This window comes from Chanodichthys erythropterus, chromosome 16 (assembly GCF_024489055.1).
Source record: "Chanodichthys erythropterus isolate Z2021 chromosome 16, ASM2448905v1, whole genome shotgun sequence".
NCBI lineage: Eukaryota > Metazoa > Chordata > Actinopteri > Cypriniformes > Xenocyprididae > Chanodichthys > Chanodichthys erythropterus.
The window spans coordinates 27,073,981-27,189,193 of NC_090236.1; the positions used below are offsets into that span (position 1 = coordinate 27,073,981).

At 37.0% G+C, this 115,213-nt stretch overlaps 7 protein-coding genes and 1 pseudogene across 14 annotated transcripts; 3 read left to right on the forward strand and 5 right to left on the reverse strand.

The window, feature by feature from the left end:
* Nucleotides 1-6,473: 6,473 nt before the first annotated feature.
* Nucleotides 6,474-34,974, reverse strand: LOC137003783 (uncharacterized). Its single transcript, XM_067364066.1, has 77 exons — nucleotides 34,878-34,974; nucleotides 34,729-34,788; nucleotides 34,437-34,644; nucleotides 33,844-33,987; nucleotides 33,600-33,756; nucleotides 33,454-33,481; nucleotides 33,061-33,166; nucleotides 32,878-32,970; nucleotides 32,728-32,791; nucleotides 31,834-31,932; nucleotides 31,625-31,728; nucleotides 31,391-31,529; nucleotides 31,164-31,282; nucleotides 30,935-31,084; nucleotides 30,650-30,820; nucleotides 30,244-30,553; nucleotides 30,031-30,104; nucleotides 29,747-29,952; nucleotides 28,584-28,707; nucleotides 28,365-28,501; nucleotides 27,985-28,240; nucleotides 27,652-27,894; nucleotides 27,390-27,566; nucleotides 27,137-27,282; nucleotides 26,959-27,049; nucleotides 26,485-26,874; nucleotides 26,216-26,342; nucleotides 26,013-26,131; nucleotides 25,718-25,914; nucleotides 25,320-25,503; nucleotides 24,792-24,957; nucleotides 24,567-24,691; nucleotides 24,181-24,489; nucleotides 23,898-24,101; nucleotides 23,523-23,819; nucleotides 23,323-23,427; nucleotides 23,137-23,232; nucleotides 22,903-23,037; nucleotides 20,713-20,720; nucleotides 18,448-18,479; nucleotides 18,073-18,284; nucleotides 17,653-17,796; nucleotides 17,413-17,569; nucleotides 17,169-17,196; nucleotides 16,966-17,071; nucleotides 16,767-16,859; nucleotides 16,257-16,320; nucleotides 16,066-16,164; nucleotides 15,871-15,974; nucleotides 15,639-15,777; nucleotides 15,420-15,538; nucleotides 15,194-15,343; nucleotides 14,923-15,093; nucleotides 14,514-14,823; nucleotides 14,321-14,403; nucleotides 13,953-14,158; nucleotides 13,743-13,866; nucleotides 13,484-13,620; nucleotides 13,142-13,397; nucleotides 12,803-13,045; nucleotides 12,544-12,720; nucleotides 12,291-12,436; nucleotides 12,120-12,210; nucleotides 11,654-12,043; nucleotides 11,438-11,564; nucleotides 11,236-11,354; nucleotides 10,947-11,143; nucleotides 9,114-9,297; nucleotides 8,865-9,030; nucleotides 8,524-8,648; nucleotides 8,073-8,381; nucleotides 7,755-7,958; nucleotides 7,369-7,665; nucleotides 7,180-7,284; nucleotides 6,968-7,063; nucleotides 6,751-6,885; nucleotides 6,474-6,592 (listed from the first exon to the last, which is right to left on the reverse strand). The coding sequence occupies exons 3-77, from the start codon at nucleotides 34,635-34,637 to the stop codon at nucleotides 6,572-6,574; spliced, it is 11,667 nt and encodes a 3,888-aa protein (XP_067220167.1). The 5' UTR covers nucleotides 34,638-34,644; nucleotides 34,729-34,788; nucleotides 34,878-34,974; the 3' UTR covers nucleotides 6,474-6,571.
* Nucleotides 34,975-45,512: 10,538 nt separating this feature from the next.
* Nucleotides 45,513-49,196, forward strand: fitm1l (fat storage inducing transmembrane protein 1, like). Its single transcript, XM_067363154.1, has 2 exons — nucleotides 45,513-46,634; nucleotides 48,414-49,196. The coding sequence occupies exons 1-2, from the start codon at nucleotides 46,456-46,458 to the stop codon at nucleotides 49,111-49,113; spliced, it is 879 nt and encodes a 292-aa protein (XP_067219255.1). The 5' UTR covers nucleotides 45,513-46,455; the 3' UTR covers nucleotides 49,114-49,196.
* Nucleotides 49,197-49,508: 312 nt separating this feature from the next.
* Nucleotides 49,509-58,306, reverse strand: trnau1apb (tRNA selenocysteine 1 associated protein 1b). Of its 3 annotated transcripts, XM_067361868.1 has the most exons (11): nucleotides 58,019-58,060; nucleotides 57,342-57,439; nucleotides 56,449-56,498; nucleotides 55,554-55,653; nucleotides 55,047-55,099; nucleotides 54,153-54,191; nucleotides 51,672-51,803; nucleotides 51,102-51,221; nucleotides 50,658-50,895; nucleotides 50,515-50,557; nucleotides 49,509-50,421 (listed from the first exon to the last, which is right to left on the reverse strand). In XM_067361868.1, exons 4-11 carry the CDS (start codon nucleotides 55,623-55,625, stop codon nucleotides 50,279-50,281), a joined length of 840 nt encoding a protein of 279 aa, XP_067217969.1. In that variant the 5' UTR covers nucleotides 55,626-55,653; nucleotides 56,449-56,498; nucleotides 57,342-57,439; nucleotides 58,019-58,060; the 3' UTR covers nucleotides 49,509-50,278. The 3 variants fall into 3 exon arrangements, with proteins under 3 accessions (XP_067217969.1, XP_067217967.1, XP_067217968.1); XM_067361866.1 differs by lacking the exon at nucleotides 56,449-56,498 and having other exon boundaries at nucleotides 58,019-58,306; XM_067361867.1 differs by lacking the exons at nucleotides 54,153-54,191; nucleotides 56,449-56,498 and having other exon boundaries at nucleotides 58,019-58,290.
* Nucleotides 58,307-58,579: 273 nt separating this feature from the next.
* mrpl34 (mitochondrial ribosomal protein L34) lies at nucleotides 58,580-61,309 on the forward strand. Its single transcript, XM_067361869.1, has 3 exons — nucleotides 58,580-58,669; nucleotides 59,365-59,527; nucleotides 59,978-61,309. The coding sequence occupies exons 2-3, from the start codon at nucleotides 59,472-59,474 to the stop codon at nucleotides 60,291-60,293; spliced, it is 372 nt and encodes a 123-aa protein (XP_067217970.1). The 5' UTR covers nucleotides 58,580-58,669; nucleotides 59,365-59,471; the 3' UTR covers nucleotides 60,294-61,309.
* ano8a (anoctamin 8a) lies at nucleotides 60,693-71,251 on the reverse strand. 3 transcript variants are annotated; one of them, XM_067361864.1, is made up of 17 exons: nucleotides 70,881-71,251; nucleotides 68,774-68,884; nucleotides 68,400-68,532; nucleotides 68,105-68,243; nucleotides 67,649-67,745; nucleotides 67,436-67,552; nucleotides 66,755-66,882; nucleotides 66,476-66,637; nucleotides 65,591-65,743; nucleotides 65,332-65,458; nucleotides 65,086-65,141; nucleotides 64,879-64,953; nucleotides 64,142-64,783; nucleotides 63,802-63,993; nucleotides 63,557-63,688; nucleotides 62,185-62,295; nucleotides 60,693-61,993 (listed from the first exon to the last, which is right to left on the reverse strand). In XM_067361864.1, the coding sequence occupies exons 1-17, from the start codon at nucleotides 70,897-70,899 to the stop codon at nucleotides 61,361-61,363; spliced, it is 3,027 nt and encodes a 1,008-aa protein (XP_067217965.1). In that variant the 5' UTR covers nucleotides 70,900-71,251; the 3' UTR covers nucleotides 60,693-61,360. The 3 variants fall into 3 exon arrangements, with proteins under 3 accessions (XP_067217965.1, XP_067217964.1, XP_067217966.1); XM_067361863.1 differs by having other exon boundaries at nucleotides 66,476-66,652; XM_067361865.1 differs by lacking the exons at nucleotides 68,774-68,884; nucleotides 70,881-71,251 and having other exon boundaries at nucleotides 66,476-66,652; nucleotides 68,131-68,243; nucleotides 68,400-68,531.
* A 4,800-nt stretch (nucleotides 71,252-76,051) lies between these two features.
* On the reverse strand, nucleotides 76,052-79,307 carry plvapa (plasmalemma vesicle associated protein a). The gene is made up of 5 exons (XM_067363083.1): nucleotides 78,860-79,307; nucleotides 78,458-78,524; nucleotides 77,558-78,270; nucleotides 76,842-77,394; nucleotides 76,052-76,749 (listed from the first exon to the last, which is right to left on the reverse strand). The coding sequence occupies exons 1-5, from the start codon at nucleotides 79,244-79,246 to the stop codon at nucleotides 76,697-76,699; spliced, it is 1,773 nt and encodes a 590-aa protein (XP_067219184.1). The 5' UTR covers nucleotides 79,247-79,307; the 3' UTR covers nucleotides 76,052-76,696.
* A 6,726-nt stretch (nucleotides 79,308-86,033) lies between these two features.
* nr2f6a (nuclear receptor subfamily 2, group F, member 6a) lies at nucleotides 86,034-95,644 on the forward strand. 4 transcript variants are annotated; one of them, XM_067364219.1, is made up of 5 exons: nucleotides 86,034-86,164; nucleotides 87,083-87,681; nucleotides 87,794-87,888; nucleotides 91,053-91,616; nucleotides 95,362-95,644. In XM_067364219.1, the coding sequence occupies exons 2-5, from the start codon at nucleotides 87,413-87,415 to the stop codon at nucleotides 95,634-95,636; spliced, it is 1,203 nt and encodes a 400-aa protein (XP_067220320.1). In that variant the 5' UTR covers nucleotides 86,034-86,164; nucleotides 87,083-87,412; the 3' UTR covers nucleotides 95,637-95,644. The 4 variants fall into 4 exon arrangements, with proteins under 4 accessions (XP_067220320.1, XP_067220323.1, XP_067220322.1 ...); XM_067364222.1 differs by having other exon boundaries at nucleotides 91,056-91,616; XM_067364221.1 differs by having other exon boundaries at nucleotides 86,152-86,238.
* A 1,482-nt stretch (nucleotides 95,645-97,126) lies between these two features.
* LOC137003784 (uncharacterized) lies at nucleotides 97,127-112,236 on the reverse strand (annotated as a pseudogene).
* Between the last annotated feature and the right edge of the window lie 2,977 nt (nucleotides 112,237-115,213).

A 115,213-nucleotide genomic window follows, 5' to 3' on the forward strand; every position in this document is an offset into this window, starting at 1 on the left:
CCTCACTTTGAATTAAGTATTGTACTTCCAAGCTCAAAAAGTAGAAGACTTTTGCACTGAACATATAAACTGGCATGTGGGAGGGGCCATTACATTAGCAGTAAATGTATCCTAACTAAGCATTAATGCAATGAAATACAGTGCATTTCCTTATTATTTATTCAATGGCAATTGATAAATTGTTGTTTAGAAATTACTATTTAATCAAACGGTAGGAAATGCTATGTGTTTGTTTTTTTTTACCAAGAGATGTATTATTCACAAAGTAGTTGAATATCAGTTTTAAACTCTCAAAACCTACTATTGTAGGGCTGCTTTTTTGAAGCTCTTGACTAGTGACACTGTTTATCAGTGAATTTGTGGGCACTTTATTGGTAGTAATATTACTCTACATATCTTTAGCCGCACAATGCCTGCAGAGAAAATAAACAAATTGCTGTTGTTGGTTAAAAGGTTATGTTTGTACAGGGTTTGATTCACTACATGTTGTGAAATATTACATTTTCTCCTGGTATTTTACTGTGATGTCATGGCATATCATTGATGGTGGTAATGGTGTAACATCAAAGAAATAAAAAAATAAAAAAATCCCATATAAAACTTAACAAGAGAGACCAGGAAGTATTAAATTATGCAAATATCCTAATAAATAATTAGCCGATGAGCATTTGAAATGCACTTTATGATGGGTGTTTTATACTACAAATAGAGCGATATGATTGACTGAGCGCATCTTCCTAAATTTTGCTCCCTTAAAAAGAGTCCTAGTTGCTCAAAAATGCAAAACATGTACCTGTGTCTCAAAGAGCACTCTGTAAATACAGTTCGTACAGGTGTGAGCCCGTGTGCTTAGTGTAGAGCAGCTGCGCTTGGCCAAACGGTCCTGTCTGTAGTTCTTTTTGTGATTAGTGTGTACTGTTCAGGGGCTGTGCCAGTAAACTTCAGTGTTGTACTCTTGATACAGTGATCATAACCTTTCATGCCTTCAGACAGCTCTATTTTGTCCTTTCCATAATGAATGAACACTCTCACGGTGTTAGTACACTTCTCACATCCCCCGCACGTCCGCTCAAAGCAGTTTTGTAAATACACGTTTCACACTTTATACCCCGTAGAGGGAAAACACTTCTTGATTGGGTTGTATAGAGAAGCAAAGTGAAGATTTTGCATCTATGAATATTTCTCCAGATTTTATTCTTAAGCGAGACTGCCTTTTTTTTTTAAAAAAAAAGGGCTGGCAAACAAGAATGTTTTTAAAATGTAATGTATTCAGGAAGCAAAGAATATATATTATGTGTGTAACTTTTTCTCTTTGTCATCACAGGTAACATAGTAAATCCAGTGTAATCAATAAGAGGAGGAGGAGTGTGATTTTGACTGAGGACTGAAAAACTCAAAGGACACTGAGGATGTCCTTCTGTAGGTTATAGATAAGGCACAGCATTCTGGTAATGACTTAAGTAGCCTGAGACAGGATGCAAAAAGGGGGGTGAAAGCTTAGAGGAAATCAGTAACCACAGGAACAATGATTCCTCCCACAAAACTGCACCTGACACATTGACCTTGAATGTTGTTTGGATATCCATGTTGCACATCTGTTTGAGACTAACTGTAACTGGTAGGCTAATCGGCATGTTTAAAAGTAGAGCACTCCAGTTAGGCAGCAAAAGAGCCCCCCTAGTGTGTCTGTTAGGACTCACAATGTGTGTACTACCTGTAGAACACACCAAAAGAGCATGCTGACAACATGGACTACAGACATGGTCCTAAATTTGATTTCCTGTCAACCCTCTGATTTAAGGTGTATTTTTTGGTATGAAAGAAATAATTGTGATTAATTGTTAACTAGTGATGTCGATATTTAATCATGAATAAATAAAAAAATCAAGCAACATGGGTGTGTATTGTTTTTGTTGTTGACGTTGTTATCTGCGAAGAGGCATAGTGATGGGAGAAACGAAGGTTTTCGAAACTTTGAATCAATTGAACTAATTGCTTCCCAAAATGATTTCCTATTTTGAACACAGACATATATAGATGCATCATTAGTGGCTGTTTCTATGCGCCCAAAGAATATACATTAACAAGAAGCGACACTCAATAGAAAGTTCCATTGAAACACCGGCGCCCAGCAGCAGCCCTGCGTTTCCGCCATTTTGGGGTGAAAGCGAGTCGTCAGTCTACTAGTTTCTATGGCAATATCAGCTGCTTTGTTTAAAAAAAAAAAACGTACATTAAAGCTGAAATCCAACCTCAATGATGACAACACAGAATAAAATACTATCACTAGTGATCATCAAATCCTTTTTACAGTTTATTTGACATATTTTGTGTTTAAGTCTTCCACTTTGTTACAATACCTTTGCTCTCTAGAAACCCAGTTTGGGTTAAAAGTCTTTAAAAGTCTCATAAACACTGAATTAATACCAACATATGAAATTAAATTAAGGACATGCATCAGAAAAATTGGGAATGTTGGACAATAAATATATGAATATAACAGCTTGATTTTGCAGTGTTGTAAAATGTCCGTTAAAGCAAGTGTCCAAAAGTGTGAATTAGGCTATGCGATAATGGACACAGCAATGCATAAGATCATTATGTTTGTAATTAGCGTGATCCATTAAGCTTTCGAGCGTGAGTTTAAAATATTCTAACTGTCCCCCCAGAGTGAGTTTTTTTTAAGGCGACCGTTATTTTAGAACGTTTGCCTTTAATGTTTCCATAGCGACGCGTCATGTGTCACGAGCGCTGAGCGCAGCCACAATAACACTGTATGACAGGTGGATCGCTATTATTTTGTTTTTCCTTGTTTATTTAAAATATTCCCAAACTTGCTTACCATGTTATCAACTATCTGATATTCCGATCCTCAAATATGTGTAAGTGAGTGTGTTTTGTCGTTTAAAAGCCTTTATAAATTATCTTTATCTTGATCTATAATGCGAGATGGGCGCCGCCATCTTAGTTTGCGCTGCAGTTCTGTCATGTCAGTCGGATTTACAGCAGGTGAATTCATCAGTTTCTTCCGAAATATATGCAAGTAAGTGGCTGGTGAACTGGAAGAATAATAGAGTAAACTTTGTAGTTACTTGGGCCCATTATGTGTATCTGGTATGAATAAATGTCGGCAAATTGTAAAAAAGGAATGGATTGTTATTGCTCCTTCCACTGATGTCTGACATCAGTGTGTATTTTATAAACTCTAAATATATTGTTTTAATGGTGCTTATGCGTATTTAAATGTCTGAAACCTTAAAAGAAACGTTATGTGGCTGAAAACACTGCATAGCTGTGATATATGACAAGAGCTGCGCACGTCCGTCTTGTAGCCAGAGCGCGAAAGTGCAGTTTGAATCTGGCAGTTATGTGACGTCGCTGAACGTTCGAAATCCCATATGTGGGACCGTACCGCTCAAAGGGTTAAAACGTACAATATTTCAATTTAGACCTAGATATTATTACTATTACTACACTAGGTCTAAAATATATTGATGGCTGCAAACATGATGATCTTAAATGTATTATTAATTTACTATTAATAAATGTGTAAAGTTGCATAAAATGGAAATACTCAATAAAGTAGGCTAATGTGGCTCAGATGGATGAATGGTTGGATTCCACAACTGGTAAAATAAAACATATAAGACGATACAACATTTACTGTAGGAGCCATACAATTTACTGGTGACTTAAATTAAAAAAAAACTCTTCTGATTTAGCAGTGAAATTCGCCGATTTTGGGTGTGTAAGATGTGAAGGATTCTATGGTCCAGTTAGTATTTTCAGCCCATAATGGCGGCCGCGCTACCGAAGCACCATCTAGTGGCTGTTACCCAAACATATCAAAGTGTCGCCTCTTGGGTTCTAATCTCTTTGATACGCCGCTATCAAGCGTGCAACAAGAGTCCTGAAAGTGAAGCCAAAGCGTCTCGATCGCCCCCAGGTGGCTGGATGCAGTATAGGTCATAAACCCCGCCCTCTTCATGTAATGTAATGAACATGAGACAAACTAAACAGTCAAATTACACATAAAAATAGCTTTCCTTCCAAAGATGGTTTCTGTCGTTTTAGGCAGTTTTTTTTTTTTTTTATCACGCTGAGGTTAGTTAGTGTGTTCATTCTTTAACCCTAAAACTGGCAACGTATCCTGTGGGATACAAACATTTGAGAGGCTGTGGAGAGAGTCAGGGAAAGTTTAGGTCTCATTTCTTGGTTTCATGTTGAAAGGGTGTTTGTGGTGAATATTTAGATATATTGACTTTGTTCATAATTTTTTTGTTTACCTTACAGGCAGCATTTAAAAACAGTGTGACCCCCTGTAGTGGGAAATCTACTGACCTTCTGATAAATCTTGATATATTTCACATATTTACAATATTTGGAGGGGACTTTCATGTTTAAAAAGTTGTTGTTGAGTGTTAGCTTATTACGTTTATGTTGAAATTTTATTAATTTAATTGATACATTTTTCATTATCTGCCTGTAAATGTTTGTATCCCACAGGATACGTTGCCAGTTTAGGGGTATACATCAGCTGAAAACAGAATGCTTGTTTGGCAATTCGTATTACAACATTATAGCCAGATTTTTAAAACATTTATTCTCTCATAACTTAAAGCAAACATTCTTTGTAAAATTCTGTTGAGCAAAAGGAATAAGGCCTATTTATGAATATATATTAGCCTACTTTATCATAATTCATCATAATTATTCATAAGTAAATTTCTAGGGTCTATAATTTATCAATATCGCCAAAACTTTGCTGAAAAACCTGTCATACACAATCTACTTCATGCCTTCTGCCCTCTGATTGGTAGTTCTTTTTTTTTTTTTTTTTCAAGTTACCTCTTTTATACTCATAAATCTTTAATATTTTTTACAAAGTAAATGTAAGATAAACATTTTCTGGAATGAAGCAACTTGGTTTTACTTAATTATTCATGTCTCATTTTTTTATGTTAAAAATAAAAACATATTTTTTACATTGTTTTTATGTTAATGTAAATATCAAATATGACACAACCGGCTTTTGGGGAACATTTGTTTGTCCATCTCTCAATTATCATTGATTTGCATATCTATCTATCCCAGTGTGAGAGGACAGAATATACAGTTTGTACAGTATAAAAATCATTATGTCTACGCCTATGGAGTCCCCACAAAGATAGCGATCCAGATGTGTGTGTGTGTGTGTGTGTGTATCAATCAGAGTACAGAAGGCATGAAGGAGATTGTGTATGACAGGGTTTTCAGCAAAGTTTTGTTCATATTGATAATTTATTTGCCCTAGAATTTTGCGTATTAAATATGATACAGTAGATAAATATATTAATAAATGGGCATTATACTTATTGGTCAACAGAATTTTACGAAGAATGTTTGCTTTAAGTTATTAGAAAACAAATGTTTTAAAATTTGCATTGCCAAATAAGCATTATTTTTTCAATTAATTTATACTGCCTAAGGGGTGACATATCCTGAAGATTTTTTTTTTTAAAGAAATCATGAAAAAGTATTATTTATGTCCTAATCAGATGGAAAATAACAATAAATTATTTTTTCTGATTTCTCTTTGCTCTTGTTAGGGCTAGTATGAAATTTAGGCCTATCTTTGTTAATGCATTAACCTACATGAGTTTTCAATATAAATGTATTCGGCAATATTGTTTATCACTTATTCATAAATATTGTTTATCACTTATTGTTCATCAGTATATGTTACAAAGAATGTTTATTATAAGTTATTATAGAATAAAATGTTTTGAAATTGTTTAAAATGTTGTAAAAGGCATTGCCAAACAAGAATTCTGTTTTCAGTCAATTTATAGGCCTACCCCTAAACTGGCAACGTATCCTGTGGGATACAAACATTACAATCAAAATTAAAAGTCATATTTTGAAAAAATTGATCAAGTTGTATTATTTGTGTCCCAATAAGATGGAAAATAGCAATAAATTAATTTTCTGATGCCTCTTTATGGTCTTGCCATTTTTAGGGTTAAATAAGTTTGTTTTATGTTAGTTTTTTGAAAACCCGGGTTTTGATTGACAGCTGAGCTGCTTCTCTGAGCGAAGTCGTCTCTGAAGCGCCAACGGACTTTTCTCTGGATCTTCGGGAGGAGATTGGAGCTTTAACTTTTTTTGAATTTTTACATTTCTAATGTATATCTATGTATTTATTCAATTCGAAAGCATACAGAGCCGACTGCTCTCGAATCGCGCTTTTTGTTATGTGTGAAGACAGTGAATACCTGTTGACAAATGATATTATTGTGTTCTAGAGCAGTGGTTTTGACAGCTGAACTGGTATGGCTTAATTAGCTATTTACCCCCTGAAGTGTTATTACAAATATAATGTATAATAGCCTGCATTTAATTACTTATTTTCCTATACATTCCTATAATGTAACATTTAATACATGCCAGTTTTCCCCCACAGAGTAGTAACTCAATCACAACACAGATATAATGCAATTCAACTTTATTCTACTGTGTGACTAAAAAAGAGCTGGACTGAGTGGATAACTAATTGAACACATAGGTGACACGCAGAAGGTCCATTTGAGCTTTACTCTTCATCATGTCCCTTCTGTATGAAAAAGATAAGAGGAAGAGATTATCATTTGTGGTAAATGATTCACTTACATTAGTGTGTCTATATATATACTTGAAAACTGGGTGAATTAAAACTACATGTGACCTAACTGTTTTGAATCATGATATGATGATAGTTCGCAAAGCACTGACCTTAGAACCAACATCACGACTTTTGGCACGCAGTTTATTGACTTGTGACTCTGCAATGTCAGCTCTTTCTTCTGCTTCATCAAGTTCATGCTGGATTTTCCGGAACTTGCTAAGATTTGTGTTGGCTTGTTCCTCCTAAGAAGAAGGATTAGCAGTTCTGCTATTAGAGCCTAAACTGACTTATCAGCAAAAATGTAATATTTAGGCCAATACTTACAGCTTCCTCTGCAGCCCTCTTGTAAGCCTTGACTTTTAGCTGAAGCTTGTCAACTAGATCTTGCAGACGAGCCAGATTCTTGCGGTCCTCCTCAGTCTTTGAAGACAAGTGATAGTAAAAAGATTGTATTTGATGTTTGAAAGTGTTTTCGTAACATTTTCTATAGGTGTATTCATTAATAAAATTAGATTTTTTGTTTTTTGTTGTTGTACCTGGTAGGTCAGTTCTTTAATACGTCTCTCATATTTGCGAATTCCTTTCACTGCCTCGCTGCTCTTCTTCTGTTCTGATTCTACTTCATTCTCCAACTCCCTCACCTGTTGGAATAGTATGAGTGTTTTTACAGCATACCACTTGCAACAGTCAGAAAACATTGGTGGGATGTAAGGTAGGTCACTCACCCGAGCTTCTAGTTTCTGAACTTGTTTCTTGCCTCCCTTCATAGCAATTTGTTCTGCTTCATCCAGGCGGTGCTGCAGATCTTTAATGGTCTGCTCCATGTTCTTCTTCATACGCTCCAGGTGAGCACTTGTATCCTGCTCCTTCTTCAGTTCCTCAGCCATCATGGCAGCATCAGTGATGGCCTTCTTGGCTTTTTCTTCAGCATTCCTGCATTCTTGCACTGCCTCTTCCACTTCTGTTTGAAGCTGGGATGTGTCAACCTCAAGCTTCTTCTTCTGATTCAAGAGGCTCGTATTCTGCACAGATGAAGCATTTGCATTAATAAGAACCTGAATAAGAATGGATCTGTTCAAAATTAAGGATAATAAGCATCCATTCGCTTTACCTGGGAGTGCAGTAGCTGCACCCTTTCACTGGTATCCAGCAGCTCTTGCTCAGCAAGCTTACGGCCTCTCTCAGTTTGCTCAAGAGCTGCTCTCAGCTCCTCCAGTTCAGCTTGCAGAAGGTTGTTGCGTCTCTCTAAAATTGCAATGTTCTCCTTGAGATCATCATTTGTTCTCAGAGAGTCATCCAGCTGAAGCTGAGCATCCTGAAAGATGAGTGCAAACTAATTAAGACAAGCACTTCATCAACTCTACCCTTCAAAGCAAAAGCTTTGATTCTTTGCGTAACTGATTCACAGTATTGATTCAGAGCATCTTACTTTCAGATGTGCTTGGACACTCTTGAGTTGTTTTTGAGCTTCTGCTGCTTGTCGGTTTGCCTGACTAAGCTGGATCTCCATCTCATTCAGATCCCCTTCCATCTTCTTTTTGATTCTGAGGGCCTCGTTCCTGCTTCGTGTTTCCGACTCCAAGGAGCTTTGCAGAGTGTCAATGGTCCTCTGCAAATTGCGTTTGCTCTGCTCCATCTCTTCATCCTTCTCAGCTAGTTTACGCTCAATATCAGCCTTAATTTGGTTGAACTCTAGCTGAGCTCGCAGAATCTTACCCTCCTCATGCTCCAACGAGGCCTTTTAAACAGAAGTTTGTGATCTATGACTTGGTTTGCAATACGATTAAATTTAAACAATAGTAATAATACATTTTAATCAGCTGTTGTTTTAATATTTTTTTGATTTCATTAAAAATCAAGGAATCAAGATTTGCACTTACCTCTGCTTCTTCAAGAGCAGATTGAATCTCACTTTTTTCTTGCTCCAGCTGTTTTCTCATTTTCTCCAGCTCATGAATGCTCTTTCCTCCTTCACCAAGTTGCTCAGTGAGATCAGAAATCTCCTCTAGATGGGGAAAAAACATTTTAACATATTGCCATTTTTTCCCCAGCCTTAGTGATATAAATTATACTTCTTTCACCACCACACTTAAATCACTCCATAAAGTCTTATTTTACTACTTTTACTGTCTTTTCAATATCCCCATTTATCTATTAAGATTCTTTGCCAATAAAAAGTTATTTTAGTAATTTTAAGGTACATTTTGATAAATGTGTTTACCTTGGAGATTTTTATTTTCTCTCTTCATGGTCTCCAGGTGATCCAAAGCTTCTTCATAGGAGTTCTTCAGCTTAAAAAGTTCAGTACTTAGGCATCTGGCTTCCTTTTGAGAGCTCTCTAGCTCAGCCTGTGACTCTTCGTACTTCTGTTTCCACTCAGCCAGGACCTAAAAGCATAATTTTTCATTTAAGTAGGATTACAGGAAGATTTTCTGAGCTTAATCCCAAATCAAGGACCATGTTTGGTAACCTTATCAAAGTTTCTTTGCTTCTTGTCCAAGGCTGCTGCAGCTGCATTAGACCTCTCCAGGTCCACCATAAGATCTTCAATCTCATTCTGGAGTCTGTGTTTGGTCTTTTCAAGAGAAGAACATTTCGCATTTACTGCTTCAACAGCTTCTTCAGCTTCCTGCAAACGTTGAGCCAGTTTCTTCCTGGTTTAGAAAACGGAAAAATATTGAGGAATATAATTTTGTGAGTGCACACTGTAGTGGATAGACATTTTATTATGGCCCGAGCACCAATGGTGTGAGGACCCTATTGTAATTGCTCAGTCAATTATTCTCTGAAATGAATCACATTTTTGAGGGCCTAAACATGCTCGAAAACTCATAAAACTTTGCACACACATCAGAAGTGGTGAAAATTAAGTCTGATATGGGTTTCAGAATTAGGTGTGGCAAAATGGCTCGATAGCACCACCTATAAAATTCAATTAAGTGCCCTTCGTGTAACATTTCACTTACATGCATGAAATCCTGACAGATGTAACAGCCCAATACCTACAATACCAATACAATACCTACCTCCCTGGGTCCAAAATCTGAAAACCCAAAAGGAAGTGAGTATTTTAAATTTTCTCTGAAACTTTTTTGCAGTTTTTGCCATTTCCAGACGTTGTACTTTAACAAACTTCTCCTAGAGCTTTAATCAGATCAACATCATATTTGGTCAGTCTAATTTAAAGGCCTTTGCAATGTTGAATTGCGAAGATCTAGAGTTTTCACTGAAGGGCGTGTCTGTGGCGGCCTGACAAAGTTTGATGTTTTGCCATGAAACAGGAAGTTGTTGTAATTCGGGCATGCAGTGTCCGATCTGCCATAAACTTCACATGTTTTTTTAGAGTCCTGGCCTGAAGACATCTACATGCCAATACTCAGTTACAGTCATAGCGCCACCTGCCGTCAACAGGAAATTGCATGTTTTACACTGTGATTAACTCCTCGTAGAGATTTAACCAGATCAACATGCATATTTGGTCTGTCTAATCTTAAGGCCTTAGTGATGTTAACTTGCAAAGATCTTGAGTTTTCGTTGAAGGGCGTGTCTGTGATGGATTAACAAAGTTTGATGTTTGGCCATAAAAGAGAAAGCTGTTGTAACTCAGGCATACAGAGTCTGATCTGCCCCAAACTTCGCATGTGTGATAAGAGTCCTGGCCTAAAGACCTCTATATGCCAATATTCAGTTAGTCATAGCACCACCTGCTGGCAACAGGAAACAGCATGCTTTGCACTGTAATTCACGCCCAGAAACACATTTGTATATGCCATGAAGTACCAAACATGCTAGAAACACGTTAAATCATGCAACACTTGGCTATGTGCTAATGTTTGCGATTAAAACCACAAAACAGGAAGTTGTTGTAACTCAGGCATACAATGTCCTATCTGCTCCAAACTTCACATTTGATAATAGTCTAGCCCTGAACACATCTACATGACAATATTCAGTTATAGTCAAAGCGCCACCTGCTGGCAGCAGGAAATGTGGTGCTTCAAAATGACGTTGCCATATTTCTCCTCTATCTATCCGCTTAAATGACTATCGCCCACTGTTCACAGTTTTCCTAAGGCCACCGGGTGGCGGTGAGCCCAGGTGCAAGGGCCCTTTCATCACTGCTTGCAGTTTTAATTATATTTTACCTTCTGTTTGGTGAAGCTTGGCCAACTAACAGAAAAACTTTTTGTTCGTCTTACATTTTAAAAGAAACATAACACAAACAAAAAGCTTGTCTGTCAGTAGAGAAGTTATTTGGAAAATTCAAAATTTCTATGAAATTCGAAATAGAAACAGGTCTTACTTGGCTTCTTCCAGCTCCTCGGTCCTCTGAATGGCATCAGTTTCATACTTGGTTCTCCACTGAGCCACCTCAGAATTAGCTTTCGACATGCCACGCTGTAGCTCTGCTTTGGCCTCCTGCTCCTCCTCATACTGCTCTCTGAGCAGATCTGTGTCATGACGGGCTGACTGTACAGCATGGGCAAGGGCATTCTTTGCCTGGAGGACATGTTATTATTCAGTAGATGATCAAAATTAATGCAATTTATATTTAAAATATTAATCAGACAATGTTTTTACTCAGTTCACACCTTAGTTTCCTCCTCCAATTGCCTTTTAAGATCTTCAATTTGCTGAGTGTAAGACATCTTGCTTCTGGTTAGCTGGGTGACAAGACAGTCTTTCTCCTCCAGCTGTCTTGAAAGTTCACCTAAATGTGTCATCATGTATTTTATCATTGTTGGGGTTCTGTCTCTAATAATAATTGGAAAGACAATTATTTGACAGCCTTACCATTTTCAGATTGTAGCTTAGATTTTTGCATTGTGAAGTCATTGATACAGCGCTGGCCCTCCTCAAATTTTGTTCTGTATTCATTCATTTGATCTTCCAAAGACCTGCAGGTCTTCTCAAGATTTGCCTGTACAAAGTACGTAATTTGGCTAGAAAATTACATCCCAGCAAAGAAGACAAATATTAATTCTTATGAATATTTGTAATTAATAATACCTTTGTCTTAACAACATGTTCCATGTTTGAGACCACATCATCCAGCTCCAGCTTGAGTTCACTTTTCTCCTTTTCTAGTTTTTGCTTGACTCTTTGCAGATTGTCTATTTGCTCTCCCAGATCTGCCACGCTGTCAGCTTGTTTCTTTCTCAGTGTGGCGGCAGTGGCCTCATGCTGCAGAGTGGCCTCTTCAAGGTCTCTGCGAAGTTTCTGAAACTCAGTTTCCCGTTTCTTATTCATCTCAATCTGAGCAGCTGTTGATCCTCCAGCCTCCTCCAGTCTCTCACTGATCTCTTCCAGCTCTCTGGCTAAATCTGCTCTCTGCTTCTCCACCTTGGCTCTGGCAGCTCTTTCTGCCTCAAGCTCTTCCTCCAGCTCTTCAATACGCGCCTAGTATTGGAAATATGTCGGGTTGTCATTGACATAAAAATTTCCAATGTCAATATGCTCTATTTTTTGTTGTTACCTGAAGTTCCTTCAGTTTTTTCTGTAGCTGAATGCAAATAGTTTGTTCATCCTCAATTTTCCCATTGAGCTGACTGATCTCAAAGTCTTTCCTATGTCCGGAAGAGAAATGTTTACAGTCCTTAGTCTTGAAAAAACAAATTGGACTGCACAATTGGAGAATTTGCCTTACTTTTTAAGACGCTCCTCTAACTGCTGCTTGTCATTCTCCAGGTCCATTAAGCTTTCCTGGGTTAACTTCAAGTCTCCTTCTAGTTTCCTCTTGGCTCTTTCTAGATCCATACGAATCTTCTTTTCTTGCTCAAGAGATCCTTCCAACTGGTTTAAATAATTAAAAATATTTGATTCATTGAACATGTCAATTGGTTGCATTGCATTTGCCTGCATCAAGAATACTCAAGGTTGAATTAAATTGTAATACTCACGTCGTCCACCTGCTGCTCTAGCTTTGCTTTTGCCTTAGTGAGGGTGTTGACTTTGTCCTCCTCACTTTGCAGGTCATCCAGTGTCTGCTGATGAGCTTCCTGCAAGGCCTTTTTCTCCTTGGTTAGCTTTGCAATGATGTCATCCAAAGCTGCCATTTCCTCTGTCAAGTTCTTCACCTGTGAAAGAACATGGATCATTAAGTTCTAAATGTTCATACAATATGTGTGTGTCACTATTGTGTAGAAAGACATCCCAGACCTTGTTCTCAGTAGCATGCTTCTCTTTCTCCACTTTAGCCAGAGTCAGCTCCAGATCATCAATATCTTTCTTCAGCTCAGAGCACTCATCCTCCAGCTTTCTCTTCTTAGCTGTCAGCTCTGCGTTCATCTCCTCCTCATCCTCAAGCCGCTCTGTGAGCTCTTTGGCTTTTGCCTCAAGCTGGATCTTGTTTTTGATGAGCTGATCGCATCGCTCCTCTGCGTCACAGAGATTGTCTTGCTCCTGTTGTTAAATTAGGTTAAAAATGATAGTGATTTCTGTACTGTAGAAAAAAAAAAATTACTTTTCATGTTTTATAGGCACAAAATATTAACTGACCGCTTGGACTTGAAGCTGTAGATCATTCTTCTCTTGGAGAAGAGACACCATTTTTTCCTCTAATTCTTTCCTTCGTGCTTCTGATTTAGCATAAGCTTCTTTGAGCTTGGCAAATTCATCTTTCATATTTGCCATCTCTTTTTCTGCTTCTGCTGACTTGAGTAGAGGTTTGATCTTGAAGAAGAGCTTCATCCAGGGCCAATTCTTCACCCCCATGAAAGCACGGACATTCCACTGGATAACCAGTAGGGCATCCCTGTGAGGATATTCCATTTTTATGTAAGCAAATATCACAAAAATTAGTTTTTAAACATAATACAGTGTACAAATTTTAATTCTTGCCTTCTTTCTACTATCTTCTGGAACTCAACCCTTGCAAGGAGTCCTCTGGATCTAGCTTGAATTCCAGTAATAATTAGAGATAGTCTGTCATCTCTCATTTCTTCCAGCTGACCCAGTAAACCAGCCTTGAAGAAAACCTGGGCAGAATTGATTTTGGAACCATGTATTTTACTCACAGAACAACATGACCAATTTCATAATTGCTCCCATATTAAATACAAGATATAAGATCACTCTTCATTTTTATCTATGTTTTCACCTTTGTGTGTCCAAATTTATATTGATTGTGATCAATATCCAGTGATCCCAACAGTTTCTCAGCTCCTTTCCTGCTATCTATGAACTGTCCTTCGGGTATGGCTGCAGGATTTAGGATTCGGTACCTGTAAATAAGTACAGAATGTCTGTAATTATGGAAAGTGTTGTTTTGAATTTAGAGTTTAAGTGTCACAGAACCAATAATAATTACCTCTGTTTGAAATCCCCATAGAGGATTCTGTTGGGGAAGCCCTTCCTGCAAATCCTAATGCCTTCTAGTACACCGTTACAGCGTAGTTGGTGCATGACCAAAGGGTTCTCCATCGCACCAGGAGTCTTTGTCTCATTAGGAATGATGCAGCGTACAAAATGAGGGTGGGTTGATCTTAGGTTTGTCATTAACTTATTCAAGTTTTCCTGTAGGGAGAAATGCACACAGAATTTAAAGCTATTCAAAGATATTAAGGATTACTTTAAAAAAAATATTGACATATGTCCACTGGAGACAAGCTTGATAAAATTAGTATAAACTATTCTTTTTTTTCGTTGTGTGATCATTTGAGTCTGAAACTCAATTACCCTGTGAAGTGCAGACACAGTTTGGAAGGAGGAGCCCTTCTTCTTACTTCCGCCTCCTTTACCTCCCTTACCACCCTCTTGAGCTGGACAAAACAAGGCACAAGGCAATAATTACTTTAAATAGGTAGTACTCAAAACGCTAATAAGTGCATATGAGATTCTATTGTGCATACATAATTTTTCTCATACTTACCAGAGTCTGACCCAGCATAATTAGCAAATAGCATTGACAGGAGCTTGAGTGTAGACTTTTGAAAGAGACCAACAACAGTCTCATTCAGTGGGTCTTTGTTCTTCACCAGCCAGTTGTTAATATTATAGTCAACTGTACCAGCATAGTGAATAAGAGAAAAATGAGACTCTGGCTTTCCTTTGATTGCTCTTGGTTTCTGGAAGTTGTTTGATTTCCCAAGGTGGTTGTCATAAAGCTTTGCTTTAAATGTTGCATCACTTGCTTTGGGAAACATGCATTCCTCTTCAAGGATTGACATGATGCCCATAGGCTGAATAAAGAAGTTGATAGGATTTAGTGACTGTAGAAAATTGCTTTGTTAAATAAAGCACCATTCATGTATGAAAGCTTTATCATCAACACTACTTACTTTCTCAATGAGATCGATGCAGGCCTGTAAGTCCATGCCAAAGTCAATGAACTCCCATTCGATCCCTTCTTTCTTGTACTCCTCTTGTTCCAGCACAAACATGTGGTGGTTGAAGAACTGTTGCAGTTTCTCATTGGTAAAGTTAATGCAGAGTTGCTCAAAGGTGTTGAACTGTAGTTTTAAATTGAAATTAATGAAAATTAAATTTGAAGTTTGATAGTAATATGCATTTTAAACATGCCAACATGAGGATCTGTCCACAAAGGCTTACATCAAAGATCTCAAAGCCAGCAATGTCCAGAACTCCAATGAAGTACTGGCGAGGTTGTCTGGTGTCCAGAGACTGATTGATCCTTACAACCATCCAAAGGAACATCTTTTCATACACTGCCTTAGACAGTGCACCAATAGCATAGTACACCTGAGCACAGAGAAGGATTTGGTTTGCCATTACTTATATAAATGGACACCATTTAATTACTGACACACCAACTCACCTGCTGGACATTTTGCCCTTTGGTGACCCACTCATTTCCTACTTTCACTCTTGGATGGCATAGACCCTTGATTAAGTCAGCAGAGTTTAGGCCCATCAGATATGCAACTTTGTCTGCATCTGTAAAATAAATAAGATTTCTCTATTTACAAGGAATATGCTATTATGCAGAAGAGATAGTGATAGTTGCATTAAGTTTCAGGAATTATACTCTACACACCTTCAGTCCCATCAGCTTCTGCTTGCTCCTCCCTCTGCTTTTGTTTGAACTTCATATTGCCATAGTGCATAATGGCTCCAGTCAGTTTATAGATGCCATTTTTCTCTTCCTGAGTGAAGCCTAGTACATCAAATGCTTCCTAAAGTTTACAGAATAAGATGTCATTTGAGATCTTTACGGAACCTTTGTTTTTTTTGACAGAGAACAAGAATATAATACGATTCATTCTTACATCAGTGGCAAGTAGTTCTTCTCCGTCATTAATTGAGGCTACGGTTGTTTCGCCTTGGGAGATGTAAGCGTAGTCATAGGGGTTATTGGTGATGAGCAGCATCTCTATTTCAAGAGAAAGAAAGAACTGTCAGTTTGTTGTAAAGTGCTACTGTAAAAGGCCTTAGATCATTACAGGATATCTATTGCATCTTACCCAGCAGCTCAGGTTTCCGCTGAGAGAGGATTTGGTAGAAAATGTGATAGTCCCTTTCAGCTTTAAGCTGAAAAGTCACCCTTGACTTCTCCAGAAGATCTGATATATTTACAAAAAAATAAATGTTTTGACATTCTGTGTTTTTTGAAACCACACATAAATCCAGACATAAAAATGGAATGAATTCTTACATGTCTCGATGTCAGCAGAGGCCAACTTTCCACTGGCACCAAAATGAATTCGGATAAATTTTCCCTATAGAATTGAAAAAAAAGATCATATTAAGAAGTTAAGCACAATGAATGCATGAATAATTGTACAAGCTACTGGAAATCAATCAGTATGGGTTATTAATACCTAAAACCTGTGTTAAGAGGTTGTTGATTCAGATAATTTTAACTTCTGATGACTTCTAAGTAAAATAACATAACTTCTTCTGGCTAAGGCCTTTTTTTTGCTGATTTCAATGTTATGTACCATCATTTGTACCATATAAATACTAAATATATTATCATATTTGTGATGGCTCAGGATGCTGCCATCTGTTAACCTTATGTTTTCTTTATATTATTTTGGTTTATCCAGCAGAGGGTGTTCTCACACTATATTTATGATAGAGACGTGACATGATACATACTATTACATTAGCAGAAATGTTAATTGAGTGACTATTTACATCTTCACTAAAAGTTTTTGCTTACAAATCTTGAGGAGTTGTCATTTCTGATGGTCTTTGCATTGCCAAAAGCTTCCAAAGCAGGGTTAGCCTGGATGATTTGATCCTCCAGGGTTCCCTTTAATGAAAAAGTAAAAGTTTCAGTATGGTGTAATTGAGTTAAATGTCTTTTATTTTTTTCAGTTAATGCAGAAACAGATGACATGTATGGAAATAACACTTACCTTTTTTTCTGACCCATCTTTCTTTGCTGAGCCCCCAGCTGCTATACTTGCAAAATATTGAATGACTCTCTTCGTGTTTACAGTCTTTCCTGCACCAGATTCTCCACTAAAGTAACATAGTACAATAGTCTGATCATTAAAAATGACATGAAGTACTTAATTAACTAAAGAATTATAAAAAAATAAATAAATAAATTACTCACGTGATCAGAATTGACTGATTTTCCCGGTCTGAAATGAAGAATTCTTTAGTTATTTCTTAATTGACACAACTTGTATATCGAACTTTAAGAAGATAAGGCTGATCCAGAGACTAGTGCAGAATTCGAAAAGCAGTCGTTCACAAAGGTTCCACACACTTTGCATGTTTGCCCAATTTGATAATGCTTCAGATAGAATATGGAGTACTTTCAGATCTGCAGAGCAGAACAGATTGCATGTACATACCTGTTAGCATGTACTGGTAGGCATTATCAGAGATGGAAAAGATGTGGGGAGGAGCTTCACTCCTCTTCTTCCCTCTATAGGCTATAACCACCTCCTGATTGTACACTGGCAGCCACTTATAAGGGTTGACGGTGACACAGAATAGCCCTGAGTACGTCTGTGGGAAAGGACAAATAAAGCTCAGTATCTGAGGCTAATTAGGTTGTATTCTCAAATGAAATTGAACTGTTCTGCTCTTACATAGATCATCCATGCTGCATAACGCTCTTTGAGGTTAAACAGCACGGCAGGCTCGTGGAGAAAGGTGAACATTGCCATGTCTTCAATTTTATCAAACTTTGGTGGGTTCTGGGGATGAACGTCAGCTTCCTTTACAGTGACAGTCTGATATAAGCAGAAAAAATGTAAGCATTAGAGTAATACTCTTGTGTAAAGTGGCATCAAATTTGCTGTTTTGTCCAGATTGTATTATAGCATTGTTCCAAAGGCAAGTCATTCTGAAGCTGACATTTAAATAATAAAGACCTCACAAATGCTCAGTGCTTTCTAATTAACAGTACTCATAATGAATCAGTGACCATATTGAAAATGTACCATTAAAATAGCTCTGTAATTGAAAAATAGCATCCTCTCACAATGCTCCTTATTAGTTGAGCCTACCTTGTTTTTCTCAGTTTGTACAGTGACTTTGTCACCTTCACGGCTGATAATTGAGGCTTTCACAAACTCTTCATCTGGATCAGGCACAAAACACTCCTTTTTCATATCAAAGGGACGAGTTTGTGCTTCCAGACGCTCCCGGTCTGACTTCCGCAGATAAGAAGCCGCTGGTCCAAACTCTGCCATCTGAGCGTCCCCCATGATTGCCTTGTCTGGAGATGGCATGGTTGAGTCCATGTTAATGTGAAGTTTCATAAATTGGCAATATCAGACATGCTATGATCAACATTGCATCACAGATTTCTAAATATTGATATAAAAACCATCTTTGACACATGAATATAAAAAAGTTTCTCATAGAAAAAAAGCTCTTACCAGATGTGCACCAGGTGCGGCGGCTGAAGAACCTGTTAATGTAAATGTTATTTTATTGTTACTCCTTAAGTCTCAGCTATGTGAATTAATGTTTTAATCTGTCTCACATCACTAAACAACCCAATAGTTAAAAAATGTAATCAGAAGAAAGCAACGTAATGAGAAGTAAAACAGATTTATCATGAATGAAGTTTTAGAAGAAATTTGGATTCTCTAATATTAAATGTAACATCACTATGTAGTTTTGGCTCAAATCTTACCCTCAGATAAAACGTCTGACTTGTCTGGACGCCAACCATGAGAACTCTTTATAAAGGAACTCGCCCTCCCAAATTTGGGGAAGGCATCCCACAAGGCAGGAATGCTATTGCGTCTGAGCACTATTAGGGTGCAACAAGGGTAGTTATGGGTATTAGCGAGAAGCAAGAACCTGCTAGTTGAGTTAAGTCTTATCTTTGTTGAGATTTGTTAGTGCTCCATATTAGGCTCTCGCTGATAACAGAGCGCTAATTTAGTTTAGCGAGTTAAGTGGTTTGCACTTAAATGAAATGTGAATGACTAAAGCCAGACAAAATTCTTAGTGTTCATTGAAGAAATGGCTTCTGAGGTGAATATTACTCCAAAACTTAGGACAAAGGAGCAGGATATTTATGGAAAATTCTATTTTTGTGTTCTTGTGGTAAGCCATCACTGCATTACTTTAGTGCCCCATGAGGGTTTAACAGGCAACAAAGGCATGTCTTAACAAACTTTAGATGGAATTCTATATTTGTCATCTGGCATTGTTTAGAATACTCAAGAGAAGGTATCAGATTTCTGTAATGTGATATGTTTGAACTGCATGCCATATGGACTCTCAATTACCCAGAGAGCTTATGGGGGGTTAATACGTGACATTGTGTTTTTTGTCATCATAGCCCAGTCTTTGCAGAGATGCAAACAACAATATCAGATGCCCTCTGAGTCTGCATCTATATTAAGCATCTTAGTCTGCGGGATTTACCAGGCGGCAAGTGTCGAACAACACACACAGTGTCTGTCACAGGTGTCATACCTCATATTCAGTAAAAGAAGATAATGATAATACTATAAAAAAGTAAAGAAGAGAGAACTTGAGTTATCCCCTTGGTGGGGAACAATGTTGGTTATCGCCCTGCCATCCTTCATTATCATTTACCAGCAAGTGTCTCCCCCCACAACCCATGTTGTTGACAACCCATTGTTTCTTTGAGGACAAAGATAACCCTGTGAAATTCCTGCAGAGTGGATCTCACTGATTGAGGAGTGAAACCATATCATACTGTGAGCCTCTGGATCTTACTTTTTGTCTCTGCCTGGGATCAACTATAGTCCATCACCTGGCCATTATAGGTGTTTTTTCCTCGTAAATAAAATCAAGTGACGGGTATACACAGAGACCCATGAATATTTTATGGTATACTGAAATTCTTGTAATGGTACAGAGTCCTGTACTCATATTAATTCTTTGTTTTAGGATTCACATGTTGGTGTTTCCATGTCAGTGTCCTTGGAATTTGTGTGATAAAAGGGACACTAATCCATTGGCCTCATGGGTAGACATACTCTTCATATAGTACAAATATATGCGGACAGAAACATTAAAGGTAAGTACAAAAAAAGCAAAACAATTATGATAATGTTTTATCTCTTAAAGTTGACAAACTCACAATTTTGGAAATAATTCCTGGTTAGGTTTCCTGTAGATATTTTTAGAATATCTGAATAAGATTTGATAGGATTTGATATATGCAATTGGCAGACATAACTGAAAGGTGAGTACCCTTGACAGTTACCACACAGGAAGGGTCAACAGATAAACAAGTAGTTAAGTGCCTATGACAAGTGATAAGACTGTTCTATTCTGACACTCAGCCACATCTTTTAAACGATGACTGGCGTCAAAGTGCAAAAGGAAGTGAGAAATGCCAAGCCATAGCTAAAGACCCAGTAAAGATAACAATGACCTTTTAGTCAGGGTGGCACTTAATATTAAGAACATCACTCTGACACACAGGTATGTGCTTTAACATGCATTTTGTTCTCACTGGTCATAAAATTGGAGCACTCCTATCAATGAATATGTAACTATCACAGCTGGCTGCTTAATTACACTTGTGGGATTTCACCCATATCCCTAAACTGTACTGGTGCCAATTGTATAATTTAATGTTGCATCATTGACCATGTTATCAAGATTTATAAATACATATGCAATTTGTGTATTTAAAATGTTGCACATTTTACATTCCATCCTAAAGATTTATGAGTGCAAGTGTGACTAATACAACAAAGTTCATTTGTTTTCTTGCTCTCACCTCTCTCTGTGGTGTGTAAGAAACCTGCTTTGAGGTGAGTTACAGCTGGACAGCATTTAAAGGTAGGACCCACTGGGCTGTTATTGACACAGAATAAACGACTAATTATTTAAACTCGATTGTGGATTTGTTAATGAACTGCGACTAATAGAAGTTGAAAGTGTAAAGAAGTATAATTTTTCTTAATATATTTGTAGCATTCTAGATATTGTGTTGCTGTTCAACAGCATAATCTCCCTTTGAAGTTCCTACAGGATTTGTCTGTGTACATTTTTGTAATATCTTTACATGAAACACATCTAAGTATAAAGATGGTCTGGCACATTTAAGTATCAGTACAGCTGTCTGAGGTTATGGACATGTTAAGTGCTTCAGAGTAGCTCACTGAGCATGAGCGTTTATCCTTTTTATCCAATCTATTTCAAGAACCAAGAGCTTTGTTATATCCTTTTCCATTTTAGACATCAGCTCTTCTTTTTCTGACTCTTAAAACCTGATTTCTCTTTCTCTGTAATTTAGCATGTGCAATAAAGTTCTGCTAAGTCCATAATGCTCAATGATTGCCTTAAAGTCCCCTGTGGTGAAAATCAAGTATTTAATGTTGTTTATATGTCTATGTGGTGTTTTTAAGACAAACCATGTGCAAATTCTTAAGTCAACACCATTGCTGAATATTTTCTCTTTAAAACTGCAGTGGTCTAAAGACAGTTTCAAAAACGCGGTTTGGAATCACTGGTTGTAGGTATCACAAACTACCTTGTAACCAATTGTGGCAACGTGTTGGCGGACTTTAGCATGCCATTAAGTATGACCAGTATGAAGCAGAGGAGTCTCAAGAGAAGGTACATTTAGCAATATAGCTGGTGTATGATGTATATTACGATGTTATTATGAATTATATGCCTTTCCCCGCTGACATTCAGAGTTGTTCAAAGCGTTTTGAAGAAGACAGCTGTCTGACTCGCGAACAGGAACATGGTTTGTTTAACATTAGCAACACATTATTAGCTGTTTGATAACGTAGTCAAGCAAAAGGCTAATTGTTAATTACCGTTAAGTGTCCGACACCATTGTGCAGCATTTACTTCAATAAGTTGACCGAGTGGATCTCTGAGCTCGTGCAAGTAAGTCGAGGCGGGGATAATTATCATATTCATAGATCCACGTATACTAAATGAAGGGTGTAGAGTTACATTAAAGCTATTTTAAAGCATGAAGATTTTTTTTCACAGGAAAAAAACTTTTAAATATGTCATTTTGGTGATCAAAGATCCGTTTTAAGGGATAAAATGATGACTACAGGGGGACTTGAATTCATTTAAAATAATTGTTTTGCTCTCCTTCAGGCAGTTTGAAAAACACATTAAACCTGTTGCGATTTATTATTTACATTCCCAAGTTAGTTTCCACTTGCCACAGGACATGTTCAGCATTAGAGCACGGAGTTCTGTAAGTTTAAAGCATAGCTAAAAACTACAAAAGAGCCTGAGAAGCTGTTATATACCCTGAGGGATTACTGTATCTTTCGATAAACAATCTGGGGATACAAATGTTTATTCGTTTTTTTGTAAAATGCTTGACCAAATTAATAATATGATAAATAGATGTAGATGTTACTTAAATTATATGAAATTACACTAAATGCTCTTCTGAGAATTTAATTTTAGATTCATTATATGATGTATTATAACTTGGACCAAATAAAAACAGCATAGTAGTAGTCTCCATAAACATACAAGACAACAGATTAGATGCAGAATGACTTTATTTCATGTAAGTGAGGAAACACAATAGTGTACACTCAGAGAGAAAGGCAAACAAATAAAGGAGATTTCAGAAGATTTCCAGGACTTCACTCTTCATCAAATCCTTTCTGTGAGAAAATAATGTTGACGAGGGAAAAGGCAGACTTCATTAGTTAGAAAGATGTTGTTAAATGTTAACAGGAAAAAATAATGATGACTTGATGACTGAGTGGATAGCAAGTAGCAAATCATGGTGCCTGACTGACATATTGGCTATTAAAAGAGTGGGATTTGTTCCATCCAAACTGCAGTCACACGATTTCATAAGCTCTTTAACATTTTAATTAATGATAATTTAATTGTGTCCACTGTACCTTTGGCCCCACATCACGACTTTTGGCACGTAGTTTGTTCACTTGAGATTCAGCAATATCGGCCCTTTCCTCTGCCTCATCTAGTTCATGCTGCAGCTTACGGAATTTGCCGAGGTGATTGTTTGCCTGTTCTTCCTATTACAGGAGGCAAACATGACACATAAGACATCAATATACTTTAGAAGACACCATCCACAGTGACTAGTACTGTCTCTGAATTTCAAGACCACTTACAGCTTCCTCTGCGGCTCTTTTGTAAACTTTGACTTTTAGTTGCAGCTTGTCGACCAAATCCTGAAGACGGGCTATGTTTTTACGGTCCTCTTCGGTCTAGATTCATACAAACAAAGATTAATTCAGTGTATTATTCGAATCATTAAACTTGTTCACTTCTCTATAATCTACATTTTTGAATCCCACCTGATATGTAAGCTCCTTGATGCGGCGTTCATATTTACGGATTCCCTTCACAGACTCACTGCTTCTCTTCTGTTCAGCCTCAACTTCACCTTCCAGCTCTCTTACCTAAGGAGTGATGCAGTAGAAGTACATTAGCCATTACTTTATTCACGTCTTCTTAAATGATCAAGAGCCCCAAGAATAGGACTGTAATTACTCACCCTAGCCTCCAGTTTCTGAACTTGTTTCTTTCCTCCTTTCATAGCAATTTGTTCTGCTTCATCCAGGCGGTGCTGCAGATCTTTAATGGTCTGCTCCATGTTCTTCTTCATACGCTCCAGGTGAGAACTTGTATCCTGCTCCTTCTTCAGTTCCTCAGCCATCATGGCAGCATCAGTGATGGCCTTCTTGGCTTTTTCTTCAGCATTCCTGCATTCTTGCACTGCCTCTTCCACCTCACTCTGAAGCTGAGATGCGTCAGCCTCCAGCTTCTTCTTCTGGTTTATGAGACTGGTGTTCTGTATGAGGAAAAAGTTACAGTGATCATTTGAAATGAAACCTTTCAACAAAAATCCAAAAAGACTCTAATGTTTTACCTGAGAATGCAGAAGCTGTACTCTCTCACTGACATCAAGCAGCTCTTGCTCAGAAAGTTTGCGTCCCCGCTCTGTTTGTTCCAGAACAGCCCTAAGCTCCTCCAGCTCGGCCTGAAGCAAGGTATTGCGTCTTTCTACAATTGCAATGTTCTCCTTCAGATCATCATTGGCTCGAAGAGAGTCATCAAGCTGAAGCTGGGAGTCCTACAAACATTTTCATTAAGGAAAGCCAAGGTTACTTTTGTAGAAACAGAAAGTGTTATAAAACGGTAACACTTTTTACCTTCAGATGGGCCTGGACAGACTTGAGTTGTTTTTGAGCCTCAGCTGCCTGTCTGTTAGCCTGGCTCAGCTGGATCTCCATTTCATTTAGATCTCCTTCCATCTTCTTCTTTATCCTGAGAGCCTCATTCCTGCTACGAGTTTCAGACTCCAAAGCACTTTGCAAGGTGTCTATGGTCCTCTGTTGGTTTCTCTTTGACTGCTCCCATTCCTCATCTTTCTCAGTCAGCTTGCGCTCAATGTCAGCTTTTATTTGATTAAATTCTAGCTGGGCCCTCAGGATTTTACCCTCCTCGTGCTCCAGAGAACCCTGTAAAAAACAGAATAAGCTTACTCGTGTGGTCATTGCGCTTCTTTTCATGAATTTTTTTGTGGTCACCCTCCTACCTCAGCCTCTTCTAGAGCAGCTTGTATCTCTGTTTTTTCTTGTTCCAGCTGCTTACGGACCTTCTCCAACTCATGGATTGTCTTCCCACTCTCGCCAAGCTGTTCGGTGAGATCAGAGATCTCCTCTAAAGGAAAAATTACATTACCATTTGGATCACCCATAGATACATACTTGTAATTTTGTGCAAACGTGTACAAAATAGCAGAATTTTGTAAAGCAAGAACCTTGCAGAATCTTGTTCTCTCTCTTCATGGTCTCCAGGTGATCCAATGATTCCTCATAGGAGTTCTTCAGCTTGAACAGTTCTGTGCTCAAAGATCTTGCCTCCTTCTGAGAGCTCTCCAATTCACACTGAGACTCCTCATACTTCTGTTTCCATTCAGATAAGACCTGAAAGGAAAAAATTAATATTGTTTTAGTTAATCATAATTTAATAAAATTAATTGAATACATTTTTTTTAAGTAGATGAGTTGGAATGGAAAGGGTGGCTGGCAAAGGGTGGATTTATAATATAAATCTTGCAATATAAAATGTTTTATTTTCTTAACATTTTTTTTTGGTCATTCACGTTCCATTGGTTTTATTTCATAACTCTGATGATTTTAATATTAATCTAAAGAGTATAAAATAGTAATAATAAAGAATGAGTAGGTCTGTCTAAACTTTTGACTGGTAAAAGGTTCTCTCTCTATATATAAAGGTGAATTCATACAATTATGTCTAAATGTTTAGTCTCTTGTTTAAATACTACCTTATCAAAGTTTCTTTGTTTCTTGTCTAAAGCGGCAGCAGCAGTGTTGGATCTCTCCACATCCACCATTAAATCTTCGATTTCATTCTGGAGTCTGTGTTTAGTCTTTTCAAGGGAAGAGCATTTAGCATTTACTGCCTCCACAGCCTCCTCAGCCTCTTGCAAACGTTGTGCTAGTTTCTTCCTGCATTGAAGTAATTAAAAGAACAGTCTATTGAGAAATGGAACTCCAAAAAGTTCACAAAAACCTAAACTGAAATGTGCTTAACCTTAACTTGTTTTTAGAGATCAATACAAAAAACACAAGTAGGATGGGCTAGTCATTGCTGGGTCCTTTTGAATGGTTCCAATATCCTGTACATTAATGTCCTTAGAGTTATAAAGGTTTCATATCTTACTTGGCTTCCTCCAGCTCCTCAGTCTTCTGTATGGCATCAGTTTCATACTTGGTTCTCCACTGAGCCACCTCAGAATTAGCTTTAGACATGCTTCTCTGTAGCTCTGCTTTGGCCTCCTGCTCCTCCTCATACTGCTCTCTGAGGAGATCTGTATCATGACGGGCTGACTGCAGTGCATGGGCAAGAGCATTCTTCGCCTAGAAAAAGATTTGTTTGAACACTTTGTTATAGAAGATTATAAATTACTTGAAGTACAAACTGTAGTAGAAATATAAGAGAAGTGGAAAAATGTTACCTTAATTTCTTCATCTAACTGCCTTTTCAGGTCCTCCAGTTGTTGACTAAAGGAGTTCTTACCCCTTGTCAGCTGAGAGATCAATGATTCCTTTTCTTCTAACTGTCTTGCAAATTCATCTAATATTTTGAAAGAAACAGGCAAGTAAACCATTGTTGTTTTATAAAATTGTCACCATTTTATAGTTAAGATTGTTGATTTACCATTTTCTGCCTGAAGCTTTGCCTTCTGGGTTGTAAAGTCATTGAGGGTCCTTTGAGTTTCTTCACACTTGTTACGGAATTCATTCATTTGATCTTCCAGGGTTCTGTTCATTTTCTCCATATTAGTCTATTTAAGTAAATATTGTATTAGTATAGACATTCTCCAGAAGTAAAAACAAAAACAAACTAACAAAAAAATAAACAGATTATTAAAGATCTTTATTCTAACACCAAATTTTATCCTAAAAAAAAAAAGTCAGCCAATTCACCTTGGACTTCACAATATGCTCCATGCTGGAGACCACATCATCCAGCTCCAGCTTGAGTTCACTTTTCTCCTTTTCCAATTTTTGCTTGACTCTCTGCAAATTGTCTATCTGCTCTCCAAGTTCTGCCACACTGTCAGCTTGTTTCTTTCTCAGTGTGGCGGCAGTGGCCTCGTGCTGCAGAGTGGCCTCTTCAAGGTCTCTGCGAAGTTTCAGAAACTCTGCCTCTCGTTTCTTATTCATCTCAATCTGAGCAGCTGTTGATCCTCCAGCCTCCTCCAGTCTCTCACTGATCTCTTCCAGCTCTCTGGCTAATTCTGCTCTCTGTTTCTCCACCTTGGCTCTGGCAGCTCTTTCTGCCTCAAGCTCTTCCTCCAACTCCTCAACTCGAGCCTAGCATAGAGAGAAGTTGAGTTTTCATACAATACATTACAATGATCAACAGAACAGATCATTAAGTATGGTATTATAAAGTACCTGCAGCTCCTTGATTTTCTTTTGTAGTTGGATAATTATGTTTTGGTTATCATCAATTCTGCTGTTGAGCTGACTGGTTTCAAAGTCTTTTCTAAAAATGAAATTATGGACTTTATTTCATTATGATGTTCAAACATTCAAAACAACAATAATACACTAATAAAGTAGTTTGTCTTACTTCTTCAGTCGTTCTTCCAGCTGCTGCTTGTCATTTTCCAGGTCCATTATGCTCTCCTGGGTTAACTTCAAATCTCCTTCAAGTTTCCTCTTAGCTCTTTCTAGATCCATTCGGATTTTCTTTTCTTGCTCTAGAGATCCTTCAAGCTAACAGATTTAACAAAATAAGTTCTTAATGTGTTGCAACAAACATGCTTGTTTCTTCAACAAAAAAGAATAATCTATCACATAAAAGGAGCTTAGCTTATACTTACATCATCCACCTGCTGTTCTAGCTTTACTTTTGCCTTGGTGAGGGTGTTGACTTTGTCCTCCTCACTTTGCAGGTCATCCAGTGTCTGCTGATGAGCTTCCTGAAGGGCTTTTTTCTCTTTTGTCAGCTTGGCAATGATATCATCTAAAGCTGCCATTTCTTCTGTCAGGTTCTTAACCTGTGTGTGTAAAGCTAATATTAAGTAAACACTTTATGAGAGGTGGACATTTCCTTTTCACAGATAATTACAGTTTGTATGAAACCTTGTTCTCAGTAGCATGCTTCTCTTTCTCCACTTTAGCCAGAGTCAGCTCCAGATCATCAATATCTTTCTTCAGCTCAGAGCACTCATCCTCCAGCTTTCTCTTCTTAGCTGTCAGCTCTGCGTTCATCTCCTCCTCGTCCTCAAGCCGCTCTGTGAGCTCTTTGGTTTTAGCCTCCATCTGAATCTTATTTTTGATCAGACCTTCACACCGCTCTTCAGCATCACAAAGATTGTCTTGTTCCTATTTGCATTGAAAAGATTAAAAAGATTAATGCATAAAATGACATGCTATTTATTCCAATCTTTTATTTATTAAATTTTACAACCTTACCGCCTGCACTTGAAGTTGAAGGTCATTCTTTTCTTGAAGAAGAGTCACCATTTTTTCCTCAAGTTCTTTTCTACGAGATTCAGACTTTGCATAAGCTTCCTTGAGCTTTAAGAACTCTTCTTTCATATTGGCCATTTCCTTCTCTGCTTCGGCAGATCTCAGTAATGGTTTAATTTTAAAGAAAAGTTTCATCCAGGGCCAATTCTTGACACTCATGAATGCACGTACATTCCACTGAATCACAAGCAAGGCATCCCTTTTTTTTTAGAAAAGAATACAAAAATATATATATAAAAATCAAACACCATTTGAAATTCAACAGCATATATAAACACACATCGCTAGTTGAAGTATTAAATAATGTATGGGATAAGCATTACCTGCGTTCTACCATCTTTTGGTACTCAGCCCTTGAGAGAAGACCACGAGACCTTGCTTGAATTGAAGTGATTATTTTTGATAGACGCTCATCTCTCATCTCCTCCAGTTGGCCAAGAAGACCAGCCTTAAAAAATACCTGATGTGGAGATTAAGTTATCACAAACTTTTCCTTTTACAGCATTTCACGTATTCCTAATAGGTGGTGGTACATGACTTACCTTAGTGTGCCCAAACCTGTACTGCTGGTGGTCGATCTCCAGAGAACCTAGCAGTTTCTCTGCTCCTTTCTTGCTGTCTATGAACTGTCCCTCAGGGATAGCTGTAGGGTTTAAGATACGATATCTGCAGGATCACAGAAGGAGGTATTTAAAAATTAAACAAGCAGGTGTTGCAGTGAATTTTGGTAATATTTTTCCTTCCCTTAAAGGTGCCATCGAATTGAAAATTTAATTTACCTCGGCATAGTTGAATAACAAGAGTTCAGTACATGGAAATGATGTACAGTGAGTTTCCTCCTTCTTATGTAAATCTCATTTGTTTAAAAGACCTCTGAAGAACAGGCAAATCTCAACATAACACCGGCTGTTAGGTAACAGTCGGGATCATTAATATGTACGCCCCAATATTTGCATATGCCAGCCCATGATCGAGGCATTACACAAGGGCAGCCAGTATTAACGTCTGGATCTGTGCACAGCTGAATCATCAGACTAGGTAAGCAAGCAAGGACAACAGCGAAAAATGGCAGATGGAGCAATAATAACTGACATGATCCATGATAACATGATATTTTTAGTGATATTTGTAAATTGTCTTTCTAAATGTTTCGTTAGCATGTTGCTAATGTACTGTTAAATGTGGTTAAAGTCACCATCGTTTATTACTGTATTCAAGGAGACAACAGCCGTCGCTATTTTAATTTTTAAACACTTGCAGTCTGTATAATTCATAAACACAACTTCATTCTTTATAAATCTCTCCAACAGTGTAGCATTAGCCGTTAGCCACGGAGCACTATCAAACTCATTCAGAATCAAATGTAAACATCAAAATAAACACTGTACTTACGGGATTAGACATGCTGCATGACGAACACTTTGTAAAGATCCATTTTGAGGGTTACATTAGCTGTGTGAACTTTGTTTATGCAGTGATAGAGTCGAGAGCTCGGGAGGGGGCGGAGAGCGTGAGCAATTAAAGGGGCCGCAGCCTGAATCGGCGCATTTCTAATTATGCCTCAAAATAGGCAGTTAAAAAATTTATTTAAAAAAAATCTATGAGGTATTTTGAGCTGAAACTTCACAGACACATTCAGGGGACACCTTAGACTTATATTACATCTTGTAAAAAAACGTTTGATGGCACCTTTAACTCATGGTACCTCTGTTTAAAGTCCCCATAGAGGATTCTGTTGGGGAAGCCCTTCCTGCAGATCCTAATGCCTTCTAGTACACCGTTACAGCGCAGTTGGTGCATAACCAAAGGGTTCTCCATTGCGCCAGGAGTCTTTGTTTCATTGGGGATGATGCACCGTACAAAGTGAGGATGTGTTGATCTCAGGTTTGTCATTAGCTTGTTAAGATTTTCCTGTAAAGAATCACTTGTTAGCAAATTTTTACTAGGATAGAACAAATAGTTTTTAGATATTAACAGGCATCGACATACCCTGTGAAGTGCAGACACTGTCTGGAAAGATGACCCTTTCTTCTTCTTTTCTTTTTTTCCACTTGCACTGTCAGCTGGAAAAAAATAATTTAAATGTTTGATTCAGTGTGGACACTGGACACTATGGATTTATAGCTTGATTTTCACGTTGTATAACCTCGCATTACTTAAATTAGATGGTACTTTATTTTTGAAAAGACATTACAAACTCACCTGCATCTGCACTTGAGTAGTTGGCAAACAATAAAGCTAACAATTTCAGTGAAGATTTCTGGTACAGTCCAACCACAGTTTCATTGAGGGGGTCCTTATTCTTTACCAGCCAGTTGTTGATGTTGTAATCCACTATACCAGCATAGTGAACCAGGGCAAAGTGAGCCTCTGGTTTGCCCTTCACAAGCCTGGGTTTCTGGAAGTTGTTTGATTTCCCAAGGTGGTTGTCATAAAGCTTTGCTTTAAAGGTTGTATCACTGGCTTTGGGGAACATGCATTCCTCTTCAAGGATCGACATGATGCCCATAGGCTGAAAGAATCAGGAATATGGGAAAAATGTTGATGTCAAAGAAACGCATATACTTGTGGTAATTAAAACTTGTTGTAGAAATGATTGGTGACTCACTTTCTCAATGAGATCGATGCAGGCCTGTAAATCCATGCCAAAGTCAATGAACTCCCATTCGATCCCTTCTTTCTTGTACTCCTCTTGTTCCAGCACAAACATGTGGTGGTTGAAAAACTGTTGCAGTTTCTCATTGGTAAAGTTGATGCAGAGTTGCTCAAAGGTGTTGAACTACACATGAATTTGTAAAAGCGTAATTATAGTAACAGTTTTATGTATGAAAAATATAGAAATTTGAAATTCTGAGGTATCATTTGTGTGTTAAGCTAAGCATTCAGTACTCACATCAAAGATCTCAAAGCCAGCAATATCCAACACTCCAATGAAGTACTGGCGAGGCTGCCTTGTCTCCAGAGACTGGTTGATTCTCACTACCATCCAGAGAAACATTTTCTCATACACTGATTTTGATAAGGCTCCGATAGAATAGTTGACCTGAAATAACCAGCGCATAAAAGTTTTGTTTTGCTTTTTTGTTCTCTCGTTGTTGTCAGCTTGGATTAAGACTACTTACTTGCTGGACATTTTGTCCTTTGGTGACCCACTCATTTCCAACTTTGACCCTTGGATGGCAAAGACCCTTAATGAGGTCAGCAGAATTTAGACCCATTAGATATGCTGCTTTGTCAGCATCTGGAAATCAAGATTGAAATTACTGAAATGACTACCATGACTGAAATTAAGAAATTCACAGAAGTGATTTGAATTTACTGCATTTTGATAGAAGCTTTCATTCCTTACCTTCAGTTCCATCAGATTCTGCTTGTTCCTCTCGCTGCTTTTGCTTGAACTTCATGTTGCCGTAGTGCATAATGGCTCCAGTCAGTTTGTACACAGAGTTCTTTTCTTCTTGTGTGAAGCCCAATACATCAAAGGCGCTCTGTGAAAGTAGAAAGCTTTAATGCCTTAAGACATGAGTGTTATGTTTCCAAAGATCATTATGGTTTTATCCAGGTTCAATGACAAGAAAATTACATCGGTGGCAATTAGCTCCTCAGCATCATCAATGGAAGGAACTGTGGTCTCTCCCTGAGAGATGAATGCGTAGTCATAGGGGTTTGCTGTCACTAGTAGCATCTCTGTTTAAACAGTTTGAATAGAAGAGAGAGAGTACAAGATTACATTCAACTCCATCTAGGTTTTGTATTATTTATTGAGTATCTGAAGTTACTTCATTTGCTCACCAAGGATCTCAGGTTTTTTGTTGGACAAGATTTGATAGAAGATGTGATAGTCTCTCTCAGCCTTTAACTGAAAGGTCACACGAGACTTCTCCAGGAGATCTAGACAAATAGAAAGAACAGTTTTATAATGTACAAGTAATTCACTATATTTTGTAATTGCATTTTCACTCATTAAATAATAATTTAAGGGGCCGTTTACACCACACCATTTTAATCTAAAAATGGAAAATATTTTATGTGTTTTGGTCATTCATTTTCACGACAACAGAGTTTTGGGGACCTGAAAATGCAAACTTTTAAAAACGATTTTCAAAGTGCGAGTTTTTGAAAACTACAAAAATATGTGAACACGGTGATGTCATGTGCATGCTTATTACCTGTTGAACCTGATTTCTCCAAGTGCAACATGTTCTTGGATCAGTCAAACCAGTCAAATTTGAGGGACAAGTTTACAGCTTGTCAAGTCTAGGCTTACAACCAGGGTTAGATACTTCTACATCAGTGTTCTACATCATTTCCCTTTGATTTTAGGAATAACTTTTGAATATTGTTTAGGGGTAGGGATATGGTTAAGATTACATTTTTGGACAGGAATGACCCAGGAACGCATCTAACGCATCTAACGCATCTAACTCAAAATCAGGACATGCTACGTGTTCAGTCTATTGCCGCATAGTGTTTCTTTACAAAGTGACATCGCCAACTACTGGTCTGGCATGCATAATACAGCATTTTTAGTCATTTGAATCGTTTTGACAATGTTGTTGTCTGTACATAAAAAAAAGCAAAGGAAAAACGTTTCCATTTTTAGCACACCATTGTCATGTAAATGTACACTCGAATGGAATGATTTTGAAATGATGAAATGTTTGCAAAAAGAGAGCCATGACATACATGTTTCAATGTCAGCAGATGCCAGTTTCCCCCTTGTATCGAAGTGAATTCGAATAAATTTTCCCTAAAGAAAAATAGGTAGAACAGCCTCCTTACACAATGTTGCATAAAACTGACTCTGCAATTTTGATTTAGTACACGTTCACTTACAAATCTTGAGGAGTTGTCATTTCTGATGGTCTTAGCATTACCAAAGGCCTCCAATGCAGGGTTAGCCTGGATAATTTGATCCTCCAGGGTTCCCTAGATAAGGAGATCAAATCCCAGAAGAAGGTAAAAACATAAGGCATCTTTGTCAGCACATCTATATTTGTCCCTTTCTTAAAGTAGCACCTTGTTCTGAGCAGCCAAGTCCTTCTTCACTCCACTTGCTGCAATGCTGGCAAAGTACTGAATGACTCTTTTAGTATTCACAGTTTTCCCAGCACCAGACTCTCCACTAGGGTCATAAATATACACTATTATCATGAGAAATGATGATATGCCCACAGTGTCCAAACCGAGCATTCTTCAACTCAAAAAGTAAAATTCATCAGTGACATTAAAATTATTATATAATAGTTTTAGAGTCCACTTGAATTGTATGGACAAGAGCAGCCTGGACATTTTATAAGATATCTTTGTGGAAGAAGCAAAGTCATTTGACTTTCAACGACATGTTAGATGAGCAAGCATGAACTAAGTGGCAATATAGTGACTTTAAATGTGGTGTGCTTTGTAACTTACGTGATAAGAATAGACTGGTTTTCTCGGTCTGTTCAAGGACAGAATAACACAAATATCCATTTTTGTTTTGTTTTACTTATAAGTGCTGATATCATTAACTGCAAATTTTATCATTTTTGTTTTGTTGCTTATTTTTTGCATATTACCTGCCAGCATGTACTGGTAGGCGTTATCAGAGATGGAATAGATGTGAGGAGGAGCTTCACTCCTCTTCTTCCCTCTATAGGCTGTAACAACCTCCTGATTGTACACTGGCAGCCACTTGTAAGGGTTGACGGTGACACAGAACAGCCCTGAGTACGTCTGTGGAACAGAAGTGTTGGTAGAGTTTTTAACTAAAAGTATAAAAGTTTGGTTTCAGAGAAGCAGCGGAGATTCCTGTATACTCACATAGATCATCCATGCTGCATAGCGCTCTTTGAGGTTATACAGCACAGCAGGCTCATGGAGAAAAGTCAACATCGCCATGTCTTCAATTTTATCAAATTTGGGGGGATTCTGTTGCATAATATCACTCTCTTTGACAGTGACAGTCTATACAAATAAGGGATAAAGGATAAAGTTTAGAGTGGGTTTTTCCAAACAAAAACTCCAAGAAAAATCAATGCCAAATTAAATTGAATAAAAATGTAAAATTTTTAAAACACAAATGTATAAAATTAAAACATGAACCCTCAGAGGGTTCAGCTAACAACATGGCTTGTCAAAAAAAAAAATCCGGTTTAAATTATTCCTGACTAAGTACAATGCATTGTTCATTATGTAGCCTATTTTGAGACTTTGAGAAATGAAGCTGCCTTAAAACAAATGCAATCATATGTTAAATGTTTTGTAAATATATGTGTGCAAAAATGAGTTCAAACCAGTAATGATTTTGAATCATACTAAAATATTTAAATTACATAGTGGCTGATCAAATATTCACAAATGCCTTTTTTCCACACACTCATAAAAGATGGAAATCATGTTCTTTTTGCACTGACCTTCCCTCCCTGTGTCTCCACAGTGACTTTGTCACCATCTCGACTTATGATGCTGGCTTTAACAAACTCCTCCACTTGATCTGGTACAAAGCATTCCTTCTTTAAGTCGAATATTTTCGTTTGCGCCTCTAGACGCTCCCTGTCGGACTTCCGCAGGTAAGGAGCTGCGGCCCCAAAAACTGCCATTTCAGCATCACCCATTGTTAACCTTAAATTATATAAAAAGAAGGACTTGTGAACTAGAAAGAAGAACCAGAATGGATCAGTTCTTGCGTCAGTAACATAAATTTACCTATTAGGTTAATGACAGACAGCAGATGCAGATGGAGGCTCCGGGTGTTTGCGATTCCTCCTAAAATACAGAGAAAATGTACTCATAAAGTATAACACAAAAACAGTTCAGCATTAGCACAATATACATAGTCCTAGGAAAGAACGTACACACGAAAAACCACACAGGGACCGATGGACAGTATGCTGAGATTCAGCACAATAGCAGAGATGGGATTTATAACCTCGATTGCCCTAACCCTATAAGGCCAAGGACATCTGACCTGTGAGCCCCCTCCACATCAAACACACTAAACAAGCCAATCTTTCGGTGCCCTGGCACTCAGAGGTGCACCATTGTAAGAGTTCAGGCTGATGGCCAGGAATGCTGAATATCTTTTGTGTGAGTCACAGGAATACATATTCTCCATCTCTGATTCTTTGGCCCTTCACCTATCACTCACACATTAATTTATCTTGGCCCCTCTCTTATCTGTAGTTTTTTTTATGGTCCAGGACACTGTGTTTTAAAAGTGTGGGGGTCTGGCCTTTCCTTAGGACAGCATCCAATATGCTGATACTGTGGTTATATCAAGCCAAGTGCTTTAGTCTTTTAGTTTCCACCCCTCCCCTCTTGTGCCCCACCCTGTCAGCTGAACAGGCCCAACATCGGCTTTAAACTGCTGTACTCTAGAGAACACAAGGTCATATGGAATGCTCCCAGCACACGCCAAGCTATACAAGATGACATTTACTGCTCTCTATATTATTTACTGTAGCTAAAGCCATAATATGCCAGATTACTTCTCTTTTTATGTTACTACACTGCAGGGTTGGGCAAAATTCAGAATCTAAGAACTTGCTCCCTTTTATTTTACAGTTGGTCACACACAGGAAGTTAAATTAGAATGACAGGAACTTACTAAATTCATAGACTTTAAAGAAATTCAATACAGGTAATACATTGTGTTTTTCCATCCTGAAGTTAAAGGAATAGTCCACCAAAAAAAAATTTCAACATTTAAAACTAAAAACACGAAAACCCCAAGAGAACTGCAGGAGGACAGTCAGATTCTGCTAGAAATATCAATGCCAAAATAAATTGAAGAAATTTATCATTTTTTAAAACACAAATGTTTAAGATTAAAACATAAAATTAAAACATGAACACCCAGAGGGTTCAGCTAACCACAAGGCTTGGTTTTAAATAAATAATTATAAGAAATGTTTCTTGAGTACAGAAGAGGATTAGGGCCAAGCAATAATTCAAAAAATAAAACCATCTCGAGATTAAAATTGTTAATTTTGAGAAAAATGTCAAGATAAAATGTTGAGAACTTGTTAAATTACGAGAACAAATTTGTTAAATAATGAGAAAAATGTCGTTACATTTTGAGAAAAAATCGAGATAAAATGTTGAATAAAGTCATTAAATTATGAGAAAAAAGTTGTTAAATTACGAGTAAAAATTTGTTAAGTTACGAATTTGTTCTCATAATTTAACGACTTTTTTCTCAACATTTTATCTCGACTTTTTTCTCGAAATTTAACGAGTTTTTTCTCATAATTTTACGAGTTTATTCTCAACATGTTATCTCAACTTTTTTCTCGAAATTTAATGATTATTTTCTCGAAATTTAACAACTTTAATCTCGAGATGGTTTTATTTTTTATTATTGCTTGGCCTCTTCTGTACTTGAGCAGCAGATCAGCATATTAGAATGATTTCTGATGGATCATGTGACACTGAAGACTGGAGTAATGATGCTGAAAATTCAGCTTTGCCCTCAAAGGAATAAATTAGATATTATAATATATTAAAATAGTAAACATTTTTATTGTAATAATATTTCACATATTAATGTTTACTGTATGTTTTATCAAATAAATGCAGCACTGGGGTCTTTAACAAAAAAATCATTGGTAACAATTTACAATAAGGTTCATTAGTTAACTACATTAGTTAACGAACTAATTATGAACTGCACTTCTACAGCATTTATTAATCATTGTTAATGTCAATATTTACTAATACATTATTAAAATCAAGAGTTGTTGTTAACATTAGTTATTGCACTGTGACAACTGTATTTTCTATTAACTAACATTAACAAAGATTAACAAATACAAGAACAAATTTAGTGCTCATGGCTAGTTCATGTTAGGGATAGTTAAAGGGATAGTTCACCCAAAAATAATTTTTTTTTTTGAAGATATTTAGAAGAATGTCAGTTACCAAACATCTCGCCAGAAAAATAAATACTATGGTAGTCAATGGGGGACGAGATCCGTTTGGTTACTGACATTCTTCCAAATATCTTCCTTCATGTTCAGCAGAACAAAGAAATTCGTACAGGTTTGAAACTGCTTGAGGGTGAGTAAATGATGACAGAATTTTCATTTTTGGGTGAACTATCCCTTTAACTAATGTTAACAAATGAATCTTGTCGTAAAGTGTTACCAAAATGTTTACCCCAAACATTGAAACAGAATCGTAGTCATTTGCATGCTTTCTTAAAGAAACTGTTTCGACATTACAAAATCCGGTATCCTAAATGTTGCATTTTCATTGTTTTGTCTTGATACTGACAAAGATGTGCATTTAAACATAGAAGAGCTTCATAAGAGGCAATAGTATATGGTGTCCAATGATATGGCGGCAGACGGGGATGCTGATGGTTCTTGTTAGGGCAGATTATCAGGGGTCGTCACTAATGCAGCAGATTCCCAGCCAACTCGGAGTGTTCACCATAGAGACCTTTCAACACCTTGTCATGTTCCTGTCACTGCAGAACAGTGGTCATGACATTTATTATGGCTAAACTCATATGGGTTGGATCTGTCACCTGTGGGACTTGCACACAGTTATTGTACCAATACTGGACATCCATCTGAACTGACTCTTAAACAGGTACTGTTTTAATATTCATCTTTAAATAATTGAAAAATGGCTAACACTTTTCAATAAGGTTAATGGGTTAGTTCACCCAAAAATTAAAATTCTGTCATTAATTACACATATCCTTCTACACCCGCAAGATCTTTGTTCATCTTCAGAACACAAATTAAGATATTTTTTGATGAGATCCGATGGATCAGTGAGGCCTCCATGGCCAGCAAGTTAATTTAGTACTTTTCTGGGCCTTTGAAAGTGTAAAGTTATATTTAAAACAGTTCATGTGAGTTCAGTGGTTCTACATTAATATTATAAAGCGACGAAAATACTTTTAAAAAAATCAACTTTTCAACAATATCTAGTAATAAGATAATAACTATAAAACTTAATAAAAAGTAATGTTTAATATTGCTTGATTTTAACTATTTTATGTTAATCTTTACAATCTTACTACAAAGTTTTACCAAACCAAGACTTTGATTAGGCCTACCTATGTTTTTTAAAAAGGAATCGCAACATGTAAGCACCCTCATCATTCCAGCTTCAAAGAGAGACAGCTGAGATTAAAGTAGTTACTGAAAGGTTTCTGATAGATTTAAGAAAGGATAACAAGGTGCTATATGTAATATACATTTGGTGGCAATTAGCCATAGGAGTATTCTGCTTTCCTCATTCCTGAGAGGTCTCACAGTCACACCATTCCCCAAACAAGCACACAGTCACAACAGACTACTTATACATGGCCGTTAAACAGTCCTAATGCTCCAAACAAAAAGTAACAGGATAGCAGGTTGTCATAACAATGTTGACCCCTTATTTAATAAACAGGATGTCTGAGAGCAGTGCTTGAATAGTGTGAATGTCCTTTATTATCACTTTGTCTGTTGAACTCTTAATAAAGATCTACATCAAGTTCTTTAATAAAAAGTGGCATCTGAGGTATACACCATATTTGCAACATTAGATAAATACTAATAAACAGTATATAGACAGATATACCAATAGAAGTGACCTTAGCACAACCCCAAATTTACACTTTGATACAGGATTGTCAATAAACCGAATGAAAATATTCCTCTTTAATTGGATACTCTCATCTTGAAAGTTCAGTATTTGAGACAATGCTTTTAAGTGCCTCGTGACCGATTTGGCATGACGCTTGTCAGTGCGTCTGTATCATCACCGACTGAATGGATTTAGCAGTTATTCCAACCCAGTGGCGGGACGAAGCACACCCAGCCATGCAGCTGCCCTGGATGTCAATCAAAGCTTTAGCAGAGGATTAACGGTAAGAGCCAGAGATGACTGTGATCTTCAGTCAAGAGAACAGACAACATATTTTATCTGGGTATTATAAGAACCTATTAAAAGGTTAAATGTAGTTATGAAGCAAAATGGTCTCCAATCATCTTGTTAATAGTATAAGCCTTGAGCTTTGCACCCTACGAAGTGATCAACAGTGGAGAATTTTATGAAAACAGGCCAGTTATAGTGGATTTATTACAGTACTGGTGCAAATTTGCATGTGCTGATTATACAAAATGTTTACAGGCCAAGAATATGATACAAAAATAAAGGTGAAAGGTCTGTAATTGGTATTTTATGAGCATTAGACTGTGGGATGGGTTGTTTCATACTGTATAACTACAGGATGGTTTAAAGGTACTATTGTGTGGCTATTTAAAGTGTAAAGGCAGCTGATAAACTGCAGACATGCTGTTCATTCTATGAGAATGACACAATGACTCCAGCCATTCTCAAGGGCCCATTTTAAATGTGTCATATTTTAAGAGTCAGTGAATGTCTGGGGTGTCAGTAATTCGTATTTGTGCATACTTGTATTTTATTTATTTTTTTCAGCAATTCCTGATCTGAATTTTCAGTTTACCCAATGAAATGATGATTATTACTAAAGGATTAGTTCACTTTCAAATATAAATTAGCCCAAGCTTTACTCACCCTCAAGACATCCTAGGTGTATATGACTTTCTTCTTTCTGATGAAAACAATCAGAGAAATATTAATAAATATCCTGACGCATCCAAGCTTTATAATGGCAGTGAATGGGGGTCTCTATGAGTTGAAGAAAGTGCTTCCATCTACATCCATCCATCATAAATGTGTACTCCACACGGCTCCAGGGGGTTAAAGGCCTTCTGAAGCGAAACGATGCGTTTGTGTAAAACATATTTAAAGACTTATGAAGTAAAATATCCAGCTTCCGCCAGACCGCCTTCCATATTCAACGTAGGAAGAAAGGGAGCGTTACCAGGTGACAGGTTACCCCGCTAGAAATTTTACGTTCCCAGGACATTTTCAGAACGTCCACTGGTGTTAAGGATGTTGTCTAGTAACGTTCTCAGTACATTCAGAGACGGTCACGATGTGGAGTTCTTTTAACGGTTGGGGGACGTTATTTGGTGGACCTTCAGGGAACATTCAGGACGTTCTGAGAATGTTTAGGGGACTATTACTATAGGATGTTCTGTTAACTTCTCAAATGTCCTCTTTGTAACGTTCTCGCACGACCATAAAATAACCAAAATAGAACGTCCCCCTAAACTTATATCAGGAACGTTATTAAATGACCGACAGAGGACCGTGTGGGAACATTCAGTAAATGTCCCAAATATCCTCTTTGTAACATTCTCATGTGACCATAAAATTAACCAAATTGGAATGTCCTCCTAAAATCATATAAGGAACCTTGAATTGCAGCACTTTCATTACCAAAAGAGAACATTTTAGGAATGTTCTGTAAAGGTTCAGAATTTTCGTTATCTTTAGAGAACTTTTAGGGAATGTTGCACAAGGTCACTAGAACGTCGCCTTCTGCGTGGGTGTTTTATAGAAAATAATCAAGTTTGCTTTAGTTGAGCTCTTGACATTTTAACATTACATTTTCTCTGGCTGCTTTAACTGTGTTTCCAAAACATGCTTGTTATAGCAAAAATTGCAAGAGAAATTCTGATCAGATTAAAGGTGCCCTAGAAAACTTTTTCACAAGATGTAATAGAAGTCTAAGGTGTCCCTTGAATGTGTCTGTGAAGTTTCAGCTCAAAATACTCCATAGATTTTTTTTAATTACATTTTTCAACTGCCTATTTTGGGACATCATTAAATATGCGCCGATTCAGGTTTCTTCCCCTTTAAATGCTTGCCCTCCCCACCCCCAAGCTCGCGACTCTGGCGACTCTATAATACATTGCATAAACAAAGTTCACACAGCTAATATAACCCTCAAAATGGATCTTTACAAAGTATTCGTCATGCTGCATGCATGCATCAGATCATGTGAGTACAGTATTTATTTGGATGTTTATATTTGATTTTGAATGAATTTGAGGCTGTGCTCCGTGGCTAAAGCTAACATTACACACTGTTGGAGAGATTTATAAAGAATGAAGTTGTGTTTATGAATTATACAGACTGCAAGTGTTTAAAAAATGAAAATAACGACGACTCTTGTCTCCGTGAATACAGTAAGAAACGATGGTAACTTTAACCACATTTAACAGTACATTAGCAAAATGCTAACAAAACATTTAGAAAGAAAATTTACAAAAATTACTGAAAATATCATGATATCATGGATCATGTCAGTTATTATTGCTCCATCTGTTGTCCTTGCTGGCTTACCTGCATAAAGTCTGATGATTCAGCTGTGCACAGATCCAGACGTTAATACTGGCTGCCCTTGTCTAATGCCTTGAACATGGGCTGGCATATGCAAATATTGGGGGTGTACATAATAATAATCCCAACTGTTATGTAACAGTCGGTGTTATGTTGAGATTCGCCTGTTCTTCGGAGGTCTTTTAAACAAATACATAAGAAGGAGGAAACTGGTGTTTGAGACTCACTGTATGTCTTTTCCATGTACTGAACTCTTGTTATTCAACTATGCCAAGGTAAATTCAATTTTTAATTCTATGGCACCTTTAATTTGGTTATTTAGTGATGGTGATTCAATCATCATGGAGTGTCCTGATTCACTGATCCTCTACAGAGAGTGTGTTAACTGTTAGTTCTGCATTAATTACAGGTAAGTTTTCCTTCTTTTTTTTAATTCATTATTCTGACATAGTTTTGAGACTCACACAGACATCATGAATCAGTCTATGAACCTCAACAATGGTGACAATAAACAAAAATATTTTTTGTGACTTTAGTAGCTTGTTTCATGATGCTCAGAACTGATCTGTTTTTCTGAAAATTGTGTCACCATTGTTGAGGTTCATACGCAGAATCTTGATGTCTGTGTTAATCTACATGAGCCTGTGAATTTCTGCACAATGATAAAAATTTTTGAAATATCAAAGCAAGACAGGATATTATGCATTATCATAGGAGTGTGACAACATGAAAGAAATACAATATTCAGAGATCAGTGATTAAGACAGCTTAATGATGAATCATCAACAATGAGCAACCAAATCCATTTGATGAGATTTTTGAATTTCAATTAAGAATCAATTGAAGATTGAAAATTTTAAGTTAAAACATCAAGGGTCAGGAGCCCAGCTAAAGCAAGCGCCTACCTTACGGTGACATTTATAAATTTTAATAAAACATCAACACCTCATTTAGAAGTTTTGTATGAAAGTAATAAAGTCAGAGTGGTTTGTGATAAGTGAAGATGCGGAGATCCAGAGAGATCTGTTAGTGTTTAATGTCCTGTTATCTGAGTTTTGTGAGGTTACCATTGTGCTGGAGAGTAGCGCCTGTGCTTCAGTCAGTGATGATCCAGAGACACTGACGTTCTGCTGCATGTTGCTTTATTTAAAGACCGTAACTGTGTAGTTGCTGATGCAGTGATACAGCAGCTACATTAGCGCATACATGTCAGCTAATGACTTAGTACAAGATTTTTGCATTTCACAGAAAAAATTTCATAATAATAATCCAGGAAATGCCTGTAAATAAGTTTTTTTTGAACAGCCATTTGTGTTAGTCAATTTAGCTCAAATTTTCAATTAAATATTTTGACAAGGGCAGCAGGGACGTTCTGAGAACATTTCCAAATAAAAGAGAACGTCCTGAATGTTCTGTGAAGGTCAGCCAAATAATGTCCCCCAAATCTTAAAAGAACTCCACATCGTGACCCTCTCTGAACGTATTGGAAACATTACTAGGAAACATCCTTAACACCAGTGGGGACGTTCTGAGAATGTTCTGGGAACGTAAAATTTCTAGCGGGGGAAGCATTAGTCTTTAGATTTCATTATCATCCATTCAAAAGAGGAAACTTAGGAATAATTCTGTTCTGTAATATAGACAGGGCCATGGAACATATACTGCAGTGCATTGAATTATAAGCAGAGTGTCGTTCTTGTTTTGTAAAGAAATATTACAAAAGAAAACAGTGGTATAATGCTACATGATGTTAGTGTTTTTAGGTCGATGTTTTATAAGTGACAAAGTGCATTTGTTGATTGAAACCTTTGCTATGTTCTGGAAGAATGAGTTGATTTGAGACATGAATAAAGTGTTTTGGTAGTTTTAGTGCATTAACTAAACTTAAGTTAACTGCTGTGCCAAGATGAAAGCTGGTTAAGAGAACTGTGTGAAGAGTTTTTAAAAAGGTGACGTAAGTATTGAGAAATGTGTCCTAGTTATTTAAAAAAAAAAAAAAAAAAAAAAAAAACTGTAATAATAAATCTTATTTTTAAAGATATTCTAACTTCATACAGCCAGATTTAAAATTTTACTTGAATCTTGTGAAACCTCAATTCAAGAACCAGGGGGCGTCATTGCCTAAGATACCATGATCAGGGGGTTGAAGAGAGTTTTTTTTTTTTTTATTCCTTTAAAGCGCCTCCTTCTGGTAAACAGTTGAATCCACTGAGCACAAGCTGAAAACAGGGTAATTAAGCACACGTTCTTTTCACTAAATCTGTTGTACAAAAACATACACATGTATTTAAAATAATAAAGTTTTCTGTGAGGGTTGTTTTTAGGGGTAGGGGATATTAATATAGTTTGATCACATGTACAGTATAAAAATCATTATGTCCATGTAAAGTCCCCATAATACATGGAAACCCCTTCTCTCTCTCTCTCTCTCTCTCTCTCTCTCTCTCTCTCTCTCTCTCTCTCTCTCTTTGTGTGTGTTCTTGTATACATGGTTTATGAGGACACAAATGTATATAATGACATGGGTATTACAACTTAAACATGGTTTATGAGGACACTTCCTTTGTCCTAGTAAACTAAATGGCTTAAAAAACATACTAAGTGGAATAAAATAAAATAAATGCAGACAGTTTTCTGTGATGGGTACACTATAAAAAAAATCCCAGTAAAATTTACGGTAAAAAAAAACGGCAGCTGTGGTTGCCAGAACTTTACCGTAAAAAATACAGTAGCAACGTAAAAAAAATCTGTTATATTTACGGTAAAACAATGTATTTCATTAACTGATATAATGTTAATTTACCAACCTAGTGAAGTACTAATATCTGTTTTGTAACTTTATAATACACTGACAGTCACCAAACACAGTGGTGATAAAAATCACATGATGAATCAAAGTTCATCACAAGCAGATTTTCCACAAGCTGAGAATGACAGCACTAACATATAGAAGGTGCACACAGTGTCATTCACACACACACTAAACACCATCATGGTAACATGCATGAAATTTTAAAAATGCAATAAACATTAATTTAACAACATTAGATGTAACATAAAACCCTAATGTACATAACTGATTAGAAAAAATGAGAAAAACTAAGAAGAAACAGAGTTTTTTCAACGAAAATATATCAAATGTGAAGTGTCACGCAGGGAATTGTGGGAATGTCAATTTACGGTTTTTCACTGTAAATTTTACAATGAATTGTTATTTTTCACTTCCAAAAATGGTGAATTTAACAGTATTTTACCGTAAAATTACATTTAATGAACCGTTAGATCTATTACAGTTATTCACCGTATATAGTACGGAAACTTTTCTGTAAACCAATTGACAGTTTTTCACCGCAGCATTTTTACAGTCTTTTACTGTTAAAATCAAGGTCATTTTTTGCAGTGTAGGTTTAGGAGTAGGAGTAGTGTAAGGGGATAGAATATACAGATTGCACATTATAAAAACCATTACATCTATGGAGAAGTGTGTGTGTGTCATTTGAAATCTTCAACCTGATGATCAACTTAACATCATATAGGTTATTGATTCTTGGCTTAAATATGGACTTTAGTCAGGGTAGCACATACTTAATTTTTCACCGGAATGAAAACAAGGCTAGACGTACAGTTTGTTAAATGGATTGTTATTTAACTATATGCAAATTGTTTGGCTGATGAAACATCTTTATTAGAAAACACTTTCAGTTGACAGAAACTCCATTAAACAGTTTTGAAAGTTGTAATTTTTTAAAAGGACATGTAGTACCTATCCCTCGCAGCCCTGTTTCCATTTGTGTAAAAATTCAATGGGGTCTGCCACAAGGTCTATAGCTTGCTTTGCTTTAATTGTTCCATTTACAATCTTCATCTAAACATGAACTAAAAACTACTATCTAATCATATAAAACCCTTTATATTGTGGAAATATGGCTGTGTCTTGAATTTTATATGAAAAACAGTAGGAGAGGAATACTTTTATTTACAGGAACAATTCACCAGTGTGTATACACTGCATGCTTTTAAAACACACACCAAAGACACTACATTTATCTTAATATGGAGCTAATTAAAGAAAGCCTGGGAGAGAGAGAGCAGACTGGTGTTTGGAAGAGCCAGAGAAGATAATGCAGTTGGTGCAGACAGTGGAGGCCATAAAGGGACTCAATGATTGACAGAGACAGGCAGCACCAACTGCTGAATCTAAGAATGGAGAAAGCAGCAGAGAGGGATGAAAATACAGTACAAAGGTTAGAGCTAAATATAGATGAATTGAAAAGCACCCCTGTACCCTACTGTAATAGAATTTACTGACATTTATACAGCAGTGAACCACTGACATTTTAAGAGCATTACTTTACACTCATCCTTTGAAAAAGAGCACTAAAATGTTTCACTGAAATGTTCAACGGTTAATCACATTCACATTATCTGTTGTGAACATTAACATTTGTAATGTTTCATTGTCAATTCACATTTTTCATTTTGTTTTTTTGAGCAACAATCTTTACTAACGACAATACAGTGACAGAGCATTTTCACACAGAACTGTGTAATTGCAACATGACACCCGCCAACACGAATGTACAGAAGGCGACAACATTTCTTTTTCTGTTCTGAGGGGGTGGGGAGCGAGTGGGCCATGTGAAAGGTGCAAGAGACCCTCTGTTCGAGCAGTTGTGCTGCTAGAGAAATGACGGATTCAAAGAACATGGAAATCAGGAATGAACAGGATTTTCTTTCTCTTGGACGCAAGGAGTAAACGGAAGTTGTTGGCTGCAAGCACATAAAGGGGGAGTGCTCACAGATTTCCGGAAAGATACAGATCAGAGGAGAGATAGGCTGTGAAAATCTCCTGAAGGTTAGAGGACACCGATTTTAAGAAGAGGAAACTGCTAAAGTACATGCCATTTTATACCTCGATTAAATGCATCAATATATGTGACTAACTACAGAAGCATATCTAATACGTGCGTTGCTAGAAAAGTGATTCCAGTGAATGAGAACATCCTATTGCAAACGGTCAATTGGAAAAGACATTTGAATTTATCATTGGACATGCTTACTGTTTAATAACTGTATTTTTTTTACATTACAATAATAGAATTTTTGCAACTCTGACACATTGCAGCTGTCAAGTTTTTGTAGGATTTCTGAGAGAAACTCTAACAACAACCAATCCATATTAACTGTAATTCGCTGGTGTGCTTAAGGAAAATACAGATGTTTCTAAACTCTATCCTTGTGGTCATTACTGACCTGGCAGCTGGACTTCTTGGCAACTCATCATTTCGACGTCATTTTCATTTGTTGCTGTCAGCATTACTTTTGTTTGGTCCCCTCCTGAATCTATGGGTTTCCCATTATAGTGTGTTTGCAAAGAGGACTCACTTTCTCTACAGGTAAGCTGTACAAATGCAAATATGTGCAAATGAATGTCATTAAAATTCAGGTCCCACTTTATTAAGTGGCTTTAACTAATGTACTTACATCAAAAAATAAGTACAATGTACTTATTGGGTTCATATTGAATTGCAAAACACTTTTGCTGATATTGAGGTGGATACGGGTAAGGTTAGGGACAGGTTTGGTGGTATGGGTAGGTTTAAGGGTGGGGTAAGGTGTAAGAAATTAATTACAGATGTAATTACATGCAGGTGTTTTTAAAATATAAGTACAATGTAAAAACATGCATGTACACAATAAGTGCATTGTATCAAATGATTAATTTAAATGTAAGTACACAGTAGTTAAGGCCACTTAATATAAAGTAGGACCAAAATTCAATAATTCAATTATGCAATATGACACTAGCAAGCATGCTGGGTGTCCTGCGGCCTTGTGCCAATCACAACAGCATGATTGTGACATTGTTTTACACAACAGTTCAATAAATAAGAAGTTAATATTGAGTAACTTATATTTTAGAAACTATATTGCCTATTCTTTTTGTCTATTTTTGCTCCGCAAGCAAAGATATTTCCAAAAGAATGCATAGCAAAACCAAACCATCACGTTTCCGTGCAACGCGTAGTAGCCTAATAGTGTTTCTGAACGAATCAGTGTTGAGTAAATGATTCAATGACTCACGCATTCAATAAGTAAATGATTCAAGACAGCTGCACCTATACTATGAATAGTTATAATAATAATAATTCATTTAAATTACTGGATAACTTCAGAACCAAAGTGTTAAAAATACAACCCCATCACAATCTCACAACCCCTTTATGATTAAAGAAGTAACGGGGTTGAGTGTGACGGGGTTGTGATTTTTTGCTCAAAATGGCCACTGCTCTACATGCAGTGAATGACAGGAGAGCACAGGCATGCATGATATTAGGAAATCATGTATATTGTTGAAATAACAAAGATCATTTTCACAAGTAATAGTTTTCTATCTTTATTTGATGTAACAGGGTTGAGTCGTTGAGCTTGACAACCACAATATAAATAAGTTATAGTTATAAAAGAAGGTAACTTACCCGTGTCTGCACACAATGTTGTTAAGAAGACATCTATGATGTCATTTCCTGTTATTGATGTCACATAAGTATCAGCTCATTGTTTTTATGGGGGAGAATGATTTGTGTAACAGGGTTGAGGGGTTGCTGAGGTACGGAACTATAATAATGTGATTTTAATGAATAATCATGAAATTACTTTTTTTTTTAAAGAAAAAAAAAGCACAGATAGATAATGGGAATGGGAAAATGCATAGACTTAGTTCTAATTTTATTATTCATATCCCAAGTACACTTTCATTGAAGGCCATGAGGGACATGACAAAATAGCTGGTGTCAACTGAACAAACAAGATAATTTCTAATATAAAGATCAAATGTATGTCATGTTTTTTAAACTTTTATTAAAGGAGAAGATTTGAATCATACCGGCTTCGTGGAATGACTCACTTATTTTACTTACTTTGCAACCTTTAAAAGGTGTGTTTTATATAATATGAATTTCTAACTACAGGCACAGGCCACCCATCAAAAAAGTGTACTTGATGCTCTTTTTGGTACTGTTATGGATATATAAATTGTCACAAGCTGCATATGTAATAAAGAACTGCTTCAACACTTACAATTACACTTGCTAATGAGTGAAAACAGAATGTAGGAAACAAGACACTGTGCTCAATATTAATAGAGTAATATGTCATTCACCATTCATTTTTAGGGTTTTCCTGCGCTCAGGCTGGGGCTGGACCTGCATCTTTGTTGGCTCTTTTGTCTTCGCCCTCTCTTTCTCAGTTCGTCGCTCACTCACACTTTCTCTGCGACACCTTTCTCGGCTAGCTGTGGCAGGGGGATTGTGGCTGGGCTTCCGCAAACTGCTTTGTCTGTTGGAGAATGCCACCGGGAGCTGTTACGAGCCCCTCAGCTCCACTCTTGAAGTGGCTTCAGGGACCAATGGAGATGGCCAACCTTTACTGCTTTTACGGGAAGGTGAAACAAAGGAGGCCTGCGTCCACTCTGGCATGTTGTGGCGTGGCTATGAAGTATCTGAAGATGCCCTCCTGCTGTGTTTGTGCTGCCTGCTTCTAGCTGAAGAGACTGCAGTATTTGGGCCCTACCTTAACCTGGGTGGACCCTCTGAAGCCCCGCTGCGCATCCTCTTCCTGTTCTGTGTCCTGCTGTTGAGTCTCTGGATGTTCCTGCTGCTCTGTCTGCTGGCTTACTTCCCACAATTTCCTACTCAGCTTCTGGGAGGTGCTCTGGGTTGTTTGAGCTGGAGAGCATTATATCAGGGCTGGTATCGACTTGGACCTAGTTGGTACTGCCCTGGGAGGCCAGGGGTGGGACTTTTGTCTACACAGAGCAAACAGGATGAGACATCTGAGCCACTGTGTGAAAATAATGCTAAAGAGATCAACTAGAAAAAGGCTTGAAGAATTAAAGCTTGGCTGAATTATATGTAGTTCTGTATTATACCAGTGAAACCTACAGGATATACAGCCAAATCTCTTGTCAATACAAAATTAATGTATATTTGATAAATTATATATTTAAATGGCTGGTATTCATACATTTCATTCATGCATGTTTACTAAATTCTCACTCTATTAATAACAGCTTTTCAACATCATAGATGAGGGTTGAGAAGGTGCAGGGATAGTTCAGTCCAAAATAAAAAATTGGTCATTTACTCATCCATGGTCCAAACCTTTTTTTTTGGGGTGATTTTCAATGCTCTTTGAGCCTCAGTAGCCTATATCATTTGCACCCAAGGGAAAAAAAGTCAAAAACATTTGGAACAACAGGTGAACTATCCCTTGATTTTTTTATTTTTTTTGCCAATAGTTTTGATCCTAATACAATACTGATTTCACAGATAAAATTATTCCAAATGAAGAGACAAATGAGACACAGTAATTTATTAGGTTCATCCTTGACAATCTCCATTTGTTTTTTATTACAAAAATACTCAAAGAATTTCAGAAAATCTCAGCTTTAAATAAAAAACTTGTGATTCAATTATGCTCAAACGCATATGTCATTTATGGACAGACAGAGATTAATTCTGGGTCAGTGTTGTATTCATTTTCGCAGTCTCGCTTTGCAAACATTGCTAAAATGACCCATCTCTTGAACAAAGCTTACAAAAACCATCAGTGGTCTCATGACAGACAAAATGGGGCATATTTAAAGAGATATAAATGCTCATTTGGACCACACAAGTGTATTTATAGTACCAACAAAGCATGCTTCAAATTTCTAATGGAAAAGTTTAATAAGGCAAGAGTAGGAACAGCTCCCGGTTAAAAATGTCAATCGTAATGAAGTAGATTCTTTCCATCCATCTTTAAAAAAAAAAAAAAAAAAACACCCTCTGTTCAACAAAACCTGCACTACCTAACTTTGAAAAGAAGAAAAAAGGTGATGGACATGCACAAGAAAAACATCTTGCCTGCTGGGATGAAGCTTCAAACAAAAGGCTGAAAAGGAGAAAAAACATTCTCTGAAAACTTGCTCAGAGCATTATAAAAAAGGCATGTTCCTTCACAAAGTATAATAATCCTGGGTTGTGGTTGGTACAGACAGTCAGGAACCATTCATCATAGGAATTTCAGATGTGACACTGTCCAATGGCAGCAAGTGGCAATCCATGAGTGAATCATAAAGCTCCTCGCTGCGTTCCATGTATTGCTTATTTAGTGCATCCACATCCACCTGTAGGTTAGGGTCTGAGGAAGAAGAAAGATGGTAAATAATACACTAATATGTGTTCTTTCTATAATCAACAATTTGATCAATTAATCAGTGGACCTAAATATTACCTTCTGCAGGGTCCTCCTCAACATCCTCAGTGCCATCTTGGGACTGCAAAAGTAAAATAAAAATGGTCAATTCCAGAACAGAAATTTATATATATATATACACATACACACACACTGCTGTTTTGATAAAGCTGCGAAGATACCTCTGTGGATCCCTGCATATCAGAGGTGATGGGGGGCACCCCCATGGGTGGGGGTACTCCCATCATCCCATGTGGAACTGGCGGGGGGGTAGCATAAGGGTTATATCCGTAGTTGTAACTGCTGTACTGATCATAGCCCCACCCTGGATAGTAACTGTTGTAGGGCTGTTGATAGTACTGCTGTTGATAGTTACTGTTGTAGCTGTTATTCTGGTTGTGGTAACTGCTTGATTTGTTGCTAAAATGTAAAAGAGAGAATATTATAAGATTTTTATATGGATTTGTAATGCGAAAAGTTTAAATATCAGGACAAAGTCTCACTGAACACACAAAACTTAAAGGGCTATTTCACCCTTTTTTCACCATTTTAATATTAAATTAATATTTAAATTCATTTCTTAATACTGCAAGTTAAACATTAAACACAAATCATATGAAATATACCCTTTGTTGACGGCGATGCTTATCCTGATGGATTTTCCTCCCAGGCCTGATGCGTTCTGAAACTCCTCAAGGGCTTTCTTCTGCTCGTTCTCATCGCTAAACTTCACAAAGCCATAACCCCTGTGCATTTGAAAGAACTAGAACATCAGCACCCATTTTCTCACTCTTCATGCGCCTCATCATGCAGTATACGCATATTTCAATATGTATTCAGAAAGTAAGAAATTTATTTGATGGTAGAACTGAAACTTCTCTTTTACTTTTAACATGAAGTAGCATCACTTCAATTGTGAGTTGCTCTTGCTTACCCTATATGGGGAAAACAATAGTTTTAGCAGATTTGTTAACAACGGCAAATCACATCCATGTATTGTCTGGCCCTTTTTTAGGAGAGGAAGGGTAAAGAGTATCGAAAAATAAGCTTTTTAAAAAAGAAATGTAAAACAAAATGTAAAGGAGACCTCATCTTGTTTAACTACCTCATCTGTGGTGAAGATCAGTAGGTCAAACTGTCAGAGAAATCCAAGTAAGGTTATGCAGTACAGATGTGATGGCTAAAACATTTCATACCTGGAATTCCCATAGGGATCAGTAACAACTTTGGCTCCTTTGCATGAAGGGAATTTTTTCAGAAAGAACTGATGAAGCTGGTAGTCATCCACTTCTGATGTGAGATCTCCAACAAAGACAGAGAATTCTGGGCTGAGGAAGAAAATAAACTACATAAAGTGAAAAAAAAAACCTACACACTTTTTAGGTGACACTGTAACAAGGTCTTGTTTAACCACCAAAAAAAACAAAACAAAAAAGCAGCTGAGCCATTCAGTGTCAAATCAACCAAAATTTGGAAACTTCCCCAGCTAAAACTTTTGATTATATTTTTCCTGAAGAAAGACAAACAATTAACAGTGATGAAGTCTGTGAAGAGGCGTGTTCGTAAAAGCTCTTGGCACAAGAATGATGGCTCAGCCACAATAGTACTTCAGTGCAAGGATTTTTATTTTCAGTCCAAACAGTCCCCAAAGTGTACAAACATAAAAAAAAAAAAAAAAAAAAAACTAAATTTATTTATTTATTTATTTAACACTAAACTCTTGACCGACCAAAATATTAAAATGCCATGGATGTATATTTTGAAAATTTTCAGATTTGGAGCAAAAATGAAAATGACTGCAGCATCATTATTTTATTTTTACACAGAGATTGGCAAGTTTATTAGCAAATTCTGTTGTCATTAGCAATCTTTATTATATTATATGCCAATGGTGACAGTTCAAAAACGGGCAAAAGCACTTTGTGTTTTCTTCCTCCTTCCTTCTTCCTGTAACGCAGGAAGAAAGATATCTTAATATCTTTTTAGATTTTGTTTTTTAAACCTTCCTTTTGGCATCTTCATTTTAACCCCTTAACTGTTTCCCCCCTTTTTGAGCATAGATGTGAAAATGCACTATCCATACTTAAAGCTGCTGTCCACGATTTTTGGCCCTCTAGCGGTTAATAAACAGAACTGCATGCGTCTTGCGGAAGAACAGTGTAGCCGGAGCTATTTTTCTCCGTGTATGTCTATGGCGAGTCACGCAGTTACTGTGATACTCTGCGGCGGGTCCTACCAGTCTGGTCTGAAGTAGTCCGACTATAAACACTTATTATAAGTGTACCATAAAGATTCACGGTAAGACAAAAACACGGTTTGGAAAGTGGATTCATGTTGTACATTTTCATTATAAAATTTTTGTAAATTTTGAACACAAAAAAAGTTACAGACATCAGCTTTAAATGGCTGATAATAAAAATAAAAGTAATAATTAAACTCTTTCCTTATTTTGGCTTAAAATATTGCAATAATATTGTATCGCGAGTATATAATCGTGACTTGTATCGAATACAATTGATACTTTTTTCTTATAAAGAGGAATGTCTGAGGAACAAATTATGTTGAAACTAGAAATTAATCTTGTTTCCTTCTATCAAAACAATTGCATAGAACACAAACAAAAACACGCAAGTTTCCATGGCCCACTGAAAGATTTTTAACAGATCCAACTATCTGTGTTGCGCTGGTTAACGAGGACTTACAGAGATTGCTAACATGGTCTTTATTGCATAAACTGGCAATGAACAGAAAATGCAGATAATGGGTTACCGAGCCCAACCAGTTCCAGAATAAAATTGGGTGCTCTAGCTTTAATGCACATATCTCAGACTTTTGTCCCGTGCATTGCTATGGCCAATAGGTCAATCACTGCAATTTTAAGAGTTAATTGTGCATTTGCAACATGTAAGTGGCCGTTATTTATTGTGCAGTATAGACTGCTTCATCGATTCTATTTACATTGTGTCTACATTTTGTTAAAATGAGGATTTGAAAGCTTGCATAACTCTGCACTGTACACAAACTCCAACATTTTGAGCACTGAGTGGATTCTGAACAACTTAAACACCTCTGATTGGCCACTGTGTTCAAGAAATCAACAGATGTGTCTGTGATTGGCTACACTGCTCAACACTGCAAAAGCACGTTGTAAATAGAAACATTCGGCGTTCCCCAGAGAGCAAAGACATATGCACTGGAGAGTTTGCCAAATCTGCTTCACTAATATCCCATTACAGCTTCAACTAAGAGTGCTCTTGCTTTCATTTGAGGATGCTCTCTCTGCACCCCTGTGGAACCAGGCCTGACCAAGCCTCAAGAGACTCTGGCACATAACAATTAGACCTTATAAACTAAAATATTTGTGACTCACATAATGCAAAGGTTGGTGGTTTTTTTAGCATTTACTAAGCACTGAATGTCAGACTTAAGACAAGAAATTTGCAAAAGGAGATCAGGCTTGACGCGAAGCTCATTCCGGTAAAGTAATGTGAAAAGCTAAAAAAAAAATAAAGCTAATATAAGTTAAATAATGTAAAGCTTTATTTCAGCAACACAGCTGCTTGTTCTTCGCTCCTACACATGTGAAGACTAGCGCTAGGTAGTCACACTTTATTTTCTTCCTTTAGCTTTATTTTTAGTCTTTTTGATGTCAGGCATTGCTTAAGATTTATCCTTACTTGTTGCTGATGCATCTGCCTTTGTCCTTTTCAGCGTCCCTGTTGATAACCATTTATCCATGTTTAAATCTGTTGTAGCCTACAGTAACTATGCAGCAAAGGTATGGTAGACAAATTGGTGGTTTATTATTAACACCACCAAACAGCAAGCTTAAATAGTGAATGCAAATTAACAGTTTATTTTTTTGTTATTTACTGAATTATTATATTTAATTAGACATTTTTACATACATAAAGTTTGCAGTGAGGAGATGGTCCTCACTGCAAAACACAAGATCCAGGTGGCGAGGTTGGATCCAGAACCAACTCCTCCCACTTTACATATCCCTAAACCTACCTGACTCCATCCCCTGATCCCTAATCCTACCCATCTCCACCCCCTGGATCTAGATCCAACTTTTCCCACTTTACATATCCCTAACCCTACCTGGTCCACCCCCTGGATCTGGATCCTGGATCTCGTGTTCTGCAGTGAAGAGCTACTGCTAAATGGTGGCCCCCATGCAATATCGTCACAGCCCACAGGTTGAAAACCACTGGCACAGAACATACCTGTTGAGTACCATCTGCTTCAGCCAAAATAAGTTGAAAAATATCAGCATATCAGATGTAGGCAAAAATCCAATATCGTACATCCCTAATAATGATGCTGCCATCTTTCTAAAGCCTCCCCCCCTCCTTCTGTGAAAATCAATTTTAAGCCCTCTCTAAAAATAGTGATTAGTAAATATTTTTCCATGGCATTTCATATTTTGGCTTTCATCCCTATTTGTGTTAGTCTTTGAGCCGGGCAACTCTGGTTGAGTTGTCACAGAATGACCCAGCTGCCTTCTGTTTGTTTTCTTCAAAAAGAGATCAGAAACCAAAATGTTACTCTGGACATGGTGTGCTTACCCAGGCTCTGGCCTTTTCCCATATGTTGCATAGTTTAGCTTGAACTTCCTGGGCTGAAAAGAAAAGAAATACAACCATTGAGAAAATGAGATGACACTTTGCCTGTAGTATGGACATAATTCGCTAACAAAGCGTCTTATTATTTAAGTAAGGAAGCTATTATTTCCACATACCTCCACCAATCAGTACTGGCTTTATCCCATTCGTCAGCTAGTTCCTAACAGAGTTTATTCACCAGCTTCAAACAAAGTCATTTTATAAACAGCCTCAACCACCTTCCTTAGGGAAGAAATTGAGCTTTGTAACTTGCCCATCACTAGTAATATATAGAGTAATAACTGAAATGTCTCATGAGGTGGGGGCCATGCTGGATATGCCTTCCTACAATAATCTAATTATATATATATATATATATATATATATATATATGAATGTATTGAAATCAAATATAGATTAAATTGTATAGTTGAACTACACAATTTAATGGGTGCAAGTATGGCAACTCACCGGATTAGATCCTGGAACCAGCTTCCCATTAAGCCTCTGCACACAACGATCAACGCTGGCCTCATCTGCCATCTCCACAAAACAGTATCCAGCAGAGCCTCTGAGGAAACACAGAACAGAATATTCAATGATTTCTGACAACAAAGATAAACAAAAGGTGAAACCTGACTCTTTTGTAAATGCAAATAAGCTTTGCAATAATAATAATAATAATAATAATACACAAAAATAAATTTAGTTTATTGTTAATGTTGCCTATGATTTATAAGGCTACATATGTCCACTGAGTTTGGATATTAATGACAAAGAAAACAAACAAGTTGTAGACCTAAATGTGCAGTTGCCAAGATACTATTGACAACATGTCTAGAGCTGTCTTTTTTAGCAGCCTTGGTTCCAGAAGTATTTTCCCCCATTAATTTTTCCCAAAGAGATTTGAAAAAGGTTTTTTACTTAGAAGTTATATGCTATGAAATAAACCAGACCGCTATGAGGTAAATCACAACATGATAAACTTTGATTTGAAGCAAAAAGTTTTTTGAAAATCAGACAAAAAGACAGAGGTAAAAGACTGTGTACTTTTTGCCATGAAGGAGGGAACCAAATACAATCCTAAGAAGCATGGCAAAAGACATAATATTGAAGAAATATAAAAATATTGATTTAAAGATGTTGATTATTTATAGACGAACAATATATTTTCCTCTTTTTTTTTTTTTTGCAAAATGTGCATATTTATTTTAAGAATGTAGGAAAACTGTAGAAACAATCCTTGGTGGTGAGCCCTAAGAGGGCAATATGAGCTGTATCTGTGAGTATTACATGACGTCTCATCTTTTACTAGTGGAAATGAGAAAGTGAAAAACGGCGGTCGGAGAGACATCTACGGATATACCTCTTGCACCATCATGTATGTAAGTGTTTCATTCAACTTTTCCCCATGGGCTAAAGTTTAAAAAGCAAACAAAAAAAAAATAAAAACATTATATAAAATCGCAATACATAGCAATAATGAATCACAATTCTTCACAATACAAATCTTATTGGCACCAAAGTATCGTGATAGTATCAAATCGAGAGATAGGTGTATCATCCCAGTCCTAATCCCAGCCCATCCCATGTCCAACTGCGTTCAGCACTCGCTTAGTGAGGTCTGATCGCGCTCTGACAACGGAAGTGATGTCTCGTGCACTGAACGCAGTTGGACAGTGGTGTATTAGAGGTAAAAAATGATAGAAATACTGGTCGTTTTCTCACACAAACTGATCGTTTCGTGTCTTAGGACATCAATGTGTCGTCACGAGCTGCAGGGTTTAATTTGGTTTTTTGACTCTTATAAATTGTGCTACCATTGTCACGCATTATAAGACTGACAGACGGCAACGGTTGGAGTTAAAAATCATTATTTGTGTTCTACTGAAGAAACAAAGTCACTTACATCTTGGATGCCCTGGGGGTAAGCAGATAAACATCAAATTTTCATTTTTGGGTGAACTATCCCTTTAACACGCAGACTGTTGCTGCCCAGAGTGAAGCACGGGGGATGAAGCTGAAATATCATGGTATTCCCTACTGTGCTTGATGGGCACGTGATCGAACCATGGCTTCAACACGAGGCCCAACACCATACTAATAAATGATTGTCATCTAAAACCATGCTTTTTAGTTTCATTGTCCAACCCCTGTCAGTTACTGTTTAAAACAATCCCTTTGGAGAAAATGAATGGGCTTTTTCTTTAACATCTGGAACAGACTGTTGCACTATTTAGAGAAGAGATGTAATCTTACCCAGTAACACGATGTGTAATAATTTTGACACCGTAGGCAGTCTCTCCCATAGTGCTGAAAGCTTGCTTAATGAAGTTCTCATCCATGTATGGGTCTAACTGAAAAACAAATAATGAGATTAATGATCATGGCCTAAGTTATATTTCCAATAAATCCATGTCAGCACATTTTAACTATGTAAAAAAGTGTTAATGATTTACAGGACAAAAAGCAGAAAATTCTGCGTCACGTGTCAGTTTACAGCGCAAGCAACGGTGACATAAAACTTTACCAATCACAACAATCAAAGTTGACTTAAACTACGCTTTAGTGCACTACACCCTGTTGTTTAGTTGGTGAGTTAAATCGAAATCATAACCAGGACATGCAATTCGTCTCAATATTTACACAACGGCACAAAAGCGCTTATGCAAATGAGTGTCTTTTCGAGAATAAACATGGGGAAACACAAACTACGGATTAATTAGCACTATGTTTACAAAATACAGTAGAATATTGTTTAAATTCTGTGTACATTCAGTGTTTATTTCTGTAGTGAGCTGTCCTGTTTAGTGTTTACTTGTTCTGGCCTGTTAGTCGTACTTGCGTAACATCGAGCTAAAACCACATGCTGCTGCTTTCTAACCTTCGTACTCACTGAATTATCGAAGAAAAGTAAGCAAAAACACAATACTTACATCACCCATCCATAAGCTTGTCATTCTGTTAAACATCTTGGCGGTTAAAATTGTTGTACTTCAGATGTTTGTGAAATTAAACGACAGTTGGCTGCCGAATTTGCGTGGTGGTTCGTGAAGCTACGCTAGCAGAATGTTTGCTGAAGATACACTTCCGCTTCCGGCCGCGCAGCTCTCTCAGATGCAGAAAGTTCACTCCTTCCTTGGCATTCTGTCTATTTGGTTCACTTAGGGCTCATCACACCGATCTATAATATATCTGGAAATAATTCATGCATGGTTTCACTTCCAACAGCTTTTGTTTTTATAGTAAAATTAAGTAAATACAGCAGTGTTTGACTTCAAGCAAAGAGATTAGAACCCAAGAGGCGACACTTTGATATTTTTTTGGGTAACAGCCACTAGATGGCGCTACGGTAGCGCGGCCGCCATTATGGGCTGAAAATACTAACTTGGACCCTGACTGGACCATAGAATCCTTCACATCTTACGCACCCAAATTCGGCGAATTTCACTGCCAAATCAGAAGCGCAATAGAACAGTTTTTTAAATTAAGTCACCAGTAAATTGTATGGCTCCTACAGTAAATGTTGTATCGTCTTATATGTTTTATTTTACCAGTTGTGGAATCCAACCATTCAACCATCTGAGGTAACATTAGCCTACTTTATTGAGTATTTCCATTTTATGCAACTTCACACATTTATTAATTGTAAATTAAAAATACATTTAAGATCATCATGTTTGCAGCAAACAATATATTTCAGACCTAGTGGAGTAATAGTATATCTAGGTCTGAATTGAAATATTGTACGTTTTAATGGATCACGCTACAAACAACAATCTTATAATACATGATGCAATGCTGTGTTATCACATAATTCACACTTTTGGACACTTTTGCTTTAACGGACATTAGAAAAAACTGCAAAATCAAGCTGTTATATTCATATATTTATTTTCCAACATTCCCAATTTTTCTGATGCATGTCCTTAATTTAATGTCATAGGTTGGTAATAATTCAGTGTTTATGAGCCTTCTAAAGAATTAGAGAGCAAAGGCTTTGTGAAAAAAAGAAGACAAACACAAAGTGTGTAAAATAAACTGTAAAAAGGATTCGATGATCACTAGTGATAGTATTTTATTCTGTGTTGTCATCATTCAGTTTGGATTTCAGCTTTAATGTACGTTTAATGTACGCCGATATTGCCATAGAAACTAGTGGACTGACGACTCGCTTTCATCCCAAAATGGCGGAAACGCAGGGCTGCTGCTGGGCGCCGGTGTTTCAATGGAACTTTCTATTGAGTGTCGCTTCTTGTTAATGTATATTCTTTGCTTCAAGGGGCAGTAGTGAGTTTTGAAAACTCCTGCCAGTCCTCCAGCAGAGGAAGAGACGCAGAACACGTGATGACTTTGGGACGATATTGATGGAAGGAAGCTGTAGCCGAAATGAGCACGTTACGAACAGCATTTTTGCGCTTTTCGTGGGCACAGAGTTCGTGTTGGTATGTGGCAACAACCCATTTATTTAAAAAAACGAGTTCGTTTGCTGAAAATTTCGTTGACTGTGAATTTAACCATCAGCGTTAATGATAACCTCACACGTATGCGTCATAAATGCAATGAAAGCTCAATGGTATTAGTGTAATTAGACTATATTGCAAAACCCCAGCTAAAATAAATATAGACTGCACAAAAACATAGTGAAAAACATTAAAAGATTTTTACCGTGCAGTATGAAATGCTATGCAATAAATACTAATCTCTTTCCTTTTAAGAGCGACAACCTGTTTTTATTCATATATTACCTGTCATTTTCCATTAGTCATGCAAGTCAGACCAATGTACAAATTCATCTGTTCATTGTTGCATTCAGGTTTGAGGGACACTGGGCTACAGTCTTCAGGGCTTATTTACAGCGCATGCGTAAATGTTTTGTTCTAATTATCTTTCAGGAGTAATGGCAGTCACCCTACCATATTCAGCTGCAGTCAACTACGCTCTATCAGTTCCTTGGTTCTTTCAAGGACAGGGGGCGAGCAAACTTTCCTGCAAGGGAACTTGAACACCAAAGCAGAGGGACCCTGTGTTTTCCAGCAACCACTCTGGCACCATCAACAGGTCCGCACAGTCAAGCGTGGGACAGAATATCAACCAAAGAACATCAAACGAAAGAGGACCCATGGCTGGATCAAAAGAATTAGCGCTCCAGGTGGAATCGAAGTAATCCTGCGCCGAATGCTCAAAGGACGGAAATCCCTCACTCATTGAGACTCTGACCGGACAGTTGCTTTGATATACCTTTGAAGTGAATCTCAGTTAAATGTCAGTTGTGCAGTAGAGCTTTTGGGGTACTATTTAAAATAATTGTCAAATTAAAGAAGTTAATGCACAGTTGCATCACTGGATGTTTTTATTTTCTTTTAATTTAGTGGATCTAATCCTTCTTCAAACTTCCAGTTGAGTATTTTCTTGTCAAAGGGTCTGCTGTATGCAGTGTTACAGTCAGATCAGTTGGGACAGCGAGTATAGGTGACAAGTTTAAAATCAAAATAATAATAATAAATAAATAAAAACCACATTTGTCATGATGTATGGTATCATATTTTATTTAAGCATTATAGTTAATTTTTAAAAGCCATTTGAGGTGCATTTATTTGGTATTGTGATAATAGTACAAAAGTAAAAAAAAAAAAAAAAACAGCTCTGAAGTTACTTGGTGTATAATGTGTCTGTTATACTGCTTTAAAATTTATTTTCACAGTAACTCCATTTTATTGCATTATGTGTTCACACTCATAAGATCAAAATCATCAAGGACAATGCAATATTTTTAGATTGTCATATTTACTGTTTCATATAAGAAAAATAATAATGCGTAGAAAAATATAAAATCTATAAATTTGTTTGATTACAGACAGTGCGTCGTTTCTTGCTTGCCCATGCCTAAACAGATTTTATCATGCAGATGTTTTATCATGCCGCCTTCAGTCTGTAAACTATGTGGAGATCTCAGATTAATATATTGTATTAAAATGATTGGTTATACTTTATTTTAAGGTGTCTTTGTTACACTGTAATTATACTGTACATTTAAGTACTGAATATTACATGTTCTACTTGTATTTACTATAGAGTTAGGTTTATGATTAGTTGCATGTAATTATCCACAATTTATAGTTATTAATATAGTTACTACATGTAACAATGACACTAAAATAAAGTGTTACCAAATGATCTTTGACATGCAGTTCCACTCACTACATGATTGCTTTATGACATTTAAGCACGTGTTAAGCATTACAATCAGTGCTATATAAGTTGTTTAACTATTTAATTCACTGTTTTTTTGAAAGATTATTTCCAAAGTCTGAGCTCTCACTCTTTTCAACCTCAGATGGAAGCTCTTCTGATGAGGAACTTTGGTCATTATTTGTGTTTTGCGCATTAGTGGCTCTTGAGACGTCTTCTGGTTTCGCTTGCTGTTCAGAACCAGCACCAGTACATGCAGTTTCTTTTCCAAAGTTGAAGCGTTTTCCTGGGTTGAAGGACTTGCTGGGAGACTGTGATTTCTCATGGCTCCCATGTGTACCTGCAGGCGCAACTGCTGCGGCGGCTTCCTTTTTTAACTCTTGGGACTTGAGGAACTTCAGAAAACCTGGAAGTTTGGCCTCACCACTTGTGGGAGAAGTGGTAGAGGTGAATTTACTCTGAAGTGGGATTATCTGTTTGAGTTTCATTACGTTATTGTTGCCTAAAAGGGAGCTGGGTCTCTTGAGTTTATCTCCTCCGGAGCTGAACTTGGCCCCTGGGGTTTTTTCATGGTGATGGTCCTCACCCCCACTGAGATCAGACTTGTCTTGCTCACTGTCTTGTCGTGCCAATTCCTCTGCCATTTTGTGATGTTCCTCTTCTTCTTCAGACTTCCTCCGCTGCTGCTGTTGGTGCTGCTGTGCGAGGCGTTCATGTTTCTGACACACAAACAACACATTTTCAAAAGACAATCACAAAGTTCATTTAACTCACCAAATCGAGAAATGACTTGTATAAGTCATAACATGATAATAATTAATGACTTATCAGTATCAGCTAAACAAATTTTATATGTGTACATTAAAAAACTTGGTTATTGTTAGTTTATGCTCATAATGTGCTGTGCTACCTTGAGAGCTTCTCTCCGCTGGTATTCAAGTTTGGCCATCTCATCTGCTACCCAATTTGGAATATCAGGAATTGCAACGTGAATTACGTATTTGAGCAGAATGGCAAAGTGCTGAAAACCATATAAGAAAGAGTTACATTCAATTTGCTACACTTAATACTCTTATTCTCTTATTATTACATTTATCAGAACTGGCAGACATTTACAATGCTAGCAAAGATTTCTATTTCAAATAAATGCTGTTCTTTTGAACTTCCCAGGAAAAAAAATCTCAGTTTTTAGACTAATATTAAGCAGCTCAACTGTTTTTAATCGATAATAATAAGAAATGTTTCTTGAGCAGCAAATCAGTGTATTAAAATGATTTCTGAAAGATCATTTGACACTGAAGACTGGAGTAATGATGCTGAAAATTCAGCTTTGCTCTAACAGCAATAAATTACATTTCAAAATATATTAAATTAGAAGTCAGTTATATTTAATTATAATAATATTTCACATTATTACTGTTTTTGTTTATTTTTATCAAATAAATGCTGCTTTGATTAGTATTTTTAAATTCTTTCAAAATACTTTTTACATTTTTTTTTTTTTTTTTTGCTATTTAAAGCTGCAGTCCGTAAGTATTGCCTCTTTGACACCACCTCTGTTTGAAACCTGCAATTGTTTGCGGAATTATCATCTTTACGTGGGTTGTGCCTCAGCGCGGATGAATCTAATGTTTGCTGTCAGTCATCGCACCGGTGTGGATACTATAGAATTTTTATTTTAGATAGAATTTTCACCGGAAAATGTCATTTGAACAAATAAGTAACGTCTGCCACTTTTTTTCTGACCAACTGAGGAAAAAAGCATTACAATAAATGGTGATTAAATCTAACTAGCTTGGATCATGTCAAACCATGCAAATTATTATTATTGTTATACTTTTTGTTATATTATTGTTCTCAAATTGTTAGCTTTACCTGTATATTTCAATTTCTGTCTAATCTCTAATGTTAATTTGTCATACTATACAATCCGCCATCAAAATAATAAGTTTAATTATTGCAGCTGCTTTGAGAAAAGGCTATAAATGATCCACCTCACATTCGATATAGCCTACTAGCTGGGACTCCTCCTTTATGTAAATAGACGTGACGCAATGACGCAAAGACAAACGGCAACATGCTCAAATTTCCTGCGAAAACCCACCAGTACCACCCAAATTGTAAAACATTATTACAAGCTTACTGTTGTAAATCGGGCTAAGGTAAGGAGACAGTTTTGAACACTGGCTAGTTATATACTTGCTCAAAAATTGATTTTGCAATCATTTTTAACCAAAAAAAAGTTACGGTCAGCAGCTTTAAAGATATTACTTTTCCCTTACCTCTAATACTACAACAGAGATGATGGCTGCCTCAGGGCTCATCCAGGGGAAGAGTCGTTGCAGCTGTCCACACTGACCAATAAGGTAACAGTTCACAATTATTGCAATCAAACCCATGGCCTCCATTGCGGTCTGTTCAAATTTTAATAACAAACAAAATTGAAAGAACACAAAGATGTTAAAAGAAGAAATACGATCTGCTATGAATTATTTATTAAGCAATTATTCTGAATAGATATCCTCACCTGCCATTGTCCAATGTTTTCAACCCTTTGCCCAAAGGGTCTCTGGAGGCCTGTGCAAAGTTTTAAGGCATCACTTCGGATCTCTACAATGTTGTTTATGAGGGCACACATGGCTGCCAGAGGAAATGCAGAAGAGAAGAGCACGACATAGCCAAACTGTATGAACATCTCCTGGTAATCTTGGAGTGTATCCTGCAAGTCAAAATAAAAAGTCTTGTTTTTTATTTAATTTGTAAAAATGTCATGATTGGGCTCAGAAAGCAGCAAAAATAGTATTTATAAACTTGTATTATTAACAATAGCATCAGCTGACTGATGATCAAGGTGGACAGGCACAGACCTCATAAACTAGCATGCAACTTTCAACTTCCGGTTGGGTCAAAACAGTAGATTCAGTCTCCTCTGGAGGGTCCATCCAGGACATTTTCTTTTCCGGACTGTTGTTGTCCCGAGCAGATTTCGTCTTTCTTCTCTGGGGTCCTAGTGGTTTACTCACAGAATCATCCGTTTCTCTGTGATCATCATCATCGTCATCATCACGTATATCAAATATTAAGGATGGATCCATTCCTTCCTCCACAAGGGTAGGACTGCCATCGTCCTGTAAGCTGGCCTGTGTTGGTGCTTCCACAACCTTGTCTTTGTATTCCACCTTCTCGGTGAAGCTGACCTTCCTTTGCTTCAGACCAGCATCATCATCCCCTTCCTCTGTTTTGGGAACTCTGTAGCTGGCAATTAAACTCCTCCTCTCTCTCTTCTCTGATTGCTCTGGAGACGTGCCAGTTTTATTCATGTCCAAACTGGCTTGACAAGTCAGTCGTATCCTTTGCACTATCAAATGACTATAGTTCAGGAGCATAGTTTGAATTAAGTCCCATAACGTCCTCAAAGCACCTAATTTATGGTGCTCATAGAGATATGGCTGTAGCACTTCTTTGATATTTTGTAGAAACTGGCGGAAGATCAATAATGTAGCCAGCATCTGTAAATTAAAAGTCATTTTTTTTGTATAGGGTGCAGAATCAATTATTCATGGCACATTGATGCTTAAATATTATTCTGTCGTCTATGTGTTACCTCTTTTAACCGCTCCATGTCTTTGAGATAAAATCCAATGTAGAAAAGGCTGAGGTAAGAATTTATGAACTGAAACTTTAAAATGCAGAACATTATATTTAACCATTACAGACACATAGAACACTTCATAAATGTATCACACAGTTTTTACAATATTCTGATACAATAATAAATGGATAAATATATGAAATAAAGAGTTAAACTTACAAACACAGTCTTGAGTATGAGATTATTGTCATAAGTGCTTTGAAGTCTGTAATTTTCTGTTAAAATAGAACAATTAATAAACAGGCGTTATTAAAAAAACAAAACAATAATGAACAAACAAGCAGTGAAATAACCAAGAATGCAAGTTTGCTTTTAATCTAATAGCCCAATTTATGTTTCGGGCTAAATTGAGTTGCACATATATCCAAATATGCAATTAATTTTGAATATGCAAATAAGTCTTACCCATATCATTGAGCCAGAGAGCTATTTTCTTGTACACTTCATCACAGACAGTAACAGTTATAGCCAAAAGAATTTTGGGAATAAATCTACATATGCTTGGCAACTCTTTTGTTTCGATGACAAATTCCTGTAAAAGACATGAAATCATGAATCCTAAATATCTAGGGACAATTGCATAACTAATATATTTCTAACTTAGATGCAGAAGTTTGAAATAACCTGTTGTTGTAAGTTTTGTAACAAATTTGAGAGTCCTTACTTGAAGTTCCAGACAGATAAACATGGCCAAGCAGACGAAGCAGAGACAGAGGATGCAGATGGGAAAGCTGACCAACCAGCGGAACATTCTCCTCTTCCAGGGTGGGTAGAAAAACTCCTCACAGCCTGTCACTGGACTGCGGCGCTTAATTCCCTGATATACATGTTGCAAAAGAGTCAAAAAATACAGTTCAATTCAGGGATTGATTTAAACACTGGTGGGAAACCAACATAAAATGACCAATTTCTAAACTACAATCCTGAAAAAACATTCTAATCTGTCTCTTTTGTCCACTTTCAACTACATCTGTCCTGATTTCTTTGAGAGTAAAGTCTATGGGCAGGTAAATGTATGGGCCTTTTCAGATCTTTCATTCTAATGGTTGAAATAAGCTCACGCAATTTACATATGAACGTGCCTGGAGATTTCGGAAAAACATACGGAGAGCAGCAGCCTTCTTTTCTGCTCTGACAGCTGCAAGACCACGCTGATTGCGGTGGATATGTGTTAGAAATCAGGAATGGTGAGAAAACATTGTGCTTGGTACATTTTACGTCTTAAAACCAAACTTGGGTCTTCAGCCAACAAAGTATAAAACCTGTCTGGCTAGTGCTCTTGCCTAATAATTTAGTCAGTAAGCGGAGAGTAAAAGGTCTTTTGATGAAAGCAATCCAGGCGAATGCATTTTCAACTACCACTGGAAGAGGTCGAAAGTAGACAAGCTCAAAATGTTTTAGACCCCGTTTACACCCGTGTTTAGTGTTGTCCATTTGTGATCCGATCGACCACAACGCATCTTAATACCAGGTGTAAACCACCTGCTGTTATCATACATTTTGTATCTAATAATATAAAAATGTAAATGTAAAAATTATGTCAGCATACTCGAAACTGTGGACGGGGTTCCTCTAGTGACTCGGTGGGGGTGTCCAGCGTTCCCCACTTGTATGCCAATTCTGCTTCCCGCCGCTTCCATCTCTCCAGGAACAGTGTTGCCCACACCACATTAAAAATGGCAAATACCACACAGCAGATATCCTGACTTGTCTGCATATCAAAAAACTGTTGGTTATAAAAACCATGCACCATTACCAAATGAAAATGATCATTTTTATACTTCCATTATAAAAGTGTAGGACTCGGATATTAAGGAAAATAACCTGCCTGATCAGACTCAGCAAAGATCCAGAGCAGAAAGCCAATCACTGCTGGATACAGCATAGAGTTGGTGTAAAAGCCCAACCATGCAAAGTACATGGCAATCTTCACGCCAAAATAATCGCACACATCATCTGTCAGGAACAGGACAACCAAACGATCAGCATTTGAATAAGCCATTTTTACAATATACAATTAGAATGAAGTCTGTCACATTTGCCTATTATTAGAATAAAATAGGTCTACCTATTTTGTTACCCCCAGGATAAAAGGCCCTGTTGATTTTATTTTCCCCCAAAACATGGTAAAGGCCGACTGTGACATTGTTAGATTATCACTAGGGTAAAATACAAAATGCCTGAACTGCAATACAGTGAAACATGCCAAAACTAACATCATGTATTCACAATGAATCACATGTGGGCTCATTCTTAGCGATCACATAACAAGACATGTAGTGACTGGTAGTTTGTATTCAGAATTCATACTGTAGCCCTTCATATTTGCTTAGAGCAAATCAGTCAGCACTGAAGAAAGTAGGCAGGTACATATGAGTTTGTTTGCCAAAGGAAGAGCCTTGGCCTGGAGGAATCTCTGTACACAAACACTGAAAAGCATTAGCCATCTCAGAACAACTAAAAGTTAGCCGCCTTTTGTGCATGATGGTGAAAATATAGGAGTTCTCACCTAGAGGTTGCCTCTCACAGACTGCCTGAACCCAGGAAGTCATCAACTGGTTCAGGATTCTCTGCTCATGAAGGGGAAACATTTGAAGAATCACTCCTCTGGCTATAAGCTCTGGAACTGCCAAGGACACACAACATTTTGATCATATTTGTGAAAAAACATGAATTTTTTAACCAAAATATTTTAAAAGTAAAGAAATGGTAAAATATCTACTGATTGGTTGACCCTCCAGGAAGTGAATATTATGAAGGGCATCGCCCTGTTTGGCCCGCAGATTATCCAACCAATATTTGATAATACTCTGACGCTCCTAAAGAAATAACAGAGAAAAATGATCTCATAAGAAAACGTAACTATTTTACTTGATGGCGAATACGTTTTAATTTGTACAATGTGATGTTTGCGGAAATGTATAATTTTTAGAAAAGTAAGCTTGAAGGTCCACCCAAAAACCTTACCGTCAGTGGGGCGAAAACATACAAATGAGACATTCATGAGACATTCATGAGAAATTCATACGAATAAGCCACCAATTTGCCAAAATGTAAAATTTGCAGTTATGAGTTGCCAATATGAGAATGTGTTGGTAGAACCTTTATAACATCAGACATTTAATGATTTCACATGAGAAAACTGTGTAAGACAGGAAATGGGAGATTAAAGGCAGACCTGCGATGTGAAGAAACACAGCTCACTCTCAATGTTTTCATAGATGTCATCCTCCTCACATGAAAACCTGCGAGTGCCGCCTCCATAGCGTGGCTTCACTGCCTTTTGCATCCCCATCTGTTCAGCTCCACGCAACAAGCTTCAGACAAAAAACAACAATGATTCTGCTGCTGTATTTATTTAGGACCAATTGACCATCTGTCAAACGTTTCAAAGATTTAATATGGAAAAAACACAATACAATAACTGTGGCAAGGTACTTCTAGAGTCAAGTAGGTTGTCTACAGTCTCTTACTTCTCAAAGGTTGAGGCAATGAAGAATGCATAGGTGTGAGTGTATTTATGCTGTCGGATCTGGATCCTGATTTGTGGAATTCCCAGTCGGATTTGGTTCAGTAACCATAACAGCGTATGGTCATCTGTGGTGTCTGTGGAGAAGATGATAACATGCTGAAATATTTTTATCAGTAGATCTAATAAAAATGCTGTTAAATTCACATTTTATTATCAGTCATTTTATTTTATTATAATGTAAAATAGTTGTTATGCAAAATGCACATTTACATTCATATTATAAAAGGTAGCAAATATTACATACTATTTAAGATGTAAAGCTGAAATTACTCTAAATCTGCATTATTGCAAAACTGAAAGATATAACCACAGCACCTGGGAATGTCATAAGAATATCACAGTTTTCAGCGGGTGCCATTGTGATGGTAGATTTATGCCCCATGAGGTACTGCCTGGCATGAAAGAGACGACCTCTGAGCAATTTCTCTGTTTGCAAGAGAAAAAAAATTATTATTGTATATATATACAATAATACTACAAGAATATAATATATACTATATACAACTTGGCTTTGTTAGTGCATTTTACCAACAAGCCGAGACCAGTTTTTGTGTTTTCACCCATACAGTCAAACCAAAAATTATTCAGACATTTTTTATATGTTTTTACTACTGGGTGCAGGACACTATAGTTCATTTATGTAAGTGAGGATAGCAAAATAAAGTAAACTGTGACATTTTATACCCAAAAATTCTTCATACAGTGGACTACAAGTAAAATCGATACAAATTTGGAACCAAAAATTATTCTTGACCATGTTTTGCTTCAGTGTTATCTGACATAATTAAGATAATTTTTTTCTGACACAGTTTAACTCTTGAGATCTTGTCATATTTTATTACCATTTTTTAAACTATAGTGAATAAACTGTATTAATGAATGAAATGTTCAATGTGTCAATAAATTTTGGTTTGACTGTACATATACAGTCAAACCAAAAATTATTCAGACACTAGATATAATTTTTTTATCTCTTTATTTTACTAGTGGGTGCAGGACACTATAGTTCATTTATGTAAGTGAGGATAGCAAAATAAAGTAAACTGTGACATTTTATACCCAAAAATTCTTCATACAGTGGACTACCAGTAAAATTGATAAAAATTTGGGACCAAAATTATTCAGACACTTTGACCTGACCATGTTATCTGACATAATTAAGATAATTTTTTTTCTGACACAGTTTAACTCTTAGATCTTGTCATAGTTTATTACCATTACCATTTAACTATAGTGAAAAATAGACCAAAAAAATATGACCACTGAAATGCCTGCACTCTGCACAAACCACTTCAGCTTTACATTTGAGTTATCAACCTATTGAGGTCAAACCAAACTGACGTTTGTACAGAGTCACATTCACAGAAACCAAGCCTCACTTTACACTTACGCAAATCCTTAAAGCTCAGCATTATGCCCAGAAATCCGGTTAAATGGGAGATTCTTATTTACCATAGCCAATACATTAAATGCAGCTTTCCTTGTGTGTAAGCACTAATTTTAAGTTTAAGCAGTTCTTTGGAGGAAGTCCAAGTCCTTGTGTGACAGATGTCATCAATTTTGTGACCACTATGTCACAAACTCTGCTCTTTTTTAGTAACAGTTACTCGAGGTGTGAAGAAAATGAAAGTTTTAGCATTATTCACTTTGGCAGCCTATATAAAATTAAATTTCATGCCTGAGTTTGTTGAAGAATAAAAGAAAAACATACTATGGTGCTATTCTGTGATATTACCAATAGCTTTCACCGCTAAAAACAGACAAGGACAGAAAGAACTAGACAAACAAAGGTAGTTCAGTCCAAGTGAAGTGTTCAGTATGCCATTTATAAATGGTAAATATCGTAGAATTTCATTAAACAGTGTTACATTATGAATATGCATTTCACTTCCTATAGCTCTAGTAGCTTTCAAAGCATCATTATAGATTCAAGTGACTGCATTCAAACTTAATGAACGTGAAGGAATGATTTTGTTGAGCAGTTTTAAGCATAACATGCAGGATCAATGCACATATGATGGAGAATGATTTTGCCTGAAATATATGGGGTCATTACATCACAAATGTTTTGATGACATAATGGTAACAATTTGAATAAGCAGAACTGCAAATAATTTCATCAATATGTAGGAAATATTTATGTGTAGGATATTAGGTGCTTATGTGCCAAACGCACAGGTGAAACGCCTATACCATTTAACACTTAGACAGTGTCAACAGCCGATAAGGAACAGGCAAATTATGTTTACTGGACAAATATTAGACCTTCAGATATGAACCTTTTGTTTTGTATCCTGCCCCAATAGCTATCAATCTTGTCATACGCTAGAAAGAAAACACAGCGACATTTTTGGTTTGAACTCACCTACGACAGCTGGATAACAACATGCATGAGAGGCAGCCTCTCTTGAGTGTCACTCACCTAATACCGCCGAGGACATCGTGTGAAATCTTCGCTTTGCTCTGCTTTATGAATACGTCAGCTGGGCTGATGCCGTCGTTGGTGCTGGTGCTGAAACTGCTCGGCCGGACCCAGCGAGGCTTCCCCAGCGGCGAGAGCCTTTTTCCTGATGCAAACAGGTGCAGAAAGTCCATTGACCGCTGAATAAATCGTCAATCACATTCTGACACTGGTCATCCATGGCGCTATCAACACTCGGCGGATTTCCTCATCATTTGAGAAGAGCTGTTTCAACTACCATGTATTCATACCCTATCTAGCCGCGTATCTCTGTTATTTCTCTGTAATTCTGTTTTGTTTCCCAGTAACTTGTTGTCAGTAAGTTGCTGTATGCGCCATCTGTCTCATATTGACTGGAAAATTACGCAACGAGAGATGCATAATTCATACTGAAACGAACCAATCAGAGTGACTGCGCAAAGCGTTCGCGCATAAAGAGGTGGAAATTCAGTACAGGTATGACAAAAGACTGGAATTCATATCGATCTGAACATAGAAACACTGAACATATAGTCTTACTGAGATTGTTTTGTGATTTGAGCTAGATTTCAGATAATGTTGATCACTTCTTTAAGGCTCATTCCATTAAATGGAATGTTTTATGTCCCATATGAACTTTTAATGATTAACAATAAAAAGTTGACATTTTTTACATGTTATTATAGGAATTTCTTCTCAACACTTCAATAACAAATCTAGTAAATCCAATAAAGTAGGCTATTTTTTTTATTTATTTTTATTTTTGTTCTTCATTAAGATGCATTAAGACCCCATGGGTTACCGAATTCCCCTCCACATTTTAATGAAAAAATGTATTTTTTTTTTTTTTTTTATTCTCTACATACCTTATTAGATTTTAGTGGATATAACATTTACGTTGTGTTACCATCATGGTTGCCATCATAACTCCCCTTTATTAAAGTGTATTGCATAAATAATAAGAAGAAGAAAACAGAAACCTAAAATAACATCAAGGACAAATGTATTTCTTTCTCATATTTTGCTACTTTTGTCAGTAGGGGGCGATCTTAAATCGTCAACCCTGTTACCATGATTTTGGTCACTAAACTGATTATTAAAATGGTGATATTAGTAGAAATATCAGCATTAAAATATCTCTTTAGTAACTTGTAGTGTCATGACATGAGCACAAGGCCAGTAATGATTATAAACTATAAAACTGTCACCCATGCATTTGGAAAGCCACAGCTTATAAAAACATGTGCCTATTCAAATTTATAAATTTATTAACACTTATGATAGAATGTTTAAAATCTTAAAGAAATTTAGAGGGGGCACAATTCATGGAATGACTTTCAACTCACTGTCAGTTATACTGTAAAGGCTACATATAATTGGTTTACAGATTGCTTTTCATCATGACAAGCATCTTTCTTTTTATTAGTGAGGATAACAAAATAAACTGTGACATATTATACCCAAAAATTCTTCATAAAGTGGACTACCAGCAAAATTGATAAAAAAAAATAAAAAATAAAAAAAATAAATAAATAAAAATTGGAACCAAAAATGATTCAGACACTTTGACCTGACCATGTTTTGCTTAAGTGTTATCTGACATAATTAAGATTATTTTTTTCTGACACTGTTTAACTCTGAGATCTTGCCATATTTTATTACCATTTTTTTTAAAAAGTGTCTGAATAAATTTTGGTTTGACTGTATAACTAAAGGACCTTTTCAGAGCCACTGCTGGTCAAATAGATGGATAAATAATCAGAATTCCCCTCCAAATGTTAAAGAAGTTTAAAAGAAAAAAACTATATTAGAGGTCAGGATTTAACTTTAAAGGTACACTATATGGAAGATGTTTTCATGATGTACTTGCTCATTATAAAATTGTACATTTTGAACAAAAAAGTTACATAGTGTAGGCCTACCTTAAAAAACGTTTAATAAACACTCTCGAGCATTTAGAAATCACACAAAAGAAGATTAAGCAATTTCTGTTCATTCAAAGATTGATTTACAAAGAAGAAAACACTGTAGGCATAGGCCCTATTAACGCACCATGAAAACAAAAATCACACCACAAATATCTTTACCATGGTTCAAAACGCAATGCAGAGCACATTAAAATAACATAATGGATATACATTAGTATCAAATCAGGTATGTTGGTGGTTGTCAAATTATCAATGGCATTAAACGCATTTAATTAATCTCACCCATTAACTTCAATGGCCAAAAAAATAAAGTTTGTGAACATACTTAAAAGTGATGCACAGAATTCATCTTGGGCATTTTTTTCCTTTTTGAAAAAAGAGACCCCTTAAGTTGGTGCCCTACACAAACTGCTCTGCGTATATATATATGTATGTATATATATATATATATATATATATATATATATATATATATATATATATATATATATATATATATATATATATATATAATGTGCGGCGGTACTGGACCTTTTACTGATGAATTAATATCTGACAATGATGCCTAATGCGTGTGTAGGCAATGTTTTTCATAAACAGTTTTTGTTATACTGGTTGAAACTCTCATCAAATCCTGATAGCAATCAATAGACTCAATAAATATTTTTAAAAAAAAATTGACATAGACCTTTGGTGGATGTGCAGGACAAAAACATTTTTTGTCCAATCATGATTTTGGTCCAAATGCAATGATAGGGTGTCCTACCTGCCTGTCAAACTGAATTTCCATATAACTTGCTTAGACATCACACGTCATCAGCATGTTCCATAAGGCTATGCGGAGACAGACAGTCACCAACTGTCATAAACAACAGCCACCTTTTACAGTTCCCTATACTCTATATATAGGCCTACAGGGCTCCAACATTTAAGGGGTTAGTTCACCCAAAAATGAAAATAATGTCATTAATTACTCACCCTCATGTCATTCCACACCCGTAAGACCTTCGTTCATCTTCAGAACACAAATTAAGATGTTGTTGATGAAATCTGATGGCTCAGTGAGGCCTCTTTATAATATTAAGTCACTTCATAATATTAAGGTAGAACCACTGAACTCACATGAACTGTTTTAAATATGTTTTAGTACCTTTATGGATCTTGAGATTTTCAATGCATTGCTGTCTGGCCTCACGGAGCCACCGGATTTCATCAACAATATCTTAATTTGTGTTCCGAAGATGAACGAAAGTCTTACGGGTGTGGAATGACATGAGGGTGAGTAATAAATGACATTATTTAGATTTTTGGGTGAACTTACCCCTTTAAGACCAGTCTGTCACGGTGACAATTACAAAATTTAAGGCTGCGCTGATATCTTAGACAAACCTCAAAAATTTACACACAAATATAATTTTTTTCTTTTTGAGTTCCGCAGATCCATATGAGTTCTGTAGATCCACATAAAACTGTCAGTTGAATGAAAGGCTTTGTAAAAATACTCACAAAATGACTCAATATATTTAGAGAATTTATTTTCTCACTGTGTACATTTCATAAACCATTGCATTTCACCTGACATTGGCGGTGCTATTTTCAGTGAAAAGTTCCATGTAACTAATTTTAAACAGCACTTGCTGTTTTCATCATTTTGAAAAATTGCATAATCCAGAACCTCAAGAGACCATGTGTAGAGGTCAACAAGAGAAATGTTTTGGCCTTTAATGACTTTTCCAGAATGGTGGGCACAGAAGGGCCAAGCAAATAGGAAATGCAATTAGTGCTTTGGGGGAACAAAGAATGTGAACGTCTGGAGACAAAAGGTGATGAGTTCTGTGACCTAGGTAGGAAGGAGGTAATAATAATAAGCACCTATGCATTTCCTGATGGAGGGTGGAGAAGGGATATTCACCTCGAGATGCAGAACACCATGATTATTTTCAAAGGACCCCAAAGAAAAACTTAAGTCTTGGTGTTGTTACAATGGGACATGCTGGAAATAAAAAGGCCCAGGTGAACCATTTAATCTGGCCTTTTTCATAATATTCATCACAAGTAACCTGGTAAGTAACATCAGATAAAATTCAGAGACAATGGCACTTAAAATTCCACACCCACAAACAATAGTTGCATTGTCTTCTGTAGATGTCTCTGTGTCTTTACAAAGACTTTTCAAAGTAGTTGCTGTCAAGTTCCAAGACGTCAGAGCCACCAAAAACCTGTCTACACTCTTTGAGAACAGGAGATCTTACTGTCTTAAGTGGAAAATCACTAATGTCAAACAAAGGATATCCTTTAAGCTGGATAGCAGGCTCCTTCTGTGACGCCTCTATATATTAATTGGCGCCCTGTTTCTTTGCTTTTGTCTGATCCACCTTTGTGGCATTTCAACAAGCATCCTGTAACTTGGTGACAGGATGCTTGTTGACATGGGAAATTATTTTAATTGTTATACATTATGTTCATATGGTGCAGGTTGCCAGTACCTTACTCTGCATTTCAGATCCATTTCTTTCATCATTCACAATACTCACTGGCTGCATACTTAATGTTGATCATATTTAAGGTTAATTATTTCACAACATATTTGTCGTCAGAACACATTAATGCGATCACTTTACTAAGTTTAACTTTCCTGCGCGTTGGTTGAGTGATGACTCGGTTTGACACTTAAATGAATTTGCTTTGGTTGGAGAGCAGCTCTGTTTTAAATAGTGCTTCCCATTGACGCAAAACAATGACAATAGCCTGATGGTTAGCCAGAGTTATTTTAGGCGTATGTGAAGTGGACCTATTGAAAATTTCATTGACAGTTCTTCTTGTACGCATGTTCATTTTACTGCATTGAAGTCATACACCTGTGTCCTGGAGTCACTGTGTTATTCTGAAAACAAATTTGTTCAGTTTGTTTCCAGGTTTTTTTGGTGGCTGAAAGAATGCAAAAACATTTCAGGCCTTTGTACTTATATCAGGTTCTGTAATTTTAAGGAAGGCGTATACAATTTATATGGTTAACTGACATTATATTAATATTACATCCAAGCCATATTTACACCCTTTTATATACTTATAACTCTTTAACAGTGTGACTTGCATTCTGTATGAATTATTTGTGCAATTATTTAACGGACTGAAAAAGAAAAACATGAATAAAACATGTTGACATTTTTGATCATTAACTTTTTATTCCACATAGCAAGAAGACACATTTAAAAAAAAAAAAAAAAAAAAAAAAAAACAGTTTACTATATGAAAGACAATTACAGCGATAGACTCAATTTATATACACAAGATATATATATATGTGAAGTTCAAAACAATTTCGGGAGGAGTGAACCCATCTAATCTTTCAATTAGTGAAATTCAAACAATTTCAAGAGGAGGGAACCCTAATCTTTCAATTATGACCAGAGCATATAAGTAGCTACTCACTCTGCTCTGGCATCAGTTGTTTCGATATCCCTCCAGCTCCCCAACTCCACCACATAATTTAGGCATCTCATCCATCGTACTCCACTTCCAGGCACTAGTAGTCCCTGGGGGGTATATCCAAGCTCGAGTTGAAGATGCTTCCTCGAGCCCCTCCACAGCGGACAGCAAGCCAAATACGTTTAACCTTATTAGCTTAAAGATTTTATGAGGAAACGAACTCGTGAAATATATAAGGTATATACAAACATAAATGCGCAAAAGACATTATCAACTTCACCCCACAAAAATAATTATTATTCATGTTAATTAGTATTCACATTACAGACTTGCAGGGTCAGTACATTTAGGTTTTCTATTTTCAAACAGTTAATAAATCAGACAGTCTATATATAGACATTCCTGGCTAAGCCTGATTTTGCCAACACTTTGTTCACTCCCTCAATTTGGGAGTGAATAACGATGCAGCTCCTTCAGATGGTGATTTATTTGGGCTGTAAATCAAACACAAAAGGTATACGGGTAAATAAAATGAGAATCTATTAGGTTAGAAAGTGCAGACTCACACCACTTTGACTTGGTTTACCTTGGCTTAACGTTTGACCGTCACTTCCACCTGCTGTTGATCTTACTCCTCCAAGAGTCGCTCCAAATCCAGGAACATTAGACCCAACTGAGCCAAAACCTGCACCTCCTATCGCTGGTTTTCCCATCCCTACTCCACTTGATCCTGCACTACTGAATGCTGCTGATCCTGTTCCACTTTGTCCAATATTGCCAGTTTGAATAGGACTTGATCCAGCACTGCCAAATCCTGTCATCCCTGGTCCTACTCCACCCAAACTACTTGTACCTGTCTGGGTGAGACCTGGTCTACTTGATCCTGGCCCACCTAATCCTGTGCTGCCTAGTCCACTTGAAAGGGTCCCTGTCCCCCCTTGAGCTGTACTTAATGATCCTGTCGCACCTATCCCTGTGCCGCCCCATCTTGTGCTTGTTCCTACACCATTAAGGTTGGGATATGCTGACCCGATGGAGCTTGTCCCTGGCCATGGCATGTTTGGTTTGCTTAGTCCTGTTGAACTCACACCAGTGTTTGGCAAACCAAAAGGATTGTATCGGCCAGTTTGCATTGGTGGCTGAAATGTAGAGAATTTAAAGTTTTTTAAATTATACAATTAAAGTCAATTGTAAATATACACGTATAATTTAGAATTTGTGATAATACAATAAACTACAAACAATTATTTAAAACGAGATAGTAAAACTTGGTTTATATATAAGTTGAAAGACCAACCTCACCTTACAGCTGGCAAGTGAGGTATTGAGAGTCTCAATGGTGCTTTTGAGCATTTTAATTTCTTTTTCCTTCACAGAAAGAAGGTTTTCATTCAGGTTGTTATCTCCTTTTAGTTTTCTATTCTCCAGCAGAAGTTTTTCACTGTCTTCATCACACTTGCGCTGTAGTTGCTCGAGATTCTTGCGATTCTCGCGAATCATGGAACTGCGGTTCTGATTGCACCAATCAGCGTCCTCTTTCAGGCGTACGTTCTCTATCACATATTTGGCATTTTCTCCATTAATTTTTGTGAACTGGTTCCCCACTATGTTCAGATATGACTGGAGCTTGTTCTCAACTTCTCTTGAAAGACTGCTACAGTTTTCCCTAATGTCTTCAAGTTGATTTTTTTGTTTATCGCAAGTTAGCTGGAAAGAAATGTGTTTTGAGAAGAGGTCATCGATCCTTTTGAGGAATTCTTTGGTGACGTTGGGGATTCCTCGCAAAGAATCGACAAAATCCTCTTTGCACTTCTTTTGATACAAGTTGAGTTCTTCCTCAAGGAATGCCTTGTCTCGCCTTAGTCTAATTGCCTCTAAGTGAAACCCATCCTTGTCTTTGTTGGAGTTGTCTAACTCGGTTTTCATAATGGCCACCGTCTGAGTAAAGTTTGCTTTGACCAGCTTTAGCATTTCCTCTGACTGTTGGAGCATACTTTGCAAACGTCTGTTGGTGTCTGGAAAAGCAAATTGTCGAAACAAGATTTCTAAGATTTTTTTCTTTTCTTTTTCTGACCGAAAATTCATGAATTCATGTTTTGCTTTATGCGGTTGCAGTGTGTTAAATGAACAAAAATACAGATTTTTTTGTACAGATCTACAATATAAAAGTAAAGTAAATATTCAATGTAAAAATCATCTCACCACTTGGATCTGGACAGAACGCAGGAGGGCATGCACGGGGCATTCTTTTTTCCGTCTCACATCGAGACTGTAAAAACAAAGCAATAAGAAAAAACTGTTTGATGAGGTTGAAGTTATGCATTTTAATGCTCTAAAATTCATGGAAGTATAAATGTTTACCATTAACATTCTGCTAATATTTTTCAGAATGTTCATATAACCAAGGAACAACATTCTTAAAGCATTAAACATTAAAAATTTTGAAAACGTTGACAGAACTTTCAGAAATTATAGTCTACATTCTTATAAAACCACACATCATTTTCAGCATCTACCTTCTCACTAGAGCATTCTCTTTTGTATGAAACATATCTGCAACCAATAAATTTGTTGAATACATTTTAACTTTGCCCCAAATCTCACCACTGCTACTTGCAGGTTCTTTATTGTCGCAGATGAGGTGTTTGCCAGTTTGCGCAATTCAGACAGAACTTTGTCATTGCTCAGCTTCGCAGTGAGAGTGACGTTCAGAACTTTGGTGAGGTTCTTTTCCTTCCCACGGAGAACGTAATTTTCCATTGTGAGTTTGCTCACACTTTGGTCCAACTCTTGCAGTCTTTTCTCCTCCACTGTATGCTCAGGTTGTCCATACACCAGAAAGAGCACCAGACTCGCGATGATCAAAGACTGGATGAGTGAGGAGAAAAAGAAGACAATCTTCATGTAGTAACCACAGCTCTTGCCTTTCGACTTGTGCATCTTCTTGGCAGCCAAGCCTAAGTTGGCCTGAGAATAATCACTGTTGTACATCACTGCTCAAATGTGGCCTAATCAATGAAGCCCCAGGTTCAATCACTATGCAAAAGAGTCCTAAAACATCAAAGGCAAAATAAGAAGTGAAACATTAACGCTGCCAGCTTATATTGTTTTCCTGCACCTCCCAATTCATGACGCATCCCTGGTCCACCCTATGGTCATGATTCCGGAGGTTAGAACAACATCACGCACTGCTGAAGGGCTGGCCCGAACCTAAACTGTACATTGTTCTAAAATGCATGTCCTGCCAAAACAGATCCTTTTGTTTGACAGCTTGCTGGCACTTAAGAAAGCACATGGTTGACGGTTTGCCTACGTGCTGTTTTGAAGAGACATTCAGAGATGATTTTAGGTCTAGATAAATGATTACGACATTATGCCATTTTTTTACTTTGAGAAATTTGAGAAATAGAGTACTTCTGATTACCTCAAGAATTATTCACCACATTCCTACATGCTGTCTAAAATTCTTCTTGACGTATGAGGATGTGGTTTGTATATTGTGCCTCACTAAAACATTACCTTTGACCAAAGCATTTCAGTCAATGGCCAGTCGTTGATGTTAGTTTAAACATAATGTAATTAAAATACTCACCATAACTTTGTGCTTTTGTATATTATTCTGTAGTTGTTGTCGAGCCATATGTTTCTAAACATTTTGTTTTTTTGTTTTTTTTCCTTCTCTGATATCTTATATCTAAAGAGCCAGTACAGTGGCGTAACTTTTTTTTAAAAAGTGGGTGGGACATGAGTGTGTGTGTGTGTATGTGTGTGTGTGTGTGTGTGTGATCGCTGCCTTTTAGTTCAAGCGTACATGAACCGATCATCTCTTCCTACTACAAACATGAATTAACATCAGTACACACCATTTTTTAAATTCACAGACCCCTCCCTTATTAAAACCTGCGTTCAGTGATAAAGCGCTCTTACGTGTGGACTGTGTAGGAGCGCCAAGAGAGCACAGTTGCATGCCTCTCATAACAGCGGCAACATCAACGAACGCTCAGCGTGGTTTCAAAAACAACACCTTCCAGTGCTAGTTCACCTCTTACTCAAAAAACGAATGAAATGAATGCTTTGCTAGTCAACTGGAGATGTTTCATGTGTATTAGGTACATCCATGCCAAAAGATGTTTCAAAAAGTGGTAGGGACAAAATCGACCCTGGTGAAAAGTGGTGGGGACGTGTCCCACCTGTCCCACCCACAAATTATGCCTATGAGCCAGAGAATAAGAATATTATGAAAGCATGTGGCTTTCCTGCCAGGAATTGTTGATATGCCAACCCGATTCCAAGAGGAAGCAGTAATTCATAGCTGTGTCTCAGAGTGACAAACGCAGAAGGCACTGTCTGGACACTTCTTAGGTAAACTACTGAACAAATGAAGGAAATCAGCAATAAACACAGATGCATACACATCTGCTGACATTATCAAGAGTTAATCGTCCTGTTTATCTGTTTCTAAAATACACTTGACGTTAAAATTATCATCATCTAACAAGGTTCACTCACACACTGTTGTTTCAAATCTTTCCAAATCCTGAAAGCTTGCCAAAGCACACATTACCTCATTAACGTTAAAACATTTGTGCTTGTATTATGTAAAGCACTGACAGGAATTCACATAACAACAAAATAAGAAAAAGAAATTAATTAAACAGATTTTAAAAGCAATGAAGCATGTGAATTGGAATGTAGGCTACTGAGTTCATGGTTTGATAGTTAGCTACCTAAACTAAACTGCAGCTGAGACTGCCATTAGTTCTCCGTAGATGATCAAAAACAGAGCAATGTTTTTAGCCCCTGAGTCAGCATTTAGGCCTACATTTTTCAGATAAATCAAAGAATGACCCAGTCTCTGCTACTAAACTGGTCAAAATCAACGCATTAATGTTTTTTTTTTTAAATCCCGTAATAATTTGGCTAGCGTTACATTCACGCAAATGCTTTTAAACCATTCAAGCGCCACAAGACGAGGACTGTTAAAGGTGGTAAAGAGGATGTTTTGTTTTATACATTTTTGCAATATTACTTGAAACTGTCTTTACTAAGTGATAAAAGACTATTTATTAGGTGCACTGAAAGGAATAATCATCTGTGCACGAGGTAGGGCCTTAAAAACATCAGCCAATCGTTTACTTGATCATCGCGTGAACGATTGGCACTCTGGCTTGTCAATCACTGCCATTGTGAGAGACGTGCGCGGATTGGCCCTCTGGCTTGTCAATCACTGCCATGACGTTCCTTGTGAGAGACGCGCGGCTGCGCGCTCTAGTAACTTTTCACACTCTACATGCGCCGCATGCAATGTTTTTGTCAGGAGACAGGAGTAACAACTGCAGATTATGAGTTACCTGCGGCGAGTCCGACATAATGAATCCACTAAGCGTTCACTTGAAATGAGCTGTGAAGGAGGGGGATTGTTCTTCCGCATGCGCTCATTTCAAAAACTCAGCCGACGAAAACATCCTCTGTACCACCTTTAATGTCCACTCGTGTCGTGTGCACAGTATCGAGTTCTCTTTCGCTCTTGAACAATTACACACAGAATAATGCCAAAATGCCTTTTTTGTCGAGTATCCTAATAAGATAAGTTTTAAATTATTTAAATAACATCTTAAATGAACTTAAAGAGATGCGCCTCAAATCCGCGTCATGTCTGGCAGCGGCAGGTCTTAAAGTCACAGCAGCCTAATAAACCGATGTGATGTCTGTTATTAATCTTAAAAGAACAAAGGTAACAGAAAAAGTAGCTTAAATCAAGAATTAATCTATATTTAATTCATAATTTGTGCAGTGAATACTGTAAAGTGTTTGATAACTTTTTGGATAACTATAAATTATGTATATTTCCTACCGATTAGACAGGAAGGTCACAGGTAAATATGACATTCATTATAATGGATTTATGTGAAGATTGTTTTAAGGTCACTTAAATTAAAAGTTATTTAATTGGTGGTGCGCTTGCGTGTGCTTCAAAAGAGGGCTTACAATGAGTTACAAAGATACATAACAGCTACGACTGTTACACTACTTGCTTATTTACCCTTTTGTACATTATCGACACGAACTGATAGGTGAAACAACAACCCACAAATAGTCTAGTAACAAAGCATCAGGCTGTCTTTGAGTTCAACGGTGAAAGTTACTCGTCAGGCCACAGAAGAATACCAAAATTCCTCCGTTAAATTAGGTCTAATACATCGTGAGTCACGCAGAGCTATAACAACTGCAGCCACAACACATAATTGCGAATAACATGCCTCACCTTAACACAGGTCTGGCCGGGGTCAGTAGTGATGTGACATTTGAATCAAGGATTCGGAGCTTGTGTCGAGCATAAATGGGCGTGCCAGATGAAGCCTCGATTCTTGTGTCGGTAACGTGGAAAACACGTGACCAATGACAAACGAAGCCTCTCTTTCTGTCCAATCACTAAGACAAATTCAATTTTAAGATACCCAGCTATACAGGTAACATGAAGAATACAAATTATTTCAGGAAAATAAAATATTTGCCATCTGAAATTCATTTGTGTACATTTATTCCTCTGTTACATCATATTGATAATCATTCTGGCATTAAATGTCATAGTTTAATGAGTAGGCCTACATTAATTTATCATTGAGATAAATTCAACACACACGTGCGCGCACTATTAGGCTTTTATTTGAGCGCGTAACATGAAACTGTGTGGTGGCTGCTTCGTCCGACGAAGCTTGTTTCACAGGGTTTTAGCTGCTTTATTTTTTACTTAACGCCAGATGGCGCTGTTTTCGACACTCTCGAAGCTTTGAATCTTTTCCCGAAACAATGAGGGAAAAGCCTCAGTGCTTCATGAGGCTTCATTTGCCCATCACTAGGGGTCAGCCATAGTCAGCTTCCTTTGCTGTTCGAGTTAACATGTGCTAAACATGACTGGAATTTGAATTAAACATGACCCCCACACCTTGATGCTCATGATAAGAATAGCATGTATAGTTATCTTTATTGAAGTGAATTTAGGTTTAAATCGCCGTCATGCGTGCATGCATTATATTATTTTGCAATTTTACACTTAATCCACGATTTTTTTTTTTTTTGAGACCCCCTAAAATTTCACAAATCACGTTTTCAGGGGAGCCCATGTCTTATTCAGGGGAGCCGAGCTCCCCTAGCTCCCTCGTAGTTCGCACCTTGCCTATACTGTCTTTAAGTTGTTTCTACATTAATTTGGAGAGTAGGCTAATTGTGAAATTATTATTAAATTAAATTATATTAAACTCCAATGATTTTAATAGCGATTAATTAGGCTACAGAAAAATGTGCGATTAATTAGTTATGTTTTTAATCAATTGACAGTGTCACAGCACTAATTTTTAACATACAAAATATTTGCATCACCTTTAAGACCTGTGAACGTAGCTTCTAAATCTTACCACTAGATGGGGATATTTCCAAATAACACTGAACAACAATTAATAAATATAAATAAATAAAATAATAAATATTTCATTGCAAATAAAAATAAAATACTAAAACAAAAAATACTAAAATAAAAAATACAAATATGTTATTTTATTGCAAAATAAAATAAACTTTTTATGAAACTTTTTTGAAGCCCATGTTTGTTCCAACAGGCTTAGTAAAGTCAGTTTGCAAGTAACAGCTGAAACACTACCCAACATCCTAATAGAGATCAATCACATTCCTGAACCCTGAGGTCAAAGGCCAAATAAACTCCCAGTTTGTGCAATGCATATAACACAAGCAGGCCTGTACTATTCTTTTCTTTTTGTGCACTCTTTCTCACACACATGCTCACATAAAAACAATATTTGTGGGGGAAACACATTTTACATGCCACCAAGAAAGTCACAATGCACAAATCCTAAAAAAAGAAGTTATATAAATTGATGATGCCAGATTAGCTTGCTGCTGATTTCACTGAGCAAGTTGCAATCAAGGTTTGTTTTTGTTTCTGTTAGCTAAGAATATGATTTCACAGAAAGAGTTAAGAAGGAAGCCAAGGGTGAGCGAGGGCAGCAAATGAAATGTTTTTCTCTTGAGTGTGACCCCTGAATAATTATACGAACTGGTGGCCAAGATCTAAATCTCCAAACAAGAGACAGCTGTCTCCTGAATCAACAACAAGATGTACAGCCTGGATGGCTTTCTCATTGTTTGAAAGTAATAAAATATGTAAAGTAAAGAAATTGTACATTCCTTTTTATGCAGGAAACAGTGCTGTGCTCATGCTCTCCTGCATTGTTCGATAACTGCACAAAATTATTATTATTATACAAAATTATGTCTTTCCTACCCTCTGACCTCTTGCTACATCAATCAGGATTGAATTCAAGCCTTACTTAACCTGTAGATAGGCTCTCGGGTTAACTGCTATTGTACTTTTTAAATCACCTTAAGTGTAAAGAATCTCAAGGCGTTTTAACATTTATTCCATAAAACTAGTGTCTATTACATTAAGTTTTTATTTTTAATTACTACTAAGTAATCCAGTTGTGACTATTATCTTTTGTCAATTTCACTAGCACTTCAGGACACACTAGTACTCAGTGACAACTAACTTGTAACACATATTTTGAATTCCATTTGGGATCTGTGCTTCCTTCACTTTCAACTTGCATGTTTATCAATTTTTAGTTTTACCATTATTCCAATTGTTGCTGTCAATTTCTAGTTTTACTACCATCTATATTCATTAGTTACTACTAATTTCTAATCCTGCTTAACATATTTACAACATGTTAGTTCCTATATTTAGACATTACACTATAAAAAGTGGTGATCGTCATTGTTACTTTAAAGAGCTATTTCTATCTGATTGAACCAATAATATTTAGTTTTACTAACATAAATGAATGTACTTAGGTTGAATCAGCAATATTAAATAATATGTTTGACTTGAATAAAACCAATTAACTTAGATGTTACCATTTTCTCCCAGTGTAGTTGTATTCCAGTTGTAACATTTCTAACCTTACTAGTACATTTATAATTTAAAGGGTTAGTTCACCCAAAAATGAAAATTCTGTCATTTATTACTCACCCTCATGCCGTTCCACACCCGTAAGACCGTTGTTAATCTTCAGAACACAAATTAAGATATTTTAGTTGAAATCCAATGGCTCCGTGAGGCCTCCAAAGGGAGCAATGGACACTTCCTCTCTCAAGATCCATAAAGGTACTAAAAACATATTTAAATCCGTTCATGTTTTGAAATCGTCCATCACTAAATAATTTGTTATTTAGGTTTTTTTTGGCGCTCCAAAATATTCTCGTCGCTTTATAATATTAATATTGAACCACTGTGCTCACATGAACCGATTTACATATGTTTTTAGTAACTTTATGGATCTTGAGAGAGGAAATGTCATTGCTCCCTATGGAGGCCTCACGGAGCCATCGGATTTCAACTAAAATATCTTAATTTGTGTTCCAAAGATTAACCAAGGTCTTACGGGTGTGGAACGGCATGAGGGTGAGCAATGACAGAATTTTCATTTTTGGGTGAACTAACCCTTTAAAGAGCAGTTTATCTAGCCTGTGCATGGCTACCGATTATATGTTCTCTCATGGTATTTACTGGTTTGGCGTCCTGTAGGCTTTTGAAGCACGCCTGAGGTCACTGATCTCTCAGGAGCAAAACACCACATTCTTTTTTTTGTGTGCCCAGCAGAGCTGCTCTTTGACTTCTTTGCCCATATAAGGCAGGAGATACCATGGCAACCGCGGGCTTGAATAGCTGTGTCAAATCCCTCCAAACCCCCCCACCCCTCACATGCACGCACACACATACACACACTCCCTCACAGGCACGCGGCGCGCGCACTCTACTGGACACTGGCTGGCGCTCTCTCCTCCTCTCTTGTCCTTCTCAAGCCCGCGCGACTTTTGCACTTCCAAAAGCAGGTAGGATTATTGAAAAATTCCCGGGGTTTCGCCGCCGTTAACGACACGCTAGCCTAACATTCGGGGCGTCAAAGGTGAGCGGAAATAAATACAGTGTTCGCCGAAGTCAGGAGTGAGATATGTCGCTAAAGCTATGGCTCCACCCCTCCCCCTGCTTGATGATCGCTGGAGGTTAGGCCGCATGTCTATTACTAGCTCTCATAAAAAAACAAGAAAAAGGGCATTTAGCTCCGGATCACGGCGAAACCGTTAACACGAGCTTACGTTAGGCTTTGACCCGTTCCGTTTTTGATTTACTCGTTCAGCGCCACGGTAACTGTTAGAGGGACTCCAAAAGTCTGTCCTCATTTCACAACAAACAGGCGCAGAGAGCACTTCCTTGAACAATTAGTATCGTGAATGAAGACTATACACCGAGATGTTTTTATTAGTATGTTTTTTTTTTTGTATACTTTTAAGACGTTTATCTTTTGTAATATAAGTTGTGTGTTTATTTTGCTTGTCATTACTTGGTCTGGCAAGGAATTTTGAAAGGTTAGACGTTTTAGTAAAATGTATTGATCATCTACGTCTAGTGAAATTATCAAAAATAATGTTATATATTATATATATATATATTATGTTATAATTATATATATATATATATATATATATATATATATATATATAACAATTTCATGGTTTTGAGTAACTTCTTTTGCTAACACTTTATTTTAGTGTCATTGTTACACATTACATGAGGTTACTGTAGTAATAACTGTAAATTATGCGTAATTACATTCAATTAGCCCTAAACCAAACACTAACTCTTATAGTAAGTACATGTAGTTAAGTATTATTACTCATCACTTAAGTGTATAATTGCACTGTAATACTGATGCCTTAAATAAAGTGTAACACTTCTTTTTTTTCTCACAGGTCTTTGATTGAATTGGAAACTACCTTCCAGATGACACGTTATCTGACGTGTGACTAAAGAAGCGAGAGCAAAAAGTGAATATGGTCAGTCATGGAGGCAAAACATCATGCACAGCCCACTGCATGAAGACCAAAGTTGACTGACTCGGACTAAACTGTCTGAGCCTAAATGTGTCATACGAAGCTGCGGACAATTACCAGATCTACAGGCCTTCATAGCTTCTCATTTTAGAACACGCAGCTGTCAAAAAAAGGGGTCAACTGAAACTGTCTGTGCCAACAGCACGTTTGGGAGTATTTTTCCTCCTCGGTTGTGCTGAGAACTAAGCGATGGCCATGGTGAGAGGGGGGTGGGGAGATCCCAATGGGGAGACTAATGGACTTGGTGACAAGGGTTACCTGAGGGGAGATGAGGACGACGGGTCACCACAAGGAGGCGGCAGTGACATGGAGGCCGGGGATGATGATAAAGGTTGTGTGGTGGACTGTGTGGTCTGCGGTGACAAGTCCAGTGGGAAACACTACGGTGTGTTTACCTGCGAGGGCTGCAAGAGCTTCTTCAAACGAAGCGTCCGGCGAAACCTCAACTATACCTGCAGGTAATGGAGGGAACTTCAGCGCTGTTTATGTATGTGCTAGCTGTACGTGTTAGTTGATGGTTTCAGTATGTTAATATCAGTCTCAACATTAAGCTTTTTTGGTGCTTTTCAGATCAAACCGAGACTGCCAGATTGACCAACATCACCGCAACCAGTGTCAATACTGCCGTTTAAAAAAGTGTTTCCGAGTGGGAATGCGCAAAGAAGGTAACTGTCTATCCCGCTCATCATTAAACCAGTCAGAATGGCTCTCCATCATTGTTTAACGCACACAGACTCAGTCAACTGATCCACTGATTTGTCAACATATTATAAAATGTATAGTAAACAAAGGGGCTGTATCTCTCATGTACACAGATTTAGACAGCTTACACTACCAAAAAATGTAAAAGTCTGGTTTTTGAAAGAAGTCTCTTATGCTCACTGCTGTATTTAATTGACAAAAAATACAGTAAAAATAGTAATATTGTGAATATTATTACAACATTAAAAACTCTTTTTTACTGTAATATGTTATTTATTCCTATGATGGTAAAGCTGAAGTTTCAGCATCATTATTCCAGTCTTGAGTATCACATGATCCTTCAGAAATCATTCTAATATGCTGATTTGCTGCTAAAGTAATTACTATTATCTGTTAAAAACAGTTGTGTTTCTTAATATTTTTGTGGAAACGCAATGCATTTGTTTGTACAATCATTTGTATCATTATAAATGCCTTTACTGTCACTTTGATAATGAATAAATTTTTTTTTTTTTTTTTTTTTTTTAAACAATCTTACTGACCCCAAACTTTTGAACAGTACTTTTCAGGGCTTGACATTAACACCCGCCAAATACGGGTGGATTTCAGCAGTGGCGTGTAATGCAGTCCCTCCTACCAGACGCTTTGTCAGGTTAAAATGTATATAATATATACATTTTTCAATGTAGTCTTTTAAAAAGGCATCTGAAATAATAAACTAAGTACAATGTAGTGTTGTCCAAAATATATATATATATAATATATATATATATTGATACTGAAATATCTGAAATGCATCCATCCGCAGAATAGATACACTATACCAGCTATGCTTTCTCACTCTCTCTTCTCTCCGACAACAAGTTGATACACAAACCCGCCTCTCCTCACTCACTAGTTTCATTTGCTTTGGATGAATATTGTTGGTATATTTCGGCATGGGATTGCACACATTGTGCATCATTTTACTCATTCCCGCAGATGACCCAAAGTGCGCACACATAAAGCTGCCTCTCAGTACTAAATTGAGTTCTATTTTTGCTGCTTATTGCTCTTAAACAATCAAATACACACAAAAAATCAAAATGTCAAAATGCCCATTTTGGCGAGTATTCACGTAATCAGTCAGATGTTGTAAGTGAACATAAACATTTGAGAAAGAAAACACGTGTAACAGTTTAATGGATCCATGCGTCAGGTCTTAAAGGTGCCCTAGAATTAAAACTTGAATTTATATTGGCATAGTTAAATAACAAGAGTTCAGTACATGGAAAAGACATACGCTGAGTTTCAAACTCCATTGTTTCCTCCTTCTTATATAAATCTCATTTGTTTAAAAGACCTCCGGAAAACAGGCGAATCGCAACATAACACAGACTGTTACGTAACAGTCGGGGTGTACGCCCCCAATATTTGCATATGCTAGCCCATGATCGAGGCATTACACAAGTGCAGTTAGTATTACACAAGGGCAGAACGTCTGGATGTGCACTGCTGAATAATCAGACTAGGTAAGCAAGCAAGGAAAACGGTGAAAAATGGCAGATGGAGCAATAATAACTGACATGATCCATGATAACATGATATTTTTAGTGATTTTGTAAACTGTCTTTCTAAATGTTTCATTAGCATGTTTCTAATGTACTGTTAAATGTGGTTAAAGTTACCATCGTTTCTTACTGTATTCACGGAGACAAGAGCCGTCGTTATTTTCTTTATTAAACACTTGCAGTCTGTATAATTCATTCACAACTTCATTCTTTATAAATCTCTCCAACAGTGTAGTGTTAGCCAGTTAGCCACAGAGCAAAGCCTCAAACTCATACAGAATCAAATGTAAACACCCAAATAAATACAATACTCACGTAATCCGACGCATGCATTCAGTATGCATGACGAACACTTTGTAAAGATCCATTTTGAGGATTATATTAGCTGTGTAAACTTTGTTTATGCACTGTTTAAGGCAGGCACGATCTCTGGGGGCGGAGAGCGTGCGATTTAAAGGGGCCACAACCTGAAATCGGCTAGTTTCTAATTATGCCCCAAAATAGGCAGTTAAAAAATTAATTAAAAAAAATCTATGGGTATTTTGAGCTGAAACTTCACAGACACATTTAGGGGACACCTTAGACTTATTTTACATCTTTTAAAAAAAAGTTGTAGAGCACATTTAAAGTGACAGCAGCCTAATATACCTGCTGCCAATTTATGAGATAATATTAAAAATATCTATGTGGCAGATTTTCCCCATGGTATCAATGTCAAAATTGTGGCCAGTGAAAATGCTGAGTGGCTAGTAAAGTTGTAAAACCACTAGCCACAGTGGCTGGTGAGCAAAAATTTAATGTCAAGCCCTGGTACTTTTGTAGCAGTATTTCCTACAGTACAGGTGCTTTAACACTACTGAGTCTAGCGTCATGCCAAATAAATTATATACACGAACTGTGAGTTTGCAGTCTGAATTTAATGTGACTGTGTACCACAAATTTATGCAAAGACAATAATTAGTCTTTTTACTGCATTGTTTTCACTGACTATACTCAAAAGCAAGCATACAGCACAGTGTAGTCTAGTTTACAAACATGGAACAGGTTATTTTAATTAGTCTCACAAGTTACTGGTTGGGATCAGTCTAACAATAGTAATGGGTTGATAAAGCAGAATGCTATAGGAAACACTGTTTTATATTTGATAGAGAGAGGGAAGTGAGAGCTGTATTTTATTTTAAGCCAACCCAGATGGTGTTTGTTTACCACAATTGCCAGTGCACATGATGAAACTTACATTAGGGCCTGATGACCTATATATTTTAGGTCTTCAACAGTTTTGCTTTTAAAACGAAGTGATCATTGCAATGTTTAGCTATGTTGAACATTTTCATTGCTCGTTTTTAAAGTCTCTGGAGGTTTGACTGTAAAAGTGTTTCCAGTTTCCTTTTTTCTTTGTCTTTTCTCGAGTGCTTTTGTAATCAGGAATTAGATGTTTCTAATCCCTTCAGTCCTTTGACTATCTGCCAGATGTTGCGTGATAGCAAAAGAAAGGGCTGTTGGAAGATTAAGTCGTCTATCAAGCGCTTCAACTCCTTCACAACTCTCCTCGTCTTCTTTTCCATCTCCCCCTTTAGCAGTTCAGCGTGGACGCATCCCACCTTCGCATTCGAGCCTCAGTCCATCCACGACTCCAGTGGGCGGTAATGCCGGGAGCGGCGTGAGCGAGTTCTACAATGGGCAGCCGGTGTCCGAGCTTATCTCACAGCTCTTGCGGGCAGAGCCCTACCCCAACAGCCGCTACAGCCATCAGTACGGCCAGCAGATGCAGGGGGGCGGAGGATCCGCCATGGGCATTGACAGCATCTGCGAGCTAGCCGCGAGACTCCTGTTTAGCACCATCGAATGGGCCCGAAACATTCCTTATTTCCCCGAGCTGCCTGTATCTGAGCAGGTGGCCTTGCTGCGGCTCAGCTGGAGCGAACTGTTTATCCTTAACGCAGCCCAATCTGCCCTGCCCCTGCACATGGCCCCGCTGCTCGCTGCCGCAGGCTTTCACTCCTCTCCCATGTCTGCCGAGAGGGTGGTGTCCTTTATGGACCAGGTGCGCGTCTTCCAGGATCAAGTGGAGAAGCTGACACGCCTGCAAGTGGATTCAGCAGAGTACAGCTGTCTGAAGGCCATAGCGCTCTTCTCACCAGGTGCGTCAAACATTACCCTGATTAAACCGCATTTAACCGAACACAGTCGAATCAAAAATGTAATACACCAACGTTACATTCAAAATGGTAGAGAATAATAATGAGTGTTGTGCTGGCAGTCAAACTTCCAGCATTATACTGGCACCTTCTACTAGATAAGACAAAATCTGTTTTCCTTAATGTTTCTTATGAAGTACCTTAATACCTAACATTTTGTTAGGAATAAGGCAATTTTATAGAGCAAATAAATTTATTATTTAGACCTTCTTGTATTCTCTGTCCTGTAGTGCCATGTTTTTAGGTTGAGTTCAAATGTATACGCTTCAAACATTTTGAGTATGTGCCCTTGGAACATGAACCTATACAGGTATATTATATATATATATATATATATATATATATATATATATATATATATATATATATATATATATATAATTTAGTAATGATAATCAAATATGTGATGTTTTTTTTTATATGTGTGGAAAATTATATATTTAAATACATACACACATATAAATAAATGTTTTTTCCTCACATCAATCAAAGTTTATTTTACAAAGAAAATTAGTTGGATGCAAAGTAATTTCTGGAAATTATACAGTAGTGATATAACTCCAAGACAGCTCTAAATTCAACACTTCTGCTGTAAAATTATGGCATGCAAAGCATTACTGATTGTTTTTGTGTGTGTACGTGTGTAATTTATTTATTTGTAAGCATTCTTGCAATTTCTACAAAACTTGCTAGCCAGCTAGATAATTTTCCTTTGGTGTCCCCTTAAGTTTAAATTAGCAGACTGTGCAACCAAATGTTTGTTAACAATGCATAATAATGTAAGATATAGTGACAGTGCAGCACTGGCCCAACTGGTCATCACCTGGCTACAAACTCTCATATGCTAAAGTGTAAAGTCGTCTTTCACTATCTCCGAAAATTAGTCATGAAACAGCTGTTACTAGGGGTGGTGAAAAAAATCGATTGATTAATCGCGAGTATGTTATGGACGAGTATGAATCGATTATTAAATTTTCAAAAATCGATTTTTTATTTATTTATTTTTTTGCATTATTTTATTTTGTAAAAAATGTTATACCGGGAGTTGAACGTCACGAACGCGCCCAGTTCCAGTTAGCAAGCGCGTGTAACGGCAGCCAGAGCAGGTGTGTAAAATGGAAGAACCAGGAACGAGCAACCAACCGATCCACCCAGCCAGGGGCGGACTGGCCATCTGTGTGATCTGGAGAATCACAGAACGGCCGGTACTCCAGGACGGCCGGCGGGCCGGCCCACCACCCACCGCCACGCACGCAGTCATCATCTGTTTTTTTCCCCCACTAATCTGTTTCACACTCCAGTACTGTAGGGGGCAGCAATGCACCTTTAAGTTGGATGCCAGCTGCACTGGCCGTGGCCGCCAAGTAAGCAGCAAAGACGTTAGATCAGTGGTCTCAAACTGCCGGCCCGCAACTGATCTCAAAAATAAAACATAATCCGGCCCGCTAAATTATTCTTATTCTTATTCTCTAGTTGCTACCTGTCTGATATGCAAAGAAAAAGTCGCCGTTCTAAGGGGCATTCACATGTCGCGTCCGCGCCGCATTCTCCTTTCCAATGCGCTTTCGCTGCAGTGGCGTCTGTCGTTGCTATGCAACCATGAGCCGCGCTCTCAATCGATTCTATTATGAGCGCGCTTGCCTAAATTACAGTAAAAGCACTCGACTTTAAGTCACAAGCGCCGATTTAAACCACCGAAACTTTTTCTTTACCTTGACATGTTTCGACTGCAACCTGCAGTCTTCCTCCACCTAAACACATTGTCTTTCTAGAAGAAAATTGTCCAATTTCTACAGTACGTTGGTTCTGATCTACTTCCTAAAGGAAATAAGCCTTTCATTTATTTGTTATTGTTTAGTTCAACTTGATGAGTCACAACACAATGTGATGTATTCATTTCTGTGTTCTACAGAACATAAGCTACATACAAATAATTCTGAAGTTATAACTACAAGACACAGAAAGTGCTTTGAGTTGTTGTTACTCAATGAAAGAGTTAAGTAATTCAGTAGCTGACTTTTTTTTTAATACTGCAATCACTTTGTAGTGTATTTTCGTTTACTGTTGTGAAATGGAAAATCAATAATCGCTAATCGAGAATCGTTAATAATCGAAAATCGACTGTAATCGAATCGGGACTTCAATAATCGTAATCGAATCTAGCTGTTACCCTTCTCTTATTCACCCCCTATTCTCTAGGACAGTGGTTTTCAAAAGCAATGACTATGAAAGATACTCAGTCAAGAGCTGTGAATGATTTTCTTTTTCTTTTGTTGTTTAAATAACATTAACGACAGATAGATGAGGCTGTTGTCACTTTAAGACATTATGCATGGATTCAGTACTGTAATACTTTATAAATTAATACATCTAATTTAAAATGTCACTATCAGAAACCTCATATATTCCGTCTTTTTCCATAAATCATTACTGTTGGTCACCCTTTACATCTATCTGTGGGTTTTGCAAATATTTAAATGAAAAGTTTAAAAACACCTTGTGACTAAACCTTTGAGGAGCAGAGAAGAGTGTCTTAGTCTAGTATTTGTCGTTGAGTCATAGCCAGTCTTAATCATGTGTGAAGCACTTCATCTTTTTATAACATGAGATTTTGGCCAAAAGACAGAAAAACTGAGCACCCCACATAGCTACAAACAATAAACTTGATAATCTGTATGAAACTGTAACGTGATGCACTCACTGCCTCAGATGCAGCCATTCTAATGATGGAAAACATGACATTCACTGATCATTTGAGCTAATAATATAATGCCACATGCAAGTATATGATCACATATAAAGCCACAATATCAACTTTGAAAATGCAGTATTTGATTATGTAAAAAATAGTGTTTGTTTGTTTGTTGTAATATCCTGAAAAGTAGCAGTTTTTGTATGAGGTTTCTGACCGACAGCGAGCCAGGGGTGCCCAAAAATGACTTTTGCCTATGTTACAGTATGAAGTAAATCCGGTCCTGAGTATAATAATAATTTCACCCAAATGTTTACTTTCACTTTAGACATAACTGTGGTATTGTGAATACTCACCAAGATGGGCATTTTGACACATACATGTATGTATTTGTCTATTCAAGCGCAATAAGCTGCAAAAGTGAACTGAATTCAGCACCTGTGCATCGGTCAGTACTGAATTCAGTTTTCTGTCGTGGTTTATTGTGCCTTTTAATGACTCATCATCAAGCACATCCCGCTTTTTCTCCTCATTCGTCCATGTTTCTTTGCTGCTCTATTGTTTAAGCTTTTCTGCGCTGCACAGATATATTTACATACAGATAAACTATATAGAAAGATTTCTATCTATTGGCATCATCATATCGCCTAGCCCTACTTCACACCTCCCCTAACATGCTCTCCGCACACTTTGAAAACCCCTGCTCTAGAAATAATCAATATAAATAATTATGTAGCAATTACAGACTTAATTATTCATAACCATCCATTTTACAGATATAGTATTTCAAGATTAACGTTTTAGTGCAAAAATATTGGTTATTCTCATCTCACACTTGTAAGTTTAAATTAGTCACATATAGTCTAGCTACAACAAAAATCAAGTTCAAAAATTCAACATGCGCCTATACTCATCCTGTACCTCAATGCTTTACTAGTTGTTACACAAAATCTAGTTTGAATCCTAATATCTGCTGTTGTTCATGTTTATCTTTAGATGCGTGTGGGCTGACAGACCCAGCTCATGTGGAGAGCCTGCAGGAAAAAGCTCAGGTGGCCCTGACGGAGTACGAGCGCATGCAGTACCCTGGACAGCCCCAGCGCTTTGGACGGCTCCTACTGCGACTGCCAGCTCTGAGGGCGGTGCCCGCCAACCTCATCTCTCAGCTCTTCTTCATGCGCCTTGTGGGGAAAACGCCCATTGAGACGCTCATCCGTGACATGCAGCTGTCTGGCAGCTCCATCAGTTGGCCGTATGCTCCAGGACAATAATCATTATCAGATGTGACCACAGAACCAGGCCTGGATGTCTCTCTGTTTTGTTTTTTAAACCACACATTCACATCTGATATTAACTGTATTACCAAATGCAACAGGGTCATACTATGGGAATGGTGAATTCAGTAGTACATTGCAGATGGCTTGATTTATGTTCTGTGAACTGTTTTATGATGCCCAGAAGCATCTTTAATTTCTTTAAAATTAAAAGAAATACTGGTTATGTGCCAGCCAAAGGTAAGATGTTAGGTACAGTTTAAGCACCAGTTATTACAGTTATTATGTGGAAACTGGTTAAAACCCAAAACAACAAGGTCTGTCAGTTGGGTATGAACATAAGTCACTTTGGACTGTCCCTGGAGGCACCAGGAAATCAAGTCCCACTCATACTCTGTTCTGCCCTGTCCTTGTGTACCACAAAGCCTGAAGGAGGAGGAAGTAGACATGATGACATCCAAAAACCCAAACAAACCAAACTGAAACAGTCAGAATTGGGACTTAGGCATTTGTTTTGCAAGTGAAAACTACTTGGTTTGTATTTTTAGCTCTTTTGCCCTATCAATGCTCATGTATTTCTTTGAGGAAACATTGAAATTTGCAAAGATTGGATTACGTTTTATGAAATTTCCATTTGACAGAATACTTGCGGGCTGTATTTGTACTTTGTGTAAAGATACAGACTTATCTCTTTAAGAATGATTCATATTTCTTTGACGCACATTTGAGATAAATGACAGATGAAGTAGTCATGCCCCCCAGATAAAAACTAGTGAACATTCTTCATGGAAGTGGTGTTCATCTATATGCATAAACCTTATACATGTTACCTGTTTTGCTTTTGTTTTTCAGTCAAATTATGTATGTCGACCAAAAGAAATACCTCTACAGTCTGTTGAGACTCAGACGGACTCTGTCATTCACGGCTGTGTCAGTTTTTAAATTTATCTACACACTTGAGCTGCTCACTTTACACTAAAGAGGAATGATTGGATCTATCTGTTATGTTTGTGTTACGAAGGCTGTTTTTGGCAAGAAACTGGCACTTCCTGTTTTGTCGTTCGTGCTCTGGTGTGGCGTTTCACCGGTGACAGCATGTTGTATTGGCTCTAGTTGTGAGATGTAAGTTTTCTAGCCTTATAAATACATCTGAATGACTAATATTACCTCATATTTAGGCCTTGAAACATATCAGGCGGTCTAATATACATAAACGCATCAAAACGGCAACATGTACAGTTTTCATTTTAATATCTTTGTCTTTTTAAATACTTGTGTATGACAGCTTGATTAAACAAAAGTATCATACATTGAGTTGTGTACTTAGACTTTTTTGCCTGTTACTTATCAAATTATTAAAGTTGTTAATAAAATCAGAATTTTACAGGAAAATTGAAAATATTTACAATACCTCTTGCAACTTTACAACCACAACTTACTCAGCTTATAAAAGTCTATACCAACAGTGATGTACACAGTGTATGCATACATGTGTACAGTTTCAGACAAAGAAATCCTGAGGATCAGAAACAGTCTTCTCTCTCCTTGTAAATCCTCTGTCATAATTTTTCACTAGTTGCTTGATATGACACAGTTCCTGCCTCAGTTTCTTACACCGGAGCTTCTTGGCTTGGTATTCTGGAGACTGTGAGAAAGGATATGGCCATTAGGGATCTACAGACAAATGAAATGACAAAAACACATTGGCTAAAAGCCCGTTCACACCAAGCACGGTAACTTTAACGATAGAGATGGTTCTAAACAAAGGAATAGCAGGTTCAACAACACAGACAACAACTGCAGAGTGCGCTTAGAATAAGCAGCAAAATGTCGTCCACTACTGTGGATGCTAATATAATTGTCTTTATAATTATCATTCTTGGTGTGAACCAGCGTTAGAATCATTAGTGCTAATCAATCTCCTAATACTGATGTATAAAAATAAATATTTTTCTTTACCCGCTTCAGATCCTTGAGTCGATTATATTCATCAGCTACAGCCTGTGATACAAAGAAAAAATATATGGGTTGTATTTAGCTTATATCATACACCAAAAAGGAGTTTACACAGCAATGCCATAGAAGAAACATTCTTGGTTCAACAAAAAACCTCTGTGTGCAGTTTTTAAAAGAAACATTTTTCTTTGAAAAATCAAAAGGACCTTTTGTGGAAAGGAAAGATTTCATGAGTGAATTCATTTATGTAAAATTGTTATTAAAAGTTAACATAAATTTAGTAATTTTAATAAATGTATACATGCCCGGTTTCACAGACAAGGCCTAAAGGGTTACTTCACCCGAAAAATGAAATTTCTGTCATTAAAATTAAGACCTTTGTTCATCTTCGGAACACAAATTAAGATATTTTTGATGAAAAAAAAAGTTGTTTTTTTTTATCCTCAATAGAAAGCAATGAAATTACCACATTCAAGGCCCAGAAAAGTAGTAAAAAGACAGTTAAAAAAGTCAATATGACTACAGTGGTTCAACCTTAATGTTGTGAAGCGACAAGAATTCCTTTTGTGTGCAAAAAGTATCATTGCAGCACTTCCAGGTTCTATGTCCGCACATTATTGTCCGACACTTGTTCACATGAGCAACGTGTGTGATGCTGACGCAGGAGCCGGCCAATACAGAGGCAGCTTTCAGACGTAAACAGAAGCGCTGCAATGAAAATAGCGTATGAGAATGACAAGGGAGAGATGAATTTGTTGAATAAAGTCATTATTTTTGTTTTGTTTTTTGCGCACAGACAGTATTCTTGTCGCTTCATAACATTAAGCTTGAACCACTGTAGTCACGTTGACTATTTTAACAATGTTTTTACTACTTTTCTGGACCTTGAATTTGGTAATTTCGTTGCTTTCAACTGAGGATAAAAAAAACCTCTTGGATTTCATCAAAAATATCTTAATTTGTGTTCTGAAGATGAACAAAGGTCTTATGGGTTTGGAACGACATGAGGGTGAGTACTTAGTGACAGAAATGTCATTTTCGGGTGCACTAACCCTTTAAGCCTAGTCCCAGACTAAAATATATGTTTGAGCTGTTTTAACTGAAAGCAACTTTCACTAACATATCTTAAAGGTGCCCTAGAATTAAAATTGAATTTACCTTGGCATAGTTAAATAACAAGAGTTCAGTACATGGAAATGACATACAGTGAGTCTCAAACTCCATTGTTTCCTCCTTCTTATATAAATCTCATTTGTTTAAAAGACCTTCGAAGAACAGGCAAATCTCAACATAACACCAACTGTTACGTAACAGTCGGGATCATTAATATGTACGCCCCCAATATTTGCATATGCCAGCCCATGTTCAAGGCATTAGACAAGGGCAGGCAGTATTAACGTCTGGATCTGTGCACAGCTGAATCATCAGACTAGGTAAGCAAGCAAGAACAATAGCGAAAAATGGCAGATGGAGCGATGATAATTGACATGATCTATGATATCATGATATTTTTAGTGATATTTGTAAACTGTCTTTCTAAATGTTTCGTTAGCATGTTGCTAATGTACTGTTAAATGTGGTTAAAGTTACCATTGTTTCTTACTGTATTCACGGAGACAAGAGCCGTCGCTATTTTCATTTTCAAACACTTGCAGTCTGTATAATTCATAAACACAACTTCATTCTTTATAAATCTCTCCAACAGTGTGTAATGTTAGCTTTAGCCACGGAGCACTATCAAACTCATTCAGAATCAAATGTAATACTTACACGATTAGACATGCTGCATGATGAACACTTTGTAAAGATCCATTTTGAGGGTTATATTAGCTGTGTGAACTTTGTTTATGCTGTTTAAGGCAAGCGCGAGCTCCGTGGGCGTGGAGCACGAGAATTTAAAGGGGCCGCAGCCTGAATCGGCGCATATTTAATGATGCCCCAAAATAGGCAGTTAAAAAAATGAATAAAAAAAAATCTATGGGGTATTTTGAGCTGAAACTTCAGACACATTCAGGGGACACCTTAGACTTATATTACATATTTTAAAAAGACGTTCTACGGCACCTTTAAAATATGTCAGTGCCATTGTTTTGTCTCAAGATTCACACCAGTAATGTCCTAATTGAACTACATTTACATTTATGCATTTGGCAGACACTTTTATCCAAAGCGACTTACATTGCATTATACTATACATTTTGTATCCGAGTATGTGCAATCCCCTGGGATTGAACCCATGACCTTGGCACTGCTAGTGCCATGCTCTAACCACAAAACTACAGGCCTAATCCTGGCTTAATCTAAGCCCTGTATGTGAAACAGGACCTTAATCCTTTTTGCATTTATTTTACTTTATTAATGTTTTTTTGTTGCTTACCTGGAACTTGGTGGACTCCTCATGGAGGGTGTCTAGCTCTCGGCTCAGTTCATTCATTTGATCACTGATATCATCCATTTCTGCACAAAGGTTCTTGTAAACAGAAAGGGTGACATCAAACTGTTTCTTGTACTGTCTGCGCTGTTCATCTGTTGTAATTTCTGAATAAGAGCTGTAGTAGAAGAAAAAAATCAACAAGTAACTAGCTATTTTGCAAAGCAGTCTGTTCTTAGAACAGTAAACAAACAGAAAAATAGACTTTTAGCTCTTTTCAGCTGATGGAAACTCACTCCTCCAACTCATATGTGTCTAATTCAGTGGCTGAATCTCCACCAGTGGTGTAGCCTGTCTCACAAAGAACATCCTCAACCTCATACGTTTCAGGTTTCTCTTGAACTGAGCTGCTCTGCACTTCAACCTCCTCCACAGGGCTGGAGCTCATCCACCGATTCTGGTATAACGGTTCTGGGGAGCAGCTGTTCACGTTCTCAGAATACCTTTAAAACAAAATGCAATGAAAATAAGACTAGTGTGCATTTGTACTTTGTAAGAACTTTTAGTCCCGGACATGGTCAGAAAGGAGGCCGGACTCACACGTTGCTTTTGTATGCAGCCTCGCTGTAGATGCTCACTGTTCCCTCAGTGTAGGAGGTGAAGCTGTTCTCTGCTTTCAGATGAGGGGAAGCCTTCTCTGATAAAACCACAGTGGGGGTGTATTGAGTGCTTCGCTGGAACATACCATGTTTAAGTGTTAATGGGGCCGGAGAACCACAGAACAACATGAATTAAATCAATTCGAGTCAGAGACTAAATCTACCGCAGAATGACCCAAGCAACAGACGCCTACTGATGGGAAACTAGAACAGACCGGAGGATGATCAGAGATACCATCGCACATGTCCCTGAACAATACTGTATCTTAAGAGACCACTTGAGAAGTTGTACATCACACAATACACCAAGACACTGTAAATCTATCACAACACAATTATCCCACCCTCATGCACATGCATCACTTCCTCTAATGAAGCGTAATTATTATAGCTTTCAGGAAACACACTTGATGAGCACTGCACATGGCACTGCCTGTTCAAAAATACTTGCATATTGTCTTAACAACATGTGGTTGACAAACAACATCTGAGGTCAAAAAGTCAGTGCATATTCCAAGAATGACTCAGTTTGGAGTCACCTCACAGTGAACCAACTAAAATAAACTCTTCATAATAAGCAGAAGATCTGTAAGTGTCTTTTAATGAAAAAAAGTGTTATGTATACTGTAGCCATGTATTTATTTCTGATAATTACACCAGATGGCAAATTTAGGCCTACATTTAGATGAAAATATAATTTTCTGGTCAAGCTGTATCAATAAAATCTCCATCTAACTCATAACAACCATATAGTAACTGATAACGCAAGTTATCGGTGACTGTCGAGAGGTCTCAATTTGTTTACTGACCTTTATTCAGTGTTCATTATGACTAAAGTCATGGCCAGAATCATTGTAAATCAGTCAATGATTAACACAAAAACAATGCAGATCATATGATTGATTTCATTGTACAGAACTGGTGAAGACTGGTGTAACAGGTTTAGGGTACATTATTTTTAAATAATGTGGTCCACAAATTCAGTTCGTTAAACCTTCTCAAAGCATATTACCACAGTCAAAATAAATAAATTAATACATTTAGAAATTAATATTAAATTAAATTAAATTAAATTAAAAAGAACAAAATGTTTTAAAATTTAAACTTTCTATTCATCAAAGAATTTTGAAAAATACATGGTTTCCATAAAAAATAATATTAAGCTGCACAACTGTTTTTAACTGTGCTACAGTGCTAATAAGAAAAATTTTCATGAGCAGCAAATCTGAATATTAGAATGACACTGAAAATTAAGAGTCACATTACATTTAAAATATATTACAATAATAATACAGTAAATTTATATTGTTATAATATTTCATAATATTACTGATTTACTGTATTTTTTATCAAATAAATGCAGCCTTGGGGAGGCCTTTCAAAAACATTGTTTTTAACAGTAGTATATGCATGTGTGTGTGTGTGTGTGTCCTGTGGTAATTTCTTATAAGGCATAAAACAATTTAATAATAACCATATTTATGTTCACATTTTTGCAACAAAACAGGTTTCACATTATCCTCTGAATGCATGTTTGCTTTAAGGACTGGTTGTCTCGGGTCGCGGTTTGCCATCATGTCTAAACAAAACATAATATAATCTATAATGCTAAAACTGGACCCATATCCTCTGGACCAGACTTGACCCAAATCTTGTTTCTCTAATCTTAAGAATTCCAATAAAGGAATTCAAGATATTTTATACATATTGTAAGCTTTAAATACTTGAAAAATAAACATACAAGAAAAATTTAATGTGAAAAACAAAGACCTAAATAAATCCGAACTGCCATCCAAAATGAACTCACCCAATCTTGTGTATTCTGGCTCCTGTCTGTACGGAGGATAGGTGGTTCTTCCCAGTAGATATTAGGTTTGCCATGACGCCATATTTTGCTTCGAGTCTTATAGGCAAAATAGGCTGCAACAGCCAGAGCAATCATGACAAACAGGCCACAAACCAGAGCCACAGCCTGAAATTAAGCACAAATACTTGTTTATGCTACACTGCAAAAAACACTTCTTACTCAGTATTTGTGACCTGTTTCACAGTAAAAATATCTAAACATTTTTAAATCAAGATATATATTTATTTGACAAGTATATTCAACCCTGAGTTCTAAAATGAATGATCAAAATTAAAACAAGAAAGAATATCTGCCAATGAGGTAAGAAAAACGAAAGGAAAATTCGATTTTTTTTTCTTACCCCATGGTAGATATTAAGCACAAAATCACTTAATTTTGACCTTTTTATTCTCCTTCAAGAAAACAAGACTTTTCATGTAAATGTATATTGAGTTAAGATATTTTACTGAAAAACAAGACAAAAACATTCTACATTGCATTTTACAGTGAAAATTATGTCTTGTCATACTGACCTCCTCAGGATCCATGAAGCAGTAGTGATAGAGATATCGATTAAAGGACGGATATGCACCCGGGAAGCCTGTGCCGGCTCCAGCGCTGATGCTGGGATTCCCTAATGAGGTCTGACACATCATCAGGATGGGGTTGTACAAGATGCTTTGTGAACTCTGGGCCATGGGATTCACCCCAATGACGAATATGATGTTTATAATACACTGAAGAACTGCCAGAACCATGTCCACCACAAAAATGGTCAGGTAAAACGTTTTTCCTTGGACACACCATACCTTTGAGAAACTAATCACTAGGATGGCTAAAGATGCTACAAAATTAAGGGCTGCCATTGAGATCATGGCTGATTTTGCTGAGTAGGGTGTCATGTAAGAGCTTTGATAGCCATAGGTTCCTCCATAGTACCCAGACCCCATGCCATAGCCCCCAGATCCAGCAACATAGGCCCCGATGCTGCCCTCGTAACCATGCATATCCCAAACTAGAGTGGAAGCAACACAGGCGAAAATAACAAAACAGAGCAGAGCAGTCAGTCCCTCCATAGTTTTCACGATGCCAGGTGGTGAGAACCATCTGTAGAAGTGCTGAGGGTTTCCCTCCATTTGAGGAGCATCAGGCACTGAAGAGTATAAGCCATACTCGCTCCGTTGAGAGTAGAAACTTCTGGATGTGTACATATTTGATGGGGCAATGTAGTGTGGACTGTACTGAGGTGGGCTGTCATACTGCTGTGTTTCATACATGATTTATGAGAGAATCTGAAAAGAGAAATGAGATCAAATTAAGATCATAAGATCATCTGGGAACAACAGCTTTCTGCTTTCTGAAGCCAAAACTATTCTTCTTTTTCAGACAAAGAGCTGTTATCATTTATTTTACATTTTAATCTCTTAAAACAATATGGACAAGTAGCACTCTTATTATGGTAAGAAGAGCATTTATTTAGTTATTATTAACTAAAATCATAACGGAACTGTAAATATATATATAAATATGAAAATATTAAACTTAAAATTAGAAATGTTGCCTGAAATAAATTTAAGTTGAACAATTAAAATAACAAATTAAACTAAAATAAAAATATTTAAGCACACAACAAAAATTAAAATGCAAACTGATAATATAAAAAAAGCTTATATAGACATAATAATTATTAAACATAATTATTAAAATATAGCTGCAAGCAACAATTAGGGGGTCAAGCTGAATAAGGGAAGAAAATGAAATATTTGTGGACATCTGTGATCATGAAGTTAGGATTAGCTGTTTAAATTAAGTTAAAGGAACACTCCACTTTTTTTGAAAATAGGCTAATTTTCCAACTCCCCTAGAGTTAAACAGTTGAGTTTTACCGTTTTCGAATCCATTCAGCCGATCTCCGATTCTGGCGGTACCACTTTTAGCATAGCTTAGCATAGTTCATTGAATCTGATTAGACCGTTAGCATCGCGCTTAAAAATGACCAAAGAGTTTTGATATTTTTCCTATTTAAAACGTGACTCTTCTGTAGTTAAATCGTGTACTAAGACCGACAGAAAATGAAAAGTTGCGATTTTCTAGGCTGATATGGCTAGGAACTATACTCTCATTCAGGCGTAATAATCAAGGAACTTTGCTGCGTTCCATGGCTGCAGCAGTGCAATGTTACGCAGCGCCCGTGAGCCCCTGCTTGCACAGGGAACGTGCCTTGCAACCATGGAGACGTGAGAGACGCTGCGTAATTTTGCCTATTTTCAAAAAAAGTGGAGTGTTCCTTTAAAGCACTTATAATAACATGGTTTATAACTTCTGAGCAGTAGGTGGCGCTATGACGAAACTGTATGCGCCCTCAAGTTATGCCTGTGATGTACCAAGTTTCATGTGAATACACAAAGCTTTTGCAAAGATACAGTCGTATATCCATTTTGGCGTCCTCACAGTCAAATTTGTTGATGCAGTATAAAACAAGGGTTGGGTCTATCAAAAATCTTTTAATAATTTTTTGTCATGAGTGTCTGTAGATGTTACAAACCAAATTTCATACAAATCGGACAATTTTTGTAGCAGGAGTTTGAAAAAGAAGGTTTTTAATTAAATTCAATATGGTGGACAGTAAGTATGGTCGAATGATACCAAATTTGCCATATAGGACTTGGCATAAGCCAACAGATCTAATGTAAGTTAAATGACAATATGTTGAATTTTTCATGTTATAAGCATTTTCATGAATTTCATTATATCTCTTGACCACTAGAGTGCGCTGGCCTAAAGCTTTACAGATCTTCTCAGGACATGTCCTTGATCAATCATACTGAGTTTCATAACAATACGTTCATCCGTTCGTGAAACACAGCATTTTATGACAAAATTCAACCAAAGAAAATTGGATATCATTCAACTCAGCATGCCTCAAGAAATCTAAGGATCTATCCTTTTGATTTTAGGCATTCATAAGTTATAAGCAAAAATAGCCATTTTCTATCCCTACACCAGTAGGTGGTGCTGTGACGATGCTGTGCATGTACTCTCAAGTCATGCCTTTAATGACATAAACCAAGTTTGGTGTCAATACAGCAAATCGTTGCGAAGATGCATCATCAAATCCATTTTTGCGCGCTCGCCATCAAATCTGTTGACGCGCTATACGAGAACAGATTGGCCAAACAAAAATCTTTTAATAACTTTTTTCCTGGAATGCGAGTAGATGCTACATACCAAATTTCGTGCAAATTAGACAAATGCTCTAGTAGGAGTATATATTGTCAAATATACCATATAGTCAAATAACACTGAGACCACATGGCCACTCGACACCCGCTGCCCTCAGTTAACGCCCACATATTAGCACCCACATATTCTCAATAATACATCTGATAATAACTGAAACCCAATTTATAAAGTATTCCTGTGTCGTCATCACTTCTGATTGGTCAATACACCGCTCCAATTAAATCTTGCGAATGTGATATTGCTTTTATCTAACAGTTCAATAAGCTGATATTTATCAACATACATTGTAGACACAATATTGCAAGTTACTTTGTCTATTTTAAGTCTAAGTGAATAAAAAGCAAAGCACTAACCCGTCTGTCTCCAGAGAAATTCACAGCCTTCTTGAATCAGTAAGTGTTTTTTAACAAATTGGTTTAGTGACTGATTCAGTGACTCACTCATAAAAAAAACATTCACTTTATTGTTTCTGAATGAATCAGTGTGTTTGAAGGAATCATTTGAGTGAATGATTCAATGACTCACTCATGAAAGCAGTCATTTGTTCAATTACCAATGTAGCCTGCAGAAAGAGTCTATGAAAAATCTCCATCACTAACACAAGGACCTCAAACAAACAATCGGAGTGATACAAACACTTAAAAGTATAAATTTTATCACTACTTTTGTTCCCTGTGATTACAAATGTATTGTTAGAGTACAGCTTTACTCGTAGAGCTACATTAACATTTTAGATGGAACGCACCTCTTTATACCACAAACAACATTCTCACTCTTGTTGAGTCCAGCTTTAAACATCATTCCCTTCATCAGTCTACTGCAATTCAGACAAGATGCTCTGAATTATTCAGAGAAACATGAGCAGATGCAGTCATTGGGGCTTTTCATGTTGTAAGTTTTCTTTCTCACTTTTCTATTGCATCCCCCAAGTGCAATATACAGTCATTATATGTGAATAAAAGAGTTGAGGCGGCGCACCACTAACAGGAATATTTCTAATACTTTACCCTTTTAGTTAATTATGCTTTGGAGAGAGGGTGAGCTGCACACCTGTGGTAACTTGAAAAGAGTGAATAAATAATTCAAGAGCTGAAAATCAACCTAGCAAGCTTCATACAGCCTCACAGGTGCATGTTGAATGGACAGCTATTTTTTGTACTTTTTTTTTTTTTTTTCAACATAGAATATAATAGTACAACTTTCCTCCTGAAAATAAACAGCTATTATTTTAGATTGTTCTGATCCCATAGCTGTCAAATCTCATCTGGTTTCCGACAGCTACAATCACATGAATCACAAAAAACGTAATTGATTTGACATCAGAAGACTCACAAAGTACTAGGAGATGTCTGTTTTTACATGAACTACAATCCATTCTAAAAAGGTCTATCATTTTGTAGTAAATAAATGTTGCATACAACATAACGTAACTTACCGTAACACAACAGCCACTGGTCTTTTCCTTGTTTTCCTTAGTCCAGCTTTTCTAAGCTTGGTAGTTTTTTTTGTCAAGTATTGTTTAGTGTTTGAGTTTATCCGTTTGATGTGAATACTTGTGACAGCTGCTGCTCATGGTGACTTGTGTGGAAGATCTGGGCCTGAAACTTTAAACCCGTTGCTACTGACACTGAATCAGTCTTATTGGCTCCTTAGTGGGTCAAAAGTTAAGGTGAATGAGAAGCTGAGTTAATGATTGGTAATGTTATAAAGTGCTTTACAGCAATACTCCAAGTCTGATTTTACTTGTTTTCGTTTCCGTCAAAGTAGGGCCATTTTGATTTCTGTAAAATAGGATTTATTTACAAATTGTAATGATAATTTTAAGAGCCATAAAACAGTTGCAGTAATACTGCAAATAAAAAATATGGTCTGTGAAAGTCAAGTTTATAGATTAGTTTAAGCCAAATGGCCTCATTTTTCTTTTTACAGTGAGTCATTTGTAAACAATTTGTAAACAATATAAATAAATAATATCTTTTTTTTTAGTAATTGCTGTCCTTTGCAGTGAAATTCTGATCAAAATCACGAATCCTCATTTTGATGTGGCTTAGTTTTGCTTTTAGATATTCACACCGTTCCTTCTTCTCCAGAAAGTAGGGATCCTTGAGGAAGCACACGAGAAGTTAAAACAACATTAAATAATTTCATCTCGTTTCTCACTTATTTTTTGAAGCAGGTTAAAGTCAAGACTTACGTTCTTTTTTTGCTCATATGTTTTCAGTAAGCCATTGATTCTCTTGCTCTCCTAAATAAAATATCCACAAACAATTGAAACGACTTGTTTGAATATTCTAATAAAAGGTAATACAGAGACAAGCTAATATTTCGCCTCACCTCAGGGTTTCTCCTGTTAATGATGAGTCGGCTCATCATGGTTTCTAATTCCTGAAACTTCATTAAAGTAGCTGTGATCTCCTTGTGTAGTTCCTTGTACTCCTGGTATTGGTCATTAAAGACTGCTTTGTATTGCTCCCTGTCTTCTATTGAATGAATTTCAGGATATTTTCTGTTTTTAAAAAAACAAACAAAAAAACATAAAAACATTTCTTACAATATTTATTTAGAATTTTTATGTGCATTTTGCATGTAAATATGTTTTACATATTGCACTTTTTCTTGAGCTACACATCATTATAATGAAGATCTCATAGAATCCAATGCAAGGATTGAGATAAGGGGTTTTACCTACCCATCAGGTGCATTTTAAAGTAAATACACAGAAATAGCAGCATGAATCAAACATGACACATTATCCATTAAGTTTTCAAAAGCCCTTCCTAGGTTGTCTACATCTATAACACCTAGATGGAAAAAGAGCCTTTATAGATCCTTCGAGAGGCTTAAATGGGATAAAACCAACTGAATATAACCAACACCTGTTTGTTTGTCCTAAATATATCATTTATTTTTGTTAGACTAAAAAATACACCTTGAAAAATACTAACATAATATAATCAGCGATGACTCTGGGTTTAGGAATGTGTCCAACTGGAATAGCTCCAGTTAAAATCTTTCGCTCCTCGGCTCTCTCTGAGACATAAGCCCGCCTGCTCTTATTCACAGAGCTTTGATCCATTTCATCTTTGAATGAAATTTTCTTGGATCTAGTTGAGGAGCTTCCCATATTGGATGTGGATTCCAGAGTCTGCTGCTGTAACTGAAAGATAACAGCCATTGCAATTAGTACAACTTGATAAGAAAAGTGAGAATTTTGTGGAATTTCATTAGTGCCGTTTCTAGTTAAAAGTGAAGCAAAAACCCTGTGATCGCTGTTATAGCATTTTTATGAGGTTAAGAACAAAAGACATTCATATTCCAATTAATTAAATATATATACACAACCATTTAAACATTTCTTATGCTCTCCTGGACTGCATTTATTAAAAAAAAAAAAAAAAAGTAAAAACAGTAATATTGTGAAACATTAAAAAAAAACAAAGGGTTAGTTCACCTAAAAAATGAAATTTCTGTCATTAATTACTCACCCTCATATTGTCCCACACCCGTAAAAGACCTTTGTTCATGTTCGGAACACAAATTGAGATATTTTTGATGAAATCCAAGAGGTATATGACTCCATAGACAGCAATATAATCAACACTTTCAATGCCCAGAAAGGTACTAAAGACATCGTTAAAACCGTCGACGTGACTGCAGTGGTTCAACCTTAATTTTATGAAGCGACGAGAATTTTTTTTTGTTTTTGTTTTGTTTTTGCCCACAAAAAGTATTCTCGTCGCTTCCTAAAATTAAGGTTGAACCACTGCAGTCACGTCGACTGTTTTAAAGGGTTAGTTCACCCAAAAATGAAAATTCTGTCATTTATTACTCACCCTCATGCCGTTCCACACCCGTAAGACCTTCGTTAATCTTCGGAACACAAATTAAGATATTTTAGTTGAAATCCGATGGCTCCGTGAGGCCTCCATAGGGAGCAATGGACACTTCCTCTCTCAAGATCCATAAAGGTGCTAAAAACATATTTAAATCGGTTCATGTGAGTACAGTGGTTCAATATTAATATTATAAAGCGACAATAATATTTTTGGAGCGCCAAAAAAACAAAATAACGACTTATTTAGTGATGACCGATTTCAAAACACTGCTTCATGAAGCATCGGAGCACAAATGAATCAGTGTGTCGAATCATGATTCAGATCGCGTCTCAAACTGCCAACGGCTGAAATCATGAAATCTTTGGCGCTCCGAACAGCAGATTCGACACACTGATTCATCTGTGCTCCGATGCTTCCTGAAGCAGTGTTTTGAAATCGGCCATCACTTTATAAGTCGTTATTTAGGTTTTTTTTTTTTTGGTGCTCCTAGAATATTCTCGTTGCTTTATAATATTAATATTGAACCACTGAACTCAAATGAACCGAGAGAGGAAGTGTCCATTGCTCCCTATGGAGGCCTCACGGAGCCATCGGATTTCAACTAAAATATCTTAATTTGTGTTCCGAAGATTAACGAAGGTCTTACGGGTGTGGAATGTCATGAGGGTAAGTAATAAATGACAGAATTTTCATTTTTGGGTGAACTAACCCTTTAACGATGTCTTTAGTACCTTTTTGGGCCTTGAAAGTCTTGATTATATTGCTGTCTATGGACAAGTCTGTAGTCTGAATACCTCTTGGATTTCATCAAAAATATCTTAATTTGTGTTCCGAAGATGAAGGATTTAGGGATTCTTTGATCAATATAAAGTTCAAAAGAAAGCTTTTATAACTTTATATATATTTTGATCAAATTACTTCTTGCTGAATAAAAGTATGCTGACCAGTAAAATGTGCTCTACCTGGCTGCTCATCTGGCTGGTCAAAGCCTCCCTCTGACGGCGGGCAGCTTCATGCTTCCACATTTTAAGGCACACCAAGAAGCTTATCAAGTACATGAGCATGTTAATAAACATAAATGCAGTACCAGCCATCTGACCACCCTCGACACGACACAGATTAGACAGGACCGGGTTGACACCGACCGTCATGAAGCAAAGCCCACCACGATTCAAATCATTCACGTAGACTATACCCACTGCCATGTACAACAACGAAAGGACTAGGTTCATCACAGCCTCGGTGAGAGGCCACCATTTGGAATCCAGCAGGATCGTTCGGTAATACATTGTTAATCCCAAAACCATCAGGATAACGGTCAGCAGCCATGAGAGTCCAACAATGACCAGCACAAAGGTTGTCATGGGTCCAGTGTAACGGTATCCTTTCATTTCAGTGAATCCATAATTTGGCCTGTAATAGTTGGACCACTCACTGTCTCTCTGAATATACGCACATACACAGGCAAAAACCAGCGCTCCGAATACAAGTTGAAGGCCAGCGAGCAGCCTTAAGAGGCCAGGCCAAGACTTCAGGTAGGAGTATTTTAACTTGTATACTTCTAACTTTTCAGCATAGTACTCTGCTGGGTGGATACTGGTTAGTTCGGATTCAAGGGTGTCATATGTGTATCCCCCTGAACCTGGGGGGAAGTTTGGCTTGAGGTCACCAGAAAGTGCATCCTGAGCATCCCAATGTTTTCTGTCCAGCAATGGAGAAACAGGCGGACTACATCTTGTCCCATTAGGTAGCATTTTAATTCCACCTGAAGCTGTTGAAAGCGATTCAGAATCAGTCTTCTTCCGTTTCTTAAACACACTAGTCCATGGTTTCAGAAAGACACTTTTTTTAGTCTTCTCAGCTTCCATGTTGTCCCTCTGCTTTGCTGAATTGCCCTGATCAGAGGAGAAGCTTGAGTCCTCATTGTTATCATTGTGAATTTCTGTGGGATCCTCCTCCACATGTGCTCTGTTGACATCTTCACTTTGAGAGGATGAGATATCATCTGAATATAATCTGCTGAGGTCCGTCATTTTGTTGTAGCTGGTGAACAAATTAGGATCAAGCAGCTGTACACAGTCATCTTAGAGAACTCTATCAAACTAAGAACAAATAAGACCTTTTCATTTTAATCTCACTTCACACGTTAAGTTATCATTCTCAAACAATTTCAAAATTGTATGAAATATGAATAATAAAAAAACATAACTTAAGCCTTTGTGTTTTAGAAGCTAAGCATTTTAGTAATCAATAGATTACTAGACTTTGCTGATGGTCTTTTCAGCAGGTATGGTTAAAAGTTGTATTTGTTTTCAAAGTGCATCTAGTACAGTCATAAACATACTCATATCATATATATACGCAGCAGTTTCCGATTATCAACTGTACGGAAGCTGAACTTTGCTCTCTTAAGCATTTGTTCTGTAAAACATAACAGAAACATCAGACAAACAACAAAAAATGCTCACCTTGTTGTCAGAACAGACTGGTTTGCTGTAAAGTGAGAATGGCTGTGCTAAAATGGCTTCAGAAAGTAAAACGTGAGTCAAAGGCAGTCACTGTGACAGGAAGCCGGAGAAGAGATTAAACATTAAACCTGCTGCAGAGGCCAAGTCTGGTGACAAACACAGGCTGGCATTCAACTAGGCCTACCTGCTGCTGCCAATGAATGCTTCCCCACAGAAACTGGACTTGATAACATTCTTGAAACCCTCAGAGGAAATTGTCCCAAACTACTGATTTTTATTTCACCGGAATCATGTAACTACTTCAAATTTCATTAACCAAAAGTCTTTTTTCCTTGTCATGTGGAGCCATCGAACCTTACTCTGTTATTCTGCACCTATTCACTAGAGGGCAGTAGAGGAGTATTGACTAGCATAGCTCCTCATGCATCAAGCTGCTTATTTTAATGGATATGTTTTGTTACATGTGTCGTCTGTAAATAATTTCACTCCTCTCATACGAAGAAATTCATAAGCTGTCACAGTCTCTGGTTGTCAGAATGAAAAATAGAAAATATGTTGCACTGTTATACAGATTTTCCACGTAAACTCAGAAGCAGCCAGTCCATTTTTTTATTTTGGATGTTGTTTTGCATTTGGTTACTACAAAGTAACTGATGTTAAATAAATGTTAAGGGTTGTACAATCACTCAGTTGTCAAAATGGAGACGGAATGCTTCATCAGCAGCTAATTTGTCTTTTAGCAGAAGATCATGAGGCCTGTGAACAGTAAGGCATAGGCTAATTCGATACTTTCAGATGTTTCTTTCTCTGGTAATTTTAACCTCAAAAACTTTAGATGAAGACCCAATAGAAGATAAAATACGCATTATTAATATTCAAACATTATGACGTTTGTTTGTTTGAAATGAATATTCCAAATGAATATGGTAAAATGGCAAGTGTCATTGAAATTTTAAGTAGCCTAGTTCAAATGTTAATTAAAAAATTCATTTGAAAATTAAAATACTCCATTTGGGCTCCTCAGATTGCCACACTGGTGAAATCCTGTGGAGAACCTATACAACCTTAAGGTCCCTTAAATGTCCTATGTGCTTAATGAGCAGTAAGTGTCTCAAAGCCTTTAATTGGGTTACTGGAGGAGTCTTTCAACTTCTTGCTGGAACTTATGGACACCTGCCCTTTTTGAAAGAGGGCCTAGAGGTTCTCCAGAGGGTTCTGCAAGTGCGAGAAAACACAAATGACCAGACCACTTTAAATGGTATTCAGCTATAATTAAATAAATCTGTGATGAATTGCAATGGTTGTCAATCAAAGATATGTGTCCGAATTCACCTTGGAAAATGGCCTAAGGGACTTTTTTTTGTTTTTTTGTCCCAAGATAGTTGCCTGTGGTTTAACTTCATTCCTCTTCAATTAAATGTTTATGAGGTCCGCGCCACTGTTAATGGGCATATGTCTTACTCTCACATGCTGTCATTACCAACTTGATGTGGCCCATTTTCTTCTCTCTTCTGGGATTGCCTCAAAGATGTCCCTCTGCACCATTCTCACACTTCAGGATCTAGGTCTGCCTCCTTCAACAGCACATCAAACACATCAAGAATATATATTTATTTTTATGAGGGATGATGCATTGCATATTGACTTAATTGCTAAGACAAGACGTTCACATGTTACTTAAAAATAATTGTACTGGAAGTACTTTAATATCACTTATTATCCACAGAAGGCGGCTCTGGTAGGCGCTTTTTTATGTTTTCGAACATGCTCATCCAATATCACAGTGCCACAATGTATTCTCAAGATTTTGATGTTTATTATCTGAAACATGGGCAGATTTTGTCCACAATGTAGCTTCTTGGGCTATCTCTATGTAAACAAAATAAGAGGATCTCAACATACGAGACCATGATAACCCATGCCTTTATGTACAGTCAACCTGGGAGGATACAAAATGCAAGTCTTCTTTCTGTATTTAATCATTCACAGGTATTTCACAAAGAAAGGCAATTAGGAAGAAAAAAAAAGAAGAAAGAAAATAAAATCATGTAGTCCAATAAAATACGTTCTAATGATTTGGTGTCCCATCTACTCGTGTATGGAGTTTGACATCAGAAGGCATCCGAGTCTTACTTCATAATTGGCACATTACAACATTTAGACTGTGTTGACAGTGAAAGAGAGAGGAAGGCATGAACAAGGGTCATGGTCATGTTGTTAAAAACCATGCAATCATCAAATTATTTTTGATTTTAATCAGGATCTAAATTGCACTTGATTTTGGTCACCAACAGCGGCTTAAATAGTGAAGCAGTCTGTTCCTCTATTTTTGTCTACATCAGTGTTACTTATGACTGGCTTTCTCAGCTTATCTTTTATCTGTGTTTTATCAAAATGTGCTAGAAGTGTCAAGTATATATCAACAATAAAAGCTGTGAGAATTCTCCATCCATTTTTCCCTTCATCCAAGTTTTCAGTTTAAATGTAGTCATTATTGTTCGGCAAAGTTGCTAATTTTAGGTATCGTTTGTACAGAAGAACAGAGGACTGGAAATACATAAGACCTAAACACAGTATTGACAAGACTGAAACAAGCTGGATAGGAACTGTGATGAAACCTCCGAATGGTAAATCATGTAAATCTTTTTCTCATTTAATAAACTTTAACAAATGTTTTACAAGCAAATCAGAAAAAGCAAACATGCATTATTAAAAGTATTTTGGTGGGAATTTGGTTTCAATCTCACATGAAATGTGTGAAATTAATTAATTTCCATGTGATCATAGGCTGTATAAAAGGGTATAGACTTTGGTTAAGAATCTAATGTCTTGCAGAATAACAAAAATCGAATAATTTATAGATATTAAATCAAGCACACATGATTAATTCCCCATTTTTGCCTGATCTTATCTAGGTTTCTCCAAAAAAACATTCTCAGAATTAAATAGCTAAAATAATGTCTCTGATGTTGAAAAAGTTAAACTAACTAAAAAATAAATCTTTTCTAAAGCAAGTTGCAATGAAATGCTTTTACCATTGGTTCTAATCTGTGGCAATTACATCATCAAACACATAACATTGTCATTTGCTTTAAGGTTATGTGATTATTTAAAACCATAGATGTCAGTAAAATACTTGTGAACAGGAGAGACAGATTTTTAATCTAAGCTGCCTTAAACGGTATATTTTGAAAA

What these genes read in the sequence shown, in the direction of transcription:
- LOC137003783 (XM_067364066.1), bottom strand. Translation starts at nt 34,637, where the DNA reads ATGGGTGATGCTGAAATGGCAGTTTTTGGGGCCGCAGCTCCTTACCTG. An exon ending in CCGCACCTGGTGCACATCTG is followed by an intron (nt 18,285 to 18,447) that starts GTAAGAGCTTTT and finishes TGCCATCTCCAG; the next exon opens with ACAAGGCAATCATGGGGGAC. An exon ending in ATAAATTTGGACACACAAAG is followed by an intron (nt 13,621 to 13,742) that starts GTGAAAACATAG and finishes AATTCTGCCCAG; the next exon opens with GTTTTCTTCAAGGCTGGTTT.
- fitm1l (XM_067363154.1), top strand. Translation starts at nt 46,456, where the DNA reads ATGTTTCTAAACTCTATCCTTGTGGTCATTACTGACCTGGCAGCTGGA. An exon ending in AGGACTCACTTTCTCTACAG is followed by an intron (nt 46,635 to 48,413) that starts GTAAGCTGTACA and finishes ATTCATTTTTAG; the next exon opens with GGTTTTCCTGCGCTCAGGCT.
- trnau1apb (XM_067361866.1), bottom strand. Translation starts at nt 58,054, where the DNA reads ATGTTTAACAGAATGACAAGCTTATGGATGGGTGAT. An exon ending in GATCCCTATGGGAATTCCAG is followed by an intron (nt 51,222 to 51,671) that starts GTATGAAATGTT and finishes TCAAATGCACAG; the next exon opens with GGGTTATGGCTTTGTGAAGT. An exon ending in AGCATCGCCGTCAACAAAGG is followed by an intron (nt 50,896 to 51,101) that starts GTATATTTCATA and finishes TTTACATTTTAG; the next exon opens with CAACAAATCAAGCAGTTACC.
- mrpl34 (XM_067361869.1), top strand. Translation starts at nt 59,472, where the DNA reads ATGAGCACGTTACGAACAGCATTTTTGCGCTTTTCGTGGGCACAGAGT. An exon ending in TGGGCACAGAGTTCGTGTTG is followed by an intron (nt 59,528 to 59,977) that starts GTATGTGGCAAC and finishes ATTATCTTTCAG; the next exon opens with GAGTAATGGCAGTCACCCTA.
- ano8a (XM_067361863.1), bottom strand. An exon ending in TGTGTTTCTTCACATCGCAG is followed by an intron (nt 67,746 to 68,104) that starts GTCTGCCTTTAA and finishes TTATTTCTTTAG; the next exon opens with GAGCGTCAGAGTATTATCAA. An exon ending in GTTGCATGCTAGTTTATGAG is followed by an intron (nt 63,994 to 64,141) that starts GTCTGTGCCTGT and finishes TTTGACTTGCAG; the next exon opens with GATACACTCCAAGATTACCA.
- plvapa (XM_067363083.1), bottom strand. Translation starts at nt 79,246, where the DNA reads ATGTACAACAGTGATTATTCTCAGGCCAACTTAGGCTTGGCTGCCAAG. An exon ending in AGAACCTGCAAGTAGCAGTG is followed by an intron (nt 78,525 to 78,859) that starts GTGAGATTTGGG and finishes TTGTTTTTACAG; the next exon opens with TCTCGATGTGAGACGGAAAA. An exon ending in GTTCTGTCCAGATCCAAGTG is followed by an intron (nt 78,271 to 78,457) that starts GTGAGATGATTT and finishes TTGCTTTTCCAG; the next exon opens with ACACCAACAGACGTTTGCAA.
- nr2f6a (XM_067364219.1), top strand. Translation starts at nt 87,413, where the DNA reads ATGGCCATGGTGAGAGGGGGGTGGGGAGATCCCAATGGGGAGACTAAT. An exon ending in AACCTCAACTATACCTGCAG is followed by an intron (nt 87,682 to 87,793) that starts GTAATGGAGGGA and finishes GGTGCTTTTCAG; the next exon opens with ATCAAACCGAGACTGCCAGA. An exon ending in CATAGCGCTCTTCTCACCAG is followed by an intron (nt 91,617 to 95,361) that starts GTGCGTCAAACA and finishes GTTTATCTTTAG; the next exon opens with ATGCGTGTGGGCTGACAGAC.